Raw genomic sequence first — 144,179 nt, 5'->3', positions numbered from 1 at the left:
TGCAAAATCAGTCGAACTTCATCCTGAACTGACCAACAAATCTGGTGAAAAAACCTGGCTGAATATCTGAATTTGACACTACACCTCTATTTTTAGGCTATAGCTTATATTTTGGCAAACTGACATCATGATTTTCAATACTTTCTAAATAGATTTATGTGCATTTATCCATTTATTTCTCTTGGTAGAAGTGGTAGTGGGACATTTGTGGCAAATTGTGTCAATTCCAAAAAGAAAAAATAAATATTAATGCGAAAATGTGGATGCTGTTTGTATCTGTTCAGAGCACATTATAAAATGTGTTCATATTTGTTTATATCCCCACTAGATATTCTACTAAAATCCCAAATTTGACCAAATGGAAATATTGGGTGGGTATTCTACGTTTTCCTTTTTTTCTAGCTTATCGCAACACACGTTTTTCATCATCACTGTATATAAAAGTCTGAGCTAACCTGCGATAAGTGGAGATTTTTTATCAGCATTCTTGCCCATTGCCACACAAGCATCAGAAAATACAGATAAACAGACAGTTATAATTCATGACAGGAACAATTTTTCAAAGACAGCCTGTTCAAAAATGTGCATCCTCACACTCATGTACCGTACATGCGTGCACATAAGCATTCTGTAGAGTTTCAGCTGCCTCTGAACACTCGCACACAGGGGGAAATGTTTCCTCATCAAAGTCACTCCTCTTTCCACTTCTGTCAAGGAAACCCAGTGGGATCCTGGGAAAGAGCAGTGGCGGTGCTCTCAAGCAAAGGCCCATGCTGCTGTCTGAAAAAGAATGCGTTCATAATTTGTGGCCAGTGCTTTTCTGGCTGTTTTATGGAAATGCCATTTTGTTTTAAGTTCTTTGTTTTGGATAAACAAAAAGACTTGATGGAAATGAGAGTTTAAGATAAATGATGGAGGCTAGTCGCTATGCCGCAGGGAGTGTTTTCAAACGTGAACCCATTGAAATAAATGTCACTTTTCCTGCTTTTATTGTAGAACAAACTGTTCCCTCATGAGCCCATTAAAGTATATATTTTTTCATATAAAGTTGAACTAAATAATCTTTTTTTGTCCTCTTTCCTCGTGTTGGTGTTGAAAGAATATAAAGGCTCATTGTTATCAGTACCTTTTTGTTCTGTTGTCTCTGTTGTCTTCCTTTTGAAGTTCAAAAACTCCGCTGTGAAGTGGGAACTATTTTTTTAATGTTTTCCTGTAATAAATCCGGTGGGGGGAAAAGACTTATTTTTCTTTTATCAATCTGCTTTGCTGATCTTTTTGTGCCCGGGCCAGTGAATCCAATCAGAATGCAACCCTTAAGCTCTTTGATTCCGCCAACAAAAGTTGATGGTCCCCCAGCTTGTAACCTGCCTATCAGATAATAAGGGCGACTCGAATATGAGCCGGTGTGCTACGATGAGGGTGGTCCTGGTGTTTTCACCTGACGTCCAACCTGTCTTTGCCGGCCCTGTCTCACTGCTCTCTCCAGGGAAATCTCCCAAGAGCAGCTGTCCTTATCAATGTGCCGGCTCCCCGCTCACTGCCTGCCTGGGCCGCATTCTCCATGACAGCAGCACTGAGGTAGCGGTAATCTGCCAACACTTCAACAAAATTAAACCACCAACCAGGCCACCGGGGGAGAGGCAATGGGGAAAGATTTCCTGCTCATGGTGATATGGCAACAGAGGCCACAGACATTAATATGGCTTTGCATCTGCAAGAAATAAGCACTGCTAAGCATACAAATCTTGAGCCCCTTGTGCTTCTACTGCTGCTTTCCTGTTAAAGGGGTCAGTTCACCCAAGAACCCTTTTTCTTTTTCCTTGACTGCTATCTGTCCATCCAGATATCGTTGCAGTGATTTGATTGGCTTTCGTCTGATGTCACCTCAGTACAACGGAGCTCAATGCGATTTGGTGTGCTGCGCTCAAAGGATCAGAACTCAAGAAAATGCAAGGGCAATGTCTTTGCTGAAATCACAGCGACTTGTTTTGAACAGTTTTACTGACAACTACTGAGACATTGTGTTTGAAGAACCCGAAAGCCGAAATGTTTTGGCACTATAAACACCGCAAACCATATGTCATTGAGCTCTTTTACACTGGTGTGTTGGTAAACATCTCCAAACCTCGACAAATCGCACAAAAACTATATGGATAGACAGATTGTTGTTGAAGCACATTACATTTTGTTATATCTATATATGTATATATAAGTGCTGAACAAGGGGTGCAGTTACAGCACATGAAAACTAAATGATAACACATTACCATTAGGTGCACACATTCCTGGGTAGTTCCTTGATAACTAACTGAATTGAACTATTCTGTTAATATAAACTTACTTGAGATACTGCTTGATATTACATTAATAAACCAGAATCTTATTAATCTAAATTATTAGTTCTTAGATATTTGTGACCCTCCATATAGAGCACTTCCTTAATGAATTGTTCCTGATGAACTCAGAATTAGGGGCCTTAAATAATAATAAATATATATATGTCACAGGCGTGAGTGCGAGGCAGCAAGGAAAGGATCCAAATGCAGATAGTCCAGGCAAAAAGGAATAGTTCAGTGATTTATTGACAAAAAAAGAAGGAAAAGCTACATAAGCTCACTGAATCCCAAGGCAAGCAAGGGTCAAAACCAAGAAGGCAGTCCAGACAGGCAAACTTATCCAAAGGGGTTATGCAGAGATTCATCAGTCCGTGGATCAGGCAGGCAGGCACAAATAACAGGGTAAAGGGTTCAGGTAGCAGGTACAGGTCCAGGGTCAAATGGATGGAAAGCAATGGCCTGAAGCAAACAAGCAACATTGACAATCTGGCAGGGAATGAGCGGAAATGGGATGCTTAAATGCTATAGGGTTGATGGAGGAAAGTGGAAAGGGGGGGGGGACTGGAGAGTTACTGCAAGGCAGGAGGGAGTGGCTAGAGTCAGTGAGACAACTGGGACAGGTGGAAACGTTAGAGGGCATCTGGTGGACAGGTAGACAATGAAGGGGTTGGGGGAAGTGGGAATGTGGCTGGAAGGAAGGACGGGGGGAAGAATAACCCCAGTATAACCAGTATAACCAATCATTTGTTCCCTGTTTTGGTGTGTACATTGGTGCAAACAAGTTGCTACTTTAAGTGGGAATGCACTGGTAGATGCATGGCACATTTTACAACACCTTACATTTGGCGTTTTAAACACTGCATGTCAGGTTATGTCCTCTGGCTCACAGGAAATGATGTGCTTCATTTTTCATTTGTTTGGAATAAACAGAGGAGCAGTGTAGTCAGCACCAGCTGCTACGACTGAACAGACAGAGAAAAGAGCACCACAGATAGAACTTTACACTTTAACATCACTACATCCCAAATACAGTCACTGCTGGCTGCATGAATGATTGAATGCAGGAGAGGGGAAAGGTGTATTTTGTAAAACAGCTACTGACACATGCATGATAATAGCGGCCAATTGAAAATAATTAATGTTTGTATAGAACTGGTACAGCATTACAGAAAGTACTATAAAATTCACCCAGAGGTGTATTTTCTTGCTATCTTGCTATATCTTAGTATAGCAAGATAGCAAGATATGAATTGCAATATCTGATATGTTAACTTGCAAATAATTGATTCACCTAGTCAAGAAGCTTGCAAATGAATCTGCCAATATGCAGAGGTGATTGAATTATATTTACCAGTCCATATTTTAAATAAATGTGTAATTGAAAGTAATCATGAGAAGCAGCCCATGGGTGGGGTTGGTGGGGTGACACAATGCTGGCAGTGAATGCAGACCAGTGACAGGCACCAACAGAGCGATGCTATTGAATGATACCATGTTGAGACTCGCTACATGGTTTTTCATTGCTGAGGCGCTTGTGCCCTTTTCAAGCTTTTTTGTCGAAGCCTTTTGTCACGCTCCTGTGCTGTTTGTTAAACCTCCTCACCATGTCGTCAACATTATGAGTGGTTCGGGGTAAAACACAGTCAGTTATTGCATATGAAACCAAATTCTCTCTTCTCCTTATTTCAAGTATCTTGGGAAAGCAGCGCAGCTCATTGAGGGCTAAAACAAGGAGAGGGAAGAGAGGCACGAGGATTAGATAAAGTCTGGCACATACTGAGACGATAATAAGCAAGGCAGGAAAGTAAGGGGAAAGAGAGGGACATGGAGAGAGAGAGAGAATGAGAGTGAGAGAGAGAGAGACACAAACAGATGAAAACAGAGGGGGTGGTTATAAAATGATTAAGGGGCATGCTATATAGAATTTCATGATTTGAAAAACACAAACAGGTCTGTCAGATGGCTCTGCCTCACCATCTGTTCTCTGCTGCCAAAATGTACAGCGGGGAAAGATTTGTGACGCTTCACCGTTCTAAACGTAAATAGCTCTCTGATCCAGCATTACTGAAATAATAGTTTGGCCTTAGAAAGTTTGGTCATGTTTGTGCACATGCAAACACACACACACATATAAATGTGTGGAAATATAAGGTAAATGTAGTATTCCTTATAATATCAGGAATAGCCTCCTTATAATATCATATATACACATATACTCTGTTTCACAGTATGTCATCATGCAGGAAACAAGACTGTAAATCGTATTGAAAAGTTAGAAGGTAACTGTTATCATACACAGTTACAACAGTATTGAACAAAGGGTTAACAGTGTACATGCTGTAAATACTCCACTGGTATTTTTGCTTCATGCAGCCTCTGGTCCCTTCTTGTCCGGAGCCTGAGAGTCTGGACACACAGACTGAGGGCCAAAGTGCTCCTGGCTCTCTAATGCCACATGCACTCACACACACATGCACACACACACACGCACTAAAATAGGGACATTTCTTTTGCAAAACCCCCTGCCATGTAAAGTGCATTTGGTTTGATCACATATACTGTATACAGTAAGAGGGGAGAACCCGATATTGCCTCACAGTACCATTCAAAATAAATATTGATTTTTTTAACTTTTCATAAGGGGAAGGTGCATTATAGTAACATGATGCCTGCTCATCCCCGCACTTAGATGAATGGCCGTGGATAACTCCTCAATCATTTGAGCTTCTGCTGGCTCTTAATGTGCACGTCGTCAAAGGTAATCATCTGAAAATGTGTTTATTTAAGGCTCTGCGTGTAGCGTTTGAACGTGCATGAATTATTGTCGTAGCTGTGGTGATCCATCAGTTTAAAACAAGGGACCTTGAATGAGACTCATTACTCATTGTGTGACACTAGGTCAGATCAGATTTGGAGGGAAATCTGCTCAACAGCTTTACAACGCAAAACAAGGGAAAGGGCACAGAGGTTTCAGATTTGCTGGCACTGGCAGAAAAAAGGAGTGAAAGGCTGAATGAAATATGTCAAATATATTTCAGAAAAGGCAAAGGAAAAGTAAGGTACCCTGTGGAGTTATTTTTATGACTGGTAGCGCTAGAGAGCAATGTTTATATTTCTGTTTTGTTTGTGTTGTGATACACTTGAGCATGTATGCGCTGATGTAAACAAGTACAAATATATTATTTAGATATGCACAGATAATGCTCTCTGAACAGATACAATCCAAGTTATTGCAATAATAAAACAGGATAAAGCTTGACTAATGCTACACAACTGTTATTCTCACCTCATACTGAAACCAGGAACCTTGCACGAACGAACTGCCTGTTCCAGTTGAAGTTAGGGGTTTCAAAAGTTTTTTTTGTCTTTTTCTTATAACACCAAATCAAGTTTGTTTTCATCTGGTCCTCCTGCCACACCCAAAACCACTGGCTCATTGGTTTTCTCATTTTTTATCGTAGACATTCAGACCAACTTTACATTCATCCTGCCATTATATACACAACCTCCAGTTTTTAAAGAAAGATTATGCAATGTGGCCAAATGCAATTCTGACTTGTAACTTATACATATGTGTATGAGGATTACAGCAATTACACATAAATTAAGCAGTGTGGACTATTTGAACAACTTCTGGTGTAAGCCCCGCCCAATTCTAGGATAAATTTGGATAAAGATATTTTTGTGGAATAAAAACATACAGACACAGATAGTGGCTTTGCGTTATACCCCTAGTCGGTTTCATGCTATTCTTCTGATCGACAGTAGGTGACTGAAGAATGTGCCATAATAGGAAGTGAAGAAGGAGACTTCTAACAAAATGCAGCATTTATTACTATTTGTAAAATTAGTTTTACAAATGTTATATTAGGACAGAAATGCATTCAACAAATTTGTTAGACCTCAAGTCACCTTTAATGAAAGGCGAGACAATCCTGAGCGGTTTCTGGTCTTAACTTTTTCTTCTAGGTACAGTAGAGTTCTGTTAAGAAGAGTATTTGATTGTTAAAACTGTGTAAAACTTGTGTGTCCCATCAGTGGCTTTATTTCCCATATATTTCCTGACAAAACAAAATGTTTAAGCGCCATAAAAAGGGAATGACCATAGGGGCATATAATTATATGATTCCTCATTAAAACTAATTAAATTATTTTACACATTTTCCAAAAATAGCTAAGATGGTAGGAAACTGCCTTCTAAGCGGTACTGCAGATCAACCAAAAAAAAGGCTTGCCTAGTCATTAGCATCTACATAATCAGACTGTGAATGTTTAAGGAAAGGCTCTTACTCAGCAGTATTAGTTTATAAGAAGTTATAATGGCTGACATAAAAAGAGAAAGGGAATGACTGTGCCCATCATATTACAAGGGCTATTCCGATGCTGGTTTACCGTCATAGTCCTCCTGGATGATTACAACGGCAGCACAGTGGGAGGTGAAATAAAGCTGTACGGCTGGCTCTATAGCTAGCATCAGATGACTTAATCAGGCCATAAAGAAGGCCTCACTTACAGATGCTGTGTTGCCCCTGTGCTCCGCATTTCATCAGCCCCAGGGAAGGGTGAAATATGCTTCCTCTGAAGGTAATGTGCCCTATCTCTGTCCAAGCGGTGACAAATTTATCGCCCCCTTGACTATTTACAATCCATCCGAGCCGCGATGATCTGGCTTGTGTTATTTAAGCTGCAGAGGTACAGCCATGTTGATGATACTACTGTTGTGAGCTGCCAGCAAAGTGGCACAGCAAAAATGGGGGGGGAGTTAAAATATTTTTGTATTTGTTTCATGTGTGAGGTTCCGTAGTCCCCACGTGAGCCACTTCAGCTGATTAAAGGAAACCAAGAGCTGAATTCAAAGACGTATTGCAGCTTGAATCATAAAAGCAGATGTATTCCAGTCAGTCTACCTTACATATCAAAGCACTCAAGGTGAGATAATCTCATGTTTCTACTACATTGTCATGGTCTTCTAGAGCCAAAATCTGCCAAGGCAACACTGCAAAGACATTACAGCGCTCTCTAGGTGGGCACTGTCATACCTCAAGGTGTAGTAAAAATCATGTACACATTTTTTTTTATTGAGCTGTAATTGTTGAAAGTTGTATTATTTAGAAAAAAAACTTGCAGTATTCAACACTGATCATATTCCATCCCTTTCTCTCGTATCCAGAACTTATTTGATCTTAACAACTAAATAATAACGACAGTATTTCAAGTACTGTAACTTTGTGGCTACGTTGGTTAAACAGACCAAGAAAGCACTTAAAATTAAACCAGAGGCAGGTGATATTTCTCTCAAACACAACCCAGAATTTCTTTCAGAATGCTAATTAGCTATTCACATTTAATGGACCTAATTAGGCCCATTCCAAACTACCATCCACAACAGTATAAAAATATTGATTTACTAATGCGTCCAAGATGTATACAACCATAATCAATGAAAGCTCATTTGCACTTGCTAAATTATGAATGATCCGTGTCGGCTACAATGAATAGCCAACAATATTCTCATATAATGAAACACATCTCATAAGATTAAACTACACGAGGCAGTTTAGATGTACGTGTTTAATATGCTTAAATGTATAAGATATGTCCAAAAGCCTGTTTGGAAGAGCTCAATGAGCGGGACATGTTATGTTCCTTTGACTCATTTGTACATTTGGAGATTTTGCAAAATATCTCAAAATGAAATGGCCATCATGGCATGTAATTGCAATTCCATGCTCCTGATAAGAAGAAAAACCCAAAGCAATCTAACGGTATCCTTCAGCTCATACACAGAGTTCTACTTACAACACATCCTTTGTGAACCATCAAACAAATTATCCACCTCCGTTAGTGTGCAGACTCATCACTAAATGTGCTCCATTATGCTGAGCAGCTCCAGTTTGCATGTTAGCACGACACAACCAGCTGGACAGACCATAAAGAGGAACTTCAGGTTCCTGAGAGGGCTGAACGGCTATTTGAGCAATACTACTGTACATTTAACATGAACACAGTGCCGTGAGATGGTATAACTACAACACACACACACACACACGCTGTTTCTGCACCGCACTTCACAGAGATCATACAAAATAAGACATATGTTGTTGTTTTTTTTACACAGTACCTCTCCTAAGCATACTGTAGTTTAAAATGTTTTAAATAAAACAGACAGCCATAATGTAAAGCACAACTCCAAAAGCCATTCAATGCAACAAGTCCTCCAAATTAAACGACACAGAGTGACACATCAGTTGGCACGACAACATCATTTGTCTGTGCCTTCCAAAACTGTTACAAATCACTGTTGGAAAAGTGAATCTGTTTTGGATGGTTAAGGTGTGGGTTAGGTTTAGGCACAAAAACTACTTGGGTCAGTTTAGGGAAAGATAATGGTTTGGGTTAGGGGACCTTCATTGTCATGGTTACAATAATAACTGCTGTCCCACGTGTTAAAGTCTGACATTTTGTTGACCCATCCATCCACCTCGACCTCCTCCCTCTGCAGACATGGTCGCTATATAATAACGTCACATGACTTTCTCCTGTGCTCCCAGCGGACCCATACAGCCGCTACAGAGCTTTGTCACTTGATTGTACATAGATATATGCTGTTTTGGGGCCTTTACTGAAATAACTGCAGGTGTTGTTTTGGTTGGGAGGGCAGTCTCCTTTAAGGGGAAGACATATCACTGAAAATTGCGAATAAGGCCCATGTACTCTGGTTATGTTACAGTTTTGCTCATATATGGCTGTCTGAAATCAGTGAATTAAGATTTTGGACACTTATGAGTCAATCTTCATCATTACTCCTTGATCTTCTACTGTGCTGAGCTTTAAGTGTATGATTATGGGGAGTGATGAGGTCAGAGCCTACTCGCCAAATACCAGCTTTCTACATTCTCCATGTCTAATCTGTTCCCCCTGGCTGATTGAACTGTTGTGTTGTGAGATTAATTTAATCAGGAAAAACTTTACATCATTGACCAGAAGAATGGACTGAAGTCCTGATTCAAGACTCCAGACGCCAAACCTTTATCAAGTGTATGAGACCCTGCAGAGACTACAGAGGCTGTTTAACTTCCCCTAGATGGCTCCTTGTGTCTGTTACTCAGGAAACTGTCATCAGATCAGTATTTGCTCTGCAGTATAAACTGTTCTGTTCTGTTCTATCTTCAAAGCTGTCTTATCTCAAATCCTTCATTCTTTTAATGTAACAGGATGCCAGCTGGGTATGTGCCATGAGGTCATATTGTTGCGCTCGAATGTGAGAACATTGCAGTGTTAGCACAACTATAAGCAATAATATTCTACTTCTAAAGGGCAATATGGCTCTGACGATCGTCAAGTCATCGGGAACAAACAAGGATATCTCACTGATGAAGCTGGTAACTAGACAGCCAACCGCAGCAGATGATGATGAGGGTGATGGGATCAACCACGTCATTACAGCAACAAAATTAAAGCTTAAAAACTACTTGATTCATTCAGTTTTACTGCACTTACTGTTGGATTTGTTTAGGGCAGTGTACGATCTACATCTGCCTTGTTTGCACTTTTTGTTGAGTTGTAAAGATGATTAATGGAAAATGATTTCAAAACATTTGACATGAGAATTCTGTTGGAATGTTGTCCCATTGGAAGCAATATATCAATTTGATTCAATATCTCTAGATTTATCAGTCACAAGCTTTGACTGCAAGGTTTCTACATCATCCAGTCAGAAGCCGACCCCTTCTCTATAGTCTATAGTATAGCATTTTATAGTAATATTGATAAGCTGGTGGAAATGATGGATGTCTAATGTCTTATATTTGATATTCAAAATAAACATTTTGTGGTCAGATGCAGCTTGTCAGTGGCATGTTAATGCACAATATTGCATATTGTTGATTTGATAATTTAAGTCCAAGTTCCTTACAACTTCTTATTACTTGGCCTCACAGTAAAGTTTAATATAGTAAGAAAAAGTCACATTTCTCTACAAATCCCAGCAATATTAACCTTGCATGACGATTGACTGAGTGAAGTGTCCTACAAGTGTATATTGACCTTTCAATAAAAATGACAACATTACATAAGGGTCTGGCGCTTGAGAGAAATTCTCATCAACCACCCCAGAGACCCAGAGTTGATTTGTGATGATTTGTGATAGCGGTACCTCTACCTTTGTGTGTGTGGGAAGCCAGTGAGGGACCTTGTCACTGCACCAGCCAGTTCTACAGGTTGGCCGGGGCACCTGCACAGTGGTGTTACAACTGGGGGGGATAGAAAAGGAGCAACTTGGCACATTGTGTGATGGAGGAAGCACATTGCTGTCTACACCCTCCACAGCAGAGTTAGCAGTGACAAGGACTTTGCAGTGCAAAGTGAATTGTGCATTCTAAATTGGGGAGAAAGTGGGCTAAGAAACAGAAACATTACCTCCAGTGGGTACAGTGCCAATCACATTTTCCTTCCTCTACAAACCAGACCCAACATGATAGGCCTAAGGATAGCCGACATGTTCCACTGTGCACACACGCCCGTCAAACTGCCACAAAAATGAAATAAATAAATTTAAAAATCAATGGCTGGACCTCGGTAGAATCTGCCAGTGTTTTAACATCCCCTGTTGGTTTCTCAGCCTCTCTTAACACGTGGGTTCCCAACATCCTTCGCCTCTTCTCTGTGTCAATACAATTCCCTTCCACTTGTCCTGCTCGCCAACTTCTCTCAGCAGTGGCTTAGAAATTATGATTGCTTGTTGTACTGTGACTTTCCCAGCCGCTGCCTCTCAGTCACCTACACACACAGTTTACTTCCTCTATTGTAGCCTCAGGTCCCTTGCCTCCCTCGCTCTCTCCATCTACACCCCCCAATTCTCTGCTTCCGCTTGCTCTTCGTCTCCATCCTCCACTCACTTCAGTGCCTTTGTGATCGGAGTGACAGGCTTTACAATATGTCGCTGTGGATCTACCTCACCTTTAATATTTCAATAAAATGCCAATGCAGGGTGGCGTAGGACCCTGGGGAATGACTGCCGGAAGCCTGCTCTGTCTTTCTCTCCCTTTCTGGGTCTCATTCTCTCTCATCTACCCTTTTCAGTCAAGACAAAAGGCTAAACAAACAGCCACAACCAGTAATTATCATAGACAATATGGAGGAGAGATGGATCTGTGTTCAGTCATAGCTGAGAACAAAAAGTCAGTACAGTCTGACCTGAGTTGTTGTTGAGAAAGCCAATAAAGAGAGGTAATGAGAAAAAGTAAAAACATATATTTGTTTAAAAATTCAACAGCTTTCGGGACCTTTGAGAACCTTTTTATAGGTTGAGTCTCAGGTGTCCAGAATTGTGTAAAGAAGCCTATAAGTGGAGATGATGAATTTGAAGTGAAAGCTGCATTTACTACAAATAGTACAAAGCACTGAAAAGTCATGAATGAAGTAAAAAGATCTATTGCAAATGCAATGAAGGCATTTGTTGAGTGGAATTTGAAAAAGCAGGATTACTTGCAATGTTACATTCTACTTATATCACTGTTTAACCACACTAGCAGCATAGCTTTATGGAAGGCAGCGTGGGCGGTTAGTTCTGACTTAAATATATCAACAACTATTGGATAGATTGTCATGAAATTTTGAACAAACACAAGCATGAAGCCGACTGACATTAGTGATCCCCGAACTTTAATTCTAGCACCAATGGCAGCTTGACATTTTTGGTGAAATGTCTAGACAACTATGGGATAGATTGTCATGGAATTTGTTACAAACATTCAGTTTCCCACAGGACAAATCATACTGACTTTAATTTCCTGTAGCACCACCGTGAGGTTGACATTTTTGTTTTTTATTGAAAGGTCTTAGCAACTATTGGATTGATTGTCATGAAATTTGGTACATTCCTGTTCCATTAAGGATTTTTATAACTTTGGTGATCCCCTAACTTTTAGTCTTGCGCCATCATTAGGTCAAATTCTTAATTTGGCCAATACTTTGGTTTATGATCAAATACCTGCAAAAATATTGACATTCTCGTCAGCCTCAGCCATACTTTGTGTTTAGTGCTGATTAGCAAGTATTAGCTAAACTAACATTCACAACAATGGTGAACATTGTAAACATCACCTGCTAATCATCAGCCTGTTGGCATTGACAGTGTGAACATGGCTTTAGACTTTTAGTCTTGTTTAACCAGGAATTCACTTTGAGATTGACAAGAAAGCATCGTAACTGTATTACACCAAACAAAAGTGCAATACTGCAAAATGAAACAATCAAAATATCCCAATTGCAACATCACAATTTGTTATAAATGCCCTCAAAAGGCAGCAGTTCAACAACCTATTAGCCCAGCTTTCACTTCAGTTCACATATCCTTGAATTGATGCCAATTATCCAGCAAAATGAATATTTATCAAGGTCTTTATCTGAGGCATCGTCGAGCTAAATGTGGTTAAATCTCCTTGAGTAAACTCCTGATAACAGATGATATCTACAATAGATGAATGAGCACCATGATTAAAGAACATGTTTACTTTTCCCATCATTATCTTTCATTAGCATGTCTTATTATTGGGTTACTGTAAAAATCTCTATTTATTTGCCTGACATGTGATCTTATTTTTTTTAATCAATGCCAATTTAAGATGTTATTTCTTGTAGTGGGTGTACCTGCAATGCAGACGGATGATGCCTGACAGCGTTTCCACGTCGCTGAACTGGAAGATTTGTCTCCAGCATAATAACCTCAGGGAAAAAGACTTTGCGTACAAGGACTCAGAATCAGTCCATAGACATCACTAGGACACAATATCCTAACAGACAAAACATACAGTGCATCCGGAAAGTATTCACAGCGCTTCACTTTTTCCACATTTTGTTATGTTGCAGCCTTATACCAAAATGGATTAAATTCATTTTTTTCCTCAAAATTCTACACACAACACCCCATAATGACAACGTGAAAATTTTTTTTTTGAGATTTTTGCAAATTTATTAAAAATAAAAAACCTGAGAAATCACATGTACATAAGTATTCACAGCCTTTGCTCAATACTTTGTTGATGCACCTTTGGCAGCAATTACAGCCTCAAGTCTTTTTGAATATGATGCCACAAGCTTGGCACACCTATCTTTGGGCAGTTTCACCCATTCCTCTTTGCAGCACCTCTCAAGCTCCATCAGGTTGGATGGGAAGCGTCGGTGCACAGCCATTTTCAGATCTCTCCAGAGATGTTCAATCGGATTCAAGTCTGGGCTCTGGCTGGGCCACTCAAGGACATTCACAGAGTTGTCCTGAAGCCACTCCTTTGATATCTTGGCTGTGTGCTTAGGGTCGTTGTCCTGCTGAAAGATAAACCGTCGCCCCAGTCTGAGGTCAAGAGCGCTCTGGAGCAGGTTTTCATCCAGGATGTCTCTGTACTTTGCTGCATTCATCTTTCCCTCTATCCTGACTAGTCTCCCAGTTCCTGCCGCTGAAAAACATCCCCACAGCATGATGCTGCCACCACCATGCTTCACTGTAGGGATGGTATTGGCCTGGTGATGAGCGGTGCCTGGTTTCCTCCAAACGTGACGCCTGGCATTCACACCAAAGAGTTCAATCTTTGTCTCATCAGACCAGAGAATTTTGTTTCTCATGGTCTGAGAGTCCTTCAGGTGCCTTTTGGCAAACTCCAGGCGGGCTGCTATGTGCCTTTTACTAAGGAGTGGCTTCCGTCTGGCCACTCTACCATACAGGCCTGATTGGTGGATTGCTGCAGAGATGGTTGTCCTTCTGGAAGGTTCTCCTCTCTCCACAGAGGAACTCTGGAGCTCTGACAGAGTGACCATCGGGTTCTTGGTCACCTCCCTGACTAAGGCCCTTCTCCCCCGATTACTCAGTTTAGATGGCCGGCCAGCTCTAGGAAGAGTCCTGGTGGTTCCGAACTTCTTCCACTTACGGATGATGGAGGCCACTGTGCTCATTGGGACCTTCAAAGCAGCAGAAATTTTTCTGTAACCTTCCCCAGATTTGTGCCTCGAGACAATCCTGTCTCGGAGGTCTACAGACAATTCCTTTGACTTCATGCTTGGTTTGTGCTCTGACATGCACTGTCAACTGTGGGACCTTATATAGACAGGTGTGTGCCTTTCCAAATCATGTCCAATCAACTGAATTTACCACAGGTGGACTCCAATTAAGCTGCAGAAACATCTCAAGGATGATCAGTGGAAACAGGATGCACCTGAGCTCAATTTTGAGCTTCATGGCAAAGGCTGTGAATACTTATGTACATGTGATTTCTTAGTTTTTTATTTTTAATAAATTTGCAAAAATTTCAAAAAAACTTTTTTCACATTGTCATTATGGGGTGTTGTGTGTAGAATTTTGAGGAAAAAAATTAATTTAATCCATTTTGGAATAAGGGTGTAACATAACAAAATGTGGAAAAAGTGAAGCGCCGTGAATACTTTCCGGATGCACTGTATGTGTGTGTGTGTGTGTGTATGAGAGAGGGAGAGAGAGAGGATATGTGAGCGAGACAATGCTCCAGTCTCCGGTATTAGAACATGGCCTGGGGATAATGGTTAGCACTGGGACCTTTGAATTCGTAATCCAGAAGAAAGATGTGGATTAATCATAGAGGAAATCTATCTTAGCGACAGGTCAAGTATGTTTGATGGGCATTAGCAGGGGGAAGCGTGTTAATACGCATTGGTTAAAGAAACTAGCTGATGCGATCACTTTAGCAGATGATGAGACATTTTTAACATGCATCTAATGGGCTTTAATGCTTGTGTAATTAATAGAGGCATTTCAAAGTGTTTATTGTACTGGAATTAGACAGGAAAAATAAGGTGCAGAAAAATCAACACAGTGTCCATGGTTACATGGACACTTTACTTTATTCTGGTCACTGCACTGTTGTTATTTATCTTATCTTTTTTTTTTTTTTTTTTTTATTCTTATTCTTATTTTAGCTTTTATATTCTACTTATTTGTTATCAAAACAATAGCACCTTCAGACCACAGCAAATTCCTTATAATGTATGTTACTTGGCAATAAACAGTTTCTGATTCTGATTCTGATTCTGATTCTGACATGGCACTCACCTTAGCCAATTAATGATCTTTGAAAACCAGGTTGGAGTAATGACATACATATTAATGATAATGTATATAAAACACCTTCCTTAGCTGTATGCTTGACATGAAACAAATTTCAGTTAAACATTTCTTGTTTTAAAGGGGTAAAACTTTTCTGCTTATCTTGATCATAACTTTTGTTATCATGCCCCTGGAAATTACAAGAGTAATTCATGTTTTCATGTGTTAAAGCTGTACAAAATCACTGAACAAACTCATCAAGCCTTGATGTGTATAGCGGGAGACAATGTGCTGTTGAGACCTTGCTTCTCTGGACGTGCAGTGAGCCGAGTCTGTGCATAACTCTGGAGGAGAAAGGCGATACCTCTGTCGCCTCTCCTTCAGTTCATTCAAATGTGAGGTTGATCAATGCTTTGGCTCTGTATGGACTGGGACTAGTGTTCCTAGGCGTCACTGTGCTCGTTTGTGTAGACTAACCCCCACCACTCCAATCACACTTGTGAGACTTTCGAAAAGAGAGTATTTGTAGTTAAAAGACTCGCTGATCCCTGATAGTGATATGCTACCACTTTTTTGTTTTAGCTGTTTGTTGTATCCATTGTCCTGTTGTCTTCCACACTCACTCCCAGCAGTGTTGTCCTTTCTTTTCCGCTGGGTGTGACCTCAATGACAAGATAAGCAGTCGCTAGATCACCAGCCTCAGTCAGTCAATTGTTCAGTGATCAAGCATCGAGATGACATCATTATGCGCTGAAATATTAGCCGAGCCCGGCGCTATCTGCCCAGTCCCACATTCCTGTCACTTCTCCCGGCCCCTCTTTGCATATTCATTGACGGTGTGATCTCCTTGACGTGTACCCAGGGGAATCAGGGGGATAACCTGAAGTGTTCATCTGTGCCCGTGTTTATCTGGGCTGCGGCATGGGGGGGCTGGGTGTTAGGGCGCAGAGCAGGGGAGCCAGGGCTCAACTGGGTGTGTGCATACATGATTTATGTGGCTTATACACAGAATGGAGAGATAGAGACGACCTTCCTTGCAGTTGGAGCCAAAGCTATCTCACTGCATGTTAGAATGCCATTGATTACTGAAGGCATGATGACACTATACAAGAAATGTCACATTACAACATGTAAGGAGGGGAGATGTATTGCTTTAAAGATGCAATCAGGGTTTTTCTTTTATAGCTGCAATCTTGGGTTTTATGTCCGGACTTGGAAGTGGTTTTGCTTTAAGAAAAGGTTTGCAACTTTTTTACGTGCAAAAATGTCCATTTTGCTGCTGTTTGTTGCTGATTGATACAACAGAGATTTAGCTCTTAGCCAGTTCATGAAAGGTTTTACTTTTTCTTCTCTAAACCTCTGCTGCGAACCATGTGAGGCGTTTTACATTTAGGGAAGCAAATATTAAAGCTAGAAGAAACATGAAACACTGCCGTCTCTTCATTATTACAGTATGTTTGGCAATAAAATCAAGAAAGACAGACCATTGAAGTAAAATCCACATGTTCACAAAAATAGAACTGTGTTTTATGAGGTTTGGTGGAGGATGGCGGAAAGAACAGAACAGTAATTAATTGTCTCCAATAGATGCATTAAAACACCCCCTAACCACATCTATTAAAGTACATGTGAGCTTGTAATGGGGCCACTAATGCCTGCAGCGCTCACATGTGGTTTTACAAAATGAACGCGTTTCCAGCTGCTCCCTTTGTCCTTTGCTTCACTTTGACAATTCAATCCTAAATCAATTGTGTGCTTGAACGTGAGGAGTTTTTAACCCTTGTCAAAACAAAGGGAACGCGTGGGAAATGTTGCATTCAATTGTTGTGGTTGAAACCTTGTACACGGAGTTCACAGTGTCACGATTACAAATAGGACCTTGCATTGATTCGTGTTCTCAGTCGTATCTGACATACAGGTCACTACAGGACATGTGGAACTTGTCACCTGACAAGCTTTAGATTACTAATCTGACCGGGCGTGTAAAGTAGTCCCAGGTGTATTTTCACTTTGCCTGTTTGTTCGTGTGTGAGAGAGACTGCTCAATTTAGGTGTCTCCTTTTACTGCATTCAAATCAGCTGTTAATTCACTGAACATTTGCTTGAATCTTTATTAGATACGTTATACATTGAACCTCGAGACCATTTGACATGAATGTGGATGACAGCTAGTTAGTGCAGATTAAAGCCCTCCTTTTTTAGGAGAAATGTGTGGAGAAAAAAAGAAACCATTTACCTGTCCTTATTGAGACCGAACCAATCACCCATTGCTTATAAAACACATTGGATACGCTGTATCATATGCAGTTGTTTATGTGACAGTGCTGTCACAGCTGTCAAATATAGGCCATGTAAAACCCCAACAAAATGAGAACGCAGGCAGCATGTTTCCTCAGACGAGATTGCTCTGCGGAGGTGGTGGGTGACATGTTTATCCTCAATTTATAGGTGAAATGTGTGTCTGTGTGTGTGTGTGTGTGTGTGTGTGTGTGTGTTCGTTTACCCATCCTGCCGAGAAACTGTTGGTGTAAGTAGTGTTGAGCCTCTTTCACACATAGTTCCCAGTAAATTCAGGAATATTTCCGTCTTGCGCCTTTTCACTCGTGCCATGGCAATGCCGGAATAGATGGGGCAAGGGACAGTCCAGTAGATGGCGGTAATGCAACACTTCTGGATGCCATTAGAAGAAAAAGAAGGTGGAGCAAGGCCGGATGTACGTGTATGTGGCGGAAGACATCTCCTATTATTTTGCGGACGAGGAGTGCCAAAGTTCTTATAATGTATTTGATATTCAACAAATCACCCTGAAAGCATTGGCAAGGCAACTGTAAACAAGTCGCGGAATCTTGTGATTGGTTTCCATGTGAAAGCGTCTTTTGCAAGACATTACCCTTTATGTGCTTGTCCCTGCAATGTTACTGCTTTCATTCACAACACAACAGCACCAGCATTTTCCCTGACATATTACTAGGTCTTGAGGTGGAAAAATATAAATATCGATCCCTGCTCCCATTCACACATGACCCCATGCAGGAAATGGTTTACTTTAGGACAAGACATTCTCTTTTTTTTATTCAGTTTATTCAACCTCAGTCAACTTCTGGTCTGTGTCATGTCATAAACAAGACATAGACTAGTCTGTCAAAGAGTATGCTTACATGCACAATAGTGTCCCTGTTATAAGTCTTATCCTGGTTATAATCATATCTGATATGGAACGTAGAAACCTTGTATTTGATTGAACACTTCAATTGAAGACAAAGACAGGTACCTGCACCTCAATATCTGACATCATTTCTATTTACATTGCACAGCTCACAGTATGCACTTAACATACAATAGGCCTGCATTAAATTTAATAAAGCAACTTAGATATGTGGCTGAGAAGCTCCATATGAAGAAAATTGAATCTGCATCACAATATATCCATAGTATATCCATATATATATCTATAGAGAACGTCAGATCTGTTGTGGCAGGAAGGTCTGCATGAGATTCAGCAGACCCTTCAACCTCAGCATTAACTATGCTTGTATTGCTTACTGACAGCTGTCATTTCCGAGCAAACATCTGGCTTTTAACACCGAGGCTGTATTAATCAAAAGTGCCTGGAATGGTCCCGATCAGCCTTCGCTTCACTTATTTTACTTATTTATGCAGATTATTAAGACTTTTATCATCATATATTTTGGTCAACTGATTACATACTGCAATCACAAACTGCATCCATACAGGTTTTTGATCATATTCATAATATAATGTTTGCGAGGAACATATGTAGCCTAATCTGTTCATTCATGTCGCTGATTCTTACGCAGTGAGAGCAAATCACAAAATAAGCAACAGCCAGCAGTTTCAATTAATGGACTAAAACAAACCTACTGACGAGTGTATCTGTACTTCAAGGTTCTACTCCTGTGCACTTGTATGAATCCCTGTGCGTTTGCATGCCAACACACTGGCTCACATCCCCTGCTGCTACTACCTTTTAATAAGACGGAGATTCCTAACAAGAGAATTTAATGTGATGCCAAGTCATGTTCCTAAGACCTTTTTGCCATTTTAAATGGCTTCTCATCCTTATTTATACACTGCTGTCCCGCTGGCAGTACCTCCACACACCACATCAGTCTAATAAGGCACGCACAAACAGCCGGCTATTATTCAGCAGCATGAGGCCAACTAAATGTAAGCATGTTCATGATTTATATTCACAGTCACACTCAGGCCCACATGCTTTTCTATGCTTCCGGTCAGATGGGTTGTAGCCAAGAGGTCACGGCTTTGATCTCTGCAACAGCAAGTGTGTCTGTCTTATCACTGTGAGTCACTTTGTTTGGCAGTGTCATGCATGGAATGTAAATATTAGAGGTTTGATCATCATCATTTTTCATTTCTATCAACTTTTTTTTATCCTACACACTGTATGTCTTCATTGATGTTTGTAGCCATCATCTGATAAAGTCTCCATACACATGGAGCCATTTTGGAATCACAACAATGTTCAAATGCAAAATGTGTCACTCCTCAGTGTACACATGCAGAAGCACAGCAATCCATATTCATAAATGTTTCTACACAAGGACAAACAGATTAGTTCACCAAAGTAAGTGTTTTATTTTTAGCAGATTTGATGAGAAAACAACAGCAAGAACATCTGGAGACTTGCAGTACGTCCGGGTGCTAACAAGGAGTTCCTTACAGGGGCTTGCTTTCTCACACCCATCTCTTCTTCTTTACACCTGACAGTATGAGCAGCAGTAATTACTGGGGCTAAGAGAGGGCGCTATCAACAGTTTGAGATTCGTGCACAAAACCAAAACAATGGCGTTCCACCAGTTCAGGCTACATATAAGAAGCTGTTTTTGGAATGAAGCTCTTGATAGATGTTATTTTGTCTCATTTAGATATAACATTTTGCAAGCCAATAAAACAAAACAAACAACACAAAAAAACTCCACACAAATAATTCCAAGGATTCTCTCTCCCAATCCTCTGTTCGTGTCGGTGTGAAAAAGCCTCTGAGACAGCATGTAGCCCAAGATGTGACAGTCAAAACCCTCCATGGAAACGAATTAAGTTCTACTTTGGATGTTCTTTAAGGCACAATTCTGTTCATTTTCAATAATCAAAATGTATCTTCCTCTGCCCCTGCAGGGAGAACTATGATCGTAGGCCAAAAGTATGACTCAGTCCCAGAGCCAGAATTGCCAGGCCAGCAGGATCAGATCACAGTAGCAGCTTTAATTGCCTCAGACACTAATTTGACGTGTTCCCTGTCGGAGGCAGTTGGCATCTAAGATTTAAAGCTGTCAATTTTAAGGCAGAATGAGTACTTTTTTTTTGGACTGTCCCTAAATGAAATCCGAAGTGTGAAGATGTTTTAGTGCTTTGCAGGTATTTCATCTCAATTCATTGCAACCCACAACATGGCAGGTGGAGGTAGAGAAAATCCTCAATCTATAAAATGTCTAAGGCAGAGGGAGTTTAGGATGCCAGTGTCAAATTTTCAAACAAACAATGCTGGTTCACTTCTACACCGCCATCATAGAGTGAAAGAGAGAACACAAACACTACTTATACGTTATATTAACGTACATCACCCCTGTCCCCCCTGCGTTACATTAACGCACCCACCCCCTACTGGACACTTTACCTGGTCACTTTTCTTTATTCTGGTCACTGCACTGTTGTTATTTATCTTATCTTATTTTTATTTTTATTCTTATTCTTATTTTAGCTTTTATATTCTACTTATTTGTTATCAAAACAATAGCACCTTCAGACCACAGCAAATTCCTTGTAATGTATGTTACTTGGCAATAAACAGTTTCTGATTCTGATTCTGAAATTAAATAAAGATAAAAAAGACCTTGCTGAGCTGAGGGCCAGCACTCTGTGTGCACACACACAGCATGGCATTGAAATATTTGCTAAATAGAGAATAATTACAGTCTTCATGAGGCATAAGTGCTTTTTGATAAAGAAATAAAAGCACATGCAGTAACTATTTGGGTCACGAGAACCTACTCAGATCAGCTCTTAGTCTCAAATCACCTGTTTCACAATTTGGATCCTGACTCTCACTTAGATTTCTTTTTTTTAGAGGAGCATCTGAGCTATCCAGGCTCTCTGTGCGACCCATGTGAGCCGCAGTTCATGCTGTGGCTCGAGCTCTCTGCCTGTGATCACAGCGTTCCCCAAGGACATGTTTACTATTGACAACCCTGGAGCTATTAAGGGAAATCAGAAACTCACCTTCATCGTATTGGCTGATCACTGACTGATATCCAATTTTTATTTAAAGGTCAACAACAGCAAACATTTTCTCTCTTGCTTTTGCAACACTAAACTAACACACACACACACACACACACACACACACATACACACACACACACACACACACACACACAAGTATACTTCTATTTAAAAGAACATTTTCTCAAATAATGCTGATGAAGTGAATATATCTGCTCCAACACACCATAATTAAAAGAATATTCATACTAAACTCATTTTTTCTGTTGCCACTACACCGCTGACTCCAAAAGAACAGGAGCATAGAGAACACTGGGCTGTGGATGTATGTGAGCTAGGGAGGATTATTCATATAGACCCACTTTCTTCAGGCCATAGTAAATCTACCGGCGTTCTGTAGCCAGTGGTCGCTCACAGGGCCACGGGCAACTCATAATGGTGTGAGATCTCTGGCTGAAACCTCCCAGCCTGACAATGCTTTAATAAGCTGCAGGGCTGACACTTAGACGAGGCAGAGGAACTCCGGCGCTCTCTTCGGGAAAGACACCCTCGCTCTCCCTGACGAGGGAGTGTGCGGCGTAGTTATGAAAAGGCCTGCAGAAACATCCGGGCCGAGGTGAAATCATAAGATTTTTAAATGAGATGTCAAGATTCATGCCGATGACAGCTGAGTTTGAAAAAGGATCCGGAGCTCTGCGGTATGACAGTGTGTAGTAGAGTTACACACAATAATTGCAGAATTTGGAACAACAATCGTGTTACATTTTGAGTGATCAAGCTGTTTACTTGAGTGTAGTAGTGCCTCCCCATTTTACAGTGGTGTTCATACGCAGTGTTAGCGGCCTCAAGCAAAACCAATCCCCTGAAGGGGAGGGGTAAATAAAAAGGTAAATCTACATTCAAGTCCCCTGAAAGTTTCCGAAAGCCTTTTATTACTTGAGTCAGGGCAATAAGAATGCAGGAGAACTATTAAAGGCGCTGCGACGAACATAAAGAGAAATGGAACAAATCAAGCCAAGGCTTTCCTAATTGCATGCGGAGAGGCTGCCGGCCTGTTTAGGAGCAAGGACTGCAAATCCTGCAAGGAAATTACCTGGCTGTATGCATCTCATGAGCGGGACATATTTAATATCCTCTCCTGAAGAGGGAGTATTTTAATGATCTGAGGTTTATCAACAACTGCTTTTATTCATCAGACTTTTACAGCCTCGTTCCAGTCTGGATTGTTATTACTGAGGCTCTCACTAAAGGCCATCCCTCAGAGCGCTGGAGTGGATCTCCTGTACATCAATGAAAAATGCAAGTGCTGCTGCATCAAATTTTTAAATATGCTGGTAAGCAGTCTGATATGTTGCGTCTCTGGGCAAGTGGTGTCCTGAGACTTCCTGTCCTGTCATGCACAGTGACCTAATGGTCTGCAGAGCTGTAACTGGAGCACACATATTGTTTCCAGCTTGCCTTTCCTCACCTCTGTGTCTAAAAAGTTGCCTCTATGCAACCCTCTAAAATGGATTCACTTCGCCCGGCTGCTGCCTCTTTATCCCCATCCAGATGAACAACTGTTGCAGCAGCGGCCAGTGGAGCTCTGAAATAAATGCCCCCCGTTTAAAGATTATCATCCTATCCTCGTCCTATCAGCCGTCCGCGCATTGACTGAGCTCCTCACCATGTGAAAGAATGCCACTGCCTGTCCCCGATTAGAGCCCTATCTCACTGCGTTTCCATTGCAGGGTAATAAAATGTAATATGCCTACCTGTCACTCACAGGTTACACCGTGCTAAGAGAATATGGAACTGGCAGTTTAAAGGCAGAGAGATAAGCAAGCTGTAATATTGCAGGTGTAGCCCCTTTAGTGGCAGGTGTTGGAAAATGTGTGGCAAACCTGTTGTTTCCAGCATTGCACACAATATATCTGGACTGTACACTTAAGGTACAGTGAAGCAAATCACGTCCTGAAGGATGACGAGACACACGTCAAAGTCACCCATGTGGCATTGGTTGACAGTTAACCCTGTCTCTTTATTTTTGTACTTTAAAGGCCCTGCACACTGACAGAGGTGTTTTAAATTACTCTGGCTAATTAGACCTTGAGACTGGATGGAGCCATGGTGGGAATCACGTGATGCCACTGAACTCTAGGAACTAAAAAAAAAATCAATTTGTGTACTTGAGTAAACAGGTTTCAGTGGAGTTTTCCAGTAAGCCTATGTCTTAAACACAATGTAGGTGCAGGACAAAGATAGCAGAGCGACTGGATGAACAGCAGACAGACGCAGTAAGTGACTAGCTGGTGAACATAGCAGAGCATATAGCAGCTAAAGAGCCAGATATTTTGCTTAGGAGAGTGAATATTGGGCTTACATTCATCAGGTGGCCAGAAACACGACTTCATGTTTGTCTTATCAACTTAAAAGGTTATGATATGTCTTGTTTCCGCGGCCCCCAAGTGGTCAATATAAGGTCAGAGGTCGGGGAGAAATCTGACAGCTTCTGCATGTATACGCAGATTTACGGTAACCAAATTACAGTGAAACGGGTTCACCGATTGCATGCATGACCCGAACTCTCGGAGTAGCCACCCACACAGTCCTAGTGAAAACACCTGTGTGGGTGGACTATGGGCGTGTAGGGACTTACACAATAAAATTAAGGGGTACCCACAAACTCCCTCAAAGACGAGCTCTATTAGTGACATTTTGACCAAGGCCGAAGAGGAAGAAGAGAAAGATCAACCTGGGCCAAAATATTGAAGTCAATGAAGCCTGTCTTTAAAGGAGCTCTGATTTAATTGTGCAGGCGCCTCTTCGTTTGGCTGTTTTTTTCTTTTACACTTTTGCACACGCTATGTTAAGTAGTGCTAGGCAGTTATTTCACATAAGGACTGACCTTTAAGTAGCCTAATCAAGTGCTTCTCATGCAGTATTGCCTGTAGATATACCAATTATAAAACTGAGATACCATTAAGTCAATATAACTTACGTAGCTATGGTGCTTCAAAAGAATCAACTTTTTCTCTCATAGTAAAACTAAAATGTGTAGTTATTGTACTCAGATGGACATTTGAAACAAAATACTTTTTACTATGTTTCGTGGTTCAAAGGCCGGCAACGTTCTGTAGCCAATATTCTCATTCAGGTAAGCCAGCAAATGAATCAACACCTAATTAAAAGATTTCTTATCTTTATATCTCCCAGAGCTTTTTTTTCTCATTTATAAGAAATAGTACCATTTTCTGTGAGATATTAAAGTACTACATCACCCAAAATCTATTTTTTATCATCAAATACTCACCCCTGTAGGCTTAAAGGAAAGTTGGCAGTTTCATTCTTCTTAGAGAACAGCGTCTATGGTCAGCTTGAATTCATGTGGGCTGGATCATTGTTCCAGCTACATTTAAAGCCTACAGGGGGTGACTGTCTGATACTAAAGAAATAACAAAAAAGGACTCAGGAGAAAGATGTTGATTAAAACCTAAGAAACAGTACATATTACAGTAATGAAGACATCACGTGTTTTAAACTAAGAGATAAGTGTCTTGTTGATTGGTTTTCAGTTCAAATTAGCTTCCCTGACAGTAAACAACGGCTTTCACCCAATTAAATAGCTTGCCAACTCAGCCAAGCTGGTTGTGGATAACTGTAATAAGGTACAATTTGGCTGATAAAGTAAGTGAAACGATTTAAGCACCCTATGGAGCATCAGATACAAAGCGCACTGTACCTCTCCTGTTTGCACAAATCATGCAGAAACATCAGGTCCAAATAATTATCCAAATAAGCGGTATACTGTCAAAACAAATGGCCAATTAGCAATGATACCACCTCATCACAAAGTATGATTTTAGCTTTTGTCACAAGACTAAGAAATGATCCTTGCTGGGGATTTGTTGACTGCGAGAGTAAACTTGACATTAATAATGGTCCCTAACAATTTATCACCATTAAATACATTCTCTACTAATACAGCAGGGGCAATAAGTGGCACCCCAAAGCATATAAAGTCAGCACATGTAATCTCAAATTATTGGTTCTATGGGAAGCATTATTAGCCTCAACTCCCACAGAGATGTAGCCTTGAAAATGTTACCAGCAATGTACTTATATACTTTACATAAAGGCCGGACAAGGCATTGCAAAGGATGAACAGAGAAAGAGTTCCTGTAACACAAATTTCATCAGTATATCTAAATTTAAATCTATCAGTAAAACATCCTGTGCATGTTAAAAAACATCCTGTGCATGTGGTTCAGCACTAACAATGAAAGCTGCCAGACTTGAAACTCCCAGTGCTTTTCAAATGCACAGATAAAAGAATTTTGCTTGCTTGCCGTGCAGGTCATTGCCACAGACAGGCCCTTTGTGAAAGACGCACTCCCCGTGGGTAGTGCACTATGCACGGCCCGCAGGACCCTCCCTGAATGCAGAGCAGAGTGGAACAAAGAACTGTAAACTGGCATTTTCGTCTGTTAATAACGCTCTTTTTGGGGGAGAAAGCAAAAAATGAATTGCTTTGGGGAATTTAATATTACATTTGTGGGTGATCATGTGCTCGCTATTCAAGTACAAAGGTTTTTTTGGACCATTTGAAACATCTTTGAACAAGTTCTGGGCTGGAAACAAACCTCAGCAATGGCATTTATATCGTAGACTTTTTAACCCATTAAGCAGCTACAAAGCCTCAGGTAGAGTGACATGCCCCACTGGTCTACAGAGTGAATTGATTGGATATTGATTACACATAGTTTGCCATCATGCTACATTACGTAGCAGCATGAAAATAATAAAATCAGACATTAGAGCTGCATGCATCAAATTTTATGTAAGTATATACCTCTCTTAAAGGTACCCGTTGGAGTTTTTGACCACTGGTAGAGCTATTGAGCAATGTTTTTATTATCATACCATGAATACATCAGAATTACCCTTTAATATAGTGAATAATGCTGTTAAAATGTGTATAAAAATTTCAGGGGACTCCCAAACCCATCAATGCAAGCATTTTACAGCACTTCAGTATATTGTCTCCAAACCCATTTGGCTTCACCTGTTTCTACATACTAACCCTCAGTAACACACACACACACACACACACACACACACACACAAGGATCTCTTTACAGCTCACTTCACATTTCATCTGAGAGCCGGGAACATAAACCAGGCCGCTACACTTGCTCTGTTTGCTGCGAAGGCTGAGGCAAAGGGACAGGAAATCATTGCCATCAAAACAAGTCTGGCAAAGGTCAGTCAAATCAGGGAAATTAAATTAGTCACCTTGAAGAAAAGCAGAGACCCTGTAACAGATGTGGAGGACAGGACAGGAGGCGGGGACACTCTGCAAACTCTGCATGATGGGATGGATTTGTTTGTGCCTGTGTGTGTGTTTACTTGCTAATTACGGCGTGTAATTGGGCCATTCCCATTTCTTAATTAACATGACTATAAAAAAGGATTAAAATGATTAAATACGCTTGATAGCCTACATTTGGAAGTAGATAAAAAGGAGTCAACCCATCGACACTTTTGTTGCATTACACATCACTATTGAGCCCTGCAGGAATTTCTACAGCCTATTTATTAGAAGTAAATGCTCTGACCCAGCCTTTTCTAGCTAAGCGTTGTACATATTTTTTCACACTGGCTCCAAAGAGAAGGTGAAGCGAAATAAGGAGTTTGGAGCTGAAGGCTGAAAATAATTTTAGCATGGGGGATATCTTTTAATAGCAGTTGCATTTAATTTACAGACAACAGCGTGCAATCTCATCTCCCAGAAAAGGTCTTGTTCATGCTATCACAGGGAAAAGATGAGGAAAGGCTGAAAAGGTCGCGGCTGGCAAATTTGTTCCTATTGTAGGAGACACAGAGGAGCTGCTGGGTCTTTTCAGCGAGGGGATTCATTAGACGAGCAATTCATTCGGTTGTTAGTGAGGTCTCATTATGTCAGATACACAAAGGCTGCGGTTGGATTCATAGAGTGATCAGGCATGTTTGCACTTGTCACGCACCGTAGGAGATATGAGATAACTCAACATACTGAAGCACTGGAGAATTTGATCATGCACACAGTAAGCATTACATTGAAGCCTTGAACAGTGGGTAGCCTTGATCGTCTCAGATGTGTCATCCTGCTTAGTACTTTAAAGATTTTAATTTTCTGCTTTTCAGTTGTTTGATGATAAACAAATGGGACAACTGGAGTAATATTTGAGGTGAAACAGAAAAATCATAGGCAACATTAAGGATTTACGACCTACCCACCATATACTCAGAAGTCTGCTGCTGCTCAACTGATTGCGGGCACAACATGAAAACTTCAGGAGATGTTTCCCCGCAACATATAAAACTTTTTTTTAGAGTTTATAATTTTTGCAAATTAAGGTTTAAGGTTTATTTTTGAAGAACATGTCTGTGTCTTTAGGTGGGTTGGGAGTCCAATATGGAGGAGCCCTGTCTCTTGAATGGTTGGTCATTCTGGTTAATCAAACCACGTTCTAACACTCTCTCATATAGGTTAACACGTAGGAAGAAACTGTTCAAATTGAAAGGGCTAAGGTCAGAAAGTGTTCTTGCGGAATGACCGATGGAAGAGCTACAGTATACCTTGCGCTACCACATGTTGCTACATGGACTCAGTTACACTCTCAAAGCCCCTGGAGACGTGGTTTCAAATCTCAGCTATTTTTTGAAATATTCTCTCTAAATGCTTGCAAAATCCTGATTGGTGCCCAAATATGTGTGACATCACATTTTTCCAATTAAGTCCGGCCTACTTTAAACCAGTGAGCAGAGAACAAACAAAACAAAAAATACAGAAATCTAACACATGAAATAACCAAAACTGTTCAAACTTTGCTCGACAGCTTGTCTTCATGTTGGACCCCATTGCTCAGAATATGAAGCCGATTAAGAAAATTGATTTTCAGGGTCTTTTGAGTGTGTGTGTGTGTGTGTGTGTGTAACCTGGAAAACAAACACTAAAAGGAATGCGTAATACGTTTCACGCCACATTAAGCAGTCTTCAGTGACCAGCATTAGGTAATTAAAATGCTCAATTAATTATTTAGTACTAGTTACTTTCTTTAATTGTAATGACTTAGTTTACTGCTACTTTTCATTTAAAGTGGTTGCACTAGTGCTAAGTACTTCTGAGCTACTGTCTAAAGCTCACACAAACCTCGATCAATACATATGGACCACTTTTGCATTTTGGTTTCAGCAACTCTGCTGTATTGGACAGAAGACATGAGCTTAGCTTCTTTCATAATAAATGATTCTTTGACAACAACAGCCCAAAACTTCAAGTGCTTAATCATCACTATGTATTTGCAGCCTGTTGTGGTGCCGGATATGATGGTGTTTTTATGAATGCTGGTGCTGACAGCTGCATTTGACCCAGAGTATGAAATTAGATTCAATTGGTCTGAACCAATTTTGCATAACAATTTAAACATTTAAAAGGCGCTAGGTGCAGCATTTTGTGTTTCTTAAAGACTAAGACCACATTCCAGTTGCCTCCTGTCAAAAGTGTGTTGTCCACCTCCTGCTCCCCGGCAGAGTCGAAAACTAGAGTCGCATTGATGATTATCTGTGGGTTCATGACTACAAGCAACTCCTGTCGCATTGCTCATGTGCATTTGATTCATTGTTAATACCAAATATGGATTATTGCAGCTTTAAATGTCCAAACTGCAAACTCAAATGCAATATCTCAATGTCATTTTGACAAAATTGGTACTGTTTGTAAATATGGTTTTAAAGAATCTACCCAACAATAATTATGATTACAATTGCTTCAATTAAAGAAAAATAATGAAAATTAAAATGTCCAAGAACTGTGGTTTTCCTCAGAATGCCAAACATTAACAGAAACAACCTTCAAAGCCTTCAAAATATCACATCACGGGTATGGCAGCAAATTCTGACTTCCCTCGTCCTGTTTACCACCCACAGTTAGAATATTTTTGAAAAGGAAAATGCCAGCATGAGTTCGTATTGATTTATTGCATAAACAAAGGTTCACTGAGAATGTGCTGAAGTCCCGTTGTCTGTAATTTACATCCATGTTATGTTAAGGTAATGCTAAAAAACAAGGGATGCTCCACGAGGGACCCATTCCCCGTGCCGTTAAAAAAAGCTTGATCCAACTGAATGTTTTCTTATTATGCTCGACAGAATACAGAGAAAAAGACGAGAGTGAAGCCCAGACGATTATTTACAGCTTATTAGCCAGATGCAGTGGGGCATTACTTAGCTCCATGCTGTGCGGCCTGCCATCTTGACTGCATCCAGGGACCTCACAGCAGAATCCTGTCATCTACAGCACATTGCATGTCTTTTCACTTCCTTCCAGGCAATGTGGCAAACTCTTTACTGGCTCTCCGGGGATGGAGAATGACCAACTTTAACTAAATGTCCTGTGCAGTGGCCCAGAGTAGCCATTCAGGAATGCAGTGTAATGCTCCCTCTGGCACATACTGCCTCGCCAATTAGAGGTCAGAATGGAGGTACTTGTGCAGAGCACTGCTTTAGATAGATGATGTCATTGTTTGGGGATGAACACAAAGCAAAATGAAGAGTCATGGCTCGCTGGATCCCCAAGTGCAACTTTTTAGGAGGATCAAAGTAAAGGCAGAGGCTCCAAAAGCGAGAAGCAGCTACTGCACACGCAAAGTGTTGTTATTAGGCAGGTAGAGACAAGTGGAACTTTGAGTAAGGAAATTCCCCCAGTGCGACACAGTGCACTTCATGTTCACATGCCACAAAAATAAGAAGCATTACATTTAATACGAGACTTTAAACCAAACAGACAGCTGCTATGAGGTTTCTTTATATGTGAAAACAAGTGTGTTTTGGGCTGGACAGTAGCACTTTGTTTACTCCGCCTGAGGACACCGGCCATATTTGCCTGGGGCCGATGTAGCCACCATGACAGGTTCAAATAAGGACATCAAAACCACCCAAGGCAAGACTGTACATTTTACTTAAGGTCAACTTTGTGTAACAATGAGCTCACATGCACGCTCGGTTAATAACACACAAGCGCACATCGCAGTGCAGAGAAAAAGAAGGGTTAGGCTCTACATGAATATGACTTGTCACTGATAACACTAACATGTCATTAAGCTGAGTGATGCACTCCAGTTAGAGTTCTTTAAGAATATTTCTAAAGGGTCATATCACGGTGTAAATGTTTCCGTAATCGCCTTTTATTATTTAACAGGGTAAAAAAGGTCCAGGTGGATTAATATTTCAAAGCACCATAGGTTAATTGCCTGACTTTAGGTTTTTAATCTTTTTTTACTGTCTATGTGATGGTTTTCTACATAGAATAAGCAGAATAAGGTTTAAGATGCAGTGTGGTGCGACTGACTGTACCACTGTACTTGAAAGCGTGATGGAGCCAAAAAGGCAGCGAGATAAGACATACTGTAAACTGCGGGGGCTAGTATGGTTAGCAGGCTACAACATCATTCCAAAAGTAGAACATTATATAGCGTCTTATCCATCACTTTACTGTCATTCATATCTGTCACTCTGACTGTCAGAAAACACCTCTATAGGGCATGGACAAACAATTATTTTGCTTAATTTTGAGGACTTGCACCCCTTCACTGCTGCTTGGACTATTTCACCTTCCAGTGATGAAAATAATAACATAAATAAACAATACGTCTCACCTTTCTCTGTATAGTATTGAATGGGAAGCAAAATCCAGTCTGACCACATCATAAGATGGGTATGTTTTGGGGTGCTTGTGCCTTGATTGACAGGTATCTCTTGGCCTGTCCTATCAAACCAGTTTGGTTGATTCTCACCAGTCCCACCTCAGCTTCATCCAGGTGTCAACCTGATGCAAAAATATCAATTTTCTGGCTCCTTACAATGAAACTATCGCCTCAAGGGAAGTTTTCCAAAATTTAAAATGCATGCAGGGCGACTTCATGGATGTTATGTAATGTTGTAAACAGTTTAAGGTGAACACAAGTGACTCAAACCTCATCATCAACACAAAGAGAAAACCTCACAGAACTGGACACATGGACTGACAAGTGATCTCTGCACTCAGCACCAAAGTTGACCACAGTACGGTTAACAGTAGAGTAGTACAGCAGCGTTGGACCTAATAGTTCCAAACCCTTTGTGCTGAATCTAAAGTGCAAATGGAAAATGAGATCAGTGAGGCTGGATTAACAAATTAGTTCCAGAGTATTTTTGGCTACATGGTGGATTTTACTTTTTTTTAATAAGGTTAGGGAACAGGATGTTTAAAATAACACATGTATAGTGCAGGAGTGATTTAATCATGTCGGGTTTTGTGGCGAGGCCACATTCATGTCCTCAGACTTGAATTATTCATGCAGAATTTAAACAGCATGTGTCACTCTGAGCTGAAGAGTTCTGATGCTATAGCTGAACAAAATCCACAACTATAAATTCAGGTGCCACAGCAACCATTTCTATTGATCATATCTAAATCATGTGGCTGAGCGTGGCAAAAAAAAAAATCCTTTATCTGCCCACTTAGGGTTTTTAATTTCACAATTCCATTTCAACTGGAGGAGGTTGTGGATAGATCAATGCGTGCAAGCAGACACACAGAGCCTAGCAATTAGCAGTTGTGCTAATGTGCTTGAATGGATTTTCTGATTTGGTTGGAGGAAAGCAATACTATACAGTTAAATCTCTCGCTACCTGTCCTCGGTCAGCGTCTCCCTGACAGTACAGGAGGAGAAGTCTAAAGCAGCTAGGTCTCACCCACGCACTACAGTAATGCACCTTAACATCTGATTATTCCTGCAGAGGTAGAGAAGTATATTTAAACTGGCATGCATTGCATTTTGCAATTTTTCAGAGCTCACTTGTTTTTATAGTGGAGGAACAATTTTGGCAATGGAGGTTTTTGAAAAATTCTGAATCATCACTCAACATTTAAAAAAAATGTAAGGTGATACCATTAAGGTGCACACAACACTCTTGTGTTTACTAACGCTGCCAGTCTGTGACTTCCAAAGCATACAAAAGGCACAGGAGAGACAAAAAAACACACTGCTGACTTTGGGAGTTTGTTTTGTCTCATAATTTCCTGCAGGCAGAGAAGAGGCGATGCCAGTCAATAGAATTTCATTTGAGCTAATAGGGTGAATAAGTGGGCTCTCGGGTGCACACAGGATGACCCAAAGTATGATTTGGGGCTGATACAGTAGTTCAAGTGAGTTAACACCTTTACAGCTTTTGAGGGGAGACTGCTAACAAGAGCAAACAAGTATTTACGTTTAACATCACATTTTAGAAACCACTTGGTGCCAGCTGACACAAGCTGTAAACATAACACTGACATACTCTCACTTGCTAAAGCATTAGCGTTAGCGTTCATTTGGAGTCGTGTTTCTGGCCACCTGACGTAGGTCCAACATTCACTCACCTTTTGGGCCTCTACCAACTCCTGAGGGAAATATCTGGCTCAGTAGGTTTGTTAAGAGCTTTTCTACTAAAAACTACCTGCCGTGTCTGGACATGACGCCAATGAGAGCGGTGGTAAACCAAAACAGTAAAGTTGTGGGTCATAAAACCAAAACATGAAAGACACTATTAAGCTCCACAGAGCTGAGCAGAACTGTAGAGTTTGGTGATAATTGTTTGTGGGTTCGTCACCACAAGCGAGAGTTTTCACATTACAAGTAGCCATTTCATCCATTCTTAATATGAAAATATTGATTACAGCAGCTTTAAAGACAGTTGAGGCTCTTTTGTATGCATTAGCAGCTCCACAAGGCAGAGAGAGGCAGGAAGGGAACTGCCTAATACCTGCAAACAATGCAATGCACATATACTCTCACCCTCTCCTTTAATATATTTACCAGTGTCTCTGTGTCTATCTGTTCAGATAAACCCTCCACTGACACGCACTAACTAACACCACAGGTTTTCTCTCCCCGTCTCGCCTTCTGTAGAAGATGCACGCTACCTTAACAGAAAGTGAATACTGCCTCCTGTCCCTCTGACAGAGCATCGATTTTTACTTTGCAGCACCCAAGGTCAGCGTGAAGAACAAGCCGGGAGGATCTTATCACCTCAGAAGTACAGGCCTTTCTCTCAGTCTATTTATTGAAGGGAAAATAAACAAATGAAGTTGAGAACACAGCTGTCTGACTTATCGTGACCTTGCATGATGGCAAGGCAACGAATAACTAAATGTTTAAAGTACCAGGTGTATAGAATTCAAAGAAAATTGAACAATGCATCATGATGTTGTGTATCTTTTGTTGTGTAGCTCCTGCTGTAAGCGATGCGTGTCAGCGTTTCCAAATTGCTCCGTGAATGTTTATCTACTCTTTCTCAGTCAAAATGTGCCTCTTCACCTCAGACTGAGCATTTCCTTGGCTGTTTGTGATATCATACTTAGGTTACAAAAGGCAACACACACACACACGCTGCCTCTGAGGCAGTAAACAAGTAATGGGCCTAATCATGGCAGGTGACAGCGCTTCCAAATTAATTCTTTCCCAGTGAATGACTTCAACTTGGCCCAAAGTACACGAGCAGAATTAAAACTGACGGCAGAACACAGGAGGTAACGTTGCATCAAAGAGGGAACGAAGAGGATGCAATTTTTCAAAACGCAAACATAACTCATTACCCAATTGTGTCGTAGTTATTATGGAAATTCCCTTGAAACACACAGTGCCACTATGTAATGGTATGAATCACATTTTAAAAACCACATGAATAACATGCTCATGATGGATGTCACAAATTATTTCAATCCAGGTTTTGTGTTTTTCACGCATAATGAATGTGATGCCTGTCAACCGTGCTTTTGTATTTACATCAAATGAACACAAAACATACTGTATATAGTATTTTTCACAATCTAATAGATGTATGATCACATTTGATTCGATTCACAATCTCACAATCACTACAAACATCACTTTTAAGGCAACATGTGTTAAATAATTTGTGCTACAAACATTAAACATAGAAGCAAAATGCATATTTATTCAGAATTTGCTACGCTAAGCTAACCAGCTGCTGGCTGTAGCTTCGTATTTAGCGTATGTACTTATATATGTGAGAGTGGTATTGATCTTCTCATCTAACTCTCAGCAAGTGATTAAGAATATTTCCCAAAATGTTCCTTTAATCAAGTTTACTGGTAAATATGTCTTAATAGCTTAATAGTGTTAATACATTGGCAGTATTTGACTCCTTTCTTCACTGTCCCCACAGCTAGAGAGAGAGGGTTCTTACAACTCTAACTTCCTCCTCAGCAGAAAGTGTGTGTGGAAGCTGCAAGAAGCATCACACAAAATGTCACCCTCTTTGGCCAAACAGATTGATCCTCTCATGGCAAACACAGAATGCATTTGCATGAAGTTGGCTGAATTTTCCGACTCATCTCCTGCCCTTTGCCTCATGTTGCGTGCTTGCTTTGCACCACAAGTGAATTACTAGCATGGCATAGAAAAAGAATGGAAGCAGAATTGATTTCTGAGTTGCTGAGGCTCGCTGGTGATCCATAGTCCTCGTCCTGATGTTATTGTAGAAGAAGTAGAAGAAGAGTCAAAGTCTCACGTACGAGGCAGGATTATCAGGTAATCCTGCCTCGTACAGAAGACAACTGGTTGCTGAGCAGAAACTCCCAGACGCCAACTCCAAACCTGTGTCTGCATATATTAGTCCCACCAGGATTTCACTTATCTATTATTAGAATAAGTGGAAGGCTGGCTCTCGTGAAATTAGGATTTGTCGTAAAAATATACAGAATTTTCTCCAACAAAATGATTTTACTTTTACATACATTGACCAATAGAAATCATGGTGCTATTGATGTATCAGGTTCTGGTTGCAAGTATCTGATAAGTGGAGCGGTTCTTGAGACACATCTAAATGCCAGCAGAGGAAAGGAATGCTTTGTGAAAGAGTTGTGTAAAATAAAGTGTGACTTCAAGGATAACTTTATTGCTGTTTGGCATAACAATTCATAGGGTTCAGTGGAATACTGTCTACATTACATATAATTTCGGACGGTCGATTGGACTGAAATATCTCAACAACTATAGGATGGATTGCCATGAAATTTTGTACAGACATTCGTGGTGCTCAAAGGAAGAACCCTAATGACTTCCCCTGAATTTCCAGCACCATCATCAGGTCAAAATGTCCAATACATTGGTTTATCTATCAAGTCTGGCTTTCTTAACATTAATATTATATCATTACAGCCTCACAGAGTCATTATAGTGTAGCTGTACACTCTTGGCAATGATGATAAATCAGCTTATAAACGTTTATACAAGCAAATAGACATAATGAAGACACGCCCTGATAGACTTTTGTTTTACTAGGACAATCTTTTTGAATGAATATGGTTTATTGCCTTTCTTGCAGAGAGTTAGATGAGAAGACTGACAATCAACGTACCACCACCTCCACACGTGTGTATAGATTCACTGTTCAACACTTATTTATGCAATTCCAATGAAGCACCTTGCCACATCAATACAAGACAATATACTGTATATACCAGGCTTTACTAACCATGTACAGAACATTACTAGGCAAGTATGGCCTAGACTTTTGGTTAGAGTTCAGTCTCGTTAAGATTTTAGTTATTTGTCTTTTTAATCATTTCTTATCTACCTCAGAGCATCCTTATGTTGTTCAATCTGTAGCTCACTAATTTACATGTCATATTGACAGTTTAATTTGCACACACACAGAAATGTAAAAAACGTATTAATCAGTAAAATGTAGAGGTGGTGTTCAGCAGATTTTGTTACCATTGGACATAGCCAGGCTAGCTGTTTCCCCTGTTCCCCGTCTTTATGCTAAGCTAAGCTAATCACCTCTTGATTGGCCATAATAGACCTTGTTTTATGTCTGTAGCATATTGTAAAATGAGCAGCATAACTACCTCAGACCTTTTATTTGTGGAATGCTGATGGGACTATCACAGTATCTCCTCATTTATGTACTTATCAAATAACCTCCATTAACAAACAGACAATATTTCCATTTTACAAATTGCGCAGTGGGTTTGTCATGGAGTCAGCATAATACCCTCCCGACGCCGCCATAACGGCTGTCACATGCAGGTTGTACTTAGTAATTTAATCTAATTGCAGTGTAACGTAACTGATACTGGGGTGGCATGAGGGAAGTAAGTCTGCAGGGAAAGGGATGTAATTAATGAATTGATTACCAGGGCTCTGGATTGACAGGCCAAGATCCTGTAAAGTGATTGGTTGGGGCAATTGAAAGGAGACAGGCTTGGGAGTGGTGTGTGTGTGTGTGTATGTGTGGTGGTTCGTGGACTGTACAAACAAGGGGAAATGAAAACGCCTGGGGCCAGAAATTTTGCTCTGGCCGTTGTTATAACTTCTCCACTGATAAGTACTGGCACACACTGTGTCCATATAGGGATATGTCAAAGCATGGAACTAGATAACACACACTTGGAAAAAGGCATCCAGATGGATCCATGCGTGAAACAGTCTTTTGGGTGAGATGAAGTTTGCTGTAAGAAACAGGTGAATAAGGGGCTGAATAAGGGATGGAGTGTGTGTTATGACACACCAGCATTCACAGATGTGGGGTCTTTCTCTGGGAGTGAGATATCAAAGTAGCCTGGTATTGATCCCAGGGAACAATCAATATGAAGCCATCGCACCTTTGTATTTGTTGCCCAGCAGTCTGCCTTCCTCTGACATAGGTGATCATGAGACCAAAACTGATGGCTGTGTGTGAATTTGTGTGCATGCGCCTGTGCACGTATATATTCTGTACAGTATGTGCGTGTGCGTCTTGCAATGGCCTCTGAATGCTGTTTCTGCAGGTTGCTATGCATGCATGCGTGTATACATATCTAAGCATGCAAGGTTGGGTTATTGTGTGTGTGTGTGTGTGTGTGTGTATGTGTGTTTGCTGCGGCAGCTGACAGGTCCAGTAATACTGACAGGACATAGGCGGTTCCCATGAGGCCGTGCAGGCTGACAGCAGCTGGCCAAGAAGAAGAACTGCTGCTGATGGGCTTCCAGTACAAAGAGCCCACACAGCGCTTCCCCTTTATCTCTCTCCCTCTGTACTTATCTCTTCACTTTATCACTTTATTTTATTACCAATATACTTTTGCTTCTCTGACTTTGAAACTCTCTCCCTTCACAGTATGAAAACATTCCTTCTCTCTAATTAAGACACAAACACATGCTATGATTCAGTCTCCACACACCACATTTGGAGCTTGAGGGAGGAGAGGAGCACGGCAAAGAATAGTGAGCTAGTTATCGATTTTTCCACGACACCCCTCATTGTCCAAAGTGACTGGGCTTCCACCCACCCCGCCACGCTTGACCAACCCTCGCCTGCGCTTCTTTCTCCACCACCTCTCTCGCCTTCAGCATTATCTCTGGATTTACACAACATGTTTCAGGCACAAATAGGGCACTGGAACACAAACAATAAGAACACACACATACATGCTCAGGCACTCCTCTGCCCTTCCTTAGACCTGATCATATCCCCAGTCAGTTGCATGTGGGACTATGATTTAGGTATGCAAACAGGAATTGGCCAAGTTTAATTAAAGAGGATGAGCTGTGCATATCCGCACTCATCTCATTTGAGAGCGGGGAAGGATTCTGATTTAACTGGTGCTGGATGGTGGTATAAGGTAAAGAGGTGTGTGTGTGTGTGTGTGTGTGTGTGTGTGTGTGTGTGTGTGTGTGTACACATGTGCCACATGGCAATGCAACCTCCAAGGCACCGCGCTGGCCAATCAAATACATGTAAACACACATTTCACATAGATTACTTTGTAGCATGTGCAATTAACTACAATTGACCTCCTCGCAATTGTCATGACAAAGGATAAAAAGATTATTGCTGTGATAACTTTTCAGAGGTTAAATTAAAATGAGGATTAGGTTTGAATTAAGGTGAGAGTGAAGGATGAAGATGCACAAAATCTTGATACCAAGTTAGTCTCCATGTTATCACTATTTCCCTTCCATTCTTCTTTAACTTAAGCACAAGGTGTCACCTGGATAGCAGACTTTTCTCTGCATGAATACAGACACGTTGTGGTTTACTTAAGTTTAAAGGTAAACTGTGCCAGGGATCTCAGTGGGAGCTGGGTGTCGGCTGTGCCTGGACCTGGCAGCAGTTTCTACCTGAAGCTTGAGAGGACGACATGGCCAGCAGCTGCTTGTCTGTCTGTTCTCTCGCAATCCCTCCTGCACAGTGCATAGAATCACAATCTGACTCCCACTGTCTGTATTTCACGGTCCAGTAATATATCCTATTGTATTTCTCCATTCCTCCTTTGCACTTCAAGGTCCAATTTCTGCTTTTGACCAGTCGGATGTGGGTGTCCAGCTTTGGTATTTGGCTCACTTTAGGATTACACTGCATCTTTAGATAATATTTGGTGTTATTGTGTTTCTGGTTTAACATAAATCAAATATATCCAAAAGGGAGAAACTGGAGCTTTGAATATAAAGTCAGTGTTTACTACAAAGGTATGGCTCATTTCCCTTGATGGTTGCTGTTTCCATTACTAAAGCTGAAAACATATCAATTCATGCAAAATTATTTCCTTGTGTTATTCTCTATATCGTTTTGAAAAGACTGAATTATTAAATGTGCACATTTTCCCAGGAGTATCAGTGCTTTAAAGGCAGCACTGGATACAAATTTAGATGAAGCATGTAAATGCGACTGCACGCACATACACCCACCTATCAACCCACACATACATGCATACTCCCCAGCAATATTTTCGTCTCATTTTGCAGTGCTATTATTTCACATTTTCTGCATTGCACTGGGCTGTCTTCTTGCTTTAAAAAGGTAGTCTTAAAAACAAGCAAAATACCTAGCACCTTGCTGTATTCCTCCTCTCAAACCACAGCTTCCTTCTGTCTTTCTTTTCATCTTTATGAAATGGGATATAGCTCCTGCTCATTTGTCCAGTATCTTTTTGCCAAAGATCTCTGAAACAGAGTGGAGAGGGTCCCATAGGGCTGTCTAGAAGAGAAGAGAGCTGAGCCACAAGCAGCTGCCATAACTTTGGGGAAAGCTCAGAACTGTAATGGCCGTGCTGTGCTGTGCAGCTTGTTATGAGATAGACACTGTATAGTAGATGGGCTACAGATTGGACCCTGTGTTAATTATAGAGAGTGAAATGCTCCGGATAATGTATTGCTTCAGTTTATTTTTCACGGATGTACTCTGAAATGTAAAACACATATCAAGAATCTTATAATGCGTCTTTAGAGCGTAGCATCATGTGGTGCACAGTGTAAATTTATGCCTGGAAAATAAAAATGGCTTCTGTAATCTTAAAGTTGCACTATACAGTACTATTATCTTGAAATCATTTTGCGTATTGGCAACCCCAAATGGAAGTGACAGGTTACTAGTAAAATGTTCTTTTATGCATGTGGTGTGTGAGGTGGTGGTGATGAAGAGGTTCAGCTTTCTGCAGAGCACTTGCAGGCTTGTAAGTGAGATCTCAGTCATTATAAACAACATTGTATGTGACAGTGAAAGTCAGTTTTTGCATGTTTACAGATCTGCTTTAGGATTCAAAAGTTGCTTGCATGCATTATGGTATACACAAACTGAAATGGCTATAGTTCCTGAACCACCCTGACTCTAAACAAGGAATTGCCATGAAGAAAACCTTTCATGGTTTTCTTAAGAAACACTCTTCAATATTACTGAACAGAGCAATGAGGGTTTAGTGAAAATGATTCAAGTCTTTTCAGCTTCGGTCAGAGACACACTAGAGCTAAAGGTACCAAGAAAACAGCTGCCTTAAATTTGACAAATTGTAGCACAAAGTATGAGAATGATATACTGTTTTAAAAGAGGCAGGTCTCCAAAGAGAGTCCAAATTGATACTGCACAACCAAATATTATTAAGTCATCAAAAAAATGTACTTTATTAGAGGTCTGCTGTACACTTTTTCGTTTGAAAAATGTATAAAAACAAAAAAATCATATCAAATTATACATAAATACATAAAAGCAGAGCAAAATGAGGTTGAATGTGATTTCATTCACTTAAGCTTTCAGGTAACTATCGCCTCAACCTGATGTAGCTTCGGGAATTCTAGTGAGTCCTTCCATTGTGAGGAGTTTATATAGTTTATAGTTTAACTAATGTAATATATTTTCCAAAAATAAACGGTAGTCTCATGAAAATAAACACAGTGGTACAATAATGTAATATTACAGTAGATTAAATAACAAGGTTTATAATAATGAAACAAACAAACAAATACATAAATAGAGTTTCTCAATGTCCAACCAGTGTTAAGGAATTCCAATGTAGGCCTATTTGTCTCAAAGAAAATAAAGTGCCACATCTCAAACTGATGTAGCAAGCTAGAGAAAGAAGAGAGAGGCACAGTTTCTGTCATTATTCGCTACTCTGCCCAGCAGAACCTCATATGTACCATCTTCCTCCAGACCGTGAATGCAGCAATCCGACCATGCGTCTCTGTCGTTCGGATGTGGGAATTGTAGTCTACTTAAATGTGTGTCGTTCGTATTGTTTGTGGTGGGAAACTACAAGTTCCAGATTTCACGATGCGGAAGTAGCGCAACAAAACACCGTGAGGTTGCAGCATCACAACCGAGAAGATGTCTCATGTCGTAAAGAAAAGAAAATTGGATAAAACCCGACAGGATAGACTGTACTTTGACAGCTATACTGATGTAACTATCCATGAGGAAATGATAGCGGACCACGTCCGAACTAACACGTACCGGATGGCGATACTGAGGAACAGTGAGTCCATACGTGGTAAAGTTGTACTGGACGTCGGGGCAGGAACCGGCGTTTTAAGCATTTTCTGCGTGCAAGCCGGCGCTAAGAAAGTCTACGCAGTTGAAGCCTGTTCTATCGCCGAGCAGGCGGTGAAAATAGTGAAACAGAACAATATGGAGGACAAAATTGAAGTCATTCGAGGCACAGTGGAGACGGTGGACCTACCGGAGACGGTGGAGGTGATAGTGAGCGAGTGGATGGGTTATGCCCTTTTGCACGAGTCCATGCTCAACTCGGTCCTCTACGCGCGCGACAAGTGGCTGAAGCCGGGCGGCATCATCCTCCCCAGCAAAGCAGAGCTCTACATCGCACCCATCTGCGACCCGGTGGTGGAGGACCGCCTACATTTCTGGTACACCGTCAAAGACCAGTACGGCGTCGACATGTCCTGCATGTCCGACTTCGCCAGGAGATGTGTCATGAACTCCGACATCACTGTGAACTCGGTGACCGTTGAGGACGTGCTCTCCCACCCGGCCCGCTTTGCCGAGCTCGACTTGTACTCTGTCACCGTGGAGGAGCTGCGGTCGGTGAAGGGCAGGTTCAGGTGCGAGTCGTTCGGCTCGGCGGCAGTGAACGGCCTCTGTGTTTACTTCACGGTGACTTTCCCCTGCCCGGACAAGCCGCAGGCGCTCGTGCTCTCCACGTCCCCGTTTAAACCGGAGACGCACTGGAAGCAGGCGGTGCTGTACCTGGACGCTCCGGTGGATGTGGTGCAAGACACGGTGGTTACCGGAGAGGTCAGCATGTATCCCTCGGAGGAAAGCGCCAGACATATATGTATTCACGTGGACTACACGATAGGAGAGCAGAAAAGACAGTCCAAGACCTTTTCCATACCTGACTGGAGCAGTGAAGCTCAGCCGCAGTGAAGCATCAACATTTAGTGTAACAGTTTAATCACCAGGCAACACTCAGTCCTTTTATTCTTATCTGTCCCAGTGTGGTACATTTATCCACATGTCAAAACTGTAAGATCACGTTAGGTCTCACTTTGGCAAATGCATGAAGGGACTGCAGCTGACATCTTTACACACACACACACATTAAAAGTTTTTTTTAGACACAAACACACAGTGGCTACTACAATCAATATGTGAACCACAGTACATGTTCTTAATTTGGAGTTGTTTATGTTGTGTTTATGCTTGTTTTCGCACCTAATAAATAATCTGACACCTAAATTGGAAGATGAAAAATGCACATCAATAACACCTTTTTTTTTTTGCATTTTATTCACCTCACTTAACCAGACCAATATGTGTTTGTGAAAGCCAGTACTGCATTCATGACCCATTTTATACCAAAACATTGCAGTGATACTGAAACTACCCATTATTTTCTCAATTGATTGTGTGGTCGATAAAATGTCAAATGCAAAAAAACAAAAGATGGTCAATTTACTATTACTAATACTATACTTTTTAAATCCAAAGTCCCTTAATAAACTAGTTGATTGTCAAAAGAGTTGATTCATTTTCTGGCGATTGTATTCAGGTTTTAACAGTTTTATTATTGTCTGTGTGGAAAAGCATTTGAAACAGTATCTGACCATCACAAGAAGCTAAAACTCTCCTGACTAATGAGTAGTGTCAGGTATGTAGCTCCATAAAGCAGAGTGAGGCAGGTTTCATAAATATAAATTCAACGCCATGCTGCAGACATCTGATATTCTAATGAATTTCATTATGCATATTGTGTGGAATCTGATAAAAAAAATGCTGCATTCATATGAGGATCAGACCAATATATTGACTTGGACTGGTTTTTCAGTTTTAATAAGAAACTAAATTGGCTCATTATTTTGGTTTAAATCTAGCACACGCTGTCATCTGTTGGCAGAGACCACTGGCTTCTTCCAAAGTTGTAATTCTGCTGCAGCATTCTGCAAAATAGCAAAGCCTACATTGTTGTACAAAGTAGGCTATTTCCTCCCTGGCCATTAAGGCCCTTGTTGCATCCAAGTAACTGAGCTGTGAAAATACAGTTTTTATCATCAGCAACAAACAAGGATAAATGTTTTTATAAAAGTTAATAGTTTGATGGCCATGTTTAATAATTTGTCAATCTTCCTTTATTGAGCAAAACATGTTGTCTGGTCTCTGATCAGCCATTGATTCACTTATTATACTACTTTACAGTCAGTGTACATTAAGTGGGTTTGGATTTTGGCTGATTATATTGCTGGCAGTTTGGTGAACTGATAACTGTTTGTCAAAGATACTTATTTTCCAACTGTGTTCATTATTGAACCCATGGGAACTAGACTCTAATAAATTGTTTGACTGCTTCATGTGTCATGAGTCCTGACTAAAAACACAGTGGCTAAATACAGAAAGCATCCTGCATGTGTCAACATTAGGACAATTATCTTTTGTACAGCTTCATTCATACATCCATAAAGAACCTGCAGGCTTAAATGTTCAATCACACATTAGGTTATCACTTTAAAACGCATCTATATCTGTCAGAGATAAAATGACCAATACAAGTATTTTTATGTGGCATTATTGCAAATACTGATATGTGTTATTGATGATGTTTTTTCAGGTTTTATTGAAATATGAATGGCCACCATAACGACTTTATTGCTAAATCAATGTTAATAAATGTAAACAAAACATAAACTTTTATATAGATTTCTTATTTACCTATCACTTAAAAGTCATAACTGTAATATTAGAAATCAATGTTTGCAACACAGGCGCATTATTATTTCTTTTCTTCTTGTGGAATATTATGTTGCTCCCAGGTCAAACCAAAGATTGAACCTTTATGTAACTAAAGTAGACACTGTGCACTCTGCTGATTGAGTCTATCTCTGTGCATTGAATTCCAGCCATAAGATGTGAATGCGTCTTATGGCATAAAGCGCCTTTTCTACAGTCTAATTATACAGCAGTTAATAAATACACATAGGATTCTGGAAATGTTTCACAGCCCGTCATCATGTGAAATATGCTGTTCATTTGTTTCTGCGTCATCAGTACAAATGTGAACCCACCGTCTAATGAACACGCTGGAAATTAATCACAAGCTGTAGTGTCTACAAATCAAGGGCATTGTCTGTCAGTTTGGGGACGGGTGAATAATGGCTGGATCCCATTTTAAACTGCAAACGTCTAGCCTCTGGTTTCCACTTGGATGAATTATATTGCAGCATTCTGAAGAGGCTATGAAGAGTAAAAACAAATAAGTACATACATCCAGAGACTGTGTGTGAATCAGGAGAAAGCTAATAGAATACACACACTGCTCGCTGCCTTTTCACAATGACATTTTGTCTTAACTAACAGGCACTTTTGATGGTCAATGAAAGCTCATACAGACGTTGAAAACTGTGTGTTGAGATGTCTCTGGAATGTCAGATTTCAAATGTTAGGTTGGTTGACACTTGAATGAAATCCACTGTTCTAAAATCACGTTCAAGCATGTTTGACGTCAGGAGCTTCACAGTTTAAAGTGCGGCCGTTGTCAGTTACAGTATGTAACCCACGTTTACTCTTCAAAAGTCAAGCAGTCAGACCGACTTCAAACCCTGGTTGTGACCAGACCACATCTGGCCAAGGTCAGATCCTTGTTGTCAAATATCTGTTGTGAGAGGGGTGTACACTATGAAGTCGGTCTTTCAGTGTCTGTTTGTTGCCCAAGAAGCACATTTGTGTCGAAGAAAGGCAGAAATAAATTCATACGCTTTTTACTCAAACTCTACACTTGCAGCCACCCTAATGTGCATTGCCTGAATCTCACAACAGCCTCTACAGGTGCCTGGGGAAAGAAAAAAAAGTCCCCCAGGCAAAACAAAGCGAGGTGTCCAGAGAATGGACATGTCAAATGCAGCGCAGGGCAGCCGCTGTTGAGCCCAGAATCACACTCGCGCATGCATGGCCACTCTTGGCTGCTAAATGCTAAACTAATTGTGATCCAATCCTGCCTAAAATGATTTGAAAACCATCAGAAACAAGTGTTGAAACTTGAAATAGGATTATTTGTCTCGTATTGCACAGCAATTTAGGAGCCAATCAATAGACAATGTGCTTAATCTAACTGATTTCAAGACTCATTGTTCAGCGCAGGATGGGTGAACGAGACTGAGAGACCGCAGAGAGAGCTGGAGTCACAATATATGCAGTTGTCTTTAGAACTTGTGGTCCAACTTTTTGACAATGAAAGAAAGAATAAAGTGATCTAGTATTATAAATGATGTTGTGCTGATCTTAAAATATGTCCAACTTCTAAGAAGTCTACGTATCAGACAGTAGGATTGAAAGTCCAGACAGTCTAGTACCAGATGTCAGGTTTCTCTATCTGTAGTATCTGAAAACTTGGAGCTTTACTCCAAACAGAGTGTATGTCAGTTTAGCACTTCTGGATTTTTTCCCATTCTGCCTTTTAGATTTGAAAACATCTGTGAACCATCTACATTATTACATAAATGCTCCTGTGATATTCTGTCTGAGTCTGAGTTTCGGCCGGCTCACTCAAAGACCTCCACATCCTTGTCTTGTAGCTATTCCAGTGTGGACTTGGCCAGCCTTTACGCCCGAGGTCTTGCTGGAACACCCAGTCTGAGGTCTTTGGCATTCAGCAGCCGGTTTTATGTCCTCTGTTGCTAGAATTCTCCCAGTTTCTGCCAGAGAAGCCGTCCTGTGTCATGATAGGATTGCTTTGATGCTGAGCATTTTGCATCATGCCTGAAGTTCAGTTTTGGTTCCATCCAACCACAAAGTTAGATGACAGCATGATTTTCTTTCCCCTTCTGTCAAAATCTCCTTCTATCCAAGTAATCTGTAGTTGTCCTGTTCCTCCATTTGGACAAAGCAAGTGTACTGATGATGAAAATTACTGTAGAGATGACTCTTCCCCACACATGTGCTTCCTCGCTGTTCTGTCTTTAAAACAATCCTTTATTTTAATGAAATTTACAGAAAATGGTAAACTTAAACATTGAAGCATTTAGCACATCAAACAAAATGTAGCTAACACTTCCTGAAAGCACCATGTGGGTCAAAAAATATACATTGCATAAGTAAAGTAAAATAATAGTCTTGTTGAGTTTAAAATCTCTTTTTCAATAAAGATATACAACATAAACAGGCTAAGACAACTGCCACTTCCTACAAAAGAGTATAGACAATATTAAGATGCATAAATGTGTCAAAGTGTGTCCAAAACTTTTTGAAATTAAGTAAAACAAAACATTTTGAAGCAAAGACATTGACTAGAAGTGTTATTTCCCAGATTAAAACTGAGTTGAATTCACCAACAGTAAACAAAGGAGAGATTCATACATACAAGTCGACCACAGGGAACATCTACACACACAGTGATAGTCTCTCAGCAGTAGAATACAAATACAATATACACAATATAACCACAGCCAGCAATAAGACGCAAAGCACAGTGACCATCTGTAGACGCTGGGGCGGTGCATTCACTGGAGCAGGAATGAGGAGGACAGAACCTTTTTTTCCTGGATTTTGAGAACTGCTAATAGGGTTGTAACAGACCACAGTGGTCACAAAAGTGATTTCACAAAACTCACCGGAGACATGAGTGACCATGTAAACCTCGAGTTACAAGACAGAGAAACAACTTGCACCTGTGTGGTTTTTATGTGACAGCGATGATACGGGTTTGTCCTTGAGTTGTCAGCCTTGAGAAGGATGGGAACACAGTGTGCCGCTCCTCACATCTGTGTTGACCACAGCTGTGCAGCTCGTTTTACAGGACTCCTACTGTATCGGTCTGAAGATTAGAATAATATGTTGCTTGGTATCTATCTATTAACAGCACTCCATTTAGAAATAACAGAAATAACACAATAACAACCTGACTTAAAATATAATAGTGGGCTTTTTACCAGATCACCAAAAAATGGAAATATGTAAAGCAGTTGTAACATGCACTGTACTGCATGAAAAGTGATGGGTCTCAGGATATTAGTCACCTTGCTAAAATCGAATAGCACCCTCTGTGCCAAAAGTTATGAATAATGTATTCTAATGCTACAACAGGAAAAATGTAACTCTCCATAATGTAATTTGGTTTGATTTGAGATAATCGGCAGTAGTGTTAGAAGCCCATTTAAACTCCTGCAGTCATTTATTCCTGTTGATGTTTTTAGTGAGCAGATTGACATGCATATCCAACCTCTCTATGTGTCATACAATACGCATCCTAAACTTCTCTCATCACATTAAAAAAAATCATTGAATGTGTTTCTTTAGAGCTCATTTTCAATCGCTGCTGAAACCTGACTAGAATCCCGCACAGTATCTAATCACAGCCACTCATTCATCCTTGTATGCTAATGACACAGTGAACAAGCCAATAGGATTCGATTCCCACAGTCGGTTACAGTAACCAATATTTCTGTCAGCACATCCTGTGAGGACAATTTGGGAACATGGTATTGACAAAAGCTAATTTGGTGTAGCAACCCCCAGAGATGTGGACTTCATTTCTCTGGGGCCCTGCAGGCCAGACCATTTGTCATCATTATCATTAGCAACAGGAACGGACCCATGTGCCTACTGCTAAACCAAACCCGAAATAACTCTGTCCCACTATATATATTTTTTTCTCAACAGTAATAAAACTGTACACTCATTTAAATGAGAAACAGTATTTATTCAAGCCCCGAGCTGGAAAAAAAACTGCTGCTGCCTATCACAAATGCATCCAGCTGCAAGCGCTGAGGCGTGACTTCATGGACGGACACACACCGTACAACAAGGACAGATATGGACGGCGCCTGTTAAGACAGTAAATCCCAAATCACTCGCAGGGGCACGTAAATCTGAACGGGATGGCCCCGATTCACAATCAGCCCGAGGCAGACGGCCCTCAGCCTGTGAGCAAAGTACAAATCCACCAAACTGTGTGGCCACGTCCCCCCGTCCCCCCCCCAACTAATCCTTTTTCAATCATGCACTTTTTGGATTATGCCTCCATGTAATTCTTCTCAGGTATTGTTTTATAACTTAATATGATATTTCAATGTGGGCGAGTTGGGTTATGGGTTTAGGACACCGTGCAGGATTGGATAAGCAGCAAGAGGTCTGCAGGCAGCAGATTGGAGCAGAGAGTTAGTGGCCGGGCTGAAAGGAGCATGATAAACCTTTGACACAAAGTCCAAATGGAGCAGGTATAAAGGTGCTGAGACTGACCTGATTCAGTCCTTCCAAGGCATCCCATATTGCAGTGTGAACCCTCTATTTGTCCTGACTCTCACTAAGTGTCTCACCTCCCGAGAGAAGTTGGGATGCTTTGCATAGTCAGGCGGTTTGTGAAAGGAGTAAAGATAGCAGCTCTGGAGCCGCCGTCTTGATTCACCTTGTCCATATCACGCAAGCAGGAAGTCAGAAGCTCACCAAGTCAAAGTTACACACAAGTGATCGCAAAGAGAGCGCACCCCTTTCATTTGTCTCCTCGGCTCTTTGCAGCTTTAACTTTGTCCTAAAAATGTGAACTGATTATAGTATAAACACTGCCATTATAGTATATAAGAGGTTGGTACCTAACTTTGCAGTACTTGAGTACTTTACTTGAGTATTGCCATTTTATGTATACTTCAACAGTACTCCACTACATTTCAAGGGCAAATATCATACTATTTACTCCACCACATTTCTTTTACAGCTTAAGTTACTAGTTACTCTGTAGGTAAAGATTTGACATACACAATTTATGATTACTTTACAAAATGTGGTGCAATTTTATAGATTAAATGGCCTAACAATATATAAAGTAGTTCAACTATTCTTTCATGATTTTGATATATATCACAATGAAGTGAATCTTTCAGTTGAGATCAGATTGAGAAACCATATATAGATACAATGAGCAGGAGGGTCAGTTTCACTTCCTCACATTGGTGCCAGGAACTCCATAAATCTAGTATTGTCATGATGCAGTCCTCAGTCATTTGAAACATTGCTTCCAATGGTTTAATACAACCAGATATATGAATTGCATAAATACTTCAGTGTAACCAGTACAACAAAATCATCTTCATTTTCCAGTTAACACTTTTGTACTTTTACTGAAGTAAAATCTTGTTTGTGTTTTCACATTGCTCCAGCAAGGTTGATGACACAGCTGTATTTTACCACATAAAAAGTGTATCGAGCACATGCTTAAACACAATCTTTCTTTATGAATACGCCCTCTCCCTTCACCCCCCTTCTACTTACAAACACACTCCTCCGGATGAAGGCAACATTACCCTCCATTGAACAGGCGTAAAAAAAAAAATCCAATACCTCTGTGCCTGGCGTCCGCCTGACAGGCATGTGCAGAAACAGCTTCACCCATCAATTTTCTAATAACCGTCATGCAATATGACAAGAATGAAGGAGAAAAAAAAAGAAACTTCACAATACACAAGGGTGGAGGTGGGATATCGGACCACGGGGCCACCACACTATTATTGGTCTCTCAAGCAAAGAGCCATCTATTGAACCCACTGATGGATTTCAAGACAAGAAGTGTGTATATCTGTGAATAATAGTAATCCTCCACATTCAAACACACCCTCCTTTCACTTTCCTCGCTGACCTCTGGCACATCTGGTTTGACACAGTCCCACTAGATATAACGTGTTAATATACACAAGATATCTATCGGCTTCATTTACGGAGTTGCCGTGCAGACCCAGTCTGCCGGAGCTCAGTGATTTTAAACCCTGAAGAAAAGACAGAAAAGAGCTTAACAGTCTGCAGACGGGCCTCAGAACTGCATTGTGAGTGAACATATTATACGGTGTCATTGTATTGAGTCAATAAGTGGGAATTAAATGTGCTCTTTGGTAGCTTTTCACTGTGCACTCCTCTTTCTTGTCGCTGAGTGAATTAGAAAGAGAGCTTCATGTCAGGCGGGTTGCCCTTGGGCTCGCAGAGGAGGGAGAAAGAGAGAGGCAGCTGCGTGAAGAGCTGTCTCCACAGCTGAGATAGTCTTCACTGTATCCTTAACCTTTCCACTGTGTCACACACAAAGTTAGAGACCAGTTAACTGAGGACTGAACTGCACCATAAACCAAAATGGACGTGTTCCATGTGCGGGGTTTGTTGATCAATACCAATGACTCAACTCAATTTGGCTTGTTGTTGAGATTTCGGGCTTTCAAAGCTCCACTTACTGACTCATCTGCTACCACCCTCTCAGCTGTAACTGCTCAGAAATGGGGACACGTGAGCAACTGGCATCAGATTTTCTGCTTTTAAAAAGCAAACAATATTAGCTACAAAGCCTCTTTGCTGTACGTTTCTGATGGACTTCTCATATTTCCTGACTTAAGCCCTCCATTGTGGAAATGTTTTGTCCATTACAATCTACCAATTTCCAAGTTACTTTGTTTTAGATATTAAGTCACACATTTCTAAGAGTAACTTTTAAAAGCACTATATGCAGCAGTTTTAAACGTCTTTTTATTGTTGTCAAATCAATGGTTATACATTTGAACAATGACTCTAAACAACAAGACTATGATCAAGATGAGTGGCAGCCTGTATCGGGCAGCAGTGGCTCAAAATGTACTCACATTTACCACCTTTGCCTTCAGGGAGGTGGCTGCACATCATTTTACCATCAGTCTTTCCTGACAGATGTATCTTTCCTACTGTTTTGTGCCATAAAGCAGTTTTCCATCGCCATAAAGCAATCCAATAGATTCCCCACAAATGCCTGCTGATGATCAGATATCTGATCTCAGTGACTTGTCAAAGAAATTAAAAATTTAATTAAAAATTACCTGCAAAAGATAAAATAAAATCCCAAACCCTAAGATTTGTCAAATGGGCTGATGGCTCCAGTTAAAGGTGTTTCTGCTCATGGCTGCGCTCAGCTGCGGCTCTCAGGCTTCAGCAGAGAAATAAACTTCAGGTGAAAGTCAGTTGTCAAAGACTCGCCGCCTCATTGTGTCTGAGCGCAGCGAGTCTGCTCACTCTGCGTCTCTGAGGAGCCGCAGCAAATCTCTTGTTGCAATCAGCCGCTTCATTTGAACCAACTTTTTTTTTTTTTATTCTATTTAAATCGCTACATTTGGCTCGGGTGGTGTTCTCCACCTGGGTGTCCGGCTCTAAGTGACGTGGCGCTGGTACCGGGAGCTCTCCTCCATTCCCCGGGAGCGGCGGAGACGAAGCTGGTCGCTTCCACGGCGAGTCTCCCGTTCGTTCCCGTGCCGCGCTAACATGTCCCGTTTTAAAGCGGATCTATTTGGCTGCAACAGGCGACACGGCTGGCTGTTCCTCGACGGTATGAAGCACTGAAGACCAAGGTGAGGGGCTCAGGCAGCTGACTTTCTTTTCATTTCGTTCATCTTCAACCGAATGCCGGGCCGCGTAAACTTTTGAAGCTTCGCTGCGACGCGCACCGAGTGGGTGGCCAGATAGTGCGTGGTGATTAGAGAAAGTAAGGTTATCATCCAGGACCCTGCCTTTTCCTCGCGTGGAAATGTTCTAATTAACACAAGCGACGCGTTTGGTGCGACAACCAGAAAGAAACCAGGTGTGGCTTAAATACTGTAGTCACTGTAAAGGAAGGATCTGTTGGGTAAACTGCTTTGTTCTTGCCATTTTGTGCATAACTCACCTGTGTGTATGTGTGTGTGTCTGTATATATATATATATATATATATATGTATATGAGGCTATAAAGGACACATGGACGCGCTGTGAGCTGAAATGAATGCTCTGTGCAGACAATAACACGCATGATTCCCTGTCATTTGTAAATAACATGGAGACAGCGCTCTTGTCCACCGCCATTCATCTTTCACCTGTATCTCGTTTTGTAAAACTAATCTTTGTCTGATAAAAATAAATAAATATATATATATATATATATATATATATAAATATGGCCTCTCTGTGCCTTCAGAGGCTCCATACAGACTGCAAGCACTGGCACGTTCATGTGTCAAAGGCTGACTCCTTCTCCCACAGCTTTGTGTCCGCCAGTGAAGGTGCGCTCTCCGGGCTTGATAAAAAAGAACTGTGAGCACTTTCTTTGCTGAAATGATTTCCAGCTACCCACTTTCTCCTGAGAAAACACGCGAGTTTCAAACAGCAGACCTGAGAGTTTAGATGAAAATACATGCAAGACCTCCTTCTCCTGTATTTACTTAATTATCTCACATTATCTGAACTCTCATATTTTTGAATGGCACCTTCACTGACGCCTTCTTCCCATTAGAATTAGTCTGCTGACGTTTACACCTATTTGGAGTTGAAACTACTTACTGAACGAGGCAAGGAGAGTAAAACTACCTAAACCCAGGCGGGTGGAGTTAAATCACTTTCTGGAACAATGAAGCACCTTCCTGAATTGTTACCACTAATTCAAATATCACATTTACTTTATGAGCTCCTGGCAATAAAGCGTTGAGAGCGGAATGGGCATCTGAAGGGACAGAAACACATGAACGCTTCTCGTCAAATATCTTGGATCTTTGCACACATTGTTGGTTGGCTGCCCGGGAAAAATCAAGTGGGAGTCGGAGATTTTCCTCCTTCCATTTTAACCGGATGCAATCGTTCCTTTGAGGCTATTAACGCCCGCATTTGTTGGATAATTTGACACCGTCAGGCGAGTCGAGTGAACTCCGCAAAAAGTGGTTCAACTACAGGCGATCCTCCTCCCTCCTGAGTTTCTAACGGGTCCCGAAAGAGGATGGTGCGCCTGTGAGTGGATGTGTATGGGGGAGGGGGGGTTGAAGGCGAGGTGGAGACAGGCTGGAGGGGGGGGGGGGGGAGAGAAACCATAGGTGTGCGTGTGGGGGTGGAGGGGAGGGGGACAAGCTGAGTGTGCGTCTCATCTAATAGAGCCTCGCAGCGCATTATCTTCCCCGTCATCTCTGTCTGGGCGGTCGGTGCTGCGCCGTGCCGGGGAACACGTCCAGGAGAGGATGCGTTGATGCGAGCGGATATTCTCAGCAGCCGAGTCTAATTGGTGTGATTCATGTCCCCGTTGAGTGGCTGAAACCTATTCAGAGCCAGGGAGAAGGAGAGAGAGAGAGAGGAGAGAGTGGGGACGAGATCCGCGCACAGGTCCACACGCAGGAGCCTCTGGAAATGAAGGGATTATAAACAGGAGGGACGCACGCCAGCAAGTCAAACTTTCTTCTTGCACTAGTGTTTATTCTTTTTGGGTTTTTCTGCGGACATCACCGGGCCTCACTATTGACGCCGTGATGGAATGACACTTGGAGAGAGGATGATGGACACTTTGGCACCGGAGCTCCTGCTCAGAAATCCCCCAGTTTACACCAGGTACACCACGGTGCTGACCGAGCCCTCAGGACGGCGATCAGTCATTTGTTTTGAAGTGGCAGGAAAATCCTCCTCTTGATCGTTTTCTCTCCCCCACCCCCACCCCCACCCCCCACACACCCCGGTCGCCAAACAAGAGTAGGAGATGGTGCGCGCAGCGATTCCTCAGAGACTGACGTGCGTACTCATCACATTCCCGTTAAGGAGCGCGTCTTAAAGAGCTTCATTCTTCCTCCTTGTTCATTCTGCTGCTCTGAACTTGTTGAACGGCGTTAAAGAGCAGGGGGACAGGGAGTACCCCGCACTAGAGGGGCATTCAAGAAATGTAAGTTTCTCTTTTTGCTTGTGAAGTTTACTTTTTGTGTGCTGAAGCGTTAAAGGAGCTGCTTATTATCTTTGAAAGTGACTTGGCTCTGGCCTGGCTGCATTTAAAGGACAGACGAGGACGGGGGCAGGGAGTTGTGGGTCTTCTCCTTCTAAACTGCATAAACAACTTTTTAAGACTTTCTGACCCGCAAAGGAAGACATGTTCATATTTACAAATCAGGCGACCTTGAATGCATCCAAAATCATTTCTTCCGGCCGTTCCTAGAGGCGCCCCCTTGTGGAACACGTTGCTTCATCGTTGCCTATCTATCACGCATAATTACATTTATGTCATGCTGCAGCCAATTGGCCTACCTTTGATACGTCATTACATGAGCAGCCTATTACAGTCAGATTTGGTACATGCTCTCAATATTGCTTCACTCTGTACACATGCATTGGCTTCTCATTTAAATTCAAACCTGCTTGATTCCAACACTTCTTTTTGCTTTTTAATGCCCAGTGGGTTTGTCTTAAGGCAGATATTTCAACACAAGTCTGTGGCTGTGCGTGCTCTTTAGTTATGATATTATTTATAATAGTTATATCCTGCAAGAACCATATGCGTTTACCTTGGCCTTGTATTGGAGAATACCAAACAATTCATCTTCTAAGGACATGCCCATAATTATTAGCATTAAACATGATCGCCTCTGGCTTCAGGACTAATGCTGTGTGCATTTCAAGTTCCATATTAAAGTTGCAACTGCCACTTCCATTGACTTATAGTAATTGTGATTGCAGTCTATGCGGTTTTATGTTTTTTACTCCTCCTGTGAAATAATGGCAGGTAATAATGAGTCATCTTCTGTGTGTTAGCAGCTGCCACTTTAAACCATGTGGCTGTTCCCGCTTACATATCCAGCATGTACCTGGGTGAGCCCAGTCTTTAGAGCTGAAGTGGACATTTTGAGTATCCAGACATGTCACTGTGGTTGCAGAATAATGTGCTAGCAGCTTTTAGGAAAAGTGTCTTTAATAATGCATAAGGTGTTCCTGTGTCGCAAAGAGAAGCATGCTTGGTGGCGAGGAGAGGCTGAGAGGGAGAGGAGGGAGGGAGGGTGGCGGAGGCGTGATCTTGTCTCACTGTCTCATTGGGCGCCCCCGTGCACTGCTGTGGCCTATATGTGGCACTGGAGTAACTGACGCCCGAGGGTGTTCAGCTCGACTTGGGGCAGCATCGCCACAGTCGCCCTGTCAGGAGTGCTGCTCTCGCACACACAGAGTGCGAGCGTGGCAGCCTCTGCAGCTCAGTGGGGAAGGGGTGGGGGTGGATGGGAGAGACGGAGGGAGTGATAGAGGATTGTGGCAGATGCAGCTGGTGAAGGCAAGTGAAGCACGTCTCCGGCAGTCAGGGACACGCTCGCCTTCAGAGGCCTGACCTGTCTGGCTCCAGTGCACGCTGGATTCGAGGAGAGGCTGCAGCCGCGTCCTGTTACAGGAATGATTACCTCAGCAGGGTTCAAGCATGGCTTTTTGATAGCCAGCACTAATACAGCCTTTTCAGTGATTCTCCTGGAGGTTTTGTTTTTCATTTTTCAGCTTCTTGTGAGGGTGGCAAGGTGCCTCAAACATGAGAAACAAAAATCTTTTTCAGGATGAGACACTTGTTCTGGCTCTAATTTTTATTCCATGCATGTTATACACACACACACACACACACACACACAGAGGTAATCATTTATCACATCTGTGGTGGAAAACAAGCTTCAATACAAGCCCAGTTTTGGCTAACGGCAGCAGCCAGACTATATGTCTAACCCTAGGGCACAGCCACAGCTTTGATTCCCTCTGAGGCTGCCCACCCAACACCAACACACAGTCACTTAACCATCTGTCAGCTCTCCACCCATTTGCTACCTGTCGTCATTATTAAAAGATCATAAGCCTGCCGACTGAAGGCGGCGACATTTTAAGAAGTGGAAAAGAGCGCTAAGTGATGGGCTGACTCGGAGGCAAGCAAGCCCCGGGGATGCGTTACAGGCGTGCTCGCTGTTCCACGGCAACGCTGGCTGTCATGTTTGCAGGGCCATGCTCCACTCTCCTTATGTTTATTCATGAGGACAGCGGCCCTATTGGCAGGTTGTTAACAGGCAAGATTAGGGATTCTGGAAAGGCAGGCAGAGAAATCTGGTGAGTGGAGCACAGAGAGCAAGCAGGAGGCTTTTTTTTCTGAAGCCAGGCCAGCTTCTATCTTTATCTATCTTTCATCTGGTTCTGAGTGTCTGCCCCTCCTGTCTTTCTGTCCTTCTCTCTCCCATGCTCTCTTTTAGCAAGGCACTGGTGGGGAATATGAAACAGGTAGAGTCAGAAAAGATGAAAGTAGGTAGAGACAGGACAGAAGCAGGGTCAGAAATTGCCCTTGAAAGTGCATAAAATGCGTGAAATTAAAAATGAAAGGGGGAAAAAATAGTCCGAACATCAATGGTAACCTTGTAATTATTCCACCTTACTCTGGGCTGAGCACACACTTTACAGCTAAAGTGGACATTTTTGAAATTCTGGGAACATTTATAATTTGTCAAATTGTTAAATAGTCAGGTAGGTGTGTAAGTACTGCCCCCTGTGGGCCACCGTAGGAGATTCGTGGGAGATTATGACCTGACAATTCTTTCCAGTGTGTCCTGGGTGAGGGAAAAAAAATGGGCCTTTTTGATCAAAGAACAACTGGAAAATGCAGTCTGGAGCAGTCGAATTTGTTGGCACCACACCGCCAGCAGCAGGAGGAAATGCTGAAACCACACAAACAACTGGTCAAAACAAACCAAAAAAATGAAATGATCAGTATGGGCAAAAACTGGAAGAGATGAAGTGGTTGGGGACAGAAGGAGGAAAACACAGTGGGTCTAAACTGCCAATTTGAAATAAAAAGGTGCCACTAAAAAGGTTCCAAATGTGCTTTGAGTGAGAAGTTAATTACAGACCCTGAACAACATGTACACCTGCAGACGTTTTGGGGTTAAAGTGAGAAAGAAGAGCTGGATAACGGAGCAGATTTGAGGGACGTGCTCCTCCATTTCTTCCTTTGGTCATGCATGATTTACAAGTGACTCCCACTGGTAGTAAAGAGCGGCTCTGGGGACACGCGTGTAACATCTCCCTGGGGATTCGGAGAAACACTCAGTAATGCTCGAGTGGCCCCGGGGATGAAATGGAAGTGGACACCGAGTGGCTGTTTCCCAGCCGCGTGCATGGGTGGCTGTTTGGGTGGGTGGGATGAACTCACCGGCCAAACAAACCCCTCTCCCGGGACGGCCGGGCCTTGTGAAAGATTCATGTGTTTAAATATAAAATCCAGCTTGCCGTCTGCAGCACTGGCGGGTTTGGTACCTGTCGTTTTCGGGCAGGCTGTGAGTGAACACCTCACAAGCTGGTCTACTGTATGTGGTTTATTATTCAGTGAAGGCCGATATTGATCAATTTGACCTGAAGCTGCCAATAGCTTATTTCATATTCATTTCAAGCAGACAAAAAATTCAAATTAACTAAATTAATAATTTACATGACCATGAGACACTTAACTCTCCACTGAAATTTAGCATTATTTATTAAATATTTTAATGGTTTAATACCTGCATACAAAGGAGAATGACATTTTGGCTACTTAACATTTGTACATCTTCAGTTTTAAACCTTCTTTTTGTAAATATCTGTAAAAAGTAGAAAGCACTTTTATTTCCCTCTTGCTGCTTTTACTTTTTATATATCTACATGTTTCATATCTATATGAAGAAAATGACACTCAGAAATGAGTTTTTCTTAATGTTTCTTCTCTTGGATGTTTGACCCTCCCGGTGCAGAATGATGAACGTGCAGTTTGCATTCACATTCATCTGCTGCAGGGGGGCAAAGTTTCTCCATGCTCACCTTAAATCTCGGTTGAAGAGGTGGATGCACAAGCAGGACTTTGTGATATCACAACTAGCCTGGAAGCCAGTCGATGTCCAGCATGCAATTTACACAAGCATGACGTGGAACGTGAAGCCTCCAGTGAACGTACACTGCGGTGGTTGTTAAATTAGTCTTGTGTCCAGCAGTTAAAAATGTTAAATGAAAAGAAATATCTGCATATTCATAGAGTCTGCAAGTTTCTAATTAGGACACACACACAGGTGAATAACATTGTGGCTTACTCAACGTTCCTGAGTATCTCCAAAAAGAAGTTACAATGTACTTACAATGCAATACACCGTATGTTCCTGCACTTCCTGTGGGCGTGCCTCCTCTGATGTCCTCGGACCTTGATCGATGGTTGGAGGAGCCGACCTGCCCTAAAATAAACCCTTTTCCTCGCTTAAAATGCACGTCCACACTTCTCCTCCATCTGCTCTCCTTTTCTCCCCCTCACCTCGTCTCCTCGGGTTATAAGCAGGGAGTAATGAGAGGAAGGGGCCGCCACGTCCAGGATGGATAGATAACGACCCCCGCTTTTGTGATCTCTATTGCTTGTTATCGAATACCTCGCCAGCCCTTGTTGTCTCCTTACACACGACTTGAACCTCTCTTTATACAGAGGTTACAGGTGAAGCTCACACACACCTTTACACACACACGCAGACACTTTCCAGCCATCTCTTTAGTCTCCTCCTTAACACGGTAATATTATGTCTCTTAATAGGAACAGGGGGCTCGGTGCCAAGAGTTCCTCTGGATAATTGGCTGCTTCCTCACCTGCTGACATCTCCCCCATTGACATTCTTACATTTTACATTTTAGGTGCTTCATTTTTTCCCCCACGTTAACTTCTTCACCCTTCCTCCATACTCGCTCTTTGCACCAGTTCTACATTGTCTTTCTCGATCATCTTGTGCAAAATGTTATCCCAGTTTCCAACCTGATCTGTGGATAATGCTTATTTCTATTGACGTGATGGATCTTCATTTTGCAGTAGTTTGTTTTTAAACAGAGCACATGCCATAAAGGGCAATTAGCATGATTTCTGTTTGCATCCAATTTTAGAGGATATTTTTCATCTTATCAAATCTCACCTTTACCAAGTTTTTCCTGCCTATATCTGGTTTCCAGTAGTTGAAAGATGTTTTATTTTTTTCCTTCGTGTGCATTTGCTGCTTTGCATAGGACATACTTGTATGCTACTAAGCCTTTGCCCTTGACCTTGGCTGCTACTTAAAATGATGTCTTACATTCCGTCAAATTGAAATGGTTCTGAATGGCACTGTGTGAAAATATCACATGCAAGCTGTACATCTACTGTATACATACACACATGTGAAACAGTGCCAATGTGCCTTCATGTTGCAGTTTTTCAGTCGGGTTCCTTCATCTGCACGTTTATTGCCTCTATGATGAAATGAATCATCTGGAAGGTGTGTAGTTGTTTTAATACGTGTTCAGGCCTCAGGTAGACCGTTAAATATGAATACAACTCCTATGTACGATGTATTATTTTCACATAGTCTTTCTCACACTCTCACATCACACCTTGTCATATTGTCACAGCTTGTGTTTTTGCACATTTTCTTCATGCTGTAGACCAGACTCTTTCTGCATCTCTATAAACAGTAATCTGTATGTGGTATGTTAATATAATCCAATTTTATTTATACTAGTCTTTTCTATTTAATGCTGCTGTGACCCAGTATCTAATCTAATCTAATGGTAAATGAAATTTTGAATTAATTAGCAATAAACAAACACCCTATCTACACTGTAGCTGCTAATTGATCATCACTGATGACTGGAAGGTCTTCTGGTCAGCACACACACACACACACACACACACACACACATACTGACTCAGCTGACTGATTGAGCAGCACTAAAATGTCTACCAGTCTGTATTGACTCTGGCCTCCATCAATCACCTGCAGTCATGCAGCTGTTTGAAGGTGGGAAACCTCCACCGGCTTACTGCTGCGCTTCTGGCTAGAGAGACATCAAGGTATACACAGGCTGAAGACAGCCTTATTTAAAAGAAGGTCTATTCAAAAACAAAATAATGAAAAGGAAGACATTAACAAATGATTATACATACACATTGTAGCCAATGAACTGAGCAGTAGGAGACAAAACAGGAAGCAGGGTGAAATGTTTGCCAGCCTGATGCTAAGCTATGTTTATATTGGTGTTTTAATACAAAAACTGAAGACAAAAGGAAAAGTGAGGCCACAGCTCACAATGGTTGGCAGATATAAGTGGATGCGGTGCAGCCTGGGAAGTAAATCACTGTATGTGATATAGTGCAGTGTCTCCTGCTATGGACAGCTCTACCACTTAAGAGAAGAAACTTGAAACCAGTTATTATTTATGTTAACATGTGATTTTATCCTAAATTGCATAGTGGGACTATATCAAGTAAGAGTGACTCACTTTATCCTGTTCAAGTGAAATTCTGGTGTTCACTCTAGAAAAAAGTAAATTAAAGCTGCTATAAACAATATTTTTAAATTAACTGTGGCTCAGATGACTGTGTGATGTTAAAGGTGTTGCTCTTAGTGACAAACCCACAGAGAAATATTGTTATTATTATCATCAGCTCTGCAGGTCCTCTCAGCTCTATTTTTTAGCATCTTTCAGCTCATTTATTTGGGTTTACAGCCCGAAACTTCACAGTTTTGGTTCACTCTCACCGCACCGATCAGCGTCATATTTCTCATCATAGAATAAGTACATGAATTTACAACATTAGGTGGAGCCCCTTACTGCACTACTCTCTATGTATGATTAAGACAGCGCCATCAGATCAAGTAAAGTTAGAAATCTAAATATCTTGATGACCATGATTGCATAAAAAATTATGTGTTTTTTTTTTTATCTTCATGTAAACTCTATCATTCCAGCTAATGCTGTGAGGGGTGTGTGAGGAGTGTGAGGGGATGGGGAGAGCTGTGACACTGTAGGCTTGATACCCTTGAGTGAGATGAGGGTTTGGTGTGAAAGCAGCAGGATCCAATTTACACTGATGGCCTCACTAACTGATTTTCTGTGTTTTGATGGACAACAAACACCAACATGGCACCCCTATCTAGCACCCCTCCAGGTCTCTGTTCACACATACACCTGTGACCCATGCCATGGCGCCAGCTAATGTTCTCTCACTGTCAAATTCCATTCCCATAAGGGAGGTATATTCACCCCCCTCTTCTGTTTCTCGTTTCTCTGCAGCGCCAGATCGCTTCGCAAGACGAGGACCATGATTGACAGCCAGGCAAGCTGAGGAGACCTGTCACTCATCTTCCTATCAGCGTGTCAGAGGGCTATCTCCTTCTTGCCTCCCCCTTCTTCCTCCTCCTTCTCCTCCACCATCCTCCTCCCTCCCTTGATCCTCTCCTCTTATCTTCTCAATGGTCTGGTAACCTCACCATCCCTCGTAGTTATCCACCACTCCAGAACTCCCCGAAAGAAATAGTAAAGAAAAACAACAAGACACTTCTAAACCGACGCCCGCTCCATCTGAGGGGAGTTTGGCATGCCTCCTCACTCCAGTTGAGTGAGTTGTAGTGAGTGGAAGTAGAAGAGGGATTCCTTGTGCGCACACCTTCAGAAGGAGATACAGCTCCCTGAGAAGGAGCTGAAGGAGCTGAGATAGGACCAGCCATGCGTTTCCATTTTGCGTTGACGCTGCAGGCACTGTGGACCGGTGTTTGCCAGGCGGCCATGCAGCACTACCCTGCAGCATGGGGCCACTACGATGTGTGCAAGTCACAAATTTACTCAGACGAAGGCTTAACCTGGGACTACATGGCCTGCCAGCCGGAGGCAGCAGACATGACCCAGTACCTGAAGGTTACTGTGGATCCCCCCAACATCACCTGTGGAGACCCTCCGGAGACATACTGTGCCCTGGTGAGTACTTGCAAAAGTGAAGAGAACCTCAGAATCCTCTATTTAAAAAAACAACTTGTACACCAAGTAAAGAAATACCAAGGCAGCTTTCTTATCTGTGTGTATCGTGTATCTACTCTATTCTGAACCTGCAGCCGTGACAGACACTTTCAAAGCCTGTGTGACTCAGATACGTAGCCATGGCTGAAGAAATAGAGGCTTGTGCCCATTGACGTCATGTTCTGCTGTTTAGAGAGCTGCTTCTTGGTGTGTACTGCAAATGCTGTCTGATGTGCTGTTGATGCTGCTTACTTGCAGAAAACACTGTATAATGTGACTTTACCAACGAAAACACACACGCACACACAATTGCCTCACCCCCACCCCACACACACATCAGAGTCACATAAAAATACATTTCCCTCAGTCGTTGTTATTTTTCAAAGTGAAAAGATGTCCCAGCACAGCTTTTCGGTTGTGTCAATGTGTGTCTTTTGGCAGAGTTGGGTGAGTAAGTGGCCTAAAAATTCAAACAATGTGAAATAGTACACAGGTGGTCTAAAAATACAACAGCATGAATGAGAAATTAAGTGGAGCGATATTTTAAGTGCCAACTGTTTTTCTCACGTTGTTGCACCTTTGCCCGTAATATACGTGTTCAATGCTTTGCTTTTCTTTACTCAAACACATGAACATAATAGTCAGTGTCCGCAATCGTTTTTGTTCCGTATGGTCATTTTTCACCCTTAAAATGTTTATTTGGAGAATCCAGTGACACAGCTTGCCTTGGAGACTGTTGCTTTCCGCTTCAGCATATTTGCCTTCCTGTGAGAAATGAATCTGTGTCCGTCTGTGTCTGATTTTCTGGTTAACAACATTTTTTTTAGCCATGCTAGCAAAGTGGCTGGCAATGTCAGTATGTCGGTCATTCTGTCTGTCCACCACTTTGGTACAGACTTAAATGCTGTCGGAAATTATAAATTAAAACTGTTGGATGGCTTGAAATGTTGTGCATACATGCAGTGTCCCCAGAGGATGAAGCCTTCTGACTTTGGTGATCCCTTGACTTTTCCTCTAGCTACCTTCATGAGGTTGACATTTGTGGTTTTCAGTGAAATGACTCGACAACTGTGTGATGGATTGCTTTGAAATTTGGTACAAACATTTATATCCCCCTCAGGATGAATTGTAACAACTTTGGTAATCCCTTAAATTATCCTCCAGCGCTATCATCATCATCACTTTGGTTGTGTTTAGTGCTAATGAGCAAATGCTAAACTAAGATGGTGAACATGGCAAACATTATACCTGCATGTTAGCAGACTGACAAGCACCTCTGTGCCTGAGTACAGCCTTGCACCAGTTAGCTAATTTTTTTATTTTGTGTAAAATCAAGATGACTCAAAAGCGATATTTTGTAGGATAAGAGGGATTTTATATTTAAACAGCACAATAAAAAGCAGTGATTGGTTGATTGGCTTACCCTTTGAAGTTCATGCGGTACTGTTGATTCTGCGAATTACATTGCAATCATGAAAATCACAAATTCCTGGTGGAGCTGAAAATAAAATGAGCAAAAGATGCATATTAGGTCAAGTATTTAATGAGCAAACCGCCCTCCTCCTTATTCCAGGGTCCTTTTCACTTTGAAACTCACAGCTGGTCGCCTCAGATTAACGCTAAATGATGAATCCATTTTGGGCCGTCGTGTGTTACCAAGTCATCAAAGATTCTCTCAGAACAAATGCACTCCTCAACGGCTTCAAGAGCTCTTTAGATAAATAGTGAGATGTTCCAGGAAAAGTAGTAACTTGAGGAGTATAAATAGACAGTCGCCATCAGCAGAAAGTCAGCTGAGAGGAGACACAGAGGAACAGAGAGGGATTAACAAAATACAGATGACAAAGACAGTGAGCGAATGATCAAGAGAGAAGCGAGAGGGAGCGAACATGGGGGAGAGACTCAGAGGACTATGTGCAAAGCATACGGTGACTGAAGAACTAATATCTCCGGCGTGGGGCGGGATGGAGGCTCTGAAATGTGAATAATTCAACATGTTTTGTAGCTAATGTGTTTTATTCATAGGACACATTATTCAGCCCGACATCTCTCAGGCACTTTTGAAAAATGCTGACTCCCGTGATCGGTCCAAGGTTGGTTGAAGGCAAAGGGGAATTTGGGTGGGGGTTGAAGGGGTAGGATGCCATTTCTTGGAGGTCATCATCAAAATGGGGTCACCCTCCGTTCTCCCTCTGGGCGGCCCTGTGACCCCCGATTGATCCGCATTTGAACCTGAAGCGTGCCTTGTGTTTGCTTTGCAGCGGCTGTGTTGTGGATAAAGTGGACGGATCCCGGGCCAGTAGCGGCCATCCGTGTCTGATGCTTCAGTGGAGCCGGTCTGTTTCTGGACACGCGGCTGAAACTGAGTTTATTATTATTGCCAGCCTTTTAACAGTCTGATGATCGCTTATTGAATTAGCGGGAGTTTGCGCCGCGCTGTCGCCCTCATGTCTCCGGCAGTCAATGTGATAGGAGTGCCTCAATTAAACAGGCAGCGGTTAGCTCCCACATAACCATTTCCTCTCTCTACTGTACTGCACTCATCACAAATCACACAAACATCAGTGAAATATGACCCTGCCGCTTACCATAGAGTCCAATTCTCTGCAGTTGGTTTATGTTTACCCTAGGCAGTAACGTGGCTCCAAATCAACATCGGAACACTTATCATTGATATTCCAGCTACTCTGGCTGCCAATACGCTGCTGCACTGCCAATAGTGGTTTATATCGTGAGTCAGATCATTGCAGATTTGGGGCAATTATCATTAGGCCACGTTATCGGAGAATTTCATCTCTCTGGTAATTGATTTTGCACTCATGGAGGCGGGTGTATTTTAAAGCCTTGCGTCTGCTTCCTGGAGTGCTGACGGTAACAGACACCAAAGCCCAACGAGAGGAGAGAGAGATGCAGCAGCTCCAGGGCATGGTGCTTATATGAGCGTGGTTATCTCAGGTTGCGGCCTTCACCCCACATACACACACACACACACACATATGTACGCTCATACACACATCACACTCCCCAGTAAAGGCTTTTTATTCTCCTTCTAGCCCAGTGACCTTTTCAATAGCAATAAGCTGGCATTCGCTGAACTCTGGCACACAAATCTGCCATCATATGAGAAGTCACTGTCCCCTCCAGTTAGACTCAGACTGGCCTTTAAAGGCCTGGACAGGTCGCAGAGCCTGGACCAGTTGATGATTGAGTTTGTGCAGGGTTCAGCAGCGCGTCTTCGACTTCATACAAAAACAGTGTATTACTGGAGAAGAAGCGATTCTCGTTAACAAACTTGTCCAAAAAGACTAATTGACAGCTCAGATTATGGAGTAATCTAAAAACCTCCAACTTTGAAAACATAAACAAGATACAAAATAGTGAATGCAAATAATGGTGTTACATTTAGAGAAGTCTGTGCTGGCTGGCACATGTAGATTCAAGTAGTTATGCTTTCTCGATGTCTGGCCGTGTATAGGACTCTCCAGGGAATTATCAGTGTTTCATCTACTCTTCGGCAGAGGTTTAAACTGAAGTAACATCCACTCAGTTACTCCGACACTCCAACACACAACTTGACAACCAGTACAACCTTGCATGCATTGGTTCTTCTTTGATGCACATGGCATTAAACATAGAAGAACCCCCCTTCTAGGTGTAACTCCATAATTTATGCTAGGCTTGAAAACCATGCTTGTGCGTGTGTGCGTGTGTGTGTGTGTGTTTGGATGTCCTTATGCATTCCTGTGCAAGTACTGTACGTCTCTGTTTGTGCCATCAATTTACAACCAGGAAATGCTGATGAATGCTGAAACCTGAGTCGTGGCAGGCCGGTGCATTTCATAGCCAATCAAATCCAAATGAGGAAACGAAGAGGATTATTGAAAAGGTGGTGCAGCATGTGCGCCCGATGAAAGTCATTAATGCCATGCCGTGATAAGAGAAGGTTGCTCACAAATACTGTGTGCACATGTTTAAATCCCTGAGTTTGTTGGGCATGGTTTTGCTCATATTGTATATTGTTTGCTGGATACTACCCGGTGTAGTATGGTTGATGGATGGTGCTATATACCGTGCAGTATACATGTTAGCAAAATAAAATACAGAGAAGTACTGCAGAAAGATAAGTCAAAGATGAAGTGACAGCAAAGACACACAGTCACAGCCCCGTGAAACTCCTGGTTCCCTATTTTAGGCACAACATTATCAGGCTTCCTTACATAGTTAATTAAATAGTTAATATAAAAACACTCAGAACACAAGCTTAAGTAGTGCAGTTTTATTTTGTTACACAAGGCTGTGAACTGTTTGAAATGTTAAAAATACTGTGGTGAAGACTAGACGTCAGGTGCATGTGGTGTTGCTGAACACCTGCTTGTGTAGTGACAGTGAAAACAGGTGTGCGTGTTAATAGTCCCTCAGCAGTGTCAGGTGAAGAAATGGTAGAACAATAGGTGACACTTACATTTGCCCTTGTGTGTGTTTATAGTTAAAGCTAATGCTGTTGAAGTATAGGTAAGGAAGTCTATATTTTTGTTGTTATTGTAGAGTTTTTGAATAATTGTACCTGTTCCAATTCAAGCACCATGCAGAGGCTTCTCTAGGCGTGTTATCTAATAAATGAAAGTGAGGGGTGCCACGGGCTCCCATGGATTTACATTGTGATATACAAATCTGACCTTTCCCTAAGCTGATCCTGATTAGAGGTTTCAGACAGACAAAGCGTTTTAACTCCCCCGCACCCCACACTCACACACTGTGCCGCCTCTCACCAGGCTCTACACTGACATTTCCTTGAGAAACGAGTGCGCTGTCAGCAGCAATATGTCTCATTTCATATTGTAACAGTCAGTGCAAGGGGTTAGAGGAGGACGAGAGTGAGAGGAAAGAGACGGCGGCTTTTTTTGCAGGGCTACAGTGTTGTCTGCGACATTCTGTCTCATAAACTTGTTTATATTGGCTCTCTTTTTTTGCGAGGGGGCGAGATTGCGAAAACAAGCACAAAGGCGGCTTTCCAGACTCAAGGAATGTAGGAGCAATTAGCCAGCATTGAAAAAAACAAATTACAAATTACTCACTCAATAGAACTGTTTAACATCAGAGGATTAAGTCAACTTGAGCCATTTAATGTGTCTTCTTTCATCTTTACCAGACCAAACCAAATCAAAGGTTTATTGAAATTCTTGACAGAGGTGCAGAATATGGACCAAAACAAGTTATTCTTGCAGCATGGTTCTTTGTTTGATTAGTGATAGTTATCTGGAGTGCCCAACAAGGCTGGAGTTCTTATTTCTGCACAATTCACCGACAGGCAGCATTTGAGACTTGACTGAATTTTGATCTCAATCTGTGCTCAAGGGAATTCTGTCTCTTTTTTATGTGATTTAATTAGTCTAATCAAGCCTAATACAACAAACAATTTCTATTGACACTGTACTTTCATCATTGTACTTGACGGATAACACTCTCCTTTATGGGTAGAGAACTTTTCATCATCTTAGGAGCCATAACCACTGATGCAAACACCAATGATATTGTACATCATGCTACAAGAACAGAGGCTCCCAAATCATCCTAAAAATACTGCCTTATCAATAAAACTCAGAGACTAAAATCAAGAAAAACAATCTTTATTATAACATGATGCACAGTGATTACAATAGCATCTAAGTGGTAATCCTTTAGCCAACTGAAGCAGCTTGATTTATAGCTGGTAACACTGAAACACTGACACAGCACAAACCAGAACCTTGTGTCTTATTGAAATAATAAGTTTAAGTACAAGTGGGTGGGGGGGTGAATGGATGGTGCGTAGTTGTAATCACTAGCTCTTACTCAGTCTGCTTTTTCGCCCTTGGGCCCCTCCCCCTGGTTCCCCTAATCTGAACCCAGCAGCATAACATACTTTCATTTTGTAGCTTGATACATTCAGCTGAAACACTACCAGTGCAGTGAAAATATTGTCTAACAGCACAGAACTGTCAGACTGTGTCTATCTGCCCAATGTGAAGGTTATACACACCGTGGTCACAGGAGGATCTCATCATATTCTCGCCGACCCATCCTGTGCCATAAACTTTGCATGAGCGTCGGGCACCGTCTGAATTTTTATCGTTTTCTCATTTCCTCCAACCACTCGGTCTTCCAGGTCTTCAAGCGCCAACACAAACACAGGTTTGTCAGCCAGCCCGGGCCAGGCTCAAGAGAAGTCCATTAAACAGGTGTTGGCAGAAAATCCCACACTTCCTGTTAAGGGCATGTTGTGGCACAGCCTTGCATAGGCCACAGAGTAAGACTGAGTGAGGAAACATCCAGCCATCCATATTCATCCATCACATTTTAGTTCTTAATGTTGAATGCATCTCGGGAGGGTACTTCTTTAATGGTTTCCTACAGTTCCTACCATGTCCTTTGAAAACGTATGTATGATAATCACTAGTGTGATCAGGTTTGTAGTTGGTGATGTGGATCATGTTTTTTGTCAACTTTGTGTCATTTATGATACTTATGGATTAATAGGGACAAAGTGACTTTAGTACAACATAAAATGGCTTCATTGCACTCTTGTCTTGGTGTGTATGTGTGTCCACTAACCACGGGATGAAACAGTGTTTATCTGCTCCTATGTAAACTGCGTGCATCTTTAGCATGTTCAGCTAACTAGCTTGCTAGCTAAGTAGTAAGCAATCATGAATCATCAGTTGGTGAGGATGCTGACTTTTTGCCAGGGACATGCAGATTTAGCCTCAGTCTTTTAGCATGCTATCATATCATATCAGTTTTTGTTTCAAAAACCTGTCAGCTGGAAACATTAAGAAGTCCGCCGGAGACAATGTTTTCAACCATAATTAGCTAGCTAGCTACAGCTGATGGAATTCAGCCTGCAAAATCGATGGCGTCCTGCTAGAAATTAAAAACCTGCTTTTGTCAGCCTCTGTGTCAAATCAAGGATCCATTGTACTAAACAAATTACCAAGAATTTTAAGTGGTAAATCTGCTAGCGTCATCATAATAAACTGAATATGTGCAAACAGAAAGTTGGACAGGTGTAGCAGCAGTAACTAAGAGGGGTGGGCTTTAGTGAAGTCAATTTTATGTGTGTTACAGTGAATGTTGCTTTTTTTTGCTGCCTTGTTCTCTATTTTCTATGCTATTATCTATTATGACTATTATCTGCTGTCATATGATATTTTATGGTTTGAGTATGAGTGGAAATGACAGAGTATTGTTTAAAAAAGTGCAAACAGGAGGAAATGTTTACTCCCAGGGAGAAAAGTTTGTAAAAGTGAAAAGTTGGTGTGCAACATCAGGTGTTGCTCTGTGATGCTGTGTTGTGTGAGTGTGTGACTCGTCTATCTGGGCTCCATCAAGGCGTTCAGTGTTGCCTCACCGTTTACGCTGCCATAACAAGATAACAGGGGGGCCTCCTTGACTCCAGCTTCCCACAGGGTTTTCTGTTGACTTTTTTTGTCAAAGTTTGGAGCAAAACATTTCCTTCTTTGCCATGAAGTATGCAGAGGAAAGTTTGGAGAAGCAGAGGAACGGAAAAAATCCCTATTCCCCTTATTTAGATGTAAGACTATGTTAGGCTGTGAAAGTGCCGCTTGAAAAAAAATATCCTCTTGCACGTAGAGAATGAAGTCAATAGGAGAATGGCTAATGTTTCATTTTGGGAAACAAAAACATTATATTTCACTCTCATTCAGCTTTGGTTTCCAGATACTGACATGATGAATTCCCAGAAAATTAGTATTGAATATAAGTCAAGGGAGGACTGATCTCTCATAGCTCAGATTTAGCCTCTGAATATCTTAAAGGCTCTTGCTATTGACTACAAGTCACCCAGAAATATCACATTGTCTCATTGTTTAATGCTCACTGCACTCACTGGATTTGAAGACCCGTGCATAATATGAACCAAGCATATGGGCCGTCACAGTCTCATTTCTGTGACACAGAGGTTTTTTTGTATTTTATTTGAAGAAGGCATTTTTTACCCCCTTTTCTCTTCTATTGCTATATGTGCTCTAAATCCCTCTTGCAGTAATGGGGGCTTTTGTTGTATTTCACAGTTCGTCACTCATGGAAAATTATGGTCTGGAACTCCCCCACCATCCCCCCTGTACTCCTTCCATCCCTGTGCATGAGGCTCAGAGAAGAGAATGAGATACAGTAGTGGGCTGCTGGAGAGAACCGTTGACTTTTAATTGCTCTTTGAACCTCGGGGGGGTTTCCCCCCAGAGCTCACTTGCTTGAACACTGATTTTCACAATATCCCCTTTCCTCTCTGGGATACGGGTAACAAATGGCAAGCTCTCACACACACACACACACACACACACACACACACACACACACACACACGCCAATACAGACAAGCTTACAGAGCGCAAAGCATGGCATACGGTGGCATTCATATTTAGAGGCACTCATGTTTTCATTTATTTGTGTTGGGGGCTTTTAATGTTAATTGCAGCAGATAAGTGGCAGTGTTCTGAATGGAGATATCCCAGTGATCCCATCCCTCATTCTTATCCATGGTGGGGGGGTCAGATGCTCCCACAGCCATGGCAGATGCTCTCCCTTTTCTACTCAGCATTTCAAAGCAGCACGGCCTCCCGTCCCTTATCAGCACAATAAATAAATACCTTTTTGTTTGAGTGACTGGTGTATGTGGCGTGCACATACGCGCGCGCGTGTGTGTGTGTGTGTGTACGTGTGTGTGTGTGTGTGTGTGCGCCTCTGTCTGTTTCTGTTTGTGTCTGTATCTACATACACACCACAGGCTTTCATGAATTCTGAACTGCAGCTCACACCTTACTGTTTTAGAAGACTGTTCACATCTATTTTAGGACGTAACCTACTGTATATGCTGTGCTAATGTGAACCGCTTTGATGTGGAAAAAGAGAATGTGCCAGTATGTGCCTTCAAAGTTTGAGTTCTTTTCACCTGATATGCTTTCAAATAAAAGTCACATGTAGGCTGCATGCCTTGGGATCTGTTTTGTATGACATATCCATATCACCCTGATTGGAAATGGGAAAATGCAATTGCAGCTTTTTGTATTTTAAACACATTGGAAATCACCAGATCTGTATCGGAAAGAAGGGAAACGTTAAGAAGTGTTGCACCTTAAGCTACAGAACAACACAGCCTTTGGAAGTGCAGGGTAAGAGATTTGAATGTGTGCGTAATTTCTTTACGTCAAAACAAGACCATTTGCAAACAAAAGTAGAGAGAACCTGCTGAGGAAGCATCAAATAATGAACGGTTTTAGAGGTAAAATGGTGTATGACCTGATGCTAAACACTATATTTCTTGTTATTGGCTCAAAGCTTTAATGAGAGCTTATTTTACTCGGATGAGTAAAGGGAAATGATTTAAGTGGAAGCCACTTTCACAGAGGTTTAATGTTTTTCTTGCCTGTTTGGTCTCACTATCATTCCTCTCCTCTCAGACAGCTTTTAGGCCCATTCTGTCGTCCTCCTTGTTTAGGGGGAAATGTGAGGCTTCACGCTTCACCCTGACAGGCTTCGAAAAAAAGACTCCTGGACTACCTTGACTGACAGCTCCCAAACCCTGAGATCTGTTGTGTCTGGCCCACGCCAAGCATAGAGCAAACTCTGAATCAATAGCAACGCTATCAGTGATGGAAATTGAATGCTGAATCTGAACACTGAGTACCCCTCATGAACTGTATATAAGAACATTTTTCCACCGCTCATCTCAGGTATTTTTCTCCCTGGCAGACATGAGTGCAGCCGCAGCTAAGAGAAAGTGTAAAGTTTGTTGGGACGTGCACCTTTTTTGGAGCATCAAAAATAGAACTCGGGGAGATGAGAGGCCACAGATGGAATTGTCTTCAAAGTACAGAGTCGGCAGTCTTTTAAAGAGATATTACACTCTCGGTGAACATTTTCATTTTCCTGTGCGCTCAGCTTGATCTGACACTGAGAAGTAATTTGACATTTGCTGCCAAGTACCATTTTGCATGACTACTCATTGATAGCTGCAAAACAGGCTGGATTACTAGTTCAAAAATACAGCAGACAACAAAACAAGTAAAATGAAGTGACATTTCTGCTTGAAACTCACATATCAAACCCATGCAGGGATATACATTCCAAAAGTTACAGAAATATAAGAACTCTCACTGAGATTTTTAGCCATTTGAACTTTTGGGAGAGCACTAAAATGGCTCCTCTGTGCACTGTCCTACACATGGCTGAGTTGCTTTGTAAGCTAACATCTGCCCAGCAGAGGGAACCGGAGCAGTCGGTGCACTAGACGAAGGCCTGGAAAATGTGCTTGCTTAATTAAAGAAGGAGAATAACCAGTGCAGCTATTTACACCTAATTCTGACATAAATCTGTGGTTATTGCACTGGCGAGACTGTCCTCTCCCCAATTTAGGAAGCACCCGAGAGCTTTTCCTTAATAAGCAATCTTCCTGATTAAGCCAAGACAGGAGTTAGTCTCTTTTTCTATGGGAGGGAAAAGAACAAGAGAGGCTGAATTTAACTAGAGGGGAGGTAGTTAGCAAAGTGCTGTCATGGATATTGAGATGGTTAGCATTTTATTAACCCGAGTCAGGACAGAAAGAGTAATTGGTAAATTGGGTATAGACGTGCAGTGTCTGCAGGACTTTGGCCTAAGGGTGCTGGGATATAGACACTTGGCATTTCAACCTCTCCATCTCCCAAGACATCCACTCAGGCAAAACTGTCTGCCTCAGTCCATTGCTCCCCTAATTAGCAAGTTGTTTTATTTCCTGTGGCTGCTAAACCAGTTTCTGTCATTTTCTTTTCCAGGCCTTCCTCTCTGGAATGAGAGGACGTGCAATGAAAACATCTCCCGCAAGGTGCCAGGCACTTGTCAGAGAAGCGTCATGTGACAAGGGTGCAAACGGTAATCTGTTCATTATGTTTGCAAGGACAGCTAGCGATTGAGAGGCTTGGCGTGGAAATGCATTTTACATCCCCTCTGTCTGCACATCAGAGGCTCTAAATGAAATGATTTAGTTAGGAGGTGCCAGGCATTAGCTGTTACTCTGGGACACACATTGTTGTCACGTTGAAGGCTCTCTTTCAACGACATTCAGCGTGGCTTCAGACTATTCCCTCACCGTAAACATGAGGGCGATACGCCAAGCTGCAGACACTGTGGCAGGGAGCGTTGGCGTTTGATATGAGTCTGCTAACCCGTCCTCGCCTGAATTCCCTTGGATCTCATCAAGGGCTTTCTTCTACTTGTATTATTAGCTGGCTTGCTGTCTTGCCATCACCCTTACTGCTTCAGAGAATATGACAGAAACACTGAGAAGCAGACAATTACACATCAGTTGTTGTTGTTGTACATGTATATGAATACCTGATTTTTATATGGGTGATAGATTTATCTTTGACCTGCCCTTTAGACTGTGATGTCTATTGTACTCTTTTAATGCTGTGTATGGTGAGGTGTCTTGAGTTTACCTCCAATTATTATTCGCTTGCCAGGTTAGTCAATGGGAATGTGTCAGTGTCGTCTTTTATCAACCTTCTCAGCTAAAGGACACTAGCATATATTTTATTAAACGAAAAGTTTGACCTTCTGGGAAATACGCTTCTTTTTCTTGGCGAGAATTGAATGAGTAGTTTGATACCACTATCATGTCTGTACACCAAATATGAGGCTACTGCCAGCAGCTTGTTAGCTTAGCTGAGCATAAAGACTAGAAACAGTGGGATACAGCTGGCCTGGCTCTGTAACAAAAGGTACAAACCGCACCTCTAAAGCTCAGTGATTAACACGTTCTATCTTGTTGTTAATCCGTATAAAATACAGAAAAAGAACAAGTTGTGGTTTTACGGGAGATAGGAAGATACACTATATTGCCAAAAGTATTGGCTCACCTGCCTTGACTCGCATATGAACTTAAGTGACATCCCATTCTTAATCCATAGGGTTTAATATGACGTTGGTCCACCCTTTGCAGCTATAACAGCTTCAACTCTTCCGGGAAGGCTTTCCACAAGGTTTAGGAGTGTGTTTATGGGAATTTTTGACCATTCTTCCAGAAGCGCATTAGTGAGGTCACACACTGATGTTGGACGAGAAGGCCTGGCTCTCAGTCTCCGCTCTAATTCATCCCAAAGGTGTTCTATCGGGTTGAGGTCAGGACTGTGCAGGCCAGTCAAGTTCATCCACACCAAACTCTCTTATCCATGTCTTTATGGACCTTGCTTTGTGCACTGGTGCACAGTCATGTTGGAACAGGAAGGGGCCATCCCCAAACTGTTCCCACAAAGTTGGGAGCATGGAATTGTCCAAAATCTCTTGGTACGCTGAAGCATTCAGAGTTCCTTTCACTGGAACTAAGGGGCCAAGCCCAGCTCCTGAAAAACAACCCCACACCATAATCCCTCCTCCACCAAACTTTACACTTGGCACAATGCAGTCAGACAAGTACCGTTCTCCTGGCAACCGCCAAACCCAGACTCGTCCATCAGATCGCCAGATGGTGAAGCGCAATTCGTCACTCCAGAGAACGCGCCGCCACTGCTCTAGAGTCCAGTGGCGGCGTGCTTTACACCACTGCATCCGACGCTTTGCATTGCACTTGGTGATGTACGGCTTGGATGCAGCTGCTCGGCCATGGAAACCCATTCCATGAAGCTCTCTACGCACTGTTCTTGAGCTAATCTGAAGGCCACATGAAGTTTGGAGGTCTGTAGCGATTGACTCTGCAGAAAGTTGGCGACCTCTGCGCACTATGCGCCTCAGCATCCGCTGACCCCGCTCCATCATTTTACGTGGCCTACCACTTCGTGGCTGAGTTGCTGTCGTTCCCAATCGCTTCCACTTTCTTATAATACCACTGACAGTTGACTGTGGAATATTTAGGAGCGAGGAAATTTCACGACTGGACTTGATGCACAGGTGGCATCCTATCACAGTCCCACGCTGGAATTCACTGAGCTCCTGAGAGCGACCCATTCTTTCACAAATGTTTGTAGAAACAGTCTGCATGCCTTGGTGCATGATTTTATACACCTGTGGCCATGGAAATGATTGGAACACCTGATTTCAATTATTTGGATGGGTGAGTGAATACTTTTGGCAATATAGTGTATGTGCTGGACTATTTCTCTACTGGTTGTTCATATTAGCAGACAGATGTGAGTGGTATGTGGTAAGTGTCAGCAAGAAAGGGAATAAGTGTATTTTCTAAAATGTCCTTTAAAAAAAATATATTTTGACACATGAGACATAAATAAAGTGAAAATACATTTTTTAGGCTGCAGCAGCAGCTCTCTGATGAAACGACATGATGTAGAATTCACTTGTCAGCTATGTATAGACATTAATACATGACAGCATGTTTCTTTAGCCATCACCACCTGTTCTATGATTTACAGCTACAACAGAACCTTTGTCACAGCAGACATTTTCACTTGTCAAAGCTGGAAAAGCACAGGTGGAATTAACAACATTAATGATGGTCGCATTCCCTTTAGGAGGGCTGTGGTATTGTAAATGCTCACTCACTGACATGGCTTAGGGGGACACTTAATGGAATGGAGCCACCGTTAATGTTATTATTTACACCTGTGCTTTTCTCTGCTTTGACAAGCCAAAATGTCTGCCGCGAAAAAGGTCTACGATGATACACCACAGCTGTGTTAGTCATGCAAGATCATTGTTTGGTGAAGTCTAATCAGCAGCTCAAACACGAAATGCAGTCCTTTTGATTCACACATGACATAACTGGGGTCACTGAATCGCAACACATTTTGGCTTTAAAAAAAAGTGCAAGTGCAGATTGGCTGTCGGTAATTCTGCACTCATTTTCAATTTCGCTCTGCAACGACTGAGCAATTTGTTTTAGTCCCAGCTGAATAAAATACGTCCTGCTAATAATCCTAATTAGCTCGCCTAATGTACCCCCCCCCCCTCCTCTAAATACTTCCTCTGGGGTGCAATTGAGGTTGGAACCCATTCAGCCCTCTCAGCTGCCTGTCTGACTGATGGCAAGACTTTTTAGCCACTGTGGAAGGGGAAACCGCTGTTGTTACTGTTGGAGACCAAACACAATAACAGCTTTTTTTTTTCCTTCATGGAAGGTCAACAGAGCATCAGAACACTAGACATCATTTTACCACACTGCCTCTAGCTTTTATACCTGGTATCATTTTCAACTAGTATAGCCAAGTTTAGGACCAAACAGTTGATACATTATTACCTTTTTAAAAATGCATAAACAGCTGTGAATATTAAGGAGACTAAACATGTCCATAAATTTGCTAAACAACATGTAGTATCTTTATATTTAACCATGCTAGCGGTGTGGTTCTGGCAATCTCTGTCTGTCTGTCCACCATTTTGTCCACCAATTGTGAGATGGATTGTCATGAGATTTGGTGCAGACCTTCATGTTCCCCCTCAGGATGAATTGTGATTATTCTCTCTTTTCATTTTGCACCATCATCAGACCAATATTTCAGTTGGTTCAATTCTTTGGTTTATGACCACATACCTGCAAAACTATTGACATTCCCACCAGCCTCAGCTGCACTTTGTGTTTACTGCCAATTGGCTAATGTTAGCATTTCAACATGCTAATATAAGATGATAAACATCATACCTTCTTAACAGCAGCATGTCAGCATTGCTATTGTGAGCATATCAGCGAGGGCGTTGGTTTTGGTTTTAGAAGTAGGGACGACACAATGAAGTGAAAAAATGCTTCATGTATGGAGAGAAGAGTTTTACCCTTTCATTTTAAACCCTCATTTATTTTTCCAGCTATTCTCAAGCTCCTCCTTCCTTCCATCTCGGCTGCCACCATCACCAGAATTTTTGAATGATTTAAAAAGTTGTCTTTGTTCACCATGATGCAGATTATGAGTTATTATAGATGAGTTAAAGAGGAAACACAACCAGATTTAGATCAGATGACAAAACCCGGAGAAAACGACCATATTTCTAGCTTTTGCCCTGGTGTTAATGATATAACGGAGCAAAACCTGGCTCGAGCCCCTGATTCATTGCTACTGACTCTTTTGAACTGCGGAAGTGCTTTTGGGGAATAGATCATAAGAGCCAACGTGTGTCTATATGTGTGTTGGTGTGTGTGACTGTGTCTTGCTGTGTATCCGGGTGCCATGTGGCACTGAGCGACTCAGCTTTGCTCTGCCAAGAGATAAGAACACAGGGTAAGCCGCTCGCTGCGCCAGCCTACTGGATTTCACCTCTGAATCGTCTTTGTTGGAAGTTGTAGGGCTGCTCTATTTCTGAAGTGACAATTCTTGCAGAGCGCCATATTGACTTTATACGCTGTACATGCTCAATGTGAGAACCTATTTGAAATAGAATATCAATGGCAAAGCGCTTGAGAGAGAAGGAAAAAAGAAGCTAAATCCAGAGAGCTGAAAACTGCAAAGTTGTGAAAGCATTGTTCATGGAGGACAGTTTCACATGGTGATTAGTATGTAATAGGTAGGTGTAATTGTTTATGTAAATTATGTAAGTTCTATAATCTTAAGAACTATATTATTATAACTCCACACAGATTATGTGAGAGATGCTGTTTAATGTACTGTGTTATTGCAGATCAGTGCATAGTGAAATAAAGCTCCTGAAGTAAAGGTGTTAGACTGTTGTGCTGACTGGATGCATGCCCTGCAGAAGAATTCTGCCTGCCAGTGAAATGTTGGCAGCAGTCAGCAAACAGGTCTGCAACAAGAGGGCAGTGCCTGCTGGGAAGTGTAGGCGGAGGCTGGCATATGGCTGACGGTGCTCACAGGCTTTTGTCTCACCAGTGCTTACCCTTGTTAGGCTGCCTTTTTAGCTTGTTTCAAGTGTGCAGAACTGAGATAATTCAATCCCATAGCAGTAATTCAGTGTCTTTTTATATTATTGGACAAAAGGGTCAGTGATCACACAATGTCATGCCAGTGGTTTCTCTAGCAATGTCGCCACAGATTTATTTGTACTGATCGTCGATTTAAACATTGCCCCCCCCCCTCACTTTTGACGGTGCAGGTTGATTTTCTTACTGAAGTCTCTCAGTTACTTTCCTGCCATAAGATCTGAGTTGTTGATATGGTGTTACTTACTTGAGTCGCCTTCAGTTATCACCATGTGCTCATACAATGAGCAGCCGCAAGGGCTTTGCAACCTTTTTTTATGCACTTGAGTGCCAACATACAGGCTGCCCTATACCTTGTTGGAAAAGGTTGTTGGGGCTGTATGAAGCCTGAAAGGAATACCTGCAGACACGACTTAGGGCTGAAGAAAAGGTACTGCCGACTTTGTTTGATTGACTTTTGTCGATTTAAAATGTTTTAGTTACATTTAATGTTCTCCTAAAAAGACACTAAATGAACATCAGTTAAAGACAAGACAGTAAGACAAACAGAGTGCTCTTTCAATACAGCTAAAAGGTATATATCTGTTTTAATCTATTGTTGCTATGCCTGTGTTGTCTTGGTAACATGCATATTAGGGGTGAGCTAACTAATTAGAAAACCCACCTGTTCTGTCAGACCTTGTGTTTCTTTCAGAGACAGCTGCTGCCTGACCTCTGTGGATCAGGATCTGTGATTGAAGAAACACATTGTGAGACCACAAACAAATAGGGTTCTCACTCTTAGGTTCACAGCTCATTATCCGATTGCTTCAACTCCCTTGCTACGGTCCTGTTTAAAACTTACTGAGGCTATGACATTTCAAATTCTTCACAATTAACAACTCATTTGAAAAGTTTTTGGGAAGCTCAGGCATCCGTGAGTTGAGAGCAGGTTGTGACACTGCAACTTCCCATTGGAAGCATGAAGGACTTTTTAGAACAAGATTCACAATATTCTTCTCATGATATCCATGTTACCCTTGCACTTTAATGTGTCAAGCTTAAAGCATTTATCTTATCATAGGAGGCCCACTGCGATGGCTGCTCCCTGAAGCTATTACAGTAGATGTGAAAATGAAAACTACACTGAGCCAATGTTTGCCTTTGTTATATCATTGCATATGGTGTAGTTCTTCTTATTACCCTTTTTTTTGGAGGGGGGGGGGGGCGTTATAAGTTATACCTCATGAATATTCAGCACAGAAACTTTTAAATAAAGGTCTTCTAGAAATATCATATATGTTTGAGTGACAGCCACTAAACATCCCCCTCCTCCCAAACCTTGTCTTTTCAAATCCCTTCTGGACACCGCCTGGCTGCCTCCAGCATAACAATTTAAATCCCACCTGGTAATACCTCTTGTCACACTGGCAGCTGTCATCAAGTCAGCCGTGTTCACTGTTTAGTTTGCTTTTCAAATTAGCAAGTGGATATTCTCACAATGGTCTTTGTTTTTCCTCTTCTGAAAAGGGAAAAATACACCCTCAGGGAATGCAACCAGGCATAGAGCAAGTTTTGTTCATGTTGCTGAGAACTGACAGGCAGCTTGATTTGTCATTTGCTGCAGTTTGCTGCCGCAATTATTGAAGTTCTGAGTGTTTCAATTTGGATTTGTCTGGTAGATACTCATGGCACTTTTATCGTGCATTTTGTACACTGTACACACTACGATATCTTATTTTATCCATTTAATTAGACTATAAAGCTTTCAATGTCGTTCTGAAACACAACCCAGTGAGTTGTTGACAAGACAGTGCTGGGCAAGTCCAGTCAGCACAAAGTTCTCAGAGACAAAACTTTATGGATTGCTGCTTTGGAGACAACTTCATGAAACATCTACATCTGAAACCAGAATTCAATTTAAAGGCAAAAAGGGTGAAAAGTCTTAAATCTCCATCTTAAAAAAACCCTAAGTATTTGGAATAAAGTTGTCAACCAAGGGTACAAGGGGTTATATCAGTGTCTATTCAGCATCGCACTACTCGCAGGGAAGAATCATACCTCAGCTGCATATAAAATTACAACACAATCATTACATTGAATTACACCAGCATTATGGCAATGATTTAGGCTCATTGTCGGCCATAAAACACAGCGTAAGTGGAGCCTGTGGAGTAATCAGCTGATGTTCTGAAAGCAACAAACAATAATATTTAATCGGCTGACAAGAGCTGGAGGGCTGAGGCGTAATCACTCGCCTCTCCGATTACCCCCAACCAGGACGGCAGTATTTGAGTCGTAACATAACCTGTGACTTTAGTCGTTCATTTGCACAGAGGTGCGAGTAAAGGCTAACAGTATGTACGGTTTGTCACCCTGTCTGGTGTTGCTTCAATACATGAGCCAAAGCTGAGCATTTGGAAGTGATGTTGGCTTATATGAAGCAGGCTGATGTGAGGAGCAGACCAACCTGAATTATTGAGATCCAGCCTGGCTGCGGATCACACCCTCCCTCCTCCCTTGGTAGAGAGATCCTGCTGTGAGGAGATTCAGGTTGAGGTAAACGCACCTGGATTTCTCAGTTTCTGTCCATCTCTCTCTTTCACTGCATCTCTTCTTTTGTTGCTGGTGTTCAGAGTTTCCATAAAACGCTATTAAATTCTTTTGATTTGTTTACATGGTTTGCTTTTATTCAAATATAGCCTTTACACAAGGAGTTTTGTTTTAGGCAGAGAATAGCAGTGCTTTGACTGCACTTGTATATCCAGATATCCACATGCATATGTAAATAAAAGCTGCCATGTACAGTACACAAGCACGATCTCACATCTACAGCAGGAGCATGCGCAATATCACACAACTCTGAAGTTCCCCTCTTGGCCTCTTCCTTGCTCTTTCCCATCTATTATCTGTCTCTTTTCCTACACATCTAAATTCCTCCTGAGCTCAAGCTCACAACCTTTTGTTACCCAACTGAACAACACACCACCTCTCGCTGGAGAGCTAAGCCTTCAGAATCCAATCAGATCGTCTCTTCGACCCGTTTCAGCACTACAAGCCAGACTAAAAGAGAAACTAAGACAGTCGGATGTGCTGAAGAAGGTGCTAATTATCTTTTGTAATTTGGTAGAAATTCTACTGTATTGTATGTGATTGTTATGGTATATTTGGATACTGTAGATATAAACCATACATATTTAGAATTATATTACCTGTATAGGTTTCTGGACATAATTAGGCCACAAAGGCTAATGATTAGAGAGCAGGATTTGTACTTGAGGTTCAGCTGCCTGGATCAGCTTGGAAAATGTGGAGGTAGATGAATAACACTTTCCCCTCCCTCACAGTTACCATTGTAGGTGTGCTGACCGCATTTGTTCCAGTGCAGCTACATTGGTACATAAAGCTTTATGCCGCTGATATAACACTCTACAAATACATGCCTCTGCTCGATTGCAATTTCCAATTATGTTAAATTTCCACACAGCAGCACAGGTTGTTTTCAGGGGTTTATTGATATTTAGGAGGTTTATTAATTCAGGTAGATTGACTGCCATATTCCCATTAAGAAGTTAAAACTGGGAGGAGGTTTGGCAGGGCTGTTCTGTCTCACTGCCAACAGACTCTCTCCAAGGGTTTCAGTCTGGAACTGGAGGCAGACACACACACACACACACACACACACACATACACTCACAGTGTGGAGCCAGTGAAACGAGACTGCTTTCACTGTGTGTGTCTGCGCAAGTAGCCTCATGTGCTCAGGCATAATTTTTGTGGATTAGAGTAATATTACAACCCAACATTTTTAGTGAATTGTCAATGAATGTCAATTTAGCTATTTTGCATCATAAATGCTATTTGCTAGAGGACAAGAATGATTCAATAGTCCATTGGCCGACTATTTCAGTCGGAATTCTGTTCCCTTTCCGCTATCTGCATGTTCCTGTTTTGCAAGGGCACCATCGCTGCATCCTGGGCTTAGCGCCGTCCAAGACGATTGTGATTGGTTTAAAGAAATACAAACAGTTAGAGTTAAAGTTGGAATTACACAGTTCCTCATACACAAGATCAACTTTCTTTACCAGCTCGTCAGTGCATCATTGAATTCTACAACTGAAGCTAAAACATTGGCCTCACCAAAATTTTAATTACACGTGATCAGCATACACACACTACAGCAAATGTACACGCACACACCACCACACAGATATTTTACAAATCCAGGCAGTGGTCTGATAATGCCACAGAGATTAGATCTATAAGGAAGGCTGAATTACAGCCAGCCCTCATTTCTGCCGATACAGTTGAGTCAGAGGAAAGGTGGACGTTTGATACTCAGCAGTGATGTGCATTAACTTTTTTCCACTGCGGCTTCAGTGACACCTTATTTACGTTGAAATGAATCGCCAGTTTGAGTGGTATTGACATTGTCGATCCCTGTTGCCTCATAAAAAGCTGCTGGTATTTGCTTTCTGTTCCAATAATGTGTCTTGTTTGTAGATGGTGTTTTAGTGTTTTACTCCAAACATACAAAAGTCCTGTTTAACCAAACAGTGAACTGTGTTTACTCTTTGTATGCATCATTTAAACCCAGAATTTTTCCCTTCGGCATCCAGCGCTCGCCTTTCCCCTCCCTTTTCTTTGCCACCACTTCCCTGCTAGTGCATTGTCCCCTTGCCAGTATCAAAACTAGGCCAGCTGGGGGGCGCCCCGGTAGCTCACCTGGTAGAGCGGGTACCATTAAGGAAGAGTCCTTACCGCAGCGGCTCGATTCCAGCCCAAGCCCTTTGCTGCATGTCATCCCTTCTCTCTCTCTCGCCTTCCCTGTCTCTTGCTCCAGCTGTCACTATCCAATAAAGGCAAAATGCCCGAAAAATAATAAATAATATAAAAAAACAGAAACTAGGCCACCTGAACAGGGTAGGCACAGAGCGGTTTGCCGGTGTAGTTGAAAGGAGAGATAAAAGCTGAAGTCAAATAGGCGGTGGCGAGGCAGAGCGTCGTTGCCGATTTCCCAAGTTGTATCCGAGAGCTGTTGTGGCGTTCGCTTCCTGCCATGTTTAGCGCGGTGACAGAGCATTTGTATCACCTCCGCCCATGGCTTCCACAACTCTGTCACGTCAGATGAAATCTACTTTCAGAGAGGAGAAGGAAAGGAAAGGAAGAGGTGGTAGAGGGGAGACAGGGAGAGGCACGTACAGGAGTTAGAGAGAGATCTTTTTTGCTTAGCGAGTAGAGGTTTGAGACATTTGTTGGGGCTGGAAGCAGGTGCTGCACCCTAGTTTCACTATGCATTGTTATTGTTATATTGTCGTCAGTCACAGGCATAAAAGTCCAGTCAGGGGTGGTACAGAATAGCTGAACAGGAAGCCAGGAAAGGTGAGAATGAACAGAGAAAGCACCTTGAGAGGTGAAACAGTGATCTTGGGAATTAAACAACCATGGTGTTTATGTATACTGTCCTGAATGAAAACCAGCAGACTAGTATCCTTAATGCTACATGGTTGAAAACAAGTAGGAAAGACCAGGGGTCTCATTTATCAAAGCATGCATAAACAACTTGTGAATGTGAACAAAAAAGTTGGCATTTATCAAGCATGTGCACGCACAACTTCAAGAGATGAACAGTGATAAATCTCACCTGTTCTATGTCCACCTGCTCGTGCACGTACAGACTTATTTACATGCAGAAACACCCCCAAAATGCCATATATGGTCATGGTATGGTCTACAGCTGAGAACCCTGGATCAAAAGAAATAGAGGCATTAATGTTATAAATTCACTCTGAGGGCAGCGATGACCTTGTTTTCCAAGAAGAAACTGTCTTCTTTATTTTTCGTGCTTTCATGGTTGACAGTAGCATTGGGGTTTGTGTGTCTGAAATTTAAGAACCAGGGTTTTGTTGCTGTGCATTGTCAGGAGTGGTTCTACATGAACGCACATTCTCAAGCACAAGAAGAAACTGATAAATCAGATTCTGTGCGTAGAAATAATTGCACACATGATTGATAAATGAGCCCCCAGGTGCCTCTGCTTAAGATACTGTGCTCTGGCTTTCATTCAATAGCATTTGATTTCACTAATTAATGACTCCCTCCGTGCTTGTTCTTACTACTTCATGGCTGAATTACATGTGTGTACGTGGCTCTTGGTGCCACGTTGTTCATGTGGGAGTCTCATGTCTACAGATCACCAAATGTGGCAACCATAAAGGACGGTATTTATAATTAAATCCAACAGATTCCCCAGCATCCTCCGTAATGAGCAAACCTTCCTTAAAATTTGAAATCTCACTGCGGTTGCACAAATTCCGCTTTGATTGCACATATCTGTGTAGGAGTTTATAAATAGTCAAGCACCAAAATAGGACATGGGAACCTGCAGTCAGCACTGTTCTCTTTCATTTTATAAACCCACTCTACAAAAACCTCCCTTTAACACCTCAACAAACAAGGAAAGGAAGATCCAGGGGATATTACTTTATTATTTGTCCTAGTTCATACTGTACACTGTAAGAAGACAATTTTGCATGAGGATGAAGTTGACTGATGTTGCACAGGTGTTATTTTTACCTCATGATCCCATACTGAAGCCGGGCTCTGTGCGCATCTTGACAGTAAACTGTCTGAAGTTAGGGACCGTCCTGAAATTGTATGCAAAATGGCTCAAATCTGTCTTTTTTATTTCATACACTTCAGACCTACTTTATTTCATGGACCTCTTCCCATTGCATGTGCAATCTGCTTTGTTCAGATGAATGAAAAAATGATGATGAGTGGTTTTACGTTGTTATTGTCCTATGAGTGTAAACAAAGTGGTTCTTCTCCCTCTAGTCCAAGACCATTTGCAGATATTCCTTTATTCCAGCTATTTTTAAGCCTATCTGTTGCCTACTTAATGAGCACAGCCTGTGTGCAGCGATCACAAGATCAACCACTGCATCTAATCCCTCTTTAAAGTGGGTTGCAGCCTGAAACCGGTGTGCTTCTGCTGTGTTTGGTGCCAGAAATGTACACAAGAAATTTTACAAGCCACCTCCCCCTCTCTCACACAAACATGCACACACATTGCTCTGTGTGGTCTCATTAGTTTGAATCTCTTGGTTTAATTAATCACTAACAGAGTGCTTAATTCATCTATAATTTCAGCAGAGTAGAGTTGATTAGTGTAGTATTTCCCTCTGGCCCTGTTAAAGTTTTTGATTTCCTTTTCTGTGTTTTTTTTTTAACCCCCCCCCCTTCACTTTTCTCTCATCTTTTATAATGGAGGCTCATCAAGAGCTCAGAGACAATCAGCTGGCGGAGCACCCTTGACTCCCTTTCAAGGATCGTGATTATGATGGCGGCGGATGCTTGAAGTTATTGTCGTGGAATCAAGTGGATCCGCTTGTGTTTCATTGTTGCTGGCTGTGCGCTATGAGAGTCTTCCTTTTAGTTTTTTATTTTCTGGATTGCTGCCTTATTTTTATCCTGACAGGTGATGAATAGGAAGAGATTTCAGAGAATCGATATCTCAAGTGTATCCTCTTGCTTTACAGCATTGTTGCTGGTGGTATTGAGGAGTTCCTTTAACTCAGTTTAAATGATGTATGATGACAGATAATTACATATTGCAGAATTTGATTCATTATTCAGAGGATTTTTGATGGCTGCCTTTTGTAGTGACTGTTGTAGTGACTGTTCACAAGTGTTTTAAACTGAAGAAAGAATTATTCATGTTGTCACACTGATAGCACTTTTTTTAAACCCCTTCCAAAAGTTTAAAGTGGTGACTGCAAGTGGTTACAACTGCTGATCGTACTGGGTTATTAAGCTTTTTTAATTTAACATCAGAGACAAAGATGTCCAAAAAGTCTAGTTTCATTCATTTTTGTAAATATACTAAGCTGTCAAGGATCATAGGAATAGTGCCATGTCAATATGTGTGTCCTTATTTTTCTTAAGGGTTCTGTGTGACTTGCCTTTAAAATGAGTGTGTGTGTGTGTGTGTGTGTGTGTGTGTGTGTGTGTGTGTGTGTGTGTGTGTGCGTGCCTGTGTGCCCACTTTGCCTGTCAGTGTGTTTGAGTGTCGTGATCCTCAGAGCTCGGAGAGAGGAAAAGGCCCAAGCTCTTTTTCCCAGGAGTCATCTGCCAATCATTTTCTCAGATTCAGTGGTTAAAAAAAGAAAAGGAGGGGAGGAAGGAGACAGAGAAAGAAGAATAAAAGGGGGGGAAAAGAAGAAAGTCTCCCTGTAGAATGACTAAATAGACCTTCAGTGATCTGACAGAGAGGCCTGGAGCTGAATCCCAACTACGCTCCGCACAGTTAAATATCCACACTGGGAATGCCGGGCTTTACCACACTATTGATTTTAATCATCCCTTAAAAGCTCTGACTTTAAAAAAATAAATAAAATAAGAGACCCTGAAGGCCGGCGTAAAGAAAATAGAAATCCAGTGAATCCGATAGACGACGACTGATTGGATTTTTTGACATCTCCAACACCCTCAGCTCCCTCACCTCATCCTGCAGACCCCTTTGAGATAATTACAGGGTGCTAAATTTACACCCCCCCGCCCACCCCAACCCTGCTCTGGCACTGCTGACCGAGACCACAGAAGCACTCATTAACGGGAATAGATTCTCCATGTACTCATGGCGGTCTGTAGAGCCACTAATGAGGGGTGAAGCTTGATTGAAAAGGCATTGCTAGGAGTGAAATGTGATGGCACTTATGTGACTGCAAGAGCTTTCGGAGTAAAGACTTGTGTGATGGACACTACGCTGCTCTGCTTGTCCTTCAATGGCAGCAGGCCAGATGAGAGGTCATTTTTCCTGGTGGCATTTATTTTCATCACTGCTCATTTTTTCGGTGTATTGTTTCTCAATGCTTCCGAATCAGAGCCTAAAAACTGTGGCGTCTGTCTAAATACTGTATCTCTCCATTGGCCTGAAGGTCGGGGCAGCCATTTTCAGAGGATATCAAATATCGGTTAAAGTAAAACCCTTAAAAGGCCTGATTTTTATTACAGTCCACCCACAGAAACATGGTCCGTACAGTCTCTTCTTCTCATCAGGAACTCAGTGTCTGGCAAAGCCTCTCTATTTAGCCTGAAGTTCCAACCCTGCTGATATACACTTATGTGAATGATTGTAACTTACAGTGTTAACAGGGTGTTCCTGGAGAATAAGACTAACACTGAGGCTGGTAGGAATGTACCAAATCCATGACGATCCATTTAATGCTTGTCAAGACAATTTGTTTGAATAACAAATATGAAGTGCATCCTGATGATTACATTTACACGAGGAGCAACATAAGCATTCATTGGATGAGCTCATTTTAATACTAAAATACTAATGTAGGTGTGATGAAAATAAACCAATATACAAAGACGATGGTATCAGCACTCAGGATGTGAGCAGGAACAGATGGATTGTTAACAGACATCTACATGTAGCTGAATGGCAGTCTACTTCCTGGCGACATCACATGACAGGGTGTCATGAAAATGATGAGGGAAAATATAATCATTCACCGCTAGGAGGTGCTAAAAACAAGCTAAACAACAACAAACCTGAACAGGGCAGAAGGTGTAATTCCACCATTGTTGATTTTTCTTTACTGCTCCCATTATTTTCTTCTATTCTTTCCATTTCTTTGTAGTATTTTTCAATTAAATTCAAAAGGGCTTTATTGGCATGGGAAACAAGCATTTACCTTGCCAAAGCAAGTGTGAACACCAAAGAAGTTCATTTTTAACAGCGTAGTGTATTTTTACAACAGCACTAATGAGAAAATCAAAAATTGGACATACTATGGTTTGTCCTACGCTTTGCCATACCAACAATAAGTGACGTCCTCTCTAATAGCTCAAATATTCCTATATGTTTTACTTCTTTCCCCACTGGCATGAGGACAGCAAATGATCTGTATCATGATTTGTAAAGTAGCCTTATTGTTGCAAGCAGTTCGGGGTTTGATCCATGGGGAAGAAACCGGGGCAGCTCCCTGTGCTGGGGTTAGCCTCTTAGCTTGGTCAAGGTGACAGAGATCCATGTCTCTCTGGAGGGCTTCTATACAGGATATGTAGCGTTATTATACCATTAAAAATACCCATGGATGGAGAGAGGGAAAGGAATGGCGATGGGGGATGGAGTGGTAATGAGAGTGTGATGTAGCCTCTGCTTCATGGTGTCGACTCCTGAGGGATTTCCCAGCTAAAAGATAAGGGGTGATCATGGCTGCAGGCTAGTCCTCTTTTTCCAGTCTTAATGTATTGTGAAAAATTTCAAAGTCTTTGTGTGATCTGACAGGACAGTTTGATTGAGAGATGTAGCATTGCAGCAGCCAGCAGATCGATTATGCCCTGGTGTATTGGCTCGCTGTAGAAATGTCATCTTAATAAAAGATGAATGACATTTGAAAATGGTCAAAAATAGCAGTGATCCATTCCTGATTTGGTGGGGGCAGCCATGTAGTCGTCTAAAATATATTTTCCATTTTGAAACTACAAAGAACCAAATCTACTGTGTACCTGGAAGCTGAGCAGTTGTATTTTCAATGTATGAGTCATAATGTTATATAATATAATGCATAATCCAAATGACTAGTTCTAGACAGCACTCAACCAAAACGTATTACTTTTTAACTTTTCTGTTGAAGTTACTCGTAAATTAATAACGTTCTGATTTTCTTTTGTAGATTTGAATAAAGGATAAGGCTTTGATTTTAAATTGTTTTAAATGGTACTTTTTCTCTTTCCATTTTAATGCAGTGGTATTCTTTAAATATTCGTCACACATAATGCATTGTTAGCTATGGATCTTCTGCATAAGACACCACCAACCAGGGTTACTACCACAGGGGGTACTTCTGCAGTTGCCAGGGGGTGGAAGGATTATAGCGTAGCTTGACTAATTTGAAATTATGTTGTTCTTTTATATTTTATATATATATATATATATATATATATATAGCAGCAAGCAGATAAGTTGCTAATGGTAGCTAATGGATAAATGGTTAAAATGGATACAAGTAAATCATTTCATACCTGTTACTGCTTCACACAAACAAGTTATTCAAATTCAAATAGATATTTAAAATTGTATGATACTGTAGTGTTTGTAGTTCAAAGATTAATTTCTATACTGCCAGACATCATTCATCTTTTCACTCCTTTTACATTAGATAACAAGGTCGTTCCATATAACACAACTTATTTTCCCCCCAAAGAATTATACACTTTGTGCTGCATGAATACGTTTCCTTAACTTAGAGTTAACTGTGTAAAGTGCTGTACTGTGCCATTAACCTGTCAAGTTAACTGCCTTTGTTAAAGGTATACTAACAGCCTTCAAACAACCTTTGATGGGTCTACTTGCATTGCTCTCACAAATATACCATCTCTTAAGTAGGGGATATTGTCCTGTCCTCCAAACCATATCGCTGCGGCACCCGGCGGGGCTTGCACTGCCATATAAAAGATAATGGAATATAAAATTGTTTTTATATCTTCAGAATGTGCAGAGGCTGCGTGTTGAAGGCTTTCCCTGCTATTGTTTTAAGGCTCATGAATCCTCTAAATCGCCGCCACTGATGGTGATGAACGCAACACGAGGACATTCACACATCGTCTTGCCTCATAACCCGCCCTCAGTCGACTGGACAGCCCGCACTGAGGTGCTTAAGGTGGTTGAACGGTGCAGCTCGTTGCCTTAGATCACTATTGGATTTCCCCCACCGGTCCCACAAAACGGTGGCATATTTCATCTGTTGGACCCTTCGAGCTGTCGGTCTGCAGGCCACTTCAAGTTGCTGAGGGTTGGTGGAGCACCAACGCTCTTTGAGAATCTGTGTTTGTGTACAACAGATGTTGCGGTGAGAATAACTTTATAGGTTTAATTCAAACTTCCTCATTCATTTTTTCTCAATTCATTCACTCTTCTTTTGTCCAACCAACAGCCCCAAACCCAAAATGATTCCATTTACAATGATGTGAAAAGAAAGAGAACAACAATCATTCAGAAACAGCAATTCCTCACATCTGAGATGCTGCAGCCAAGCTGGCTTTTTGTTTGATAAGTGACTAATAAAATGTATTGCCAGTAAAAGGACAGGGTGCGGAACAATTAATGATCAAACTTTTAATTAGTCAATTTTCTGTCGACCAATCAATTAATTTAATTAAAAACTAATATATTAATGTAAAAGATGAGGATCATGTATCAGTGCTGCACTACAATGTAAAGATGATGAGTAAACCAATCCTTTAGCTCATTTATAATTATTAATTCATGTTCCTGTGCTTTGACGATTTTGACCTAAAGGTTGCTGTAAAATTAACTAGTTTTGTCCAAAGCTGTATTAAAATCTATGAAAATATATGCTGAAACCATGCCTGATCTGAGACACACTTGGCAAGCTGGAGTGTGTGTGTGTGTGTGTGTGTGTGTGTGTGTGTGTGTGTGTGTGTGTGTGTGTGTGTGATTTCAGGTCCCCCATCACCTTGTTGACCATGGTCCAGGTCGGTCGACCTCCGGCCGACCCTGAGCCATTTGAAAATATGATTGTAATCCTTGTGAGGATTTGGCCTGGGTGTCTATTACCACTGTAATCTGTCACACTGGCATCCAATATTCATTCTACGTCCAGGTTAAGCCCCTCTTTCTGTCTGCACCACCCATCACCAAGGGAGAGAGAGAGAGAGAGAGAGAGAGAGAGAGAGAGAGAGAGAGAGAGAGAGAGAGAGAGGTGGGGGGGGGGGAATCCAGCAAAGGTGTTGGCATGACTGGAGAGAGAGAGGTTTTGAAATTGAGAAAGCACTGCTTCAATCAAGCCCCTGGGTCGGGGATGAGGAAATCTATCGTGGAACACAAGGTCTCATTAATGCAGCAGGGATAGCTTTAACCCCCAACACCCCCGTCTCACACACATGAACACACACACACACACACCTTGCTGAGGAAAGAGAGGTAAAAACATGGAAGAGAAATGGACAGATGTAAGGAAGGAGATAATGCATTTCTGGGGAGAAGGTGGGAGAAATTCAACATTCTGTATTATTACTATATTATATTTTACCTGTTGATGCAATGAAATGTTCACACACGTGTTACAGAGTTGTAATAGAAATATAGAACTTACAGTACGTATCCATTCGCTTGCTTTCTGAATATAAGTAAAACTGATGTTGGACTTTGTCGCAGTTTTTACCCATCAATAAGTTACGCTTATTAATCAGTTTTGGATATGATGGTAAATTATGGGTAGCCCTACTAGAGGCAGCTGTCCCGGGGGGTATGCACATCGTGTGCAATGGGTTAGGGTTAGGCTCCAGTCCTCCTTGACCTTTGACAGAACAGAAGATGGCTGGATGGATGGATAGTAGTCTAATTTCAGTAAACCAAAAGGTATCATGAGATATTCCTGTTTTTCTTAGGTATAATCTATCTTCATCTCTTACTGGCAGGAACTGTAGACTTTTTATGCCAGCACTCTCTTCTTGTTGCCATGAAGCATTATCCCTTTGTTAGCGAGTCTCCTATAAGTTAATGTTGTAATGATTTATGGACGTTTAAATGCAGCACATGATCGTTAACCTTAACGTATTTTTAACCTCTTTGGCAGTAAAAATTACTCTCCTAAAAGACAATTGAATCTTTACAGATAGCAGTTTAAAATGCAAAGCGAAGGATAAGAGTGGGAGTGTGACTTGGAAATGATTTGGATTCATTTCTTATACAATGCGGAGAGTGATTCTTACCAAACCTGCGAAGGCTGGAGCATGTGGTGAGAAAGCAATTTGTTTCCCTGATTATCTGGTATTGATATGTGTTTAGTGATGAACTCCTTCAATCACTCTCCATCTGTCTTTGTCTCTCTTCTGCTCTACAATGACAGCAAAGACAGGATGGTGTGTGTGTGTTGGTTGGATGGATCTTGGTCTGCCGACTGTAGCATTGTGTGGGTCCAAATTGCAGCTGAATAAATAAAACATAATATCAAACACAGACCACACATTATGCAATTAAATTAAATACATTTCTTGAAATATCTTAAATCAGAAGGAACAATATTTTATGTTACTATATTATATTCGTTTTGGTTTTTGACATCAGAATAAATTCATAGAGGGTGTATGGTGAAAAAGTCCTTATAACAAATGATCAGAACAGTAGTCAGCGCTTGAATCGTGAAAATGATTAACAATTTATATATTGTAAATGACAATATCAATGTCAGTATCATAGGCTGTGTACAATATGGGATTAGGGTTGCATCTACAAAATAGTTTCAAGGTTTAATTCATTTTCAGTTTGTTTTACCTTTAAAAAGGTTAGAGGGTGGTCAAACTGTGAAATGGACCGTTTCTGGCTTTAGATCCTTTGACAGTCTGAATGTTGATGTCAGTGTTCTTTCATCCAAAATGCACTGATAAGAAGCAGCCGATGAATACAGTAGCTAAAAAAATAACTAAAGCTCGTTCTTTAAACAGATATGCACTTTACAGTGTCGACATTTCTTTAATATATTTTTACTCCTTTTGAAAAAAAGGTTTTCAAATCCAAAACAAGATCAAATCCCATGTTTAGTGTGATTATCTTCTCTCAAGTTTGCACACTGATCATTTTTGTAATTGAAGGTATTAGAGGAAGAAGAAAAAGAGAAGAGGGAAAGGTAAAGATAGAGGGTGGATTGAATTTTCTATCTGGGTTACAAGTGCAAGACATCTGTCACACAAACAGATTTGTTTGATTGGTGGGAGCCCATCTATCTAGATGGCTTGTCGGCAGTTAGTAAATTTATATTCCCCCAAGTCCCATCCTCCATCAGCGTTACGGTGTGGCCAAGCCAAGGCTGTCAGCCACCACAGTCATATCTTATTTTAAAACCAGACACGGTCAAAACCTCTATAACTTATCTGCCTTACGCTTCTTTTGTATATGTATACCCATATCTGCTTTTCATGGATCCCACCTTTGACCTCTATACAATAACTGATGAGGAATATTACACAAATATTCCCTACCCCCTTTGTCAAAGCAACTTTTTACATAAAAGTTTGTTCTTGTTCTTAGCTCTTTTTAGTCAGGGTAAAGGTTGAAACATTTACAAATGTTACAAATGAGTTCAATTGCTTCAGACAAGTGACACAAAGAGTTGTCTTATCTCTGTGAGTCCATCTATCTGTAACATGCCTGAAAGCCTTAGTTGGCAAAGCAAGGGAGAAACACTTCCCTGAGACCTAAACACTACAAATAACGCTGGTCTGTGGAGTGCAGCTAAATGGAATTAGTCTAATTCATTATCCTCTATGTTACTGCATTGTTGGTTTTTATTCCTCCAGTCGGTTGGCAAAATTAGCCTGAACAGTTTGACAATAATGACGACAACGCCGAAGGAATTTAGAGCAGCTTCCTGATGAGTTGCAAAAATCCACCCACAACCACATAACATGTTGGTATACATGAACACCCACCTGCACACGCACGCTTGCGCCCTCACTATCTGGCTGCATCACAATGCTAATAATCGGATTATGCCGCTGTGTTTCGGGTGGGTTGACGGCATCTCTATTAGCACCAATTTAGTGTGACTTATCCGCTCCAGCAACCTCGGCGCTGGCTTTGTAATCTGCGGTGGCTGTCCCCCATCCTGGCCACTTATCATCACACTGGGATTAATAGAAACATCTTTTGTAATTACAGAAATGCTGCAGTGCCGGGTGCTGTCAATTATTTTAATGTGTGCCAAACCATTAATCGGCTAACAGAGCCCTCAGCGGTGCCCCACAGTAAAACAGAGAAATCTGCCATTGATTTTCATGAGGCCGGAGACTCAGCATTTTATCTCCTTTCTCTTCTCCGGGCTGACCGGTGAGGTTATTGATCTTCATAAAGGCAGTATTTTGTCGTTAGGCGAGAAGCGGAGGAGACAGTAATGAAAGGTTTTGAACCTGTGTGTTCGGGGGAGCGCTGGACGACTGGCCGAGGTTGCCAGGTGCTACACACAGCAGATTTTCAGCTGCTCGGCCACGGGGATCGATAGGGATACATCTTTGTCTGATTACAGAGATGTGCTGGTGAGGATGGCAGTTTGTGTGTGAGAGTGTGTGTGTGTGTGTGTCTGTGGGTGTTACAGTAATAGCTGATCACTGGATCTGCCTGATATAAACGCAAAGGAACAAAAAGCATGACTTCAGACATGAAACAATTGCTCACATAAACACACCCTAAGTAGTGTTCGCTTACTCTTCGAGCCAAAGGTGGAGGATACAACAGAGGCTTGGGCGTCGGGCAGTCTGTACCAAACTCACACTGGCATACTATGGGTTGATAGTGGCATGAGTGCATCTTTTATTTATAAGCTGTGGTGGAAAAGTTAAGTACAAGTACCTCAAAATTGCACTTATGTACAGTACTTGAGTATTGCTACTCTATACTTTATACTACATTTCAGAGTTAAGCTTACTACACTACATCTATCTGACAGCTAGACAGCTACTAGGAATTGTGAAGATTTTACTTACAAAACCAGTGAACATATTGAATATGATAAAGCTGTGTATAAAGTAGTTAAAATGAGCTCCACCTTAACTTGCTACAACATTAAAATGCTGCTTACAGTTTTTATGCATCAGTAATAAAATCCAATAATATCTTATACAATAATATAAGATATAAGTAATTCTATATACGGCCTGTTTCACCTCTGGCCGGACTCAGCATCACTGGACAGAAGTATGTTCTGTTGAACCCGTGACCACACCCAACAGTGATGTCAGCGAGGTGTCAAGCTAAACCACTGGAAGTCAACAAAGACAAGATTTTCAGGGGGTGTTACGTTGCTCTTTAAGTGCGATTTTACTTGTAATGGAGTATTTTTACATTGAGGTATTCATACTTTTACATAGTAAAGTATCTCTTTGCTACGTCGACCACCGTTTATAATTAAGAATGAAGCAAGACTTACTGTAGAAAAGTCTACACGTATGAGAGTGAGGAGATAATTGCTCAGTGTAAAAATAGAATATGGTGTAACTAAAAACTTGATTGCAAGGCAGAAATTGAATTAAAATATAAATGTCTCTGACAACATTTAATAGGATTTCAAGCATATGAGGGCACCATTCAAAAGGTGAAGTCCGAATAAAAAAAAGCATGTGAGTAAGAGTACTCAGTTAGTATTAAACAGTAGAAATACAGTATGATTAACTGTAATTAATGGGGGCATGCTCTCCTCTCTCCTCACAAACCTACACCTGTGCTCCTAGCAGAGCACTCCACTGTCACTGAATAACAGTTTTAGGTCTCCCTCGATGAATGCGCATTTCCAACAAGCCACAGCAACACAGTCAGCCATCCTGAATGCCAAGTGTGTTTTTTAGAGACTGTCCACGCCCCCTAAGCAAGTATAGCTGTCGCATATGAGTTATTACACATCTGTCTGTGGATGCACAGTGCACCAGATGCTGCAGTTAATGGCACACCTAACCTCCCACTATGAAATGGTACACTAAAGCCCAAGTGGAATTTTCCACTTGCCAGTCTGCCTTCTTCCTCCTCCGTTTCCTCCCAGCCACCGCTGTCCAGCGCTGGCAGAAGCCTGTAGGGGATGGTCCAGACAGGATATTAATGGGGCCCTTCAACAGTTAGAAGGCCTGACAGAGCCCTGTTTCATTGTCACCTTGCCTTGGAGGACGGGGAAAAACTTGCAAAGCTTATTAGCCGAATGGAGCTGTTTCTCCCTCTAACTTACTCGATCTCTGCCTCACCGCTTCATTAGACTGTCTTACATCAGAGGTCTGCTCCTCTACGTTTCCTCACTACATCCCCACACTCACTTCCACACACACACACACACACACACGCACAGGGTGACATCTCCCACCTAATCAAGAAGTGGATTATCTTGTCCTGATAAATTGGAGCTTGTAGCACTTGAAAGGTCCTCTTGGAGGAGTGCCTCCTCCCTCTGACAGCTAGATGGAGCCCCCAGGGAGCAAGGAGAGAACATTGCCTGGTAATGATTTGTGGTAAATCGGACAAATGTTTTTAGAAAGACCTCCTTCAAGCAAGGGGATGAATTTAAAGATGGCAAAGAAACTCTAAAAACCGCGAGTCAAATTCAGACATGAGAGGTCAAAAAAGACATGTATTAGCCCTCCATGAAAGTTTTGATGGAACTGATTAATGGTCCAAAATATTTCGGTGAAGTCAGGTGCACAACCTGTTTTAATGAATTTACTCAGTGTAATGAATGAATCAAGTTGGAAAAAATAAATAAGGTACAAGAGCAACGGAAGATACCTGAAGTCCCAAAGAGCTCACCCAAAAATATGACTGAAAACGAACAGTTTTTTCAAAGCTATTCATTTTATCAAATCAGTTTCAGAGCAGGAGAAAACAGACATCTTAATTTCAGGACCGGGAATGATATGACATGATCTTTGTAGTGACATGGTGTAGTGACAAAAGAGAGGAGGAAATGCGCTGTAATGACAAGAGTTAACAGAGGTGTTGGCAGACTCTTTAAAGATGAATGTGTAACATAAAGCTACGAGGCTTCAAATATTCATATATGGCTGCACACTGCACCCAGCAGAGCATGTGACATGATACCCTCATTGTGATTCAGCTTTAGTTTCGTGTAAAGCTTAGAATGATTCACAAATCCCTAAATCACTCTCCTAATGCCATGGTGGTATATGAGAGATACAACGCCATGCTTACATTGAGTTCTCTTCATAATCAACTCTGAAAATGGCCTAATTTGTTCTTGTTGTTTCTCGTCAAGACTTAACAACTCTCCATTACTTTTTCTTCCTCCTTCTCTGTTTCATTTTCTCTGCTCTCTCTCTCTATGTAGGAGAACCCCTACATGTGTAATAATGAATGTGACGCCAGCACAGAGGAACTCGCCCACCCTCCGAAGCTCATGTTCGACATTGAGGGCCGCAACCCCACAACCTTCTGGCAGTCAACATCTTGGAAGAAGTACCCAAAGGCCCTCCTGGTCAACATCACACTATCTTGGAACAAGACCATCGAGCTGACCGATGACATCGTCCTCACCTTTGAATCAGGCAGGCCTGAACAGATGGTCCTAGAAAAGTCTCTGGATTATGGACGAACCTGGCAGCCCTACCAGTTCTATGCCACTGACTGCCTGGACGCCTTCACCATGGAACCCAAGACGGTGCAAGACCTGACTCAGCATACCCTGCTGGACATCATCTGCACTGAGGACTACTCACGAGGTTATGTGTGGAAGTATGATAAAACAGTGCGCTTTGAGATCAAAGACCGCTTTGCGCTGTTTGCTGGGCCCCGGCTCCACAACATGGCTTCGCTTTATGGCCAACTGGACACTACCAAGAACCTGAGGGACTTCTTTACCATCACAGACCTGAGAATCCGTCTGCTCCGACCTGCTACAGGAGCTACAATGGTGGACGAGAACAACCTGTCCAGATACTTCTATGCCATCTCTGACATCAAAGTCCTGGGCAGGTAAGACCTGAATTCTTCTGTACATATGCCATGTGGTGGACTCAAGGCTGGATTACCAGCTGGGCATAGCAGTAAATGCTCCAGGGCCCCAGACCAAATTTGAAAGGAAATTGCCCCAATCAATTTGCCCCGGGATCGATAGAGGTCCGACAAGAAATTTTAACCCTTGGGTATCAGTATCAAGTTAATCCAGCCATGTGAATTCTCTAACACGTTTAGGACTGATAATGTAATGATGACTCTTATCAGTTGATACCTCAGTGGTTTTTCTGTGGTTTTATTGCCGCAACAGTACAGCTACCCAATAGTGAAGAAAAATGCGTTTACTGTTACCATTCTTTCCAATTAGGCAGCGGATCCATAATGATGTGCAGAGTTCACCAGTTGTCAGCATGTCTTAATTAACAAAGCTGCTTACGGCTTGCTGAAGCACTCTATTTTGGACAGCAAATTCACTCAGCTGTCTACTCGCTCATGGAAGACATTGGAGGTAGCATTTCAGCCGTCAGGTCACTGCACGTTGTAATTAGTGTTTGATTTACGGAATCCATAGAGGGTCATATAACATGAAAATAAGACGCCATTATACCTTTAGCGGAAAGGCCGACAAAAGTTTCCCCCTGCTTCTTGATGACTACTACAAGAGTCACTGGGGCATAGACTTAAGTGGATCTGTTTTTACACTGAGTGCTTTTTCAATTTAACAGATGTGAATATGGTTGTAGGGGTGAAGATTTAATTACTCTTGTTTTGCTTTTCACACATGAGAGAATCGCAATACAGTACAGAGTGGCGTAATGTCACAACAGCTTAAAAATTGTGCCACACTGTGGCTCACAACAGTGGCTGTGTTACAGTGTGCCTCGGCCTGAAGATAGACTAGATTACAAATAGAAACATCAGTAGTGACCTGCTCAGTCACAGCAAACATGCTGTAACCAATGTGGCTGTGTGAAAAAAATAAATCAAAGTTTTCGGTTAAGTGAGAGGATTAGCGTCAGGTAATCAAATAAAAACTAGTTAGACCTCAATTGTTTATACTACACTGGCTAATACGTAGTTGTACTGTGATAATATGTTTTCTGCTGTGACATTATTTGCATTAATATTGTCAAATGCCTTCAAGCTATTTAATGAATCTCTAATTTGTTGATTTCCTTAATATGCCATTAAAATGGAGTACAGCCATACTACACATTGCTCTAATGCACTGTAAATGGGCAGGTACCCTTGAGCACAAAGGGCTATGATAATGAATGCCTCGCTCAGAAATTGAATTTTTGACTTTTCTTGTGATTGAGAAGGTCGTTCAGCAAAAATAACTGGAGGGAATTTACTAACACAAAAGAGTTGGACGGGGCATCCATTCAACACCCGCTGAAATGAAGGGGGCTGTCATAAGCACAGATTATTTATTCTATCTGACTAATCATGACCGAACTCATACATCCCTGTGGGGCTGTAGATTTGAGCAATGGCTGTGCGCCACCATTGGGCCGCTGTCGTTTACCAGCCCGCTGCTTTTAGAATGACACTCGCCTGAGAAATGTCCCCCCACTGTTTACCAAAGGTAACACACAGTTCAGTCATAATGAGATACACTCAACACAGAGAGGCTTCACTCTCCTTTTCCCCCTCCCATGGCGAATCACTGCTCAGCCCCTTTCTCCATGCGTCGTATACGAGACATAAGCTCCTTAACCCCCGGAATACAGTTCTGTGAGACTCGGCGGGAGCGATTTTGCAGGGGCAGTGAGGTTGAGTCTGGCATATTTCACTGCGCTGGACTCAGTTGCCATCCGCCTGGATCAGGAGTGAGAGGGGGTGTGGAGGCAAATACAGTAGGAAAGCTCGCAGATTTTCTGCCCTTGCCACAACAGTGTGAGAAACAAAGAAAGGAACCTAAGCTCTTTGCCAAAGTAGGTCAACCTAGAAAAGATAGAAAAAGGAAAGGAAGAAGCTCAACTATGCAGGGGCAGACCTCTCTGCATCTGTAACATGTAGCTAAAGTTGTTACAGGGAAGCCCGAAGTGTCATGCATGACCATTCTATTATGGCTGATTACAAGGAAGGACCAGACCAAAGGCACTGGGGAGAGAAAATCGATACAAAGAATTTCAAATCAAACCAAGCATGGAGCTGTGAGATGGATGTGAACAATGCATACAGCCCAGTGACTTAAACGAATTTGATACCCTCTCTGTTTTATTGTATCAGCAGTGCTAAGTGGGTGTGTGGACAGAGAAAGTACGGAGAGTTGGGAGGATTTTCTAATTATCTGCCATATGAGTTTGGCATAATTGCTCAGCCTCTCTTTTCTACATGCTTTACAGTAACTGCAGCCTGCAATTCGGCCAACTGTCTCTCCCTCTTTGCTCGATCTCCCCCTCCTCTTCCTCCCTCCTGCATGTGATCAATACAGTGTAATTAAAGCTGGAGAAGATTCAGGATACTAAAGGATCTCTTTCTGGTTCTCGGTTCCTCTCTTTCGGCTCTGTCCCCCGCCCCCTGCCTCGCTCTATTTCTCCTGTGCAGGGTAGACCTGCCTCTAAAGGGGCTCTGGGTCCCTGACTTGAATTATATACGAAGACCCAGCCCTATTCCATTTCTGTACCACCACTCAAGGGATAAACACCAAATGCATACCTGCAAAAAACCCGCCACAAACAAAAAAATACACCTAATAGCAAAAACTGTTGTTGGGATTTTTGGCACTACTTTTACCTCATGCCTCATGTTTTTTTTGAATTGCAGAAATCAACAAGGACAATCCTTTTTATAGGCCAAAGTTTTAAGTAACCTCCCAATCTGGCAACAGACTTGTGCTATTAGTTGCAAACCTGTTTCCTGCTGTCAGTGCATAAGAAATAATGTAAGCTCCATATCCTGAACTAAATTTCCAAATTGTTTCTACCCTGTTTGCATACAGCAAAACAGAAGATACGGAAAGTAAAGTTTGGTTCACCAATTTATCCATGAACCTGTGCGAGTTGTGATTCAATTTCCAAAGCATATATGTGCCACTGGGCATTATCAGGGAAGGTCAGAAACAACCTCAAGGGTTCACAGTCACTTCTGACTGCAGGGTAGGTAGGTAATTCACTCGAAGGGGCGAATTATTAGATGCACCAACATTTTTCTGCTCTGGATTCCCCATCAGCCTCATGGAAAGAGAGTCTTGTTCACTGACTGTGAATCTCCACACTGACGATGCACCCCATCATCTTTGGATATTGCCATGGACAACTCCCGGTCTGGTTTTAATTCTCCCTGGGTCTGATAGGGTTGAGCTCACTCGCAGTACAACTTTGGCGATTCAAAACTCTTGGAAAGATCCTTTGGATGTTAAACAGAGGGAGGAGTGGGCTCAACTCGTTGCCTTTGTATTTAGTCTCTTGAAATCCTTTACGATGCCACCAACCCGGAACAAAAGTCCATTGAGTTCACAGACGAGCACTAACAAACTTTCTTCCATTCTTATTTCATTCATATTCCATTCTTTTTATTAAATCATTGGCAACAGTCCACTACACACGCATTTCAGCCATCAAACTAACATGTGGTGTGGGTCACTTCACAACACATGCCAGTGGTGGGAAACAGCCCATGTGTACAGCTAATATCGTTGAATATGTAGAGACCAGAGTCACAGTGACATTGGTCTCTCTGTGGATTCAGCTTTTCTTTTAGAATCAAACATTGCACTCTGTCAAAACAATCCTTTAATAAAGATTTGTTACATCCTTTCTCCGTAAAGTGGTTGTACACTTGAGCTTGTTTCTCAAACTGATTCTACGCAACTGGCAATATGATAACTTCTATAGTCAGGAAGATTATTTCTTTCATCGGGTTTACAGTAAACTGATTTTTGTAGTATTTTGCCAACTTTAGAGATGCTATTTCTCAGCTGGGAACAGTAACTTCCTGACTCCTGGTGGTTACTGTGCAACATGTTTTTACACTTTACACAGTTTTTGTACAGATTTCACAAACAAGACATGACTTGTTTATTATTGAGCTTTAGAGGTGCTGGTATGCAGATTTATTTTACCTTTATACAAAGCCAGACTAGCTGTTTCTTCTGTTTCTAGTCTTTATGCTAAGCTAAGATAACCAGCTGCTGGTTGTACAGTAGCTTTATATTTAGCATTCAAGAGAGTGGTATTAACTGTTACTTTAAGCATTCCTACTACTCTGTTATATTGTTGTCCACACTACTACAACCCACTAATATCCAGAAGTACAATAAAGCAAAGCTTTCATCTGAGGTGTACACAAATAAAACAGATGTAAAAGATTAGACATCTCTCCCACAGTGCATGGGTCATACTGTTGGTGCATTCTAATTGCCGTGTAGTTCAGAGCATGTGTGCTTTGGATACAGCTGTTTCAACTACAGATCAGCAATTTGGTGAGTGATGGCTCTATCGAATCTCCCCTAAGGGAGGAACAAACAAGAAGTCAATCTGCTTTTTTTTCCTCTCCCTCTCCCTCCACACTGCTTGGCTTGCTCTTAGGCCTGCCTGTAGTTGACAGATAATCTATTTGTGCTAATTTCATGTTTCTTCCTGCCCACTTCCCCCTTGAATAAGTCATTCCACTTGTCTACCCTCCTTAGTCTCTCTCTGTCTGTCTCTCTCTGTGCCACCATAAGCATCTATTTACCTTCCGCTGTGCTCTGCATTTCAGCCTTTTTTTTTTTTAATCGGCAGTCTGCATTAGTCATTGTGTGGGAGAAGGCCATGTTTGCGGGACAGGCCAAGCGATTGGTCCAGATAACTTGGGCCATCTGTTAACACCCACGCCACATGTTAGTTTTATGGCTGTAATTAAATGACCCGCAGCCTTTTGTTGGTCCAGCGAAAATGAGTTAAGCAAGGTAACGCCAATGAAGCTATAAGTCAAATTGTGTAATGTATGTCTCATATTTACTGTTGAATTATGGGAATGGAAGTGGAGCGTCCAGGGGTGACTCATCAAAGAGGAAATATAGGAAGTAGAAGTAGTGATGTGGTTGCCACTCAAAGGCCAGAGCTGTAAAGTGGGTGTAATCATACACCCAATTCATTCTGCCCTCATTTATCAAGCTGTCACTTTGCTGTCCACACTGCCACTGTTTCCATATGCTGTTCCAGCTCACGTTAAGATGACATTGCCTTCATCAGACCATTATGACCCAGACTGTGTGCCATAAAGGGAGAGATGATTAATTGGCTGGGGAAAAAAAGAAAAAACGAATTGAATGCAAATTTCTATTCATTTTGTTGACTAATCTTTTGTGAATCAGTTATTGGTGACACTACAAACAACTCAATGACATCTAACTTGACAAGGGGCCACAATTAGACACTGCTTTTTTGTAAGCAAATAAAAACATTGAATCTGTAAAGTAACAAGTAACCATAGCTGTCAGATAAATCTAGTGAAGTGAAATGTAAAAGATTTCCCTCAGAAAAGTAGTGGAGTAGAAGCATAAAATGGTAAGTCGCAAAATTGTACTGTAGTGAATGTATTTTGTTACTTTCCACCACTGTTTGAAAGGTAAATGGTTTATTTTGACGACTGTGTGGTGGCCTTTTGTGAATGGAGTGATTAGATAACACGCGCACATTGTCAAATTAAATTGTTCTGTGGCCCGAGTCTATCCTCTGACCTCCGCTTGCCTTCTCCCCTCCCTGCTCTTGTTTATCCTCCTTCTCACTTCAAAGTGTGCAGGGAAAACTGTGTGTTTGAGTCAGTTCAGTTTGAGCTGCCTTCCCACACTTGCGGGTCCACCGGGAGAGGAAGCGTAGGATGGTTTACTAACTGGTGGTTTGCAGCTGAAATATCGTCACCCTTCTCATCGCAGGGTCGTGGTTACCTCTCAATATTTTGTGTCTTTGTTTCAAGACTCTATTCAGCTTTGACTGGATTTAAAGAAATCTACAGTAGAATAGGTGGGTTTACTCCTGATATGAGGACTGAGAACCAGCAGTGCCCCACCTGGCAGGCAAAGGAAGAGTAACTTTTGTCCTAAATACATCTGAGACCTTGGTTGACGTCACTGAAATGAAGGTTCATTTATCTCCATATGACACTTTACCTCTCTGTATCTCCTTGCATCTGTTACTTGTTACTGACAGAACTGAAAAGGCAAATCAGTCGCTGCCTCAGATGCCACCAAACAGCCCCAGCTGCCTCTCTATCCCCTTTGTCTTTTCTTCCTCCGTCCATCAGCACCTACATCACCTGTTGCTCCTGACGTCTGTCCGATCTGTTTCTCTACCTCTCCGCCTTTGATCCTCCTTCCTCGGTTTGGGTCTAGCTGACGCCCTCCCTGCTTGAGTCTGCCAAGTGGAGGAGCTCAAAAGACATTTTCATCAGTTGGGGCAAAACATTTTTACTCACCCTGTTGGTATGCTCTGAGAAGGCTTGGAAAAGAAATGCAGGACAACAGAGCATCTTTCAAGTTTTTGGGACCAACCTCCAGCTGCTGAGAAGCCGGTGCAAGCTGGCGAAGAGAAAACATAAAATAAATCCTTGTGTGATGAATTAGTTCCATCTGTCCTTGTAGAATTTAAACTGGTCTCAACACGAAGCCACCTGCAGTCCCCTTATTGTCCTCATGCAGCTTTGACGTCTCGCTTTTTTAAAGGCTGTAAATGTAGATAATGATAACAATAATGTAGAATTAGTTTCCAGTGGTCTACTTGTGTGGAGCATTTACCATTCACAATCGTTTATTCAAGCATGTACCCATCTAGAGACAGCTGTAGTGGGTGTGTTTCCATGTGAGGCGGTATTAATACAGAAGCTAGGCCCCCCTATCCAATTAACTGGATATTCCCAGCTGCAAAATCCTCCCCGAGCAATACACATGTGAACCGTGAAGGTAGAAAAGAAAAAATGTGAGAAGAGGGCGGATTTGAAAAATATGATAGGCGGAGGCAGAATATGAGGTGCGTCGCGTTGGCAGCAGTGGAGCGTAGTGCATCATATCTAGAGGCCACAGCTGCCTGTGCACAGCCATCTGCATACGGCTGCTGGCAACATCGGACAATCGTCGACCACGTCTGTGTCCTTTATGGCAGTGGACAAAAATGGGGCACATTCCCGGTTGGTGGGACAGAAATATTCTGCGTGTTGATGTGTTTCCTGTCCATCAAGCCTTGGTTCAGATGCTTAATTAGCTCTAATTAAGGAGAATGCCAACCATAGAGCCACGCTGCTGGCATGGCTAAAAATGTGGCCAATGTCAGTGTGTTGGTCCACCTTTGAATTGATTGTCAAGAATTTCAGTACAGTTATCCATGATGTCTGAATTTTCCGCGAGCACCACCATGAGGTTGACATTTGTGAAGAAGCTAAACTACAGTGGCCAGGGTTAGCAATACACCTGCTAAACATCAGCATGTTAGCATTGTCATTGTGAGCATTTTAGTATGCCGATGTTAGATGTTCGTGTGATTTTGTGTTATGTAAAAGCCGGGATTCATGTATATCTCTCACTATCACATCAATAACATTCAGACCCAGTATGATGTGGAAAAAAAGGAAAAACATGTATCCAAGGCTCCATGTTGAGAAAATGAAAAGTTGTTTATTAAGCAAAACAAGTCGTGCAAAGTTCTTAGTGTTGCTGTAGTTATGAGAAAAAAAGATTTGAATTCACTTTTAATTTGAATGTGTTTTCTTACAACAAACAAAACATTTCTTCTCAGTGTAAAAGGGCATCTGTCTGATTCCATTTATCCTGTGAGTCTTTAGAAGGTGAATAGGAGTGTGAGTGTTAAGGTGGACTCTAAAGTCCCAGACTATCTCCATGTATAAACTACCTTTTTCCAAGCACAGATTTTTCTCACTGCCTTTTAAAAACCTCCTCTGTCTTTCCCCCACGCTGCCTATCACGCTCACATACAAATGGCAGGATGAAAGGAGGACGGATTTTGACTGCTTAGTCTCTGTTTGCTGAATTGCCCCTTTTTCCGAAGACAATCCAGCTTAAACCTATTGTACTGTACTTTTGTACAGGCCCATGATATTTCATTTTTTAATATTCATAACACAAACAGCAGATTGTTTGCTTTCAGTTGTTCCCTGTCTGAAAGAAGCTGTTGCAGCTGGAGCAGTATTAGGAGGCTGCCTATGCAAACCTCTGAAGGCGTAGTTTGTGTGTGGAAAGGTGAAAGTGGCAATCTTTGCTTTTGAGATAGATGGTGCTTTACAATTGCTGAGGTGGAAGTCTTTCCCAGGTCGGTTGGTTTGGTTTCTAATTCTAATGTTTCCAATAATAGCCGTAGTAGGTACTTCTAAAAGCTCAAAGTTAACAGCTGGTAATGTGAGAAATTAATTTAGAAATTGTCATTTTCTTTTGTTTTGTCACATGAAACCGGCAGCATGAATATTTATCGTCTCAAACTAAATGGGGACACACTCATAAAAACATTTCCTTGTAGCACTACTTGTGGTCATAAACTCGACAGGGTGAAATAAATAAATGAATAAATTGTGTCCAAATATATATTTCTTAATTTTTTCACATTCTTTCATATTCACTTGTAGTGCCTTCTCTTACTGAAAGCAACTGATGTCGGTATTACCCAGTGACGACCCAACATAAAAAACAAGTCCTGTTGGGAGTAAATGGTACAGAACCGCTCGGCCATGAGATAAAATCAAGTACACTGAAAGCTTTATGTACAAATAAAATCAAGCGATAAGCCGCCATGTCACTGACATTGAACCCACAGAAGGCGTACGAGCCAATCCCTCACTATTTATCACAGGCTGGAGGAGTGGAGCGAGTCCAGAGATATGAGGAGCAGAGCTACAAGTGACATAGAGATTTTATCAGCGGAGCAGAGGACAGGAGGCTCGTTGCCTCAGCAAATCCCCTTCCTGTTGTCAGGGACGAAGCAACATTCACTTTTCACTTCAGATGCTGAAGTTTACACTTACTTACACTTCAAGTTGATACACTTGTTTTCTTATTGAGTGCTGCATTGCTGATAATGCAGATGTCATAGTTTGTGCATTGATTTCTTTCTAAATGGGTTTACCATTATTAGTAGCCAGCACAGACAACAAATTGCGTCTGCGTCTTGGACTGGACGACTGTGCTGCTGATGTGCCGCGCGTGACGAGGCAACTCACGCTTCACTGGTATACTGTATATGGGATGTGGTGGCATCACATACAGTATTTCCACAACTAAGGTTAGGTTTGTGTATGTGTGTGTGTGTGTGTGTGTGTGTGGGTGGGTGGGTGTGTGCATATCCTCCAGGCAATATCTATCCCATATTTTATTCCATAAATCCAAATCTGGTTCAGCAGGAATCCAATCTAAAATCCCCACAGACACACACACCCACAGATAATGCAGGCAGCATCTTTGATTCCCATCATGATCCATACATTAATATCCCCATACAAACCAAATGATTAATTACCAACTGTTTACCATTGACTTCCATTAAAATCATGACAGTCTTAATGGGGACAGAGAGCCATTTTCTGATCTGATTTCTCATAAAGCCTTTTTATCTCCAAGTTAGGGTAGCCAATTTCCCTCTATTGTGCCAGAAAGGGGTCTTGGGCGCAGAAAGCAGCCATATCGGAGGCATTTTCTCTTCCTGACTGTCGACAGAGCACATTCAACATTCATGTGGTGACCCATTTCATTAATGGAGAGGCCTTTTTCGACGCGTCTTCCCCCCGTCTTTGTAGGCTACAGCCACCCTCATAATGGGCCCTCCTGTCAGGGTTTGATGACTAATCCCCTCATTGACCTCTCCTTCACTTGCAGCCCCCACCACCACACTGAGGATTCAGTGACTGGTAGAGATGGGGGGGGGGGTGGTTGGCAACACTTGCATAGTCAATGCCATCTGGAAAAACATAAAACACTCCACTCAGAAGTTTAAACATGGTTCTATATTTTACTGTGACTTATTATATATTGTAAGCTTGTTAATATGGTTATATTAGTAGAATATTTTGATATATATGTATAGCGTTTTTAAACCAATATACTAATTTAGATTTAATTGGGTTATGATTTTATGTGCGTATGAGAGAATTAGGACCCTCTAATGTGCCAGTGTTTCTAAAAATCAACACCACCTCATTGATCCCAGTTGTTTCATGTTGGAAAAAGAATGTTGCTTGTTGCGTTGCCTTCATGTGAACATGTTAAAAATTATTTTCCCATTGTTCCTTCCACCATTTGCCAGCAACTCACTCACAACAAACTTAGGCTCCATTTGCACTGAAATTCACCCTCCTGTTTCAGCCCAGTATTGTTAGGAATTACATCCATATTGGATGATTCCACACCTCACTACTTATATCCAATGCTAACATTCAGTGCCAACACAGGAAGTAGTTTTTCCTTTATGTATTGAGGGGGACGGCAAGGGTGTGGAGGTTAGGGAGGTAGACGGGTATGTAGCAGATGTGAGTTTCAGAATTTGTCTCGAATCACAGACTTGCAATTAAAATTTGTATTAACTATTAGATATTGTAGAAAGCGAGACTTTTAAAAGAAAGAAAAACGAAAATAATGCAGGTTTTTGCAGAATTGTCCAATAGGAGTGCCTGTTTTGTGCCATAAAAGAATCTCCTTTCGTGCCACAAAGCGATTCAGAGAATTAAAATACTGTGTAGAAGGAAATGACTGCTATGATATGATAACAGTACTTAATACGTGCGTCTTAAAATTAATGTGATAATGACTTATTGATGTGAAAACAGCATATGTAAGACTTGATAACTCACGCTAATGAACTAAAAACTGCAATGGTAACTATAGGGCTCACCTTGACCTTGAAGTGAAAGAAAGTAGTGATGAATTGTAAAGTGGTACATAATCAGAAATACCAAAAAGAGTTGGCCATAATTTCATGAGTCAGACATCCCACTGAGCTAGCCATATCGGCATGGGTGACATGAGAAGAGAGCCTCGTCAGTGAAGAAAACACCATATGGCAGTATTTCCCCCTCATAAGCTGCAGCAGATACAGCATTTCGAACAGAGGGAGTAGTGTTGACAGCGTCATCGCACTGTTTCTGTTTGTCTAATTCACACAAATACACACACACACACACAGTGACAGCGCTGATGTGGTAAGATCCTAAACCTCGCCAAGCGAGATATTTGATTCTGATCTGAAGACGACAGGGAGTGATGAATAAAAACTGCTTGATAATGTGATCATTGAGTCATGAAAAGCGATTCTGAGCGAGTTATCTTTTGGAGAATGAATGCGGGCGCTCATTATGTATGGCCATCAGATGGTGCTTTAGCCTTCAAGCAGAACAGGAGCGTACAATAGAGCTGCAACTGACAAAAGAGAAAAAGAATAACAATCAAACAAAAGAAAAAGTGCTGTATAGAATTTTCCAGACCTCTGCTCCTTTAGCAAGGTAATGTAACTTACTGGAGCACGATGACTCAGTGGGGATGTGGGGTGATGACGGAGATGATGGTGAAGATGATGGCCAGGCCAAAGTTCATAGGTTTGATTTACTAAGCTGTCCACAAATTACCACAAGAGCCGCATAAATTCATGTCACTGCTAATTTTGTAGCAAGTATTTATTCAAATGACGTACAATGTCGCTGTTCCAAATTTCATACAGTACATGCCTGTGTCATTTTCCCATGAATCCCTGGTGCACATGCATGCGATTTGAATCCAGTATGGGAATGGCGGACCCCGCCACTGGCAATGCAAAGTACTATAAATGTAGGTAACTAATGAGTGTACATACATTTAATGGCCATACCAGAATAAATGCCAGCCATAAATAGTATCAAAAATTGGATTTGATATGATGAAAATTGTATTGTATTGTAACTTTAAGATGTGTATTGTGCATATTTGGAAAGAAACGGAGCAAAAGAATGACTTCAGTATTGGTTTTAAAAACCTATTTTGGAATTCCAATCACACATGCTTAGTGCAAGAAGGAAGGCTGTTTTTTTATTACTATATTTATTTTATTAAGCCCTTTTCTGTGTTCTTTGTGCCATTAAGTGCCTGTATTTATGCACATATTTAGCATATTAAATGTTCTCACTTTTCTGAATTTAACAGCTCCCCATCTTTTTTTTGCTTTTCTGCTAAAGGTCAGTGATTGAATTAAAAAGGCTTCCTTGAATTACATGTGTATGAAAATGTTTAGACTACATGTCCCTGATTTGACAAGACTTCAAGTATAAAAAGCCAGATCAGACTGCTGTTAATAATTTGCTGGTCTTTTGGCTTATTCTGTGGAGCTGAACAGACAGCTTGCACTTTGTGCCTTTTACTCAATATTCTTTATTCACATATTAATCGCTTGAATGTTGTCTCAAGTTGCATCTCAAGGGGTTTATACTCAAATTTAAAAGATTTTAAATAAAAAGAATTTCCCCTTATTTTACTATGAATGCACTGCTGGTCTGTTGGCCTGTGTTGTGGTTTGTGGTGCTGAAGGGACAGCTCCTGTAAAGTGTGTCTTTTACTTTGCTGCAATATTCTTCGTTTCTGTCACTGAAATAGTTTGCATTGTAATAAGAACATCCAGTTTCTTTAATCTTCTATTCCTCTCTCTCTCTGTTTCTCTCTCTCTCAGTCTCTTCTCTATCACTCTCCTCCCTGGTTGCTCAATAAAACAACACATTTTGCACCTGCTTTTCCTACATGTCAAATCATAAATACATTTATGTAAATACATTTATGTATCAATCTGCAACAATAAATCAGTTTCAGTGACCATTTGTATAAATTCCCATTTATCCCCCTATATTCTGCAGACTTACGTTGTAGGGATGACGTGCAGTACATAATACATTAACCAAAACGTGCAATTTTCAGTGGTGCCCCTTATTTATAATTTTGTGTGGGATGGCCTCATATCAAATATAGACAAATTCTTTCTGACTCATTACATCCTAAAACCTGAAATGCCGTTATGAAGGGCACAAATACAAAACCTATGGCCCAGATATAAACACACACAAACCCAGTTCTTCGCTCTCTCTAAATCTTCATCTCTCTTCTCTCTCACACACACACCATGTAGCCTCTCATTTAATTTAGTGGAAACGTTGCCCCCTCTGGTCTATCCAGGGCTCATGTTTTCAACACAACAGTGAGCACAGTAACCGCCAGAGCTATTAATGACCCTCGCTCTGGGTTTAACAGGGAAAAGAGATGCTAAGAGCGCTAAGAGTTAACCCTTCTGCTAGCTGGGAAACTGCCAACATTTTCTGTAATTACACCTGCTCTTTGGGTCCTACCCTGGTTTCAGATTCTGGCCCCTGGTGGGCTTAGCCATGGGAGATGTCTGCTCCAGACATCGGGATTGTGTAACGAGGAAGACGGTTGCCAAAGTTTAATGGCTAGTGACATTAGCAAGCGGCAACAAGATAACAGAAGTTAATTAAGAAGTAGTGGCTTTTATTATTTTCCACATTCCCTGCTATTCAGTTAACATTGTAGTGTCATTTCACTTGCATGCAGGAGATTAAAAAAATGTTGAATAAATTGGTGATACAGAGCACCAAACAGATACTTGAGAAAATGTGTGGCTGTGGATGAGGCATTACACATGCTCTCTCTTTCTTTCTATGCACATACACACACACACACACACACAGAGGTCAAATGCAGTCTGACCCCCACAGTCTGTGGACTAGCTACCGTCTCAAACCGATCAATGCTGCAGGATCTTTGGGGAGTTACTTCTTTTAAGGGCTCCAATCAGTGATGTCGCTTATGAAATGACAAGATCGCTTAATGTCACGTCTCCACCTGGCCTCGCCTTGAATCTGTGCAGTGCCCTCCTCCTCCTCCGCAGTGATGGAGCTCTCTCCCTCCTCCGCAGAGCCTCTTCTGTCGCTGGGTCCGCAGCCAATAGTCTTTAGCTGAGAGCAGTATCAGTGAGGCCCAGCATGTCGATTGTATTGAGCTGGCTTGGCATGTCACAGGCAGTAAGGACCTCTTGATTGACTCCTGCTTGGATAGCATGTCCAACTCCATACATTAGTAATGCCGAGGATTCAATAGATGGATGGCCCGGACGGATTGTTGCAGGCAGGCGGCACATTTACCTCAACGCAGGGAACCGGAGATGAACTGAACTTGCAGTGTGATGACAAAGATTACATTGTGTGGATGCAGTAGAGGATAAGATAGATAATTATTGTCATGCCATTTGAGTTTTGCGAGATCTTGTTATTTTTTTTACATTTATAATGACTTATTTTGAGAGGAACATACAACAGAAACAAGAACCCCTCATCAGCTCACCAAAACAATCATTAAAATCATTTAAAATGCTGCAGTTTTTAAGCTAGCTGCCGTAGTTCAGCAGCTGGGTCACTACTGTGTGTGCTACTGCAAGACTTAATTGGCTACTTGATAGCATATCACTTTTCCATTATGTGCTGTTGTAAATATGAGCACAGCCAGGCAGTGCAACTAAGCAGATATGTCTGTAGCTTCTATAGAGACTTGACTCCCCTGCGTGAAGTCATTTGTTCATGTACGTTGCATCTTTATGAACTGTAATGAAAACAGTTTACTCGCCCAAACAGCCAATGTACCCACCGTAGGTGGTACATGTAAGCTCTGCAGCAATATCTGTCTATCTCAGAAACCGTATATGTACATACTGAATAGGTCTATAATGTCTCATCATGCTGTGCCTTTGTAAATGTATTTTCTCATGCCAACAAATTGAACCAAAAATCTACATTTAAGAGTAACACAGAGAATCTGCCGTGATTTGTCCCACAGCCTCCACTTTTCTCTAACTGCCCACTTTCTAGTGAGAGCAGAAGGACGGATGGCGAAGAAGGATATAATTAGGGGGAGGTTGGGGGCTGAGGTCCGTCCCAAGAGAGCTGGTGCTGAGATCTCACTCCTTCTACTTCCCACAATGCACTGCAGGCCGAAGGGGGGGGGCTATTAGCAGGTAACACGTTAGCAGGTGGGCAGATCTGTTTTAAGCCAATACAGGAGGCAGCTGCAAGCTCCATCGTCACTGGAGAAGAGCCCAGTAGTGTAGATCGCTATAAACGTGTGTGTGTGTGTGTGTGTGTGTGTGTCTGGGGAGATCAGGTGGGACAAATATATTACAGTACAGTAAATTTCATTCTGCGTGTGTTGTACAATTATCCATTCCACAGACAATAGATCACCTGCACACACACACACACACACACACACACACACACACCTCAAGGCCTTTCTACCAGCCACTCCTGTGTTTCTATCTCATTTTCATCACACATAATTAAGCTGGAGTCTTCTCTGAACCCCCCCCCAACCACCCTCACCACTTCCCCCACCCCACTGCCCGCCCCTTGCAACCCCCGGTGTGTCGCTCATTTACAGCAGACCCTGAATGCAGACACAAGCTACAAAAAAAAGCGTTTATTAACCGGCTGTTTGACCCATTTGGCTTGCGTATGAAAACACCTGGGCGTTAGATTGAAATTTAATTGCTTCACTTAGTTAACCCACTTAAGGACCATGTTGAGTTTAGTCTGCTCAATTTGTTGGGATCAGCAGCTTTGTACGTTGGGGATGTTGTAGGCTTGGATTATGGATAATTACTATTAATTAGTGGCTGATACTTTTGGCTTTGAAGCCACGATGAGCAAAATAGAGCGATGTCGGGGAATGAACTTGGCTGAATGGAATTATGTAGATAACGGCTGAAGTGATGGAAAGGAAAGGGGCATTTTATCTGTGAAGCAGGGCATTGGGTTGCTTTGTTTTTGTTTGTTGTTGCTGGCATCATCAGTGGGATGGCACAATATGTCGTCTGCACCCATGGTGTCAATCAGAATCCCATTACTGCAGAGGTCACAGACACACTGCTCCAGGTAAGCTAAGTCTCAATGGGCTGCTTCGCTTCCACCAGGATAACAAAAAATAATAAAATTTTGCGCCCCAACAGTATCTCCTGTCCCCCACATTTCAAGGAGAACTTTAAACTCTCGTCAGATGTAAGAATATGTTTGCTGCTTTCTCTCAGACAAAATGGAACCAAAACTTCTAGCGATTTGATTACCTCATGGGTAATTTTATGAATACGTATCAGGACCTTTAGCTCACAGGCGGTAGCTGGCACACTCAATAATGCCTCGAGCAATATCACTTTGAGAGCACCACACAAAAACAAAGATGCCTTATCCCTATGAATATTTATTAATAGGAGATGCTGGAGCTGAGTTAAAAATGACAGACTAATAGGTGGATGAAGGAGAGATATTAAGAGAATGATACAAAGACTGATGGAAAGTCAGGGGGCGAGAACCCACAGAACTTTCAAAGTGAAGCATGCCCCAAAGGAAATGAAGACACAACAATGTGCGTATAGGGAGCCCTGGAGGAAATTTGCTATTAAAATGCTGTTAAATACACGTTTACTTGGCTGCTTCTCTGAAGCTGCCGTTGCTGGTGCAGCGGCGAGGGAGCCTCCCCTGGTGTCCACATTCAGGAGCCACTGCTGATTGGCAGCGCAACAGCACTGGTGGGCATGAGACCCTGAGGGCCTCACTAGCGGCCTCCATCATAATGCCGACGGCGCTACCATTTCTGGACGCTGATTAAAATGTTGGCGAGGTTAAAAGAAGCTGAAGGTTACACCACAAAGGGCTTCATATGAAGTCGTTACACACCGCATTCCCTACCCACTCCTCTTACACACACACACTCACAAGGCAGACTTTTTCAACAGAGAAGGAAAGACGGCACATTGAACAACGATTCAACCACTAATGGACGTTGAAGTGGTTTACATTTTGATCGAATCCTTTCCAAAATTCCTTATTGGATCCATTTAACTTTTAACATTTGTAACCAAAGTTAAAAACAAAGCTCAAACATTAGTTTGAGATATGTTATATCAGCTTCCATTGGCTTTGAAGGCAGAAACACTACAGTTTGGAGCACCAGCCTAATTACTGTTCACATCCTGTAGCTACAACCTGAAAATGAGATGAGCAGCATAAAATATGAAATGCTGTTTAAAAATGCATCTGACACGATGAAATAACAGGTGTAGTCTAGACACCTTATATTTCATGAGCTATTTACTCCACATAATGCATGTCCCCCGAAATGTCAAAGTAACAGAGCTTTACTGGGAATGGTAACTGTAATATAATTATTGAATTTCAAATTTGAATTACACTACTGTAACTCCTTACTAAGGAGTGTGTTACTGCCCATCACTAAATTTAAACTAGTGAAATCTAGGGTCAGTGCTGGCTAAAAATAAGAAGCCTCATAAGAAGCCTAAATGTTTTGAACAATGTTTGTGGTGGTCTTTAAAATAAGCAAGCAGAGACAAAAGTGTCCATATCAGATTCAATAGCCTCTGAGTATTTTATCAAAACGTAACCAGCTCCAAACCCGAGTCAGCACAGAGCCCTTGAATTTGTGGCAAATAGCAGATACGTTGAGTATCAGGGTCAAGGAGTGCTGAGTGCTTTCCCTCCAAATTATTATATTTATTCGAGGATCAAGCTAAGCTGTGGAGAGGCAGAATGGGAAGGGTGAAAGAGGCCAGCTGTCACCCGAGTATTTTATCTGTGCCATCTCCCTCCTCAACACCTTTCCCTCCATCTCTCTCTCTCTCTCTCTCTCTGCCTGAGGAACGAATGGAAAGTTGCCTTTCTTTCACCTGGGTCCTTGTAAAAAAAAAAATTGCTGGATGAAAGGGCACTCTCAAAGGAGGGAGGCCGACTTGAATAGTACCATTTTGTCTGCCTCTCAGCACTTCCTCCTAAAATAAACAAACACAGCCACGGTTCCATTCATCTACGATGAGTCATGCCTGTTGGAAGTCAGATTCCCAGTGTTTATTTAAAGTTGCAGCCACTGTTGGCATTGGCACTGGATCGTGACTCATGGCACGCTTTGGAAACAATAAGGTTATCTTTGAGAATCAAGCATCCGCGTGCTGATGTTTTGGGCGTGTGTCGTATCACATTTCAGCTTTAGATGTCAAGCAGTGAGTGATTCCAGCTCTGGTCTCGCCTAAACTCTAGTAGTCTTCTTGTAGTAGGACACCAGTACAACAGGAATAGACAGGGAGAGGACAAAATATGGGAAACACTGTGTGAAAAGGAACAGAACTTTGCCTTTGTAATTGTGATTACATCACGTCAGAGACAAATTCAGAATTCCGCTATTTTAAATGTAAATAAACTATTTAAAGCCCATCGGACTACCTTGAAATGCATTGTCACAAAGCTTTATCACGACCTTTGCAGAGAAAATCCACTCAGTCTCACACAGAAAAGTTCTTCAAAAAGAGGTCTAGCAATTCAAAGTTCTCTATATTCCTCGGAGTACTTTATGTTGCATGAGGATCATAAATTCATTTAACAGGTAGATATCCCCTCAATGCTCATCTAGCCACAGCAGAAAAATGAATTTGCTGAGTTTATTGTTAAATGAAGGTTCTGGTGAGCAGGATGTGAGCGGAGGATTTAGTGCACCTTAAGGGAATCCCTCTTTTCCAAACTGAAAATATGCTTCAAAGATCTCATCTCATATTAATTTGTCATGGCGAACATCGCCATGCCGTTGCTCCACGCCGCCCTCTGGCTAACTCTGAGCTGTTCGTCACCCTGCACAGCTACAAGCCTCAGTGCCGTCATTCTCCCAGTGCTTGTTCCACAATTTAGCTTGGCTTGTTTTCCCTCAGCCTCCCCTCGCACCTCTTTGTCCCTCTCTCCCTCCTGATCTTCCCTCGCCCATCAACTGTGACCTTATCGCAATTATGCATCCTCCAGTGGGACAATTAAAACTGAGCTACCTTCCTGAGTGGAAGGAGAGGGAGGAGAGGGGGAGGGAGGGGGGAGAAAGAAAAGGGAGGAAATAATGATGCCAGATTTGTTTGTGCAATCGCCTTTGAACTAGCTCCTCTTGAAGTTGAAGAAGCAACTGTTTTAGCTGTTCTGACTGTGTTCCAATGCCACCGGTAGTGAAGGACACGCTGCCCTTCAGCCGCATTTTCCGACAAAATAAAAGCTGTCTGTTTTTCATTCAGCGGCGGGGAAAATTCACTCGTGTTGACGTGGCTGTCCTCTTTCAACTCCACCTCCACCCCCCCCACCCCTCCCGACCACCCTTCTCCCTCCTTGACAGGTGCAAGTGCAACCTTCACGCCAACAGCTGTGTGTATGACAAAGAGAAGTTGAGCTGTGAGTGTGAACACAACACCACTGGGCCCGACTGTGGCCGCTGTAAGAGGAATTACCAGGGGCGAGCGTGGAGTGCTGGTTCCTACCTGCCCATCCCCAAGGGCACGGCTAATATCTGTGAGTACACACATACACACACACACACGCACACACACACACACCACAGACATGTTGAGTAATTCAAAGGATGGGTCACACGACAGAGCTGGTATTGGTATAAATACAAGCGCTGGACAAAATAATGAAGATTTCCCATTCAATTATGAATTTGAATAACTAAGGCATCTACACAAACAAATGTTAAGGGAATAGATGAATCCCAATTAGCAGTGTCCTGTGTCTCATCTCAGAGACTTCTGACGATCACCACGTTCATAGTGAGATATTGAGTTGTGAGGTTTCAAAGCAATGTGAAGCAATTAGCGACGTTTCAAAGAGATAAAAGGCAAAGAAGCAAAGAGAGCGTATGTTTGATTTGTCGTGTCCTGTGGAAACATATGTGTCCAAACCAAAGACCGGAATGTCATTTTAGAGTTATTCTAAAGCTTCTCAGTTAGTGTGAAACGAACCATCTACTCTGATGCATCCCAAGGCTGTGAAATTGGGATATTTTGACATTAAAATCCTCTCAGGAGTAGCTGGAACCGACAAATCAATCAAACAAAAAAAATCTACAAAATGATGAGAAATGATGCCAGTAATGGGTTAACCGCATAAACAAAGAGAACAGTGTCAGCAGGTCACTGATAGCGAAATCACACACTTAAAAGCGCAGCCGATAAATGCATCCACACTACACAGAATTACAGTCTCTAAGCATAGTCAGTCTGGCAACAACCTGAGTCCTGCCATGTCAGAGCAGGTGTAAGCAGCAGCAGAAGCCCCGTGTCTGACTTCACTCTTCGTTACCGTCTTCCTTTACAAAAACACCCACGACATCAAGACAGGGCTTTGACTGAAAAGACCATGCACGCTCTGTATGTGAACAAACTGAGTGCTCAGGGTCAGGGTTTCAGTTCACTTTACCTTTGTGTGTTTTTTTTCCACCTGTATTCAACAGGGGAAGTGACTTGTAGACCTCATGAAATAAGCACTGCTTTGATGAAACTGTAACTGAGAACAGTGTTTTAGGAGGTATTAACGAACAAAGCAAAATAAAATAGTACAAATTATATACAATATTGTGCATAATTTTTAGTGTTAGTGATTTTTCCTCATGACTCAATCTTATATTTTCCACCCAAACTACTGTATAAAAAATACTTAAGCGGCCACGTCATTCATTTCTTTTCAACCTTTGTTGATGTGGGCCTTGTGCAACAACCACTCGTATGAACAGATGTGTTAGTAAGTGGTACATGCTAGTGATTAATACGTATTAATATATTCTAATTGTATTGGGTCCACTAATATGACTACTAATTCCGCTAAATACGTTCTATTTTGGAGCTCTGCAGTGTGAAGGTCTTCTTTTTACCCTCATATGACATTTCTGTGAATGAAACGTATGTACGTAATGGCAATTTATGCTGTTGATGCTAATGAGCCAATCTCATGAAGACGCACCTACTCATGAACAGGTGGCTTTCATCAAGTTGAAACGAGCAATTTACAACAACTTGTGCAGTGAAGAGAGTGCACAAGATTTAGGATAAGAATGCGAAAAGTTCTTGCGTGAGGCCCATTGTTTGTGATACTGGGCAATACAAATGAACTTGCCCTGACTAGAAGGAGGAATGCCAAGTATATAATACAATCTCCATTTCCTCTTTCTTTTCAAGGGTTCTCTCTACAACCCATACACAAACTCTTGCTGTTTATTATTAATTTGGATCCCCAACAGACAAAAGCAACAGCTGCTGTTCCTTGGGTATGAACAAATCAAGGACACAGTGTCACACAGTACTCCCTACATACAGTAGTTTAGTGGCACTGAAATGAGGAAATAAAAACAGTCAGCGTCATCCCATTCTTATTATCCTCTGCATACAATATATAAATACAGGATTCGTAGCAGCCGGTTTGCCTGCTACACATCTACTAAAACAGCAATGAGCAGCAGTGCTCTAAGTTTGAGTGTGCTGGCATTCATTTTGAAAGTTGTGTCCCGCCCTGCACCCTTATTGCATCCGCTGCGATTTCTGCCTTCCTCTGCGGTGCTCGAGGACTCTCGGCCACCGGCTGATGACTTATTCTCCCTCCCGGAGGATCTGTGTTATGAGACTTAGGGAGGGTTAGTGAAATAGCCGTTCCCAGAGCCCAGATTGACAGCACATTATTAAAAAAGGTGACACACACACAGGTGCTCATCCAGACCTCCACACTCACTCTTCAAAGCATTCACACACACATTCATAACTACTACACAAGGACACACACACACTCCCTTTGCCCTGCAAGTGATGAAAAACAGTCTTAGTATAAAGTGCATTATTATACTTTGTCTTGGAGGGGAAAAAATCCATAATGCAATAACGCTGTGAAAAATCTATAGGAAAGCAAGGCTATCCCTGCTGAATAGAAAAAAAATGCAAAAGGCTGACAGAGAAATGCACCTTGTGCTGTTTTGCAATTTTCAAGCCCATTCAACACCAATTCCAAACGTCTCCTTCACTCTCAATGTTTTCCCTCGAACCCAGTGAGCATATGGCAGCTCTTCGGAGACAAATTTGTCAAAGATGAAAATTTAATTAAGATTTAATTTCTTTTTACTATGCCCATCAAGTCGTCTGATGCGATAAGGGGATCGATGAATCATCATCCGAAGGGGGCGTGGAGTGTGTGTGTGTGTGTGTGTGTGTGTGTGTGCGTGTGTGTGTATGTGTTCGTCTCACAATGGCACGAAGAAGAAGAACAGGATTTAAAAAGTGATGATGAAAGAAAAGGATGGTGGAGATAGAAGGAGGAGAAGTGGGCATCACTCTCTGTCACAGCTAACTCAGCCTTCTGGGGTGGCTCTGACTCTCTCGCTTTCCCTCTCCGTCTACGTCTCTCACCCCCCCACCCCCACACCCGTCTCTCAGCCTCACTCATTCTCGCTTCCTCCCTCTGTGGAGACAGAAGGAGAGGGATCAGTTTGAGAATTAACTATGGCAGTTCATTTCACTGTAGGGCTGAGGATACTGAGGGAGATCGAAGCCGGCGGTGGTTTGGGGCAGTAATGGGTGGCCTCTGAAAAGTTGATTTCAAATAGTAAAAATGTATCCTGAGTGTTGTAATAAAAAAGGAAAAATCCTTAAATGCACTTTAAATGGATAACTGGATTTTACTTTTTTTGCATCCTATATGTGCCTGCATGCAGTGTGTGTATGTATGTTGATTATCTTAGCTTAGCTTAAGTGCTGATGGGATCAGCAGCAACTCCACTCAAAATTAAGGTTTCAAGTAGCATCTACCCATTCAATCAAACTGGTACACACATGCACATACACACACTCATACAGAATGTGTACACACACTCATGGTCACTCAACAGAGCACATACAGGAGAGCAATGAGGGTGTATACATGTACCTTAGCTAAGATGCTACAGTCCTCTAGAAATGGGGAGTTTTATAAATTGAATTTAGATTAGTTTTACAATCTGTAGTCTAACTTGCTGATTTCTGTTTTGTAGGTTATTTTGTAAACAGACAGAATGAAAACTTGAATTTGCCAAATGCATTATTCATCGGGAATTCTCAAATCCCTCAGCAGATGACCAACTTTATTGTTGTTCATCAGGAAAGATGCATTCTGACTTCATCCAGGGTAAAGCTTTAAATGAAAAAAGATCACCCGTGAAAGACCAGCTGAGATTGTGGGAAAGGAAAAAGAGAAGCTGTTGAAGGTTGTAAAGGTTGTGACCGCGTCTACATGGTGAGTGCGACCTTGCTGCATGATGACAGCCCTCCAAATCTTCAAGATAAGATATCCTTCCAATCACCTGCAGTCATTCCTTGTGATGATCACACAGTTGTACATGATGTACATAACGTTTTTGAAATGGTCATTCAATTCAAATATGTCTATATATTTAAACAAATCATGTATTCATTCAATTTTAAATTTTGCAAATAATTGTATTCAGTAAAATTGCATTTTCTCTCAATTTCAAAACTTTGAAATTAAGCCGAAGATTAAATCTTCATTTGTTCTGTCCGGAGCTTGATAAAATGAATAGATTTCCTTGTCAGGACAGGATTAGAAGACACTTGCTTGGATTTAGCTGGAGACAGACTCAAAGTTTATGGCTCTCCTTTGATCAAAGCTGTAAAAGGCGTGGACATGCAGTCACTGTAATGATTCATCCCCTGCTTGCAGAGAAGACCAACACTAACCCTCCACCGTCTGGAGGACTGAAAACTCTGCATTTCTGGTCCCACGTGAAAATGAAAAGAAGCACTGCTATATCTGGAGGTGACAGTCACAATAACAACACATATTATTTTATATGACTTACAAATTGCATTTCTTCTGCTGTTGCTCTCTAATTAGTGTACATTAATGCAGAGCTACCAGATGCTACAGCCTTATTATGAGTCCTCTAGTCCAACTGTGAGGTGCTGATCATGGAAATGTGACCAAACAAACACACACACACACACACACACACACATAATGCCTCACACTCATTTGCACAGACATATATACACACACTTAGATTTTCTGATTGATCTTCCCACTTGTACAGAGTTTCTATACATATTTCAATGGCAAGACCAAATCCTACAGGAACTGATAATGCCACTGTATAATTTATCTCTTTTGTGAGTGAACACAAACATCCATTACTGCATATGGGTCTCTGAGATGTGTTCTTTATATGTGTCAGTGAACGTGCTTCGGATTTGATTGGAATTTGAATGGTTTGCACAGACATATAGCAAACTCCCTTCAAAAATGTCTTGTTTTAATAATTATTTTAGACAGTCAAATGGTTTAATGAGCCCTGGGTAGCACATTACTAACAGATGCATTAGTGTAATCATATTACTTCACTAATGAAGCACTAATGTAATCACATTACACATGCGCCAATACATGTGTTCCATTTAGAATTTCAACAAAATGAATGCTTGATGCTTTTGGAAAACCTTTTTTTGTACCTTGCCATTGCTTGACAAAAATATGAAGGTATTTCATTTGAGTGTCATTCCTCTTTAAATCTGAAGACAGTGAGCTTTGCGAGACAGACTGCTCTGTGTAAAATGAGAGTTTTTCTTTTTTTTTTCGTCAGGCTCACAGCTCTACTGTGTATTCAATTAGTGCCATGTGTTTATGCATCTACACACATAAACACCCTCTCTCTCATACACAGCACCCACTCATTTATGCTTTCATTCCCTTTTATGCAGCTATTTTAATTTCCATTTTAGCTTATTCCCATTCTCCTTCTTTTTTTCCTTGTAAAACTCATCGCCTGTTGTTTTGCATCCTCTCATTCTGTTGCTCCTTCTGCCCTTCTTCTCCGCCACCTTTTTCTTCCCCTTGGTCTTCTCCTGCCTCCGCCTGTTCTTGCTCCATCTCCTGGTTTTGTTTAATGCTCTCTCTCTCTCTCTCTCTCCCCCCCCCCCCCCCCCACAACACCCCCAACCACCCCAGAGACCGAGCTTGTTTACTCTGTCTTTTCCACATCTCGGCTCTGTGCAGCTGTGACGGTAATCTTTCTTTCAAATATTTGTTTCTTCCATCTCCAGATTTTTTTTTTCACTCCATCTCCCCATTGCTGCCACCACCAACGTACACCTCATTCCTTCCCTGAAATCTTAAACTGTGCTTCTTCTAACTTGGCTCCTGGGCACTTTAAGACTTGCCACCTTCAATTCAGATCTACACATTGAGAGCGAGTGAGCGAGCGAGCCGAGCACTTCGGCGAGGCAAGCCGTAATTTTGCTCCTGAGGAATTCAATCAAGTTGCATGCCATGCGCTTGTGTTTTGGCAGCCTTTCCGCTGCTAACCAGTTAGCAATGCCTGTCACCATCACTGGGCTCTATGTAGCCAAACAGCTCCAGATAATGATGGATTGCTATAAAATGATGGCAGCCAGGGAAAGTAATTACCAACTTTGCCTGCGGTGGAAATTCAGCAGATAAGCCCCTTTCCAGAGGCAGTCCAGGTAGCGCCAAGGCAAACGGGTGAGACACATCGAAGGTCAAAGCAGAATGGATACTGACAGAAACAATGTAATGATGCCCACAGTCACACACACACACACAATCTTACTTCCACGCCAACAAATGAATGTGCTCTTGACAGTAGAATCTAGGAACCATATGACCAATGTGATATCCCCTTTTTGACAGATTAGCTTGTTCAGTGAGGATGTATGCCAAAGATTTAAAGCCCATAGATCCATGAGAGAACATTTTATTATTGGTTTCTGATAATCCATTAGGAGGGTTTCCGTGATGGTCTTGGATGGGTGACAACATAACTGGAAGTAAACCAGTGAAGGATGAACATCAAGCACTGGGACTTGTAACCACACTGCTCTCTGAAGTGAGATTTATTGTAAAAGAATAAATATTGTAAATCAGTTGATGCCCCACATGATTCAGGCTCTCTGTGTACTGTATTTTAATGCCCACATTTGTGTGTTCTGTCGCATGTGCTGGCCCCATGTGCGCAAAGATCCTGTTCAGTGAATCGCACACCCCTCAGAGATCATGTTCACCACCCAGCGGCTCGCAACCATGATCCCTGCACAGCTCGTAAAAAATCAATGGAGCGCACCGTCAACATAAGCAGCTTCTAATGCTCTTCCTGTGCGATAGGACAAAATTAGATTGCAGCAGTGCCCCGTAATGGCGGGGCCGGGCAGGTGAAGGTGATTGGAAATGACTGTGATTGTAAATTAATCGAATGACCCGACATGGGATCCTGGACATCTGCTCGAACCCCACAGGTTGTTCATGAAGCGGCGAATAATTGCACTGACAGGCCATTGGTGTTCTAGATCATGACCTGGAAGAAAAGGTTATTTGGTACTGAACTAGACACATTTGACAAAAGTGTAATTTGTCAAATGAGTAGTCATTTTGACTACTCCAACACTTTGTTTGTTTGAGCAGGACATTATATCAACATCATAACTGCATAAGAAAATGCAATGCATCATAGAGGGAGTAGAGTAACGCCTCATACATAAGCTAAATCATTTTCATGCTACACCTATTTGATGTGTGGTGAAAATGAATACATTGAGTCATGCCTCGTTCATAACGTCACCTTTCTTTCACTAGCGTGATGGGTTCAACACTTCATGTCCTTCCAGTACATCAGTATTGCTGGTGTGTCTCTGACATTTAGCTGCCACCAAACAGCAGTCATGTACAGTTGGTACAGTGCAGCACTTTGGGAATATTTTATCTGTATAAACACTGTTGCGAAGAATATTCTGTCTGCTCAAAACTCCACCACAAAAATGAGCAAGTCTCTGTCTGTCTCTCTGGTTTAACATTTATATCCCTCTCCAGTTTATGTAGAGGGTCCCCTGCAAATCTTCCAGACTAGATGTAGATAGAGCCTGTGTATTATTGCTCTGTCAGCTACTTAACCAGGCCCTGTTTAGCACTACATTACTGTTGTTGGGTTTTTTTGCAGTTCCGTTACAGGGCTAAAACACTTGCAGTCTCACATTTTGACTTGAGTATACAAATGGATCTTGTATAATGCTTGTTTGGCTCGGCAGTGTATGCATAAATAGAGTTTGCAGTAGCCTACATGTGTTGGTCAATGACATTGGTGTCCATATCTCATATAATAATACAGACTGATTGGTTACACACTTAACTGTAAAGACTGCACATTACATATACATAATTCAGTGTCTGCTAAGCCCTGCCCCCCGTAGTTAGTGTTGTTACACCTGTCAAGCTTTTTGTTCTCATACAGAACATTATGCAGTTTAGAATTATAACGGAGCAGATTTACCACTCACCACTAATTTCGGAAATGGTAGCCGTTTAAAGTTACTAGAGAAAGGGCTTTCAGGGTGAGGACTAACCGTTGTGTTTGCTAAACCTAACATTATCTCAGATAGCGTTGGCTGGGGTTGCCAACTTCTGATAGCATCCAGGATTGGCTTCTATTGTGAGGTAATACTACACAGTGGATATGAAAGTCATGAACCAGGCTTTTTTTTATGTAACCTGTAGCTTAACCCCACAAACTAATTACTGCTTGGTTAAGGCAGGTAAACTGGACTAAACTTGGCCAACTGTTATGGTTGCTAAGCTATGATTGGACAATCTTTGTTTAGCAAACAGTCAATTACATATTATATAAATACATATTTTACTGTAGAATTTATTAGTAGCTGTATACAGGAGGCACTTTGAATTAATTTAAATGACAAATTTAATTCAATTACATGCGTGAATCGGATTATATATTGATTAGTAGTATTAGTATAAGTAGTAATGTTTACATTATGTGGGTTTTTACTCAGAATTTGCTAGTGTTGGTTTAGGTGCTTGTCCACTCTGAAAGAAATTACAATATTATAACCAATATCAAAGTTTCAGCTACATGCAGCTGTATTCCAACTAATAATGATATGAACAAACACTATTAGAATGATATTTAGTTTGCATAGTAGAGTTTTCACTGTTCTGTTGTATCAATATGTATTGGCACACTCCTAAAACCAATGCTGCCAAATCAAACTGTACTTTGGAAAAACAGTGATTGTGATTGTCCTTGCCCCTGTCCTTCCCGTCTCCTGGTTAGCATCTGCCCACCCCCTTGAGGTTTGACATCCATTACGCTCCGCCTCCATATGGCAGCATAGCCTCCTGCACTTCACAGCTCTCAGACAGGTCACAGATTTGGCTCCTAAATACAGCTTGCAGGCAGAGATCAGAGGAAGAGTGATTGAATGACAGGGGGTTTGATCAAAGTCCATGAACACAAACACACACACATTCAGGAAATCCTCATGTTTCCCCCGAGTACTTGGAGATATTTCGTGACGGCTCCATTAGATGAAAGGCCCCACCAAAAATCCTGCACAGATGCCTCCTTGCCTCCTCAGCTTCCTCAGCCATAGGTGTGGTGGTGAGCGTCTGACAGGAGAGATGTGAGCAAAAGAGGAAGAAAGCACCCTTTTTTATTTCATTTCTCCCTCTAGTTTACGTGGGCGCATCTTTCCTATTGCCCAGCATGCTTCCCCTTCCCATGGTGAGGGGGTTGTTTGTTTTTGTGGGCAGACTGCCTGATTGAGGGCAGGGGGTAGAGCGAATGGGAGGGAGGGCCTCCGTTCAAACGGATGATTAGAAAAACTGGAGCTGGCATTGATGTCCTGAAAGCAAAATTCCTCTGAAAATGAATGCCAACCAAAAAATACACCGCCAGTGTGTTTGCATTCCTTTAAAGAACACAGATGGAAACAGAGAAAAATGGCAAAGTGCTTTTTAACATTGTCTGTGCTTCATGGTGTCTGAAACCCGCCACAAATGTGAACGTGTGCACCATTCATATTCACCGTCCCAACTAAAAACAAGATGTCGTGGTTGGTTCACGTGGCGAAATGATCAGCTCAAGAAGCCTACGAAAGTCTGAATTCTTAGATCCACAGCCTGGCAACATCCTGGTGTGGGAGAGATCTGGTCACCATGGGGATGACAGTGACTGTATTATCTGCTCAGTGGCTGTCTGGCACAAGGGATTACTTGATGGAGGGATGGACAGGCAGGCAGCAGGATAAGACATGTCCTCCTTTTGCGTCAGAGGCAGATCTATGATGCCCTTTCATATGTTGTGTGTGATTGTGTGTATGTGTGCATGAGAAGTCTGTCTAATGCGTCTTTGGCAATATATTGTAAGGACTGATGTGGTAAGCGGCACCTTAAAGCAACTTTTCACTTTAAAATAACTAAAATATTATGGTCTCTGACAACTGCAAGCCTGTCGTGTTCGCTGATTGGTTTTTCAGTGATGGTGGGACATTTTCAGGTGTGTACCTCATTGCTGTGGGAGAGGGCAGTAATGACCTTTTCTGGCTCTGCCAACAACAGGGACATCAAAGCCGAAATAATGGAGGAAACCAGAGGAAACCAGGGCCGTGAAGCTAAACATGCAGCAGACAACACTTTCAAATCATGGTGAAGACTCGTATTGCTTTAGATGAGTGTGTCATTTTAAGTGTGTACAGCTCATCAAGATGAATCACGAGTATTGGGGTGGGAACTCAAATCAACTGCGAGGGAGGATGGCAGGACTAACAATGTACTTCTAGTCTCAAGGAGAAATGTTGCAGTTATGCCTTGATTTAAATTGTTCTTTTTCTCTTTCTCTCTTGCAGGTATTCCTAATAACATTGGTCCAGTTAGTAAGTAAACTGTTACAAAGGAACCTTATGAATGCTTGATGCTTTGCTTTGCCTATTGTGCTACCCTTCACCATACAACCCTGAACTTGGTGCCAAGCGTTCATTTCTGATTCCAATCTTCCTACGAAGAATCACTCAACAATTGTTGACTAACCTTTTTTTTGGAGGGGAGCAGATAAGCAATAGCTGGGGGCTATATTGTCATGATGTGGGCATATTAATTTACTTTATCCAGACTCAACTCAACCAGATAACACTTGCCTGTGTCTGCATGCAAAATGTCATTTGTTTTTTTCCCCTCTCGCCCATGCATTATAAATAAATGGCATCTAGACTTTATTAAAGTGCCAAGACCTCTCTGGCAGTATAAAGTCACAGGAGGTCATTTTAATATAAGCCGCAAGCACCTCAGCTGGTATTATCTTCGTCAACCAGTAGCCCCTCAGGAGGGGGAGGAAGAAGAGAGGTGCCATGTCTCAAGTTACCGCTGCCTGGAAGGCTGTGTGATTCAGGAACCATAGGATTGTATTGAACAACTCAAAGTGCATTCACAGCCTGGCTCAATTCTTCTTTATCTTTTTTTCTCATTGCCCTGTTCTTAGTGAATATCCTCTGTTCCGAGGGCAGCAGATTGATTAGCAAATTGCCCCCCTTGCTGTCTGATCCTGGACTCTCATTGACTGGCTGAATGTTATGTTAAAGACATATGCAAGTTTTTCATAAATTGGCCCCCATGATCAACTTACCTGTTAAATGATGATAAAGACAGCAGAAATGAAAGTCTTCTATACTGTAGCTGCAACATTGTTGGCTCTGGTGCTCCATGTTAGCAATGAAGTCCATTATCTTCATCCAAAGACACAAAGACATCCAACAACTGGATTACAACTTAAGTAGTAACACATTGTTGGCTTTCATGAATTTGTCTCTAGATTTATATATATGACAAGATACATTATAAAGTCGGTATCCTTTTAGTTTGTTTAATTGCCAGATCCATATCATTTCACAAGATTAATGATTGATACCTCTCTCATATTCATCCGGTAAACATGAAGCTGAAACCAGGAGCCAGTTTGCTTAGCTTAGCACAAAGACTTGAAGCAGGGGGAAATAGTTAGCCTGGCTCTTTCCAAAGGTTAAAAAAATCATATCAACACCTCTAAATATCCCAAATTAACGCATTATATTGTTTAGTCAGTATAAAAACTATAGTGTAAAAAGGGCCAGGCTAGCTGTTTCCCCCTGCTTAAGTCTATGCTACGCTAAGCTAACTGTCTCCTGGTTTCAGTTTCATATTCAATGGACAGACATGAGAGAGGGATCAATCTTTCCCAAAATGTTTAACTATTTTTTAAGCTCTGTTATATGTGCTAATATTCAATATGATGCTAGTGGCTTACTTTCACTTAATAGCTAGCAAACGCCCAAGTGTCACCAAGCCAGGTTATATGTACCAAGGAACACGTGGACGACACACGCACACTCTTGTTTTTAACATTTAAGATGTTAAGATGATTACTGGGCAAGTTTCCCAAAAAGTGCTGTGTGAGAAAACAGATTGTTCCCAGGTGGCTTTTAATCAGGCTTTAGAGTAGCTTAGAGTAGAACACTGGTTGTAAAGTCTGATGCTATGTCACGAGTCAGAAATGGACATGTGGCCAAGTAGACCAGCCCCCCCCCCCCCCCCGCCAATCTTTCATTGCATGCCTCCCTCACCACCTCCTGATACCTTAGAAATTATACTTCCACCTCAGCATGGCCTGACGAGAGTTCAGTGTGTGTGTGTGTGTGCATGCTCTTCATACATGCTATGTATACATGCATACATATTCGCATCAGTCCTCTCTGTGCCATCCTAATGCCAGGCCAGACCATGTCCAAAGGCTGTCCTCAAATCCTTTACGGGGAGAGTGAGCATGCTGCTGATAAGTGTGTGGTTGTGTGTGTGTGTGTGTGGGGGGGGGGGGGGGGGGGGGGGGTAGAAAGGACACTGACAAACCAAAGTCTTCACTTCTCATCCAGATTGGCCCATGGGGATTTAGAGTTCTCACGAATGGTTGTCCTGTCACAGAAGCCTCCCGCAGAACCAGCAAAACACTAGAAACTAAACACACCAAAGAGGCTGAGGCTGTTTTTCAGTGCAAACACAAACCAATTTTATGCCTGTGTTATTAATAAAGTAAGAATAGAGTGGACAAGGTTAGGATGTCCTTGGGGTTGTGAGACAGACTAGAAGCAAAGCTATTGTGGAAAAAAGAAAGAAAGCACTGCACTTTTTCATGTTGTTGTTTGAAGGTAATTGAATTCCTTATTGACTTTTCTCAATTCTATTTCAAGTTTATTAAGCCAGGCAGAATTGCCTAATGCGGACCATTAAAGTGAAATTAATATTTTAAGAAACAATTCTGGCTCTGCAAGATTGCATTTCATTATGGGTATGGCATTGATTAAAATCCGTCACCACTCATTTAGCTTGCCTTACCTGAATATTCCCCATAACAAAATAATTAATGGAGCCCAGATGTGTGTTACATCCAATCAATTGCCAACACAGAATAATTAAAAATGAACTTACTTTACCAATTAGGCGTTATAGATGCGGACAGTGCGGTTTGCTCATGTGTTTTGTTCTTTCTCAAATAATGCATGACTGTGTTGTCGTCGTAGATTAATTGTTCGTGTCCTCACAAAGTCAGTTTTGTTTTTGAGGCACAGCTTCACCACTAAATGCTCAACAGAGCCACAAAAGACTCAGATAAACTCAGATAAAAAAAACAAGTTACTTGACAATTCATAAGATATAAGACCTGAGTTTGAGTGGTGACGTGGCGTGCCCTTTTTCTTAAGCTCTTTATTTGTTAATCTGTCATTTTCAAAGAGCCTCTCATTGAGTGACTCAAGTGACTCTAACCCACTGGAGATGTCGCAGTCATCACCGATGCCAGAATCCCCGAGCAGGATCAATTGTGAAGCATTTCTTCTGGGAAGATAAAAAATGAAAGAAAAGGGATGAGACAGGAGATAGAGCATGATAGTCTTTTGTTCAAGCTGTTTTGAAATCAATGACTGGTAATGTTGGGGGGTGGGGGTTAAAACTGATTGTCACAGTGTGTAGACATGCTGAGCTCAAAGCTAATGTCTTATTTAATTCCAATGCAATAAAAATAAAAAAAAGTTTGAAACAAGTATTCCGTATGAAAAAGGCGTTTCTAAAATGATTTCGGCCTTATGAACAGCAGTCATATTCTCCATTCACACAAAGCCGGCTACAGGCTTCCTGCCAAGACACCACTGGACGTTAATTACCCAAGATTGCATGATCCATGGAGTCAATAGCAAAAGGACAGAAAGATCAAGTGAAGAGACAAAGGGGCCCGATGAGGAAACTTATATCCATATTCCTCCCTTTGCTTGAGTCCTCTCCATTTCCAACCGCAAAGTATTTCCCTGACACGGAAATACGGACTTGTATGTAATTATGAGGTTATGCTACCCACAGCAGTCCGTCATTCCAAGTCCCAACACCTGCCATTATTTATTCATTGTTATTCTTCCACCAGAAATACACTGTAATTAGATATTGATTACGTAGTCGATGTGATGAATTAAACAAAACGCCCCCTAACTTCTTCATTTGCTATACATAGCTTAGACCCGCTTGCATAAATCATGACTTAAATACTAGGTTTAAGAGGGTTTTTATCTTTTTTTTTCTTCAGTTTTTCACTCATCATTGCCATTGCCATGAACACAGACATACACAGCAAGCCCATGGCAGTCACACAAATTACATACAACGTCTCTCCAATGTCCTTAATGGGTCTTTGGATGCATTCTCTTTGCTCGTCCATGTCAGCCCTGCCCCATTGTATTTTGCTGTTTCCTGATTTACTGATTTGAGTCATGCTGGACATGTCCGTGTCTCCAGTTGTGTGTGTCCACTACCACGTAGTCCCCTACCCCCCCCCACCCCCCACCCTCTAGACTATCTGTAAAGTGCATCACACAAGTGCACATGAATAACTCCTGGTTTCTCTCAATTGCACGCAGTTCGGCCGAATGTGTCATCCCTAGGTGTCGCTAACCGAAAAGAAGGTAGGCATCTAAGAATATGCAACAACTATGTTTCTTCACAGATCAATTTACCTCGGGGTGTTTATATAGTAAGCAAAAAAATGACTCTTTCGTAGCTAAGAGTATTTGTGGGTCGCATCTTCCCGTTTCCCATTTTCCTCACAAACCAAAATATAAAATAACATCCTCAGTCTGCTTGTCTTGCTCATGATAAAGGGTTTTGGATACTTCAGTGGAGGCTTGAAGATTCGTGGGGCACTCATGTTGCAACACGCTGCAGTGCCGTACATTATCCTCTCAACGTGTGCACTGTACATTTATGCATACACACTCGATTTTAATTAGGTGTAGAGCTCCCGGGGATTCTCTGTCCCATCTTAGCGCATCAGGAAGAAAAGCAGGAGAGGTTTCACGGTGGTTTTTATGCAGATTGATGTTAGGCTCATCTCAGCTTAATCCATCGTGCAGATGTGATGCACAGCCACCTCACAAACAACTAGCACACAACCACTCAGCACTGTGTTTCCATGACTGCAGCCAAGCACACACAGTGTATGTGTCAGGGGCTTATGTCTCCCAGTACAATGGAAGGGGCTGGGCCCTATTATTTCTTTTTCCCACTGTTTGTTTTATGACCGGAAAGGAATCGAGGGATTGATGTGTTCACTGCTAGCCAGTTTCCTTACCCACGCTCCTGTGCACATATTTATAGGGTGAAAATTCTTGGCTGGCCTCCACTGAGGTGGAGAGTAGTTTGTCAGGGGATAGTTTCTGTCTGGGGAAACATACACAGAGGCTTTTGAATTATACAAAGCACTTGTTAATGAAATGAAGCATAAAAGAGAGACCATAATATTCGAATTGATCGCCATCTAAGGCATTTGTAACAGATGCTGCTACATGCAGCCAACTTCACTTGGCAATGTCACTCCTTATTTTCCAATGCCATCATTCATCATTATTGCGTATGTTTCTTTTTTTTTTACTGTTACATTTATTATTAAGCATGATGCTTAGTATTCTTAATTCTCTGACATTACATGTTTATTGTTTAACTGCAATATCATTTTTTTTTTTGATTGTTTCTTCTTTTAATTTTAGTAGCTCCTCAAGTTGCATTGTCCACTGCCCCTTCTGTCCACGTTGCAAACAGCAAGCGAGGTAGGAGCTCTGGAACTCATACATTGCCCCCTAGATGACACCCAAGCCCCTCTCACTGTATGAACTGATGTATCTGTTTAACTGTAAGCCCCCTAACCCTTGCAGTACTAACCCAATGCGAGAGCACTCTGTGTCCATATCTCCAGCTCAGTGCTGGACTGATGTCTTTCACTGTACGGGGCACATTGAGGATTCATTCGTCTATGGAATCGTTTCTAAACACTATAAAAGTCCCTTGGAATCATATCTTTTTCTGTGAAAATAAAGTGGGTGCTTGAGACTACAACTATTTTTGGGGAACGTGTTTCCAAGACTCGAGACTTTTTATTCCCCATGCGTGCATGATTTATGACCTTAGCCTATTTCTAGAAAGGAGAGATTATTTGTCTTCTGAGAGTATGTCTGCGAGAGTGAGGATTCGAATGTAGAAGATCTTGGCTCACACTCGGACAAGACTTTCTGCTTTAGGTGAAAGGTAGAGTGGACTAGACTTGCTGCTCCTTCATTTCCAAGCCTTGTCGGGTTGTTAGCGGGCCGGACAGAGAGACCTGACCCCAATACAGATCCTTAATAACCACAATCCCTTGGATGAAAGCCCCATCCGCACCACCACCACCCCCCCCCCTCCGTTCTGGATCCGTGAGTGGGCATTCTGTCCGAGCGGCTGCCAGTGAGGCTTAAGGGTCACATCTGTCTGCGCTGTGACACATGGTGTCAGTGGTCACTCAGCGTGGCAGACTGATCCTCACTCAGAGAGAGCTGAGCTGAGGCTGCACCCCTCCCATCCCGAACCCCTAGGGCCAAGGCTGCCAGTGAGTATCATAGACTGCAGCATGAGGTTTTGCAGTCCAGCTACAACTCCATATATCTAATTTAGCATGACATAACACTGCATAGCAGGCAATAACACACTCTCTCCCAGCTGCACCTCACCATACGCTCACTTGCCTTATTGACTGCTTTCCAAAGACAGTATAAGTTGGGTTGTAATAAGCCTTTAAAAACAACTATCCAGCCACTTTATGGATGAGTTAAGGATTTGGAATTCATCATGCATTTCATTACAAAGGGTTGTGATATGAAGCTCCATTAAAAGTTTCATCCCGTTACCCCAAACCAGATTGACCATGACATTCAAGAGATCGATTAGACAACAATTTCAAAACTCCACAACACCATTCCCTGAGTGGAGAGATCCATTTCATTCATGGTTTGACCTGCCTTACACTGTGTGGTGTTCCCGATGTGACCGTGTCTCTGTGCCATCATCTTGGAGCCTTCCTCGCCTCGTGTTGTGGTGTGCTTGAATTGATGTGACCTCTTTGAGTCCTACTAATGCCGTGCTTTTTTTTTATGTGATGTCTTTTTCTAACTCTGGCTGTGCCCATGCCAGACTAATCATGAGTGACCCCCCCTCTCATCCCTTCCCCAACATCTCCTTCTCCTCCCTCACAACGCAGTCGCCATTTTTAACCTTGCATGCCATGGCGCCTCGTTCAAATTCTTGCTAACCCCACCGCCGTAGCACTCGCAGCAACAGCAACAATTCCAACTCTCCCCACCGCGTCTCTCTCTTTTTCTTTCTCTCTTTCTCTGTTCTCTTCCCTTCACACTTCCTCTCTCTTTGCAAGACTGCGAATGCTTCAGCCACTCCAACCGATGCAGCTACATCGAGCTGCTAAACACCGTCATTTGCGTGAGCTGTAAGCACAACACTAGGGGCCAGCACTGCCAGCTATGCAAGCTGGGCTACTACCGCAATGCCTCGGCAGAACTGGACGATGAAAATGTGTGCATAGGTTAGTCCCCCACCCGGCCCCTTTCACTGCTTTCACACAAACACTGTCCTCGCCTCACTTCCTGTCTTTGACTCGTCACCAGCGAAGGTGTCTCCTTTCTCGCCCCTCCACTTCACCATCCTCTCACCCTCCTGCCTCCATGTCTGTCAGTGGTCTACGCATCTTCCTCTTTTGCTTCTTCTGCTTTTGCAGAATGGTGTCACTCATTAACCTACTTGTCAGAATCAGGAAAAATGAATGCGGTTGGGCTAGCTGCTAGCTTTTATTTTCTGATGTAGTACATTACAGTTGGTTTCTAGCTGCCAGAGTGTATCTAAGGGGCATAACGTTTAGAGTTTAAAGTTAGAATGATCTCATTTGCAGATATAGAAGAATATAGCATGTACACAAACTCATGGACACCGAAGATATGAAAAATTTATGTTAGCCCCATTCTAAATAGAAATTGGCTAATACTTTAATGTCAGCTAATTTACAGTGTATCTTCATCTCACTTTAGCGTTAAACTTTGACTTGTGACTCACTTTTTTTAGATATTCTGTCATGATTTTATTAAAGAAATAAAATGTTTGACATTTTGTAAAATATGCTTATTTGATTTCTTGCTGAGAGTTAGATGAGAAGATTGATACCACTCTCATGTTTGTATGATTAATATGAAGCATAGTCAGTAGCCGGTTAGTTTAGCTTAGCACAAAAAATAAAAAGGGGGAAAAAGCTAGCCTGGCTGTGTCCAAAGTTAACAAAATCTGTCTACCAGCATCTCTTAAGATCACTAATCAACATGTTATATCTCGCTTGTTCAAGCTCTACATAAAAAAAAAGTGTAAAAATCAATTTGCTGTTTTTTGAGGGGTTATGTACAGGACTTGGTGTGTTCAGGAATTTCATACCTTTAGACAGAGCAAGGCTAGCTGTTTCCCCGTTTTGAGTCTTTATGCTAAGCTAAGCTAACTGGCTCCAGCGACATATTTAGCGTACACTAAACTCTTAGCAAGAAAGCTAATAAGTTAAGAATACTAATTCCCCAAAATGTCAAACTACTCCTTTTAAAAAAACTGCATAATTTGTGAGCAGGCCATATGTTATTTTACCATTCAGCAAGTAGCGCTTCTTTAAAACCTGATTAGTGATAAAACTGTCAGACTGCTCACTGGTATTCGATTTGGCTTGCCTGTGCCACCTGATGTAGTCATGTCAAAAGTAAAAGGCCATTTTCATCTGGTGTTTCTGATATTTTGTCCACCTTTATGCAGGCTTTCATACTGCATCATCTTTTTTTCTTACGTGTAAAAATGTGTCAAAATTGCATTTCAAAGAGTTCCTCCTGCAATAGTTTGGTTCCCTAGTGGATTCTTTAGCTAGTATGTGGAGTGTGTGTTCACAGCGCTCAGTGCCAGGTGCATTTGTGAGTCCTGAGGGGGGAGTCTGACAAGCAACAAGAGTTCTGAGAGAAATGTCGCAGTGAAGTCACACCGCCAGTCAGAGGTGCCACGCAAGTGCATATGTCAAATACATGAAATGGCCTCAGGAGTAGCAGCTGAAAACTGTCACAAGGCGTTAAGAGTCATCGAGGCGTTGCCTCGTGCCAAACTCGCCATAACCTGCCTCTCTCTTACTGACCCCCCTGTTTGTCACTTGCCGTCACCTCTCTCCTCTTGCCTGACCCCCGGATGTCATTCGAGTGCAGCCACGTGCAGCCAGCACAGCCACAGAAGGTGCAATATGATGGTCAGGAACTGTCAAAATAGGTGTCACTTTGACTGCAGAGTGCTCCATTCGCTGTGGAAAGCTGGAAGGTCAGTTGAGCGTAGGACACCAGAGACTTGACAGCTTGTTTTTTTTATAGAGAAGGTATTTTAAAGGATATTCCAAGTCTTAGTGTGGCTAATCACCCTTCTCTTCTGTTAATGATAAAGAGGCATTAGAAGATTATGTATTTACATCAATTTGAAAATTAGAGAGAATTAAAGAACATATTACAACAATGCCCATTTCAATGTGCTCTCTGTTCTCTCATTCCGCTAAAACCTGAACATTCACTCTTTGTCTTTGTTTCATGCTATTATCCATCTGATACCTGCTCATCACATTTACTGTCTCCTCTTTCCATCTCTCTCTACCTGTACCTGTATGAATGAATCAGATTTTAGAAAAGCATGTGCAGATTAGCCCACTTAGCCCACATCTGAAATCAAAGCTACCGATAATGCTTTGCATATTTGCTCATCGCACGTTGTATACCTTTTTATGTTATTTTATACAACAGTAAAATAAATGTTCTAATAATTACAGATATGCTGTAATGAATACAAAGTGTTCATGCAACAAGAATCAACCTCATTCTTCTCTCATTCTGTCTCCATTACAGTTGAAATGGTAGCATTTCTTTCTGTATGAGTCTTTAAGTCTATTCACATTTTATTACCAGTAAAAGCTAATCAAGCGCCTTGTTGTAATAGTCGAGCTTATGATTGAGGAATGTGGTCCGCGCTGTAAAAATCCATAGACGTGTGCCGGGAAGTCAAAGCACCACCCTGTTTCCAGCCTGTGTGTGTATGTGTGTGTCTTGTTTTTCCAGAGTGTAATTGTAATCCCTTTGGCTCAGTCAGTGATCGCTGTAATGGCACAGGATTTTGTATATGTAAGGAGGGCACTACAGGGCCCAAGTGTCAGGAGTGTCTACCCGGCTATTTGTGGGACGATGGCTGCAAATGTAAGTAGAACCACAACCCCCCCCCCCCCCCCCCCCCCCCCCCGTCTCTCTCTGCTATCTCTCTCTGATTCCTTTCCTCTCTGTGTGATTCCTGAGCTTTGGCTGGAAGAATGTGCTGCACATGCGCAGGACTGCCCAGCTGCCTTGACAAATACAGACCTAATCCCATAACACGAGCTAACCCAATATACTAAGCCATTTGATTCACTAACTGAACCTGCATTCCACACTTGCTGCGGCTGCGTTAACAATGTAATGTCAGCAGGTGCCCTATATATGGCTCAAATACAGAAAAAGCAATAGCATGGCAGGATGCATGCTGCTAAGTAACTTGGTTATCCAGCCATGTTGCACACCAACAAAACAACAGCTGAGTCAATATTGACTGCTTGACAGGCTGCCTGTGATCTGTTAGAGTAGCCATCACCCCCCTCGCCAGTCCACAGCAGGACAATGTCATCCAACACTAACATTTTTAAACAGAGAATGCAGGTCATTTTGTGTTCCAGCCCATTTATTACTGTCTACTGTTTATATTTCCCTGCGGCCATTTTGCGATGCATGCCCTGTGTAGTCATTTTTTTTCAAATGTCACCAATTTTTCATTGGGTTTTTTTCCAAGTCAAACATCAGTGACAAACCTACAGGTGTTAGCCATAATAAAGTACACACCTCGTGATGAAGGATCTATTTGCCCACCTCCTGCAGCTCAACATTAATCTCTGTCCTGGCTAACAAAGGTGTCCTAAATAACTTAATAATTTTAAATAATTTTGGCGGATTCATGTCTAATGGAGGTCTCTATTTCTACCTGTGGATGTAAGGTGCTAGCCAGCGTTATCAAGAGTGTGGTATTATCATGAAGAATGTCAGCAACTGGTGAAAAAGTTTGTCTGCGTCCTTTGACATATTAATCCAATCACAGAGCCTGAAAGAAGCTCAGAAGTGTGTGAATGTGACCAATCATATGAAAACACAATAAATGCACAACGTAAACTCTGAGAAAAGATAAATGACGGCTATTACTATAATTTAGCAAAGAAGATTTCTCTATGTTGGAAAATGGAACTGAACTTTAATGAATTAGGTAGCTATTTGTTATATTGTTCTAATGCTGGAGTCAGTTTTGAAGATAACTGGACAAATATAGACAATATCCACCCTTACACAGACTGCTGTATAAATCAACCTTGAAAGAGGAGGAAGCCACTTGACTATGAAAGCGAATATGTTCAAGTGTTCAAACTGTGTACAGGCTTTAAAGGCAAAGAACACAGAGAGGGTAACACGTAATATGCCGTCCTCACAGGTGACACATTTCAAAGACCTCATACCACATTATATATAATCAATATGTAATAAATATAATGTTGAACAATAGCTGATCTATTGCTCTATAGATCTAAACTGGTAAATGACAAGTTGTGATGTCCATCCCTCAAAATGAGCAAAGTGTTTTTGCAGGAGCTGCTATTTGCCATTGGTGTTCAACAGTAAAAGGAGAAATCCATCGGCAAAGAGTCAAAGAGACCAGAGTGTTCTGCTCTGACAGCAGCCACAATAGACCACAATGCACTGCAGAAACACAACTTGCTGTGTTTTGTCGACAGGGCTGTTGTAGATGAAGTAGATGAGGGACGTTTGAGAGAAAAGGGCTTCATCAAAGAATAAATTAAACCACTTTGTAATGAATATCTAGAATGCGCCTTTTTTTAAAAATCAAAATGGATAGATGCAGTATAAGCACTCGGCCTGTGTTGGTCTGCAACATGAAAATAAAAGTGCTTTAAAGTCAGGTGCATTGTGATTTGAATTCACTGTAAAATGAATAATCTGTTTATTTCAGTAGCTCCTGACACAGATGGGTGTTCATTAAAATGCACTGGTTTTTACTGTTTTTGTCTAATATATTCAGCGTGTATTGGGTGAATACACACTGTCAGCATGCACATCTGTTTCTGCACACAGGTTGGGGTGAAGGCATAGGTTGGCACGGCTCACATCCCATGCCATCTCATAGTGAATGAATATACAAACCCTGAGGCATTACTTGGTGAAATACTGAGAATGCTGAGCTGTATAACAGCAGTAATTAAATGTTTACAAGTAACGAGAAAAGTGAAAATGAAACAGATGGGAAGTCACATACAGAGAGACGCAGCATAGAATGGATCAGTAGTTTTATTTATCAGATTGGCTATGAAACTGATTAGAAAATCAAACAAACGTTATTGTATGTTCTCAAACCTTCTAAGTCAGCTTGCCTCAAACTTTTACTCTTCTTCTAATGATTACTGGGATGCTCTTATACCTTTTATTTACATGAGTGATATGTGTTCTTTTGCAATTCAATTAGAATTTATTCTCTTGGTGTGCCTACTTTCCTCAATCTAGTCAGTTAGCATGTTTTAATACATTTCCCAAAATGCCTTCGAGGGATGCCCGAAGAAAGGTGTTATCTGTGCTGCACATGTGCAGAGAGAGCAACAGTAATAGCAAAGAAAAAGAAGAGGGATGGTGTGGTGTTATATTTGGTCCTGGTGAAGAGTGCACTGGCTATTATACTGTACTATACTGATTGCATTCTGGTCTACTGAGGCTACAGTGGAGAAATGAGTATTTCTGCCTCTACTATGGATTTCTCCGTGTTTTGTTGATGTTTTAGTAGCTGAAAGAAATCCTTCACTGCAATGGCAATTAGAAGGAATTAGAAAGATAACTTTAACAACAAATGCGATAGTGTGGAAAATACACAAAGCTGTTGAATTTGAAAAAGGTGAATTTGTTCTCACATTGGCTGCACAAAACGTTTTCCAGAAGAAGTGGGGAATCACCTGAAATAATGCCTAAAACAACTGAAATAGTTTGAAAACTTTTCTGTCTTGACCTCCCCTTGCTTACCCACTGCTGCAGTATTTATGTGCATGGACAAGACTCTATCTGCATGCAGACTGAAGAATGCAATTAAAACTCAAATCTCTCGTCAAACACATCACAGTCCCAGACAGGCGCACATAGTTCATCGGTCCCCTCTCTAAATATTATCACTCATATCAAAAGCAAACGGTGCAAATCTTGTCTTCTACTGCCTGTGCTGGCTCTGTTTACATGCGGAGAAATGGTTAATGTGAGAGACTGAAGAGAGACAAAGGTGTAGAGCTTGGAATAATATTCATCCTGTTTTTAGGCATTTTTATGTATTAAAAATATAGTAGCACGACTACACTTATTCGTAGTTACAACCCCTTCCTCTGAAACAAGGACCAAATAGATAGCACAAGGATCAGATCCTAACCCATAACCCCCTATGCTGTTACTTTATGTGCCCTCAGGTTTTGCCCTCCCCTTCTCAGTGTCACAGGACCTTGAGTCTCATTGACCCTCCTACATAGACAAAGTTGTTCTTTTTAAAAATCAATATACATGTTTCATTTTGGACATCAGAATTGCGTGATTTGCCTGCAGGGGTCACCCATTACCTGAACTTTCCTTTGAAGTCTAGTGAACTTGCTATGCAGTGTTGAGCATCATGCAGAATTCATTCAAGTCGTGGTTTATCTTAAAATGAAAATTTACTGTCACTATCTATTCGTAAACAAAGTACACATCAAGCTAGCAAGGGCTGCCTCCCCTCATTGCAAACTGCTGAGAGTCAGTAGAAAGTGACAATGTTTTCATTGCAAATGGCCCATGCCTTTAAAAATATTCCAGTCTTTCCAGTTCAGAATCAGAAATACTTTATTGATCCCCAGGGGGAAATTATACAATTCTAACAGACATAAGCCATTTCGCCCAATTCACATGTTGCTGTATTAGCCTACTGTCTGGAAGACAGTGAACCAGTTCTAAATTGAGGCTAAACACAACCTGAGGAGAAATATCATGTTACTGAACATAGCTATTAGCCAACATTTATTTTCAACTACCTCAACTGAATTCATATTCTCTGACATTATGCACTTGTTTGTTGGCTACCAGCTCAAGCTAGCAATATGTGAATTTAGGTAGTTAAGGCTGTTGTTAAAAGTTGTTTTCAGCTAAATCTTACACAATTCAACCAACTTTTGGAGATGAATATAACATAATCACCATGAAGTTACTTCTAATATTCAACAATATAGACCAGTATCATTTCTGAAAGCTACTCTTCAAGCTACTGTAGACTTTAACAAACAAGTCAGGTTTGTATTGTCTTAAGTAGGAAATGCCATCCTGAGTATGGTGGAAATCAAATATTGTGCACCTCTAATGACTGCTGTCACAAAGCTCTTTATTTTGAGGTGCAGTAGTTCGGCTGCACATTTAAAATCTGCCATCATTAGCACAGCAGCTTAGCTAGCACAGCTTGATTGCGTAGTTTCAGGTCCATTGGGGTCTAGCCTGTTGCTAGACGGTTGACCTAGGGCTGGTTTCACTTTGAGAAGGTGTGCATACACAATAATGTCTTGCACATCATCTCAAGTATTTTTACGATACATTTAAAGCACAGAAGGAATACAAAAGACTGAATATCCTTAGAAAAACATGACATGTTGCAGTTTATCATGAAAGCAAGTGGGGATAAGATGGACAAGATGAAAGGTCATTGTCTTATTAAAGGAGTCTCTCCCATGTACTGATCATATCAAGGCCTCTTGAGGAAAACATGATTATTTGATGCACTTGATTGATCCTTGTCATCTGGGAGGAGAAGTTTAGCTTCCTCATCATGAGATGAAAACCAAGTAAACAGCAGTGGTTGTAGTTTTATATATTGACTTATTACTTGAGTTTCTGCTGAGTGGTTGAATTGGTCATGAAATTGATATGTCAGTTGGAATGGAGAAAAAAAGGACAAAGAGAGAGTTCAGATGTCTTATTTGGATCTAGTTGTGCATGGTAATTGGTGAGCTGTGGCCTGAAGCAAAACTTACTAAGCCAAACAGCAGCTCCCTTTTCCCCAGCAAAACAGACGTGGCACAAATAGGATTCGCAGAGTCAATGTTTCTTAACAAGCCTCCCATCAAAGCCCTATTTGGCTATTCCTGGGAGACAGCATGCATCCAATCCTGAGTATTAGGAGAGAGGCCTGATATTTGTTATTGTGATATTTATGTCCCATAGAGTTCATAGATTGCTCACCACATTGTTTTCCACTCCCATAAAGGACTGAAATGGGCAGAAGTGGCCCCTGTGTTTATTACTGTTTATTTGTCTCTGTTGGTTTATTAGTTTGTGCGGCGCTGCTTTGTTTGCCTCCAGCTTGCTTGACAGCTTGCCTCCACTGGGAATAGAGTGGCCTCGGTGTCCCAGCTCTAAATATACACCAATTTTCACCTGACGTTCAGTTTGTCTAAACTCAGTGCCGTTTGGAGGGAAGCCTTTCACGCTTTGAGGAAACTGTGGATTTCTGCACAGTAACATAGCTGATGGGACGGGGCTTGTCATTAAAGATATGTAAATGTTTAAAAGGCAGTTAATCAGAATGATTAGGTTCACATACAAAAGATGAGTTGAAACTGTTGCATCTATGAAGGGGTTTTGGTCTTGCTCGGAGCCGATAATTATCCTTTTTTTGTAACCTTTAAAAAGTGCTATAATGTTCTATTGCATGTTATGTTATTATGTTAGGAGGATGTGAAATTTTATATAAATTAATTATTTTAAACAAGAAAAAATCAGCACACTATAAAAATGTGAATATATGTAAGGTGTTATTTAATTCTTGAAAGGAAGTTTAAAATATTGAATGTTTGTCATCAATTTAAAGTAGAATACTGGGTGTGATAGAAGAGCCCTCTGAACCCACTACGTGTATATTTTTGATATAATTATGCCATCTTTAAAATTATTGTGATGGCATAAGTTTTTCTATGTAGAAAAATGAGACACTCCCTGTGAAAATAAGTGTCTTTTTTAATACTTTTGGAGCGCCGAAGGTAGACATTTTCAAATTCTACACGATTGCTTTAATGTGTGTTTTTACCTTCAATTTACATACTAACATTAATAATGTATATTTTAGTAATGTATATTTCATTCATGTTACTTACTACTATATATATCAGGGATTTTGCTAATCCAGTATATTGTATAATGAAATGTTGAAGCACTAGTTGTACATTTTGGGAAATATGCTTATTTGCTTTCTTGCTGAGAGTAAAATGAGAATACTGATGCCACTCATACGTCTGTCCAGTAAATATGAAGCTTGAGGCAGCAGCCGATTTGTATAAAACAACATTTTGCTGTTTTATGGGGGTTTATGTACATGTGCTTGTGTGTTACTGTTCACGGCTGGGAGAACTTAGCAGGCAACCAGCAGAGAATCCAGAGAGTTACAGGTCCCGGCCAAAAAAAACTGTGGTACAAAACATCCCATAAAATAGCAACATGTTGTTTTTACACACGGACTATGTATGGATTAAACTAAAGAGTTATAAGCTAAGCTAAACTAAGCTAACCGGCTGCTGTCTCGAGCTCCATATTTACTGTACAGGTAAGAGAGTAGTATTGATCTTCTGCTCTAACTGGCGTGAAGGAAATGAATAAGCGTATTTCTCAAAATGTCAAAATATTCCTTGAAGAGTTTAGCTATGAATCAAACCTGGAATAAAATGCGGTAACATTTTACTTGAAGAAAACATTTAGTACATTTTTGATTTGTTAGAATCAGTATGAGAGAGTTCCTCATTTTCATCCAATCTTAATGGGGCCACTGAGTAGGTAATTAAATATGAAATTAATTGATAATTAGTGCTATTATAATATGTATCACAGTAAACTTCAAGTAAAGTGTCACCCAAAAACCTCTTGCTTGTTTGATTCTCACTCCTCTCTCCTGTCTTTACATTAGCCCGGGTGTGTGACAACGAGCTCCTGCGCTGCCAAAATGGCGGGGTGTGTGTCAACAACGTCCGCTGCACCTGTCCTTCAGCCTACACGGGCCTGCTGTGTGAGAAGCCCCGCTGCGAGACGGAGCTGGGGGGCTGCGGTGGCCCCGATTCGGGCCAGGCCCCCATGGCAGCTCCGTCCTCCCCCAGGCTGCTGCTGCTGCTGCTGCTGGGCTCGGCACTGCTGAGAGAGGCCTCCTGCTGGCCCGCCGTGCTCTAAAGAGACCCATGACCTGGTGGGAGTGATAAACTCCCCACCGCCTCCACCTTAACCTTTCCACCCCCCCACCAACCCCCCCGCCCCCCTTTCAAATAATCAACAACCATTAAACAAGAACAACCATGAGCTTTCTGGACTGTACTGTGCTGAGCTTCTCCGCCGCCAGACTCAATGGACACTCGCGCTGACGATAAAGGGAACATGCCAGACAAATGAGTGCAAAAACTCTTCATTTAATTTCAAAGAATATATAGAAATAAAAAAAAACATATACTTCTATGCCAGATATTATTAAAAAAAAAAAGAGTAACTGAGCGTTTGCCTAATAAAAGTAAAATGAGCAAAGAACAATGAGACCCCCCTCCCCCTCTAAGCCATACCAGGTACTTGAGCTCCTTCCAGTTTGAGAAGGGATAACTGAAGATGACAGACTTGTTCATTCCTCTCTTATTGCCACGGCAACAACAGCTGCGACCAATCAGTGGCCACCGACCCCCCCCCACCCACCCACCCCCTT

General features: G+C 41.7%; 2 protein-coding genes across 3 annotated transcripts; both read left to right on the top strand.

Moving 5' to 3' along the window:
* Positions 1–41,316: 41,316 nt before the first annotated feature.
* On the top strand, positions 41,317–42,375 carry prmt6 (protein arginine methyltransferase 6). The gene has a single exon (XM_070928569.1). The coding sequence runs from the start codon at positions 41,317–41,319 to the stop codon at positions 42,373–42,375; it is 1,059 nt and encodes a 352-aa protein (XP_070784670.1).
* Positions 42,376–61,698: 19,323 nt separating this feature from the next.
* Positions 61,699–143,662, top strand: ntng1a (netrin g1a). Of its 2 annotated transcripts, XM_070928366.1 has the most exons (8): positions 61,699–61,947; positions 96,670–97,313; positions 116,449–116,621; positions 126,791–126,817; positions 130,871–130,915; positions 133,687–133,854; positions 136,436–136,570; positions 143,406–143,662. In XM_070928366.1, the coding sequence occupies exons 1-8, from the start codon at positions 61,699–61,701 to the stop codon at positions 143,660–143,662; spliced, it is 1,698 nt and encodes a 565-aa protein (XP_070784467.1). The 2 variants fall into 2 exon arrangements, with proteins under 2 accessions (XP_070784467.1, XP_070784468.1); XM_070928367.1 differs by lacking the exon at positions 130,871–130,915.
* The last annotated feature ends 517 nt before the right edge of the window (positions 143,663–144,179 follow it).

This window comes from Enoplosus armatus, chromosome 21 (genome assembly GCF_043641665.1).
Source record: "Enoplosus armatus isolate fEnoArm2 chromosome 21, fEnoArm2.hap1, whole genome shotgun sequence".
Taxonomy (NCBI): Eukaryota; Metazoa; Chordata; class Actinopteri; order Centrarchiformes; family Enoplosidae; genus Enoplosus; species Enoplosus armatus.
This window is presented reverse-complemented; position numbering and strand designations above follow the sequence as displayed.

Excerpts from the sequence above, each read along its gene's own strand:
- prmt6 (XM_070928569.1), top strand. The coding sequence starts at position 41,317 with ATGTCTCATGTCGTAAAGAAAAGAAAATTGGATAAAACCCGACAGGAT.
- ntng1a (XM_070928366.1), top strand. The coding sequence starts at position 61,699 with ATGCGTTTCCATTTTGCGTTGACGCTGCAGGCACTGTGGACCGGTGTT. Across the intron at positions 126,818-130,870 it reads TAATAACATTGGTCCAGTTA|TTCGGCCGAATGTGTCATCC; the intron begins GTAAGTAAACTG and ends AATTGCACGCAG. Across the intron at positions 130,916-133,686 it reads TGTCGCTAACCGAAAAGAAG|ACTGCGAATGCTTCAGCCAC; the intron begins GTAGGCATCTAA and ends TCTCTTTGCAAG.